Source organism: Dromiciops gliroides, chromosome 5, assembly GCF_019393635.1.
Source record: "Dromiciops gliroides isolate mDroGli1 chromosome 5, mDroGli1.pri, whole genome shotgun sequence".
NCBI classification, from domain to species: Eukaryota; Metazoa; Chordata; class Mammalia; order Microbiotheria; family Microbiotheriidae; genus Dromiciops; species Dromiciops gliroides.
Window position 1 is genome coordinate 286,000,971 of NC_057865.1, and position 144,179 is coordinate 286,145,149.

Below are 144,179 nucleotides of genomic sequence, written 5' to 3' on the forward strand. Positions count from 1 at the left end.
GTGAGATCATAACAAAGAGGATCATTAATGGCTAAATGAAGAGGCTCCATTTTTATTCATAAGTACACAGACGTAGAACTGGAGGGGACCTCAGAGGCCATCCACTTCAACTCCTCATTTTCTAAATGAGGAAACTGAAGCTCACAAAGGTGAAGTGCCTTGCCCAGGGTGACAGAGCTAGTAAATATCAGCAGTCAGATTGGAACCCACTTCCTTAGACTCAAAAGCCAAAATTCTTCCCACTCCATCATGTTTCCCTTTCTTGATTCCTTAGGTAATGGGGAACCATGGTTGGATTTTAAGCAGAAAAGTGAGATAGTAGAACCTGTACCATCCCTTTGAAATCCAGGAAAATTCTTATGCATGAATCAGAGGGTTTGGAATGCAGAATTCAGGAAGAGGAATGATATGCAATCAGCTTCTTTTTTTTTCTTTTTTTTTTTATGGGGCAATGGGGGTTAAGTGACTTGCCCAGGGTCACACAGCTGGTAAGTGTCAAGTGTCTGAGGGTGGATTTGAACTCAGTTCCTTCTGAATCCAGGGCTGGTGCTCTATCCACTGCGCCACCTAGCTGCCCCGCAATCAGCTTCTAAAACAGACAGAAATCAGATTGTGGAAGGCTTTACATGTCGAGGAGAGGCATTTGTATTTTATCCTAGAGACAAAAAGCATCTTGAGTAGCAGACTGGTATGGTCATATATATGTTTTAAGAATATAAATTTAGTGCCAGCTAGGTGGTGCAGTATAAAAAGCACTGGTCCTGAATTCAGGACCTGAGTTCAAATGCGGCTCCAGACACTTGACACCTACTTAGCTGTGTGACTCTGGGCAAGTCACTTAACCCTCATTGCCCATCCCCCTCCATATCAATTTGTCAGCTGTGTAGAGGAGGAAAGGCTGGATATAGGGGGAAGCCTATTTATCACCTGGGAGGTCATGAAGACCTGAACTAGTGTGGTTGTGTTGTGAAGGGAGAGACAGGGACATAAGTGGGATATATTTCAGAGGTCAAAATCTATAGCACTGAGGTGGCACTGTGGATAATGTGTTGGAATGTCAGAGAGACTCCTCTACCTGAGTCTAAATCTACCTAAATCTAGCCTCAGACATTTCCTAGCTGTGTGACCCTGGGCAAATCACAACCCTGTTTGTCTTGGTTTCTTCATCTGTAAAATAAGCTGGAGAAGAAAATGGCAAACCACTTCAATACCTTTGCCAAGAAATTCCCAAAGAGGGTCACAAAGAGTTGGTCATGACTGAAATGGCTGAACAACAAAAATCTGCAATATACGGTAACCAGATGGCTATGTGAGATGAAAGTGAAGACTTGAATATAATTATTATGATGTAAAACCTGAAAGGAAGGTCATGTCCTCAACAGAAGTAGGAAAGTTAATATAAGAGGCAAATTGAAGGAGAATAATAATGGGTTTAATTTTAGACATGTCGAATATCAGATACCAATGGGACATACTAGTGGAGATGCCCAGCAGTCAGTGGGGTCATGAGTCTTCCTACAAGATTCTCAGACTTTTTACAGTTTAGTGCTGGTGAGACAGAGATATTAAGTATGGGACCAGTGTTTATCAGTATGATTTCCCAAAGGGCTATTTATGATCTCCGTGAAACGTGGTCCTATTGGTTATATCCACCAGACTAGATTACAACCCATCCATATTTTCTTTCCAGCACAATTCTTGTTATGGCCTATATTTTCCTTTTCCTGTGGTTTTCCCTTCTCTAGAGTTGGAGAATAATAGCTAAAGACTCTGAAACTGGGCTCCACTTCCTTCCTTGATCCTAAAAGTAGGGAAGGTAAGTATTATTATGAACATTTCATATCTGAGGAAACTAAAATTCAAAGACATTAAACATTTCATTCCAGGCCACAGAGCTAGTAGGTGGAAGACTGGAAAACCTATACTCAGGACTTTTATTATCCTGGAGACAGGTCTTCATTGCAGTCTTCATGGTGATTCCATTCTTTAATCAAATTCAAATAAAAAACATTTATTAAGCACAAAAGATCATAGATTTAGTGCTAGAAGGGACATCACAGGCCATCTTGCCCAGCACCCTCATATTATATAATAAGAAACTGAAGACCAGGGAGTTTAAGTGACTTGCCCAAGGTCACAAAGCTATTAAATGTAACACCCTGTTACAATAATTTAGCTCCTTTTAATCCTTAGAGTAATATGATCTTTCTCATGAATCAATTGGTTTCCTTTTCTTAACCTTTAGAAGCTTTATTTTACATGAAAAGTTCTGAGATCAGTCACAATCTAGGGTCCAGTTAGGAAGCTTCCCTAACAGCTCTCTGACTAATTTTACATTTGAATCTGTCTTTGGTTAACTCCTGGCCTCTAACAGATGAGGTGAAATTCAGTTTACTGGGAATATCTGAGAAACAAAACAATTTACAGTAGTGTCTTTGGAAGATAAGCATAATGAAGGGAAGTTGGGGAAAGAGTCAACTCTATCTTGGGCTTCCCTCAATCTTGGTCTTCCTCAAGACACATACAGAGCCAATTAATCTCATCAATATCTCCCTTCTCTGCCACAGCTCAGTCCTCCCTTTATTTCTCAAAGGTGTGTTGGAAATGTCACACTTGTTCGAACATCTAGAATCTACACACTCAGAATTTCTCTCCTTTCATTCTGAGAAAACTTCTTCCTTTTATACAAATTCCTCATTTTCTCACATAATGGATTCTACTGATTCAAGGTAGTGTCCCCTTCTTATATTTGCTTCAGGTCTTCCCCTGACTGCACAGTCATTGTTCTTTCCCGTATACCACACTGTCTTTTATTGTAAATAAATACCACTGACCTGTGTTACTCAGATGGCACAATCCACCAAAGCATGGGGTTTAAAGTAAATGGCTCTTTTCCAACTTCTTTTGGAGCAGCGTTGATGTATTTTGTTAGAAGGAGATGATGTTGAAAGAGATGTGTGATATGTGGGGTAATTTTCAAAGGAACATCTAATTCTCAGCTAGGTAGAATTGTTTTCCAACTGGCTCTGTCCTACTCCAACCTTCAAAAAGGTGAAATTCTTCTAGTTTTCTCCCACATCCAGATGCACAGGTTTGTATTCTCAAGTAAAGAGCACATGGTATAAGAGCTAACATTTATATAGCAGTTTAGAGTTTAAAACACTTTCCTCATAACAGCACAGTGTGGTAGGGAGTACAAGTATTTATAGAATCATATAGAATTATGGAATGACACAGCAGGAAGGGACTTTAGAGATCATTTAGTACAACTCTCCTCAATTTACAAAAGAGGAAGCTAAAGTACATAAAGGTGAAATGACTGAGAGGCAACTTAAGAGGAGCTGAAGGAGAATTAGATTTAGCATCAGGTTTTGGCATACTTATATCCTTAACCATAGGGCATGACCTTGGGGAAGTCATTTAACCACTCTTGCCCATATATTAAATGAGTGGGGCAGCTATGTGGCACAGTGAATAAAGCACCAGCCCTGGATTCGGGAGGACCTGAGTTCAAATCTGGCCTCAGACACTTGATACTTACTAGCTGTGTGACCCTGGGCAAGTCACTTAACCCTCATTGCCCCACCAAAAGAACAAACATTTATTAAATGAGAAATTTGCAGAGGGTCTCAAAGGTCTATTCCAGTTAGGTCCCTAAATCCAGAGCTGTAAGAAGCCACTGAAGCCATTTAGTCCAACTCTCTCAGTTTACAGATGGGGACTCTGAGACCCAAGGATGTTTGGTAACTTGACTTGCCCATTATCAGCCAGGTAATAAACTTTAAAGTTGTTGTTTGACTCTATGACAACTGCTCTACCTACTGCTCCATGCTACTTTTCACTGTTAGGATAACATGAACATAATTACAGAGTTGGAAAGGTAGTGGTCAACTAATCCAAGTGAGGAAAGTGAGACCCAGTGAGGTGAAGTTACTTGCCCAAGGTCACATAAGAAGTGGCAGAAACAATTTGAATTTCTAATTTAGCAATCTTTCTAAGGCACCATAGAACCTGAAATATTTCTTCTATGGCATGTTGCCTCTTCTGATCCTCTGCTAGAATTCTAAGAAAGCGGTTGGATATTGTAAGTCAAGTAAAATAGCCAAAAATCTGGCCTCCAGCCATCCTATAGCTCAACCCCTTCTGAACGCTGTCCACTAGCCTAGTGCTGAAACGACTGGCTTTCTGCCCATTCAGTTCATCTCTGGTAGCATGTTGGGCTCCCTGGGATATGTTTTTCTACTCGGCATTGTCCACAACAAGCTAGACAAACCTTATCTATTTCTTACTGGGCATCTTGATTGGTTATCTGTTTCCGTTATGTTCATGGTTGAAAGGGCTTTTTCATTGGTCACCCCAGCATGAGATCTGTTTGCCAAATTGCTTCTGTCTTCCTGGAATAATGACATATTTTAGGTTCTGAACATTCTCATATTGTTACACATTTCAAAGAATACTTTTTCATTCTTCTTGGAGAGTGTGCAGCAAGGCCTATTTAGACAAACCGGAAGACGTGAGAAGCGGTTGTGTGGCAGCTGCCATAAGATGCTTCCTTCTTAGTGGGCTGCCTTACTTACCATTGCTCTTCCCATCAAGGTCAGGTTTAATGTACACAGTCCGATTCAAGGGTATCTCAGTAATAAGAAAACTAGGTAGTCTTCTGAGGGAAGAGGGAGAGTTTGGTGAAGTATGAAGAGCCCTGAACTTGGGGGTGGGGGTGGCAAAGACCAGGCATTAATTACTGGCTCCATCACTTACTAACTGGGTAGTCTTAGAGTAATAATCTTTCTGATATGATGATTTATATTCTTTTATTTGTGGTATCTATGCCACTCTAATACTTTGACAGATCTTGGATCACATTGCTGATCTCTATAGTGAAGATCACAATCCATGCATGCTTTCTCATCCTGCGCACTTCTTAGGTGTGTCCTTCCATAAAATCTCCACAGATTATCCACCCAATGCTCTCAAGGCTTTCTTTTAGGCATTTTAATATTTTGTGTATGCCAGTCCAACACTAGAGCAGTCCATCCATTTTCTCCGGCTCTCCCTATGTCATCTGCCCACCTCCTTTTCCAGTCTTACATGCTACTGATGATATCTTTTATTAATCTTCTTATGTAAAACTCATTGTTGGGAATATGTTGGAGCTTACTAATACCCACTGCAAATATTAATATGGGGCAGCTAGGTGGTGTAGTGGATAGAATACTGGGCCTAGAATCAGGAAGACTCCTCTCTCTGAATTCAAATCTGGCCTCAGATACTTCCTAGCTGTGTTACCCTGGGCAAGTCATTTAATCCTATTTGCCTCATCTTTAAAATGACCTGGAGGGGGCGGCTGGGTGGCACAGTGGATAAAGCACCAGCCTTGGATTCAGGAGCACCTGAGTTCAAATCCGGGGTCAGACACTTGACACTTACTAGCTGTGTGACCCTGGGCAAGTCACTTAACCCCCATTGCCCCACAAAACAAACAAACAAAAACAAACAAACAAAAAACCAAAGTAAAATGACCTGGAGAAGGAAATGGCAAACCACTCCAGTATCTTTGCCAAGAAAACCCCAAACAGGGTCATGAAGAGCCAGACACTAGTGAAGTGGCTGAACAACAAATGTTACCATTGCCTTTCAGGTGCCTCTTGGGTCCTGTCACTTTTGCTTCTTCTAAGATCAAGGTGTTTTATGATTCATAGCATCAGCAGAAGAATATTAATATTGCAAAGATGGGCTTTTTTGTCAGGGAAGAACATGTGAACACTGAAAAAGCACCTTAAAATTCCAAAATATAATTCAGCCTGTCACCTTCTTATTCAATTTTGGACCAGTTAATTTTCCATCAGCAAAGCCTCTCCAAGATGTATTGTCACAATCAGGGATATATGTTTGTCCTTCAGGACCTACCAACTCCAAGTTTGAGGTTTAAATGATGGAGCCTTATCAATTATATACTATGAATGTAGTTGTCTTGACTCTCCCCAAGTAAAAACTAGAAACATCTGAGGTTCAATCACACCAGGTCTAGAATTTTCATAGTTCACAATATTAATATCCATCATCAAAGAACAATATCTGGGGCAGCTAGGTGGCATAGTGGATAGAGCACCGTCCCTGGATTCAGGAGGGCCTGAGTTCAAATTTGGTCTCAGATTCTTGACACTTACTAGCTGTGTGACCTTGGGCAAGTCACTTAACTCCAACTGCCTCACAAAAAAAGATAAAAAGAACAATATCTAAAAACATCACATATACCTACTAAGATGGTTTTATTGCCTTTCTTCTTACCACCCCACCCCTTGAATTGGTTAAAAAAAAATTAATTCCTCAGGGGCAATAGGTAAAGTTGGATAAAGCACAAGCCCTGGATTCAGCAGGACATGAGTTCAAAACTGGCATCAGACATTTGACACTTACTAGCTGTATGACCCTGGACAAGTCACTTAACCCTCATTGCTCCACAAAAAAATTTAATTACTCCAAAATTTGTAGAACTCAGATATGCTTCTCTCAAATAGGCTTTTCTCCCTACAGCCTGAATGAGGTGGTTTAGAAACTGTGACTTTTTGGTGCCCGTAACTCATATGGCTATGGCTGATGTGCAATAATACATCTTCTAACTTTCTCTGTGTCAAGAGAAAAGATGAAAAAAATCAGCCATATGTAGTCGGTGAAGATTATAGCCATGATACAATCATTGGCAATACCTTGTGAAGAGAAGGGGTTGAAAGGTGGTATAACAGTTATATAGCTGGCAGGGCTGGGATCCTCTTCAGTGCTGCTTCCCTATCATGAAACCAATAAGCCACTGTGATGTTGCAGGCACTTGTTTAATCCATAGCTACTTGGCATGACATTTCCCAATAAGGTCAAGTTTCTACAGTGTGCCTATTTTGTATTTTGCAAATTGGATTCAGGCCCTAGAATGAGGCCCACAGTCCTCTGGGTACAGAGTCTGTTACTATAAATGTGTCTATGGACAGAAGAAAGGAAATGGAAACTTCTGGAATCGACACCTTCTGATCCTGTCCATATTCCATCAATTGAATTGTCTCTCAGCTTGTCTCAGAGTAATCTCCCCTCCTATTCCCTCACCTCATATTTTTGCTAGAATATAGACTCCAAGCCAAAAGGCAAAGCTACCTTCTAGGGCACACATGATCTAATTTATCCAACACACACACACACACACACAAACACACAAATATCTATATCTAGAGAGCCCTGGGGAGCCTGACTATACTATCTGCTGCATTAGAACTTTTAACCGGTCATTGAATTGAACTTAATTGAATTTAGTTGAGTTTAATTCATCTGAATGGTTCAAAGAAAAGTCCACAACTAAAAATGGTACAAATCATTGAAGTGCTATTTCAGTGTTTTTTTTTTTTTTGGTTTGTTTTCACTTCTCCAATAGCATTTAGGTCATCAGCCCTATTGCATTAGCTGTTCACCTTCTTAAACAGCAAACATTCCTCCTGTACTCTGATATCAACCTTTTCTCCTAAATGTAAATCTGCTGACCTAGTCTCTGTCCCTGAGAACTGATATGGATAACTGACCTTCCTCCTTGTCAGTAGGCCATCTCTTGATTTATAGCCATGTGTGGAGTCTCCCTGAAGCCTTTTCTTCCCTCCACAGATTTTGCTTGCCATTTGATTAATCCCAGACCTTTCCATGGGACTTGTTTCTCTTGGGGTTGTCAGCATGGGCTTAACCCCATTTCAAAAAAGAAATCACTGTCCGCATATTTTCTTTGTAACAATTTTGGATATAAAATATGCATGGATAGAGTTTCTATAAATCTATGAATGAATGAGTGAGAGAGTGAGCAAGTGGGAAAAATATTCATTAAGCATTTTATTCTTTGCCAGACACTGGGCTAAGACCTCGGCATAAAAGTATGAAAAGCAAGGCTTTCCTTGTCCTCAACAAGTTTACATTTTAATAGGGGAAGGCAAACATAAAGCTATACTTGTTGATATTCAGTTTGGTGAGTCACAGATCAATAAATTTATAGACATTTAAAAAGTGCCCACTAAATGCTAGGCACTGTGCAGCCAAGGAACAATTAAATAGGTCTTAGCCTAAAGGAACTTTTGTTCTATGGGAAAGACAATATACACATTTGGGTATGTCTACATATGTACAGATATATTACACATATGTATATAAATAAAAACAAACCATGAGGTAATTTAGTGAAGGAAAGAACTAACAATTGTTAGGGGTCAGGAATTCAGATAAATCAGATGAGATAAAAGAAAGGAATTCCTTACCTTCATCTGCAACAACTCAGGATGTTTCTATTTCAAGAGATATCATAACAATAATAGATCATTTTACTTGGTGTCTTAATGTTTACCAAGTGTCTTTTATCACAACCACCTTGGAAGTTAGGGAGTAAAAATATTTAGACCTTTTTTATAGATGAGGAAACTGAGGCTCAAAGATTAGAAGTTTCCATACCACAGCCACAAAGAATCATAGAATTCTAGAGTTGGAAGGAACCCTAATAGTCATCTGCCCACAATGTGTCAAACACTGTGCCTGGTGACATGTCGTCCCCAATGCTCCAGAGTGCTGCCTGAACCAGATTAAAATGTAATTGGGAAACATTCAACAAAACAAATAAAAATACAATAAAATATAGATAACATCACATTGTAAGTTAATATGCAGCCCACAGGGATCCTTCTGTATGGATTATTGGGACCCATGTCTATTTGAATTCGACACCACTGATCTAGCCCACCACTTTGTGAAGCAGCCAGGAGCATATTTATGTAGCTCTAATTCTTTTTTTTCTTTTAAATTTTTAAAGTTTTAAACTTAGAAACAAAATGAGAAAAGAAAAAAAGTTACCACGTACACGGCAGTATAATTCAATATAAAACAATAAATTAATTTCCATTTCAAGAAAACCTATATAATAAATTCCATACACTGTTTTCAAATCTGCCCAGCTTTTTTTTTTTTTTTTTGCCCAGCTTTTCTTTGCTTCCTTGTTGATTTTCTTTTGTTCTCTGCTGTGTACTTTTCCCTTTATTATTTTCCTCCTCCCAACCCCACTCTAAAGAAGGCTGTGATCAAGTGTGGATCTATATACATATTCATAGATATCTATACACATGCACATATATAAACATACACACTCATACATATATGTAAGACTGTACTATGCTTATTTGCACTCATCATCTGTTTTCTTAAAGGTAGTAGCATCTTTCTTCACAATTCCAGGTCTTTCCATGTTTTTCTAAGTTAACCAGCTTATCATCTCCTATAGCACATCAATATTCCAACCCAATCACATCCTAACTGAGAAATTGTCCATGTAAGGTTTTTTCCCCATTTTCCTGCATTCCTTCTATTCTTAGCTACATAGGTTTTATTCATACAAGAAAAATTTCATTTAAGATAATCAAAATTATCCATTTTACACTTCAACAATGCTCTCATAATAAAGTTCATTGTCTGATACTGCTGAAAAGCTCTAATTATTTTGGGGGAGGGCATGGCAATTTGGGTTAAGTGACTTGCCCGTGGTCACACAGTTAGAAAGTGTCAAGTGTCTGAGTCCGGATTTGAACTCAGGTCCTTCTGAATCCAGGGCCGGTGCTCTATGCACTGTGCCACCTTGCTGCTCCATGAGCTCTAATTATTTTTAAGAAATATCCTGTAATCAAGCCTAAATTTCTATGACTTTTAGTTCTGTCCTGTGGGGTTAAACAAAGCAAAGTCCATATTTCTTCCATAAAACTATAAAAGGAAAACTTACTATATTCTAATTAAGTTCAACTCACCAACTTTTGGCCAAATATCCACAGAGTGCAGAGCACCCCACAAGAAACTGAGGATACCAAGACAGATAAGGCACTCAACCTACACTCAAAATCTAGGTGCCTATAAAATGCTTATAAAATAAAACTAATCAGAACATACAACTATACATAGATAATAATACAAAGAATATGCAAATAACAACCATTAATGTGTTCCCTCCCAATCTCCATATTTTTGTGTACATGGTAGTTTTCTTCTTATCAATTGGCTCTTTAAGGTAGAGGAATCTTGGGTCAAAGGGTATGAGCAATTCTGGTAACTTTATTTACATAATTCCAAATCATTTCCTTATACAAAGTCAGATAGAAAAATGGGGCTGTATATGGAACAATGAACCTCTAATGTGCATGGCTTGTTTTTGCTTTTAAGACTATAACAATTTCAACATGTAACTTTCACAGCCATCCTTCTTGTTTGAGCTTCCTTCTGCCCTTCCTTCTTTTTACAAAGTGATTTCAAGAAAAGAGAGAAGTAATAGCTTTAGGGATGGAAAGAGGCTTCATTTAGGATTCAGGTCACAGTATCTCAGTAAGTTAATAAATGGTCTCATAGACTTTTTGTGCCCCCAAATTCATCAAGCTCGGGGCAACCAGGTGAAGATTGCTTCCAAATGGCTGATCCTCAGGCAGCATGCAGGGTCTGTCCCCAGGCTGACACTCGAAGCCTCTTTAACCCTGGAGGACCCTCCAGGGCTTGGTCTCTGTAAGCACAGACTTCAAAGAGCAAGAGTTATCTCTTGTGCCAAGATGAGGCAAGAAAGATTTGATTGTAGGTACCACTGCTCGCCCATCACAAAATACCTTTGTTTCTTCTTCTGAGACAAAATTATCTACAATGGAGGCATAAAGGGGCATCATGGGAAGAAGTCTTAGAAGTCAGTCAGATCAGTCTTCCTAGAAAGCAGGAATTCCCTTCGATGGTAAAATGCAGGTTATGTTAATACAGTAATTGATTTTGATTTTAAATGCTTTACAATTGAATCCAAGTACTGAAAGAAGCCTGGGTCAATGGGAAGAAAATTGGCTCTGGGGTTGAAGGACTTGGATAAAAATCTCACTTCCAGTGTTTACTTCCTCTGTGACTGTGGACAAATGTTTAACTTCCCTTGTCTTCAGTTATTTTATATATAAAAGGAGAGGCTTTGACTAGCCAAGGTTCTTAACCTGGGAGGTAACAAGGTATACTGGGGAAGGGAGCCTTAGGAGCATTTTTTAACATCCAGACCCTTTCCCATCTTCCTTTGTATATTCTTAAAGATCACTCCTTTCATGTAATCTATAATCTAGATATTCTGGCCCATTTGTTACTCCCTACACATAGCACTTCATTTCTTATGTTGGTACCTTTGGACAGGCTGTCCCCCATGCCTGGAATGCTCTCACTCTTCATGTCCACAACTTAGTATTCCTGGCTTCTTTCAAGATATAACTCAAGCTGATGTCTGCACTAGGTCTTTCCAGGTCTCCCAACTCCTAGTCTTTTCCCCTCTAAGGTGACCATTTATCTCCCCTGTATATCTCTCATTCATCTGTAGACAAATATATGTTAGTTCTCTCTGAGGTTTTCCTCAATGGCTCCTCTGAGTATTCTACATTGAATTGTTTAGGATGCCATATAATTATATCGAGTGAAAATCACTGGGAATGAAACCATGCATGTCAACATCATTTCCCAGTAGAGTTTATCCATGGAATTCACCACAGCTTGGACTAATATAAGTAGGATTCTTGACAACAGTTTCATTCTATCACTCCTAAAATAGGACAACTCTTTTTTTTTTTTCAGGGCAATGAGGGTTAAGTAACTTGCCCAGGGTCACACAGCTAGTGTCAAGTGTCAGGCCACATTTGAACTCAGGTCCTCCTGAATCCAGAGCTGGTGCTTTATCCACTGTACCACCTAGCTGCCCCAAAAAATACTTCAAATAGTCTTTCAATCCACTAAATTCAAAGCCTTTTATTTATTTATTTATTTATTTATTTATTTATTTATTTATTTATTTATTTATTTATTTATTTATTTATTTTTTGCAGGGCAATGAGGGCTAAGTGACTTGTCCAGGGTCATAAAGCTAGTAAGCGTCAAATGTCTGAGGTCAGATTTGAACTCAGGTCCTCCTGAATCCAGGGCCAGTGCTTTATCCACTGTGACACCTAGCTGTTCCCAGGACAACACTTAAGTCCAGGATCTGATGATGCCAGAGACTTTCTGGGTAGGGTCAAGACTTGAAAGTACTCCTATGTTACTGAAATCCTAAAACACACAGTTTCTAACCCCTGGGTTTGATATGCCTCAAGGCAACATGATAGAATGAAATTGGTACGAGGTCTGAAGTCAAAAGACCTTGGTTCAAATCATGATTGTGTGACCTAGGACAAGTTACTCTCCCTTCCCAGATTTTAGTTTCTTCATCTCTAAAAAAAAAAAAAAAAGGTTTAGACACAATTAACTCTAAGAATACTTTGAGTTCTAAATTTCACTTAAAAAAACCCAACACTTGCCCTCAATGAGCTTACTTTCTTTTCTTTTCCTTTCTTTTCTTTTGTGTTGCAATGAGGGTTAAGTGACTTGCCCAGGGTCACACAGCTAGTTAAGTGTCAAGTGTCTGAGGCCGGATTTGAACTCAGGTGCTCCTGAATCCAGGGCTGGTGCTTTATCCACTGTACCACCTAGCTGCCTCCAATAAGCTTACTTTCTAATAGAAGGGGACAAAACATAGCAGGTGATAGTTCACTCTCTGATCTGGAAAGTTACCAGGCTGGTGGAGTAAAACCACAGGGGCTAAATGAACACACTATCTCTGAGAACAATGGAACTATGGATTCCATTGAGGGCCTGGGACTAGAAACCAGTTGGGTGGGGACCCAAGTGGCAGAATGAATTGATCCGAGCTCTACCTTCTGTAGGTCTTTCTGTTTACCCTGGACAAGTTCCCCCTCAGTGGCTTCTCTCTCTTGGTCTCAGTCCTGTCAAACTCTCTTTTGGACATCTTCAATTGGATGTCCCATAGGCATCTCAAACTCTACTTGTCCAAAATAGAACTTTCGTCATTCCCCCAATACCCTACCATCTTCTCAAGTTGCCTGTTTCGGTCAAGAACATTACCACCCTCCCAGCCATGGAGCTTCAGGGTCATCCTCTACTCCTCACCCTTACTTCACATATCCCATTCATTGACAAATATCGTTCTTTTCCTTTGCACAATCTCACGTATGTAACTGCTTCTCTCCACTCATTCATTCAGCTTCCATGCTGATGGAGGTTCTCATGGCCTGATTCTGAGGCTATTGTGATAGCCTTTTCTTTGTTCTCCCTGCCTCAAATCTCTCCCCACTCAATTAGATTCCCCCCCCCTTAGCTGCTAAAGTGATTTTCCTAAAGTGTAGCTTTGACCTTGTCATCATCCTTACCTATACAATAAACTCCACTGGCTTCCTACCACCTCCCGAATTGACTCTCAGGTCCTCTTTGCCATTAAAATCACTTCCGAAGCTGCCTCCTAACCTTTGTAGTCATTGCTTATTTTACTTCTGTCTGTCTCTGTGTCTGTGTCTCTGTGTGTCTCTGTGTGTCTCTGTCTCTTTCTCCCCCCGCCTTCCTGGCATAGGAGACTCCATCTCCTGACTGTGTACTTACACTACTATTCCCTAAGCCTGTACTTTTCTTCCTCTGCCCTTCCTGGCTTCCTTAAAGTCCCACATTCTAGACTCCTGAAGGATCTTTCCTAGCCCCTCCAGCCCACCTCAGCTTCTAGTGCCTTCCATCTGGGGAAACCTTCCACTTCTGTAATCCACATTCTCGATATGCATACTTATTTACATGACATGCCCTTATTAGAATCTGAGTTTCTTGAGCTCATGGGGCTGAGTATTTCTTTGTTTCTCAAGAACTTAGTACAGTGACTGGCATTTGGGAAGGGGTTACTAAACACTTGTTGACCAAGCGTGATTCCAACTTTCTGCTAAGTAACGTGTCTTTCCAGTGTCATCTAAAATCCTCCTGATACCCCAGACACTGAGGCTTCTCCATGAAATTACCCCACCTTCTGCTCCTCTCTGTATTAGAAAGAGTTCTCTTTTCTCTTTGCATCCGCTTCCCCATATTCACTTCAGTCATCTGAGCATGGAGCTCACTGGTCCATCACATCTCTGAAGTCTCTCCATTATTTTCCTAAGTGTCAATCAACCCATTCATTAGCATTTCTAAAACCCACTTTGACATCTGATAACTCATCTCCAGTAAAGGCGGTTTATAAAATGATCTCCAATAAATTAAGATGGGAGAGGAAGATTCTTCCCAATTCTGCAAAAAACGATAGAGACTGGGAGAGCTTTGTATGCTCCCCCTCTCCCATGAAAACTTGGCCCTCTGCACAGGGATTCCAGGCTCATATTTGCAGACAAAGAAACTGACCTTTTGGAAAGGGTGGGGAAGGTTGTGGGCATCTCCACATTCCTACAGGACAGACAGCAACCTAGCTAAATTATGTGGCTTCTCCTGTTACCTCCCTCCAGGTCTCTCTCTGCCTGTTGCTTTCTGCACACAGTAGTTGCTTAATAGGAGTCAACTAAAAGATGCAAGGCATGGAGAATTGGGCCTGGCATCAGGAAAAACTGAGCCCAAAGCCTAGCTCAAACGTTTACTAGCTGTGTGGATCTGGGCAAATCAAATAATCTCTGTCTAACCTAGTTTCTTCATCTGTCAAGTAAGGATCACAAGAGCACCCACATGCCATAGCTGTTGTGAGGATCAAATGAGGTGACATATGTAAAATATCTTGAAAACTTTAAAGAACTATATCAGTGCGAACTACAATTAATAATTGCTGTGTTTCATTGTATTCCCACAGCTCCCAGCCATATGATGGCTATGAGACCTTGCAAATCCCTGGACTCCTAATTGACAGAGCTAGGAGGAGCACTGTAGAAGATGGAGAGGAAAGGGGGGATGCTGGCTTGGGTGTGGCTTCAGGCATTCAGCTGTCTTGGTGCAACATAGGGTTTAAGACTTAAGGAGCAAAGATTTGGGTTGGATGACAATTTGGAGGTCAGAGCATCCAATTCCCTCATTTGAAATATTAGAAAACTAAGGATCAGGAAGAGGACAGGGCTTGTCCAACACTCCACAAGGAGCATCATGGGGTCATAAAAGGATGCCAGGGGTCATAAAAGAGTGCCAGTGGTCATCCAGCCCACTACTCCTCATTATACAGATTAAGAAACTGAGGCCTGGAAAGGTAAAGTGATTTGCCCATGACCATAGAGGTTGTAAGAGGTAGAGGCCAGATTCAAATTCAGGTCCTTTGATTCGAAGTTTAGACCTTTTTTTGGATCCCAAAGTCTGCTTTTCTTCAGTCTTAATAGCCCTACTAAGACATCTTCATCTCCTCTAACTTCCTATTCTATATCTTCAACCTAGCCTCACATGACATCACCCCACACCCCCTCCTTACCCTGGTGGCCCCCATCTGAAGTTCTCATAATTGTCAGTGTCCTTCCCAAAATCTGCTATTCAGAATTGAACAGGGTGTTCCAGCTGAGCAGGACAGGGGAGGCAAGCTTCCCCTCCTCTGAAAACATGAAACCCTTGGTGGGGAACTTTTTTTTTCTTTTTTCTTTTGTTTTGTTTTGTGGTTGTTGTTGTTGTTGTTGTTTTGGCGGGGCAATGAGGGTTAAGTGACTTGCCCAGGGTCACACAGCTAGTGTCAAGTGTCTGAGGTTGGATTTGAACTCAGGTCCTCCTGAATCCAGGGTCAGTACTTTATCCACTGTGCCACCTAGCTGCCCCCATGGGTAACTTTCTCATGGCATGTGGCATATTACACCTGCATCATGGTGATTTCCATACTCATTATAACCCCCCTTTTCTACTGTAATGTCCTGGAGGGCAAGGACCCTACACATCCTCTTTGCAACCCCCAAGGTACTTGGGGTAGTGTTTTTCAATGAATAGGTACTCAGTAAATATTTATGGAAGGAATGAATCCATGTATGTGAAAATCTTTCTGGATAAAGACAGAAAATAAAGACATGTCACTCATTAGTGAAATTGTTCTGAGTTTTACTGTGAAAAGGTAAGCACAAAGTCCTTTCTCAGAGGGAAGGAAATAGAAGGAACTCAACTGTAATACTTCTGTTTCCCTTCCACCTCCCCCCTCCAAAAAAACCCCACATAGCTGATATTACTTGGGAGCACAAATAAATAAGCATTCTCATCGGCTATCATTTTTTTCTCTCATGTCCACTTAGAATTCCCTGTCCTGACTACTCCTTAGAACTCTCACAGTGACTAGCAATGACTAGGTGTCATATTATTTGCATTTTACAGGTGAAGAAACTGATCCCCGAAAGGTTAAATAATTTACCCACAGCAAATAAGTACCTGAGCTAGGATTACAAAATGAGGTCCTCCTGACTCCAAGTGGAGAGTTTTCTCCACTCCACCATCTGACTGCTATTATGATGAAACCTAAATGGGATAATTATATTCAGGTCAAGTCAACAAACACTTACTGAATGTACCACTTACTCTCCTAGGTGCTGGGAACACAGATACAGAAATGAAACCATCCCAGATCACATTCTTCTGGGGGAAAACAAGCATCTTCTACCATGGAATTGGCTCCCTCTCCTTGTCTTTTGGCATTTTACCCCTTTTCAAAGTCCCACTCTGGATTTCCCCCACAATCCACCTTCTCTGTTTCTCTTTTCATATGACTGAATGTTGCTGGAGAGAAGACCACAACCTTGCTGAGTGGGACCACAAACAATTTATGTTACCCAGTCCCAAAGAGGTCATTTTGGACTTTTAAAACTGTTAGCATTTTTTTTTGTCTTGGGTGAGATAGGAGCAGGGATTGTGAAGAGGTCAATTTTATGACTTGCTTCCATTCTTTTGGGTTCTGCACTGGTAAAATGAGGAAGCAGAGCTGAGAGATCTGGCCATTTCCTAGGGCTGGAAAGAACACTCAGGTGCATTTTGATTGAGATGGATCAGCCATAGGAGAAGGACCGCTGCAATGTAAAATGCTCAGCCCAGCTTCAGGGAGCAGAAATCGGAATGTGGCCTGTGACTTAATGTGGCTTAACTCTTGTGTTGTCATGGCTGCATCTTGCCCTGTAGATCCAGGGTGTTTGAAAACAATTCTCCATCCCCTCAGGATCCAGTCTAGTCCAAACACGGAATTGAAGTCTCTCCATGGAGAAGTCTGTGGGATCTTCATGGTTTGAATCTCACTCAGCAAGAGTTTTTTAAAAAGAAAATATGCCCCCAAGTTATTCATTTTAGACCTTCTTTGACCCTGCCTGGAAGTTATTGTGGCAACTTCTAAGTGGACGAGGCTTTACTTGTTCCCTAGAGAGCGATTCAGAAGCAAGAGGACATTTTGCAGTCAGAGGAGCTCAATTCAAATCTGAGCTTGGTTGTCTTATTAGCTATGTGACCTTAGGAACATCACTTGGGTATGTGTCAGAGACAGAATTCAAACATGGATATTTTTTATGCTATCCACTACACCAGAGGGTCTCTATACTTCCTCACTTCTTGGAATTCTTTTCTTCCTTCAAGATTCAGGTCAACTAGAACCTCCTCCATGAAGCCTTCCCTGAAATAATTGTATCTTTAGCCCTGAACACCTAGCATGGTGCCTGATACACAATAGGAACTTAATAAATGATGTATGTTAGGGGCAGCTAGGTGGCGCAGTGGATAGAGCACCGGCCCTGGATTCAGGAGGACCAGAGTTCAAATATGACCTCAGACCCTTGACCACTTACTAGCTGTGTGACCCCAGGCAAGTCACTTGACCCCAATTGCCTCACCAAAAAACAAACAAACAAATGTATGTTGATTTAATAAGTACCACAATGCCCCCACCCCCACAAAAAAACCCAAAACAACAATTTTCATTTCTTTTGTTTCTCTCTTTTGCCCTTTTTTTTTCTTTTTATTTTTGAGACTGGATCTCCCTGTCTTACTCAGGCTATATGTAAGTACAACAAGCTACTCATGAGCCTGATTCCACTGCTGATCAGCACAGATTTCATGCACTCCAGTTACCAATCTGGGCCAAATCATCCCTCCTTAGTCATTGCTGGTGGATCCCCACCCCTGGGAGAGCTTTGCATATCGATGCCAGACAGTATGATCACCTAAGTATTTCCACTGCATCTCAAAACTGGAGTTCAAGCAATCCACCAACCTCAACCTCCCAAATGGCAGGAATTACAGGAATGTGTCACCATGCCTGGGCTCCTCCTTATATTTTCCTAGAACACTTAGAATCTCTCCTTTGTTTCTTTCAATTGCATCTTGTATCATAATTATCTATATACATATTAGAAAGCCTGAATAGACTGTCAGCTCTCCCAAGGCATGAACTGACTGTATAATGTTCTTCTTCTTTGTATATCCAGATAAAGCACACACCATTGCACAGAAACAAGGGAGCTGTGATTTGGGGAATGGAAAGTTCCCTGCACAATGCAAATCACAGCTGATTGATGATTTAGTTGAGCAGAGGCATGGGGCTTAAGGCGCAAGTAGGCTGAATCATTTTTCTAATGTTAGCTTGGACAGTCATATCACATGTACAAAAAATGGGGTAATAAAGGGCAGAGAGGTCCGAAATCATGGGGTATGTTGGAAAGCAACACATACTTTGGGTCATGGAATATTTGGTGGGGAGTCCTGTGTGATGAACCTGGAGGGATAAATTGTATCCAGACTGTGAAAAGCTTTGAATGTCAGGCTAAGAATCTTAGTACCTGTCAGAACTGGAACACCTTTCACCTCCCAAGATTCTCTGAATGTAAGGGGCTACAGGCCGCTCCCCTAATATCCAACAAAGGCACAGAATGATGGACCTCAGCAGTCATCTAATCCAATGATAAACAGAAACCAGAGAGATAAAGTGAGTTACTTGAAGTGCCTCAGCTAGCTTGGTAGAACAGAAAAAGTGATGATTCTGGAGTTGGATAATTAGGGTCTAGATCCTGATTCTCACAATCTGTGTAACCTTCAGGAAGTCACCCGATCTTTTCTGGGTTTCCCTTTTCTCCTCTATAAGATGAAAGGCTGGGCTATATGGTCCCTTCAGGTATCTTCCAGTAGTGACCCTATGAACCTGCTGGCCTAAACCTGAAGTTCTATCTTGCTCACAGTCCAGTGTGTCCCACCCCCCACCTCGTCTTAGGACTATTTCTTTCTTTCTCTTTCTTTCTTTCACTCTTTCTTTCTTTCTTTCTTTCTTTTTTTTGGTGAGGCAATTGGGGTTAAGTGACTTGCCCAGGGTCACACAGCTAGTAAATGTTAAGTGTCTGAGGCCCGATTTGAACTCAGGTCCTTCTGAATCCAGGGCCAGTGCTCTATCCACTGCGCCACCTAGCTGCCCCAGGACTATTTTTTGATCCCAAAGGTACTGAGTCAAGCTGGACTTATCCTGTTTCCCAGACCACCACAATAATTAATGAAAGCTTGGGCAGCCATGACCTTTGGCAGGGGTTTAGTTTCGCCTCTTCTAATCAACAGAAGTCTGGAAATAGAACTGGCATGGAGGGGGTGGATAAGAAGAGAGGAGATTCAGCTATTTTTGGAAAGAAAGGAAGACCCCCAAATACCACGTGAGGCCTCAAAGCAGACTTCTTCTCTTTCCTACTCTTGTGTAGAGGATCTGAGAGGCAGGGAAGGGGGCAGAAATTAAGAGAAATTTGATGAGTTGAAGAAGAGAGAGTTGGGAAAGAAAGGTGTGATAAAGAGAAGGCAGCCAGTCTGAGGAGGAAACAAGTCAGCGATAAGGCACTGTATCTATCTAATAGAGATCCTTCCCCTAATTCTGGCAGAAATTCTATCTCTGAAGCCTGTCCGTGGAGACTTAATCCACCTCCGAGGGATAGGAAATTGGAAAAAAAAAAGGAAGGGAGAAAAAGGTGGGGGAGTAGAATGGGCTAGAACTGAATTGAGGTAAAGCCAAGGTCATTCTCATCTTCCAAGCCTCAGAGCATCAGTTTTGCCCACTCCTTCATATATTAAAAAAAAAAAAGGAAAAGGCGTGAAAAGTCTAATCACAGATTCAAAACTCTTCTCTTCTAGAAAAATGACAACTTCATGAAGTTTATCAAACTGGATTTCCCCCGCCTGAGTTGATCCTGTAAGAATAGATACCCTCAAAAAAAATAGATACCCTCTCTCAAATACCCCAGACAAACAGAAGAGGTAAAGAGATACTACACACACATACACACATCACCAGAGTGGCATTTGAACAAGCAGCTTCCTCAATCTGTGGCTCCTTCCTCGGAAATTAGTTTAAAAAAAAAAACAACACCACCAAACCTGGAATCAGGCAAGACCTGAGTTCTAATCCTTCCCCTGACACTTAGTAGCTGTGTGACCATGGACCCATTCTCTAGCTTCTCTGAGCCTCAGTTTCCTCAACTGTAAAATGGGGGCAATAATATATTACCTAACTTACAGGATTTGGGGGAGTTCTAAGTTGTCTGCTAAGCACCCTGCCTCTCCCAAAGCCTTAAAGGTATGAGCAAATGTTAGCCATTATTATTATATTTCCCAGAAGGTCAATTGGCAGGTAGCCTGAAATTCTGGCAATTGTCCTATCAGAAGTATTATGGGCCTATTAGGATCACAGAGGTGGAAAAGACCGTAGAGGTCACCCAATCTTACTCTGTACTAAATTTGCCCCTATTTTTAGTAAATTTGAATTTGTATTCATATTTTGTTTTCATCACCTTCTTTCTCAAATTGATCCCTTCTCCTCTTTCCAGAAATACATTTTTATAACAAGGATTAAAATGGGGGTGGGGGGGAGTTTAACAAAACTAACCATGTCATCAGTAAGGTCTGACATTTTATAAAGTGTTCCACACCCATATTCCTCTGAGAAAAAAAAAAAAAGGTGGTGGGGGTAAGGGAGAGGGAGGGAAGGAGGGAAGAATCTCCTATCACTTCTTTGAAGTCAAATGTCATCATTGTCCATTAAGTTGCAAGTAGTGTCCTTGTGTTCTTTCCATTCTTATTGTTGTAGTCATGGTGCATATTGTTTCCTGAATTCTGCTTACTGAATGTTGTATTCATTTACATGGCTTCCCATTCCTCTCTGTATTCTTCACATTCACCTCTCTTACAGTACCATAATATTCCATTACATTCATGTACCACAGCTTGCTTAGTCATTCCCCAATCAAAGGGCATCCACTTTGTTTCTAATTGTTTCCTACTTATGAAGGCAGGGGTGGGGTGTGTGTGTGTGTGTGTGTGTGTGTGTGTGTGTGTGTGTGTGTGTGTGTGTGTGATGCTATACAATTTAGTGTCTATGGGGCCATTATTTTTCTCATTGACCTCTCTGGGGTATGTCTCTAACCATGGTGAATCTCAGGATCAAGTCAATCCCATTATTTTTCAGATGCAATTCAATCTAGCTCCACAAATATAGGCAAATCACATGCCAGCACCGTGCTAGGCACTAGGGGAATAAAAGTAAAAATAAAAGAATTCCTGCCCTCAAAATCTTCCCTTCCAGGGTCAGCTAGATGGCGCAGTGGATAGAGCACTGGCCCTGGAGTCAGGAGTACCTGAGTTCAAATCTGACCTCAGACGCTTAATACTTAACTAGCTGTGTGACCATGGACAAGTCACTTAACCCCAATTGACTCACTTAAAAAAAAAAATCTTCCCTTCCACTGAGGGGTAAAGAACATAGAAACAAGGAAATCAACACAAAAAGTGTACAAAGCATTGAAGCTTGGGGCATGGTGTCCAGGACTAGGGAGATTCTAGTCCTTTGTTCTCTGCCCTGATCAAAGCACATCTGGAGAACAACTAGAGAGTTTTTGTTTTTGTTTTTGTTTATTTTAAGAGGCGGCATGAAGCAATGGGTAGAGTGCTGGGCTTGGGAAAAGAGCTGGGTTTAAATTCTCCCTCATGCATTTACTAACTATGGGAGCCAGAGTAAGTCACTTAAGCTCACAATGTTTCTGAATCCTCATCAATAAAGCAAGGCATATGAACTCTATGACCTCTGCATTCCCTTCAAGCTCTAAATCTGTATCCGTGTGATGTTCTGTCCAGTTAGATGTGACACATTTCAGGAAGAATGCTAAGTGGCAGGTTAATTCCTTATCTTGGTGACCTGAGACATGTAAGAATTACAGCTACCATTTACATAGCACATTAAAACTTAGGAGGACATGCAAAGGATGGCAACAAGCATGGTGAAAAGCCATATGAGAGGGGCAGCTAGGTGGAGCAGTGGATAAAGCACTGGCCCTGGATTCAGGAGGACTTGAGTTCAAATTCGACCTCAGACTCTTGACACTTACTAGCTATGTGACCCTGGGCAAGTCACTTAACCCTCATTGCCCCATGCAAAAAAAAAAGTTAATGTAACAAGTAGACTTAACAGACTTTATCAGTTTGGTCCCAGAAGTCAGAACTAGGATGGATCGAAGGAAATTACAAGTAGCACATTTAGGCTTGATATCAGGACATACTTCCTGACTATGAGAGTTGTCCCAAAGTGGACTAGACCACCTGGAGAAGTAGTGACCTCCCTTTCCTTCTATATATTCAAGTGGAGGCTAGATGTCTACTTGTTCATAGTCCAGATTCTTGCTGTATATTGGTTGGACTAGATAGATGCCGAGGTCCTTTCCAGCCTGCAAATTCTATGATTCTGTGATTCAATTCTATGATATATGTGAGTCATGTACAATCACTGATGTGCATATATACAATCATACAGTAACACATGCAAGAGAATTAACATGCAATTATGAGCAAACATACATGCCCATGTATGCACATGTGAACATTCATAGGCACCTGCATGCCTGACTAAAAGACACACTCATATACACATCCAGAAACACACAGAAACTTGCTTCCTTGACTAAAATGCTACATTCTGTTGCTATGGCAACAGAAGTTCTCCAATCAGCAGGAAAAGAACCAAAACATGAAAACAAAACTCTACAAGAAGGCTGGTGAAGGGAGGCAGGCATACCATGTTGTTATGGTGATGGAGACGGGGCGATGGGGGCTCAGAGTGATGTCTGCTTTGTTCCATGGTTTCCCTCACTGACCCTTGGAGAAGAGGAGAGGCAATCAAACCCTATTATGCCTCCCTTACACATTAAGGTTATTAGAATTACAGGGTACTTCATGTTACCATTAAGAAGAGCCTTGAAGGATGGAAAGAAAACAAAGCTATGTGGTCTCCTTTTTTTCTTTTTCTTTTTCTTTCTTTCTTTCTCTTTCTTTCTTTCTCCTTTTTTTTTCTGGCAGGAAGGAGTACAATTGGTTATGACCTTTTTAATGTTCTGGACCCAGCAATTCCATTCATATGGATTATTGATCTCCTCTTTCCTTCTCCTCCTTCTTCCTCTCATCATGATTCTGGAAGGGCCATTCCTCTGCTTTTGAGCTAAAGCTAGAAAAACTCACATTTTTCAAAGAACCCCAGAATTTTAGAATATCAGAATTCAAATATCTGAGCTGAGAGGCACCTTGGATAGCATCTAATCCAACCCTTTATTTTTAAAATGAAGAAACTGGGATCCCCAGAAGGAAATTGATTCATCCAAGGTCACATTCTTGGCTGAGTCATTACTCAAACACAAGTCTCCTCTTGGCAAGGTCAGTGCTGTCAAGGGTGGCTATTCACTGGTAATTCCAGTGAGAAGCTTTTCAGGTCTTCCTAAGAAATACCCCAAAGCACTTTCAGTTATTCTACCATTAGAAAATCATTCCTTTAATTTTTTAATTCTTTCATCCTCTAAAGGTCCTGTGAATGACAACTATTCTCAGCAATATAATGATCCAAAACAGTCCCAAAGGACTATTGCTCAAACATACTATCCACCTCCAAAGAAATAACTGATATTGATGGACTGAAGAATGCTATTTTTTCACTTTATTTCATTTTTTTCTTTTATTCAAGTTTTTTGTACAAAATGACTAATATGGTAACATTTAACATAATCACACATGTATAACCCATATCTGATTGCTTACTGCCTCAGGGAGGGGGAGGGGAAGGAGGGAAGGAGGGATAAAAATTAGAACCCAAAACTATAAATAAAAATGCTTATTTAAAAAAAAGAACATAAACACCACTTGAAGTAGATTCCTCATGTATCATCACTTTATCTGCTACTAGCCTCGATTTCAGAACTTAGGGCACAGCGCTTGAAGTATAGACATGTGAAGCTTAGAGGGGGGAAGTGATAAAAGTCAGGGTCTGAATCCATATTTTCTAATTCCACAGCCCTGTTTGTCCTGTGAGAGAAAGTGAAGAGTGAAAGGTGATATCTGTGTTGTGAGTCTGAGCCACTGGGAAGATGATGGTCCCCTTAATGATAACAGAGAAGTTAGGAAGAGGCAGAGGCTTTAAGGGGAAATAATGGATATCTGTGAGATATCCAGTTCAAGATGTTCAATAGGCATTTGGAGATGTAAGAATTAAGGAGACAGGTTAGGATTGAATAAGCAGATCTGAGAATAACTTTCATAGTGATAACTGAATTCACGAGAGCTGAAGAGTTCACCAAGCTAAATAGAATGGAGAGAAGACATGGACAAACTTGAGGGACACTGACACATGGTCCTAATGTTGCTGTTCAACCTTCATTTTCAAAGAGAACCAATGACATCATGGGATGATGTCTTGACTTACACATGAATTGGATTTAAGCGAGGCAGAGTGGCACAAAGTTGACAGCCTCACTCCCTCTTCCAGTGTCATCAAAGTCCAGTGGCAAGACAAAAGTCAAAACAACTGGTGATGGCTCGGGATGCAATGGATGACACCTTGGTATCTTTGATGTCTGTCCAAGCTCTAAGCATGCCATAGTACCTGCTTCAGATGCCTTCATGGCCACGGGAACAAATTGTTCTATTCTGCCATGGGAAGTCTTTAAATGTTTGTAGTAGACATCCCCCTAACTCACTGACAGGTTTGAGACCTATTGGTTACCCACAACCTGGTTTAGCCCACCTGCCACTTTTTACCAGGTTTTACCAGGGTGTGGCCACTGCACAAGCTACAGCTTCTTGGAGCCACTAATGATCCTAAGATTTTCTTTTTTAATTTTTCAGAGATTTATGCTCACCTAAAATGGGAAGATTGTGATGTTGAAAATGCAAAAGCTTAATCAAGCTGGAACTGTGATGTAAGGGCATCTCGAAATAAACTTGGAGTCATAAGACATGAGTTCTAATACTGACTGTGCTACTTTCTAACTGTGTAACCTTGGTTATCACTTCCCCTTATTAAACTTTTCCCCAACTAGAAAATGAAAAGATTGTGCTATATGGGAGAACTCACACAGGGCAAGCTCTCACCTGTTGGTTAGTAAGAGATAAAAGGACACTCTCAAGGTCTCTCTTAAGAACTTTGGAATTGACTACAAGACATGGGAAACATTGGCACAGATCACCCCAGCGTGGCATGCCCACATCAGCAAAGGTGCTGTACTCTATGAACAAAGCAGAATTGGAGTAGCTCAAAAAAATGAGACGCACAAATTTAAAGAATCCAACCCAAATGTTCACATGGCCTATTTGTGCCTGACCTGTGATAGAGCATTCTGAGTTCATATTGGTCTAATCAGCCACAGTCAGACACACTGTAACCTGACTCTAACATAGTGATTTCATTTTGGTTCTCTTTGTGAAGGAAGGGCAACTAACCGTGATCCTATGAGTGCCAATTGGTTCCACGTCCCTCTCCTTTCAATCACCCCCAAATCCTAAACCTTGAGAGGCATCCAGGGCAATGAAAATTGGAGACAGAAACCCTTGGTTCAAATCCTATCTCTTAAGCTTGCTTCAATTTCTATTTTCGAAGGTCCCTTCCCACTCTGAAAGCTTAGGATTCTTTGAAAGGAAAAAGTCCTTATTCTCTTCAGAATCTCTGACCCAACAGCAACTAAAACTGGCTGATTTTGTCTTATCGCTTGTCCAAGGTAAAGGGGGCTCCCTTTCCCTGCTTAGCCAGTTCCCAATTACTAAATTGAAATGAATGTCCTCCAAGACACCTCTTCTTCCTAATCAGATTTGAAGGCTTCATCTCTGATAAGGAATGGGATATTATTTTATCATAATGGGGTTTCATTTTCATATTGCTGGGTTGGAAAGTCATTTTAAAAAACAGCAATACGTCCCAAATGGTTAATGATCCTCAGCAAACAATCTGTTCAAAGTAGGAAAGATTTCTTTTCCAACCTGACAGTTGATCTATAATCTGGTTCTGCTTGGCTGATGTTGCCAGCCCCTCCCCATAAGGTTCTTCACACAGTCCACCTCAAAAGTATCATTTCACATGGCAATGATTTCCAAGAAGGCTTATAAAAGTCATGGGCAGGGAATTTCAGGAGCAAACTGGTCTCTTATGAGAAAAACATGCCTCTAGCCTCCACCTGGGCTTAGAAGATATGGGTTTAAATGCAGACACTTGCTATCTATGTGACCTTGGCCAGACAGTGTGACTCTGGGCTCAGGTTCCTCATCTATAAAATGAGGGGGTTTGCCTAGATGGCTTCTAAGACCTCTGGCACCTTTAAATCTTTGTTTCTAGGCCCCTTTTCAATTAGCTAGAATGGTATCCTGCATAGAGTGCTGAACATGGAATCAGAAAGATCTGTATTCAAATCCTGCCATAGACATTTAGTAGGTGAATGACTGTGGGCCAGTGATCTCTGAGCCTCTGTTTTCTAAATGCTTTGGGGAGCTCACTTGGGTCAATGTAAATAGCCTGTTCTGAAAACTTTAAAGTGCTATATTAAGAGGGAGAGAGAGAAGAGTATGCTGGAGCCAGTTCAAACCTGCTTCCAACAGCCAATTTTCAGAGTGAGCATTTAAACCTCGGAAATTGGCAAAGGTTGTAAATGGAGGCATATTTGATAGTTTTGTTGATATTCTAGAATTAGGAAAGTGTTGATAATGCAAATTTAAACTTCAACATCTGTCATGGGTACTTTGGTTTTGTTTTTTCAGAGAGTCTGTTGTTAAACATTTGACAGTAAGTACATCCTTGGAAAAGGCTAGGGATAAGAACTGGACTAGTTTAGGGAATGACTAGATGAGGACACTTTCTTTTCCAGTGTAGTCCAGGGTCTTCTCTGTAAATTATAGGCTTAGAAGGTTGACTAGAATTTGAAGAATTCAAGTGAATTACCTAGGGTCACCCAGACACAGTGTGTGTGTCAGAAATAGGACTTGAAGCCAGGTTTTCCTAACTATATAAATCAGTTATTTGTGAGTGGAGCTGGTATGGTGAGTCCTATGAAAGGAGTGATTTTTAATTGAATCTAAGGCTTATTTATTATAAAGGTCCTGTAAATGATTGCTCGTCTGAAGACAAGGACATAGAAAGAGGTATTGAGGATGAAATAATAGGCAGATATAGGAAGAGATTTTGTTTAAGCAGTGGATAATAGTCAGGCATCCAACCAATTCCAGAGATAATGATGATTGACCAAGCTGTGAGGCCAGATTTAATTAACACAAGAACAGAAGGATTTCTAAGAAGTGAATCAATAGCTAAGGCCCCAAGAAGCTTACAGTTGCTCAGTTGTAGTGGTCTAGGTTTTTGCATCTTATTTCTTTTATGCTTTTATGTATGCAAAGAAGGCACAGGACTGCTAGTCAGATTAGACAGGACAATCAAAACACTACAAAAGGAAGACGAAAATATGAATTCTTATTTTACTTGTTTCTGCTCTCCAGGACACTAATCTATGGACTAGAAAAGACAGTACAAAGACATCTAATACAAAGCTGAAACCTAAAACACAATAAGAGGACATCAGCTGTCTGGAATGAGCTCATGTCCTTAGTCCCTATTTTATTTCCAGGATACTGACAGAACAGCATATTATCAGGGCACTGAGGGAACTGGCCTTTTGTTTCTGACCCAAGAACGATGATCTTTCAAAATCATAAAGAATGGGGCAGCTAGGTGCTGCAGTGGATAGAGCATCAGCCCTGGAGTCAGGAGGATCTGAGTTCAAATCTGACCTCAGACACTTGACACTTGCTAGCTATGTGACCCTGGGCAAGTCACTTAACCCTCATTGCCCCACAAAAAAAATAATAAAATCATAAAGAACAAGAGAGATGCCATAGGATAAAAGAAGGGCATATGGTATTCTGATTTAAAAAAATAAGAAATGGAGTAGGATCTGCAAGCTATAAGCTAGTGGTCTTGACTATAATCCCTACCAGAATTCTACAATTCATTATTAAAATGATGCCTAATGAACATCCAGAAAAGGAAGCTCTACTCATAGTAAGTTAATATGGCTTTATCATGAATGTGTCATTTAAGACCAATGTCATTTCTCTTTGTGTCTATGGTTATTGACTGGTAGATCAGAGGGTTGTCCAGATTTTAGCAAAACTTTTGGCAAGTTTTGTCATGATCAATCTTCTGGATGATAATTCAATATAACAATCAGTTGGTCAATATGTGCCAGGCTCAATGCTAGTTGGCACTAGGAATTCAAAGAAAAAAATTCCTGCTTTCAAGGAATTTACATTCTACTACATTGTACTAGTGCTATATGCTAGAAAATCAGCGGGGGGGGGGGAAGCTTGATTGTTTGAATGGCCAAACCCAAATGAGTCATTGATGATTCCATATCAACTTTGAAGTTCTTTCTTGGTTTGCCCCAGGAATATGTGCTTGGCCTTTTACTCTAACATTTTTATGATGAATTGAAATAGATGGCATGATGATAAAATTTGCAAATGACACATAACTCACCTGACATTTTGGATGACAGAGGTTGAATTCAAAAGATCTTAGTAAGCTGGAATGTTTAATAAGTGCAATTATGATGGGCTAAAAAACATTTTTACATTACATTGAAAGTGCTTAAGACCAAGGAACTGATAGCCTTGCAGTGCTCTGTCATCATCAGATCACTGAACTGATTCTGTTAATTCAGAAACTTCCAAATCTCTTTGTGACTAAATTGTCTACTTTGTCTTCTATCCTCTATCCTATTGCTCATTAGGAATCTTTACCCTGTTCTCAGTTACAAAAGATATAAACTTTCTTTTTTTCTCTATCTAATAATGATCGAGGTAATTTATGAATCTGGAATTGTTCTATATGGTATAAGAGGTTTGTCTAAATATATTTTCTGCCAGAATTCTCTTCCATGTTCCCCAGTTCTTATATAATAAAGAAGTCTGTGCCAATTGCTTCTGTTCTTGGGTTCTGTGGGTCAGGCTGCTATGCCTGTTGACTTCTTGGTCTTGCTTATCTTGTCTGTGTCACTATTTTATGTTCCATAAATTTTTGCCAGCATCAACTGCATATCAACCCACCTAAATAAAAAGATATTTTCTTCTCATTTCATTAGTTCTCACTTAGACTTTAATATGTCAGGTGTCATGACTAGGGTATTTGAGAAGAAGCTGAAAAGTTATGGAATTTGTACAGGATTGTTGTACCTTGCTGATAAGTTAAAATCCCAATCTCTGTGGGGAGGAGAGGAGACATAGCATACAATGTGAGAGAGACATCAGAGAAGCATGCCAGATGAAAATCATTCCACTTTTCCATTAGGGGATTCCCAAATTGTCCCTATCTCTCATGTTCCTGGTCAGATATAAGCCAGAATGTTTCCCACCAGGTGAAGATTATAGCAAGACAGCTGTTTGGATAAAAATAATAATCACTACTGTTTATATGGGTCATCTCATTTGACCCTCAAAACAACCATTAAGTAAGTGTTATTATACCTACTTACAGATGAGGAAACTGAGGCTGAGAAAGATTAAGTTACTTTCCCAGGTTCATGCAATTAGTATGACATATGGTAAGATTTGAACTCAAGTCTTCTTGACTCAAGGTGAAATGAACAATCAATGTATTGTGCTACCTAGCCTCTAGAAAAGAAAGCACTGCTTGAGATCAAGTCAGATGGTATGCTTAAAGAATGAGTTCATGGGCCCCAGGCTGTGGGTAGCAGAATAGTTTCCAAGATGATTTTGATAACTTTTCCCTTGAGATTTTTGTTATAGGAGGTCTGGAAGGAAAGTTGTCGATTCAAACCTTTAACAGAGGAGTTACCAAGGAGATAACTGTTAATCAAAGCTGCAAGTATTGATATTGATTTTAATTGTCTTTCAACTGTATGAAATAAATGTAGCTATTCTATAGTGGGAAGATATTTTCTTTTGTGTCATGTAAAGGTGAAATGGGGATAAAAATCTTATGGGGAAATAAGATACAAATTATATATAGATCTTTTCCCAGAGCTAAAATTTCAGGATGGGAATAAGCCATGAACCAAATTTGTGATAGATTTGTGAAATGCTACATCCAAGTGATTCTGAATTGTTTTAAACCCCAGCCAGAGAAAAATGGACCAGTGCTAAAATAAAAGGCAGGTGCTTATAGGGGAATAATTACCCTATGCAGCATCATTAGCTAAACCCTATTTCTATTTGGGGACTAGGCTACCCCTTAGGAAAAACTCCTGCCTCCATTAGCAGTAGTTCTGATCATTATTGCTTTAAAATATAATTTGAGAATTTATTCCTCCTTTTATAATTATCATTTTCCTTGATATTCTTGACCTTTAAGATCCTCTTATTTTGTGCAGTTCTGCTAAGATTTCCCTTGGTAATTTGATTGGTATAGCAGTAAATCTGTAAGCTAACTTGGGTAGTTTTTTTTTTTAATTGGCCCAGAATAGCCAATATCAGTGAATGTAAATTTATTCTTTGACCACTCAACTGAAACTGTTCTGTCTAAGACTGTCAATGATTTATTAATTGCTAAAACCACTAGTCTTTTTAAAATTCCCCCATTCTCTTTGAGTTCTCTGTCATTCTTGAGACTGACAAGCACCCTTTTCTCCTGAACCTTCTTTTCTCTTGGTTTTCATAGCACTTGTGTCTATTAATTCTCCTCGCACATACTTGGTCATTTCAACTTTTAATTGTTTCCTTATAATTCACCTCCCATTCACTAAGTATGGGTGTCAACCAAGGATGTGTCCTTGGCCCTCTTCTCTCTATTTGCTCTATCCCTCAATGATCACATCAAGTGTGATGGGGTCAAGTATCAACTCTCTAGATATAAATTTCAAATCTGATCTCTGATCTCTCTCTTGAACTCTAGTCCCACATTGCAAATTGGCCTCCCTATTTTAGCTCTTCCTTCTGTTATCACATAGATGCCAAAATGATTTTCCTAAAGCAAAAGTTTGGCCATGCTGCTCTTCTGATAAATAAACTCCATTGGTTGCCTTTTACTGTTGGATTAAATACAAACTTCTTTGCCTGTGAGTTAAAGCCCTTTAAAAATTGCTCCCACTTACCTTTCCAGCCTTATTATATATACATCATACCCCTTTGAGCATTCTCAGATCTAACAAATCGACCCTCTCACTATTCCCCATAAACATCATTCTATCTCCAACTTCCATGTCTTCCTCAGCAATATCCCCAAAACTTGGAATAGACTCCCTTCTTAAACTTAGCTTCCTACAACCCCTATCTTCCTTCAAAGCTCAACTCAAACCTGATCCTCTACATGAAAGTTTTCCTTGTCTTCTAAGAGTTTAGTGACTATATACTCCTCTCCCAAGAGAGTGTAAGTTCTTCAAGGGAAGAGACTGATTTTTCTGTGTGCCCTACACTTAACATGGTGGCTGAAGGATAGTAGCTGTTTAATAAATACTCATTGATTTCTTTGTTTATTGATTACCAACCTCTTGCTACACCTATCAATCCATCTGACCCAAAGGCATTCTTAAAATCAACATACTCAAAATTGAACTGAAAGTATTTGCTCAAATCCATCTCTCCTCCAAACTTGCCCATTTCTATTGAAGATACAACCATCTTCCCTATCACCCAAGGACCCCATTTTTGAGATTCCCATAATTCTGTCATATGACACATATGCACAAATAATCAGCTGCCAAATATTATTGATTCTGCCACTACACTGTCATTCATATTCATTCCCTTTTTTCCATTTAAATGGTGTCTTCTGTAAGCTGGACTCACTTCACCACTAATCTGAATTATTGCAATAAGCTTCTGATTTGTGTCAGTACTTCCAATCTGTATCCCCTCTCCAATTTCTCCTTCATACAACTATCAAATTTCTGTTCCTAAAATAGAGACATGGAAATTTTACACACACAAAAACACATACACACACACTCTCAAAAAATTTTAATGATTTTCTGTTCCCTCTAGGAAAAAATACAAAACTCTTCATCTATCACTTAAGGGTATCAACAATTTGCTTCCTGAGTGATTTAACAGGATTATCTCATTTTACTCCTTTTCACACTCTCTCCAAAGCAATTGCTTCCCTTATGAAAATTTCTGTCCTCTACTTCTTAGTTATTGCATAGTTACTTGGAATGTCATTCCTTTTCACCTCCAGCTCATGAAATTCCAACTTCCTTCAAAGTTTAGCTCATGTGCTACATACTAAAGGAAGACTGACCTGATCCTTCCAGGTCCTAGTGACTTTTCCTCTGCAATCAATCAACAAGTATTTATTAAGTACTTAGTAGGTGTCAGTAACTGTGGTAAATTCTGGGGACAAGAAAGCAGAAACTATGTCTGCTTCAAGGAGTTGACATACTAAAGGGAGAAATAATATGCAAACAAGTGTGTGTATAAAGTTATTTGTATTATTTTTTAAATCAACAGAAATACATTTTCTGTCCCTCCATACCTTCCAACACATACCACTGAGGGGAAAATAAAAACAAATTCTTTCTAACAAATATGCCTAATCAAGCAAAAGAAAAAAAAACTATCCCTCCTGGCTCTGTTTTTAAAAATCTCTCATTCTGCACCAAGCCCATCATATCTCTGTCAGGAAGTAGATAGCTTGCCTCATTTTGGTCCCCTGAAATCATGGATGATCATTTCATTGATCATAGTTCTTACAGTTTACAAAGATGTTTGTCTTTATAGTTTTGTTGTTATTTAATAAAATATTCTATTTTCTTAATCATTCTTCATCATTTATGCTTCTTCAATCTGTTGGTTTTAAGATTATTGATGTTAGAATGTAGAGTGTTTTTCTTGTTTTGCTCACTTTTCTCTGATTCAGTTCATACAATTCTTTCTGTGTCTTTTTCTTTTCTTTTTTTGGGGGGGAGGGGGCAGGAAAATGAGGGTTAAGTAACTTGCCCAGGGTCACACAACTAGTACATGTCAAGTATCCGAGGGCCGATTTGAACTCAGGTCCTCCTGAATCCAGGGCCAGTGCTTTATCCACTGTGCCACCTAGCTGCTCCCATCTGTGTCTTTTTAAAACCACCTATTTCTTTTCTTATAGCACAATAGTATGCCCATCACATTGATATACTACAATTTCTCCAAGTTCTGTAAAAGTGGATAAAAGGTAATCTCAGAGCAGGAGGCACTAGCACTGTGTATGTAGTGGGGGTAGTGGGGTGCCCCCAGGAAAGACCTCCTATAAAAAGTAGATCTTTAGCTGAATTTTGAAGGATTTTTGATGAATCTTGAAGGAAATAGGAGGTGGAGGTATAGAAGGAGAGTATCTCAGACATGAGGAATGAACAACGAAGAGGGATGGAGGTGAGGGCAGCAAGGTGGTGCAGTGGTTAAAGCAATGGTCCCGGATTCAGGAGGACCTGAGTTCAAATGCGGCCTCAGAAACTTGACACTAGCTATGTGGCGCTGGGTAAGTCACTTAACCTTCATTGCCCTGCAAAAAAAAGGCATGGAGGTAGGAGTTGGAAGATACCAGGAATAGCAAGAAGGCTGATTTTATTAGATGGGCGGAAGTACAAAAAAAAAAAAAACACTGGAAAGCTAGAAAGAGCCAAAGTGGTGAAAGGTTTTAAATGTCAAACAGAACATTTGATATTTGATTCTGGAAGTAAAACAGCAGTCACTGGAGTTCATTCAGAAGGGAGATAAAATGGTCAGACTTTCAGAAAATCACATTGGCAGCTGAGTGGAGGATGGATTGGAATGGGAAGAGACTTGAGGTAAGACGACCAACCAGAAAGCCATCAAAATAGCCCAAGTATGAGATGATGGAGGCCTGCACCAGAATGGGCTGTAGAAATGGAAGGAAGAGGATGAATATATGCAAGAGATGTTGTGAGGGGCAAAACAAGATTTGGAAAGAGATTCAATATGCAAAAAAGCAGTGGAGCATGACACCAAGTTTGGGAGCTTGGGTGACTGAAAGGATGGTGGCACCTTTGATGACAGTAAACAGGAAGTCTGCTTTGGACAGGTTAAGTTTGAGATTCCTCCAGGAATTCAGTTTGAGGTACACAAGAAAGACTACAGGAAAGGGGATAGAGGTGAATAAGTTGATCCCAAGAATGATCTTCATAGAAATGATCATTGAACATATGGGAATTAACGAGATCACCAAGCAAAATATTACAGAGGGAAAAGAGGAAAGGGCTCAGGATAAAGCCTTGGGGGACACCCAGAGTTAGGGAGCATAACCTGGATGATAATTGTTAGCATCAATATTACCAAAAGTATTTTGAATTTAGTTCTTATATAATTAGTATTTATTTTTCTGTGTACCTCTGGTCTTATCAATCTCCAGAGTTCAAGAACTATTTTTGTCTTTATAATCCTTACCTACCAGAAGGCTTGCACCAAGGATTCACTTAAAAGTTTGTTGGATAGGGGGCAGCTAGGTGACACAGTGGATAAAGCACTGGCGCTGACCTCAAATCTGACCTCAGACACTTGACACTTGACACTTACTAGCTGTGTGACCCTGGTCAAGTCCCCAAAAAGGGGGAAAACGTTTGTTGGATAGAATTAAATATTTCTTTCATCATTTAGTTCTTAAAATTATTTTATCCTCATATTTATGTTTGCTATGTTTCTTGGTAGGTTAATTCTCTGATGTTTTATGCATTTTGTAGCTATTTTAAATAGAATTCCTTTCTGTCTTTCCTAGCTAGATTATGTTAGTAATATACAAAAATGCTTATTGTATTATGCAGAAATGATTTTTATGGCTTTATTTTATATCCTGCTACTTGTGGGAACTATTAATTTTCTCATTTTTTCATTGATTCTCTGGAGTTTTCCAAGGAAAACACCATATCATCTACAAATTAGGGTAATTTTGCTCCCCTTTTGCTAATGTTTATGCCTATAATTTATTCTTCTTGAGCTATTGCTATAGTTAGCATTTCTAGTACTATGCAAAATAGGGATAGATATGGAATACCACTGCTTCTCCCCAATAATTGGGAAATATCTCGCTCTTTCATCATTACAAATAATGCTAAAGCATTGCTTTAGATACATTTTTTGACCATAATAAGGAAAGGCCCTTCCATTCTTATGAGTTTGGGCATTTTTAACATAAATGTGTGAGTGTGGTATTATGTTGCAGATCTTTTGTGGATTTATTGATAAAGTCCATTGGTCTTATTACTAATATAATTAATTATGCTAATTATGTTGTTATGAAACCTACTTAAATCCAACTTGGGCATAATGATATTTAGACATATTGCTGTACTCTCTTTGCTAATATTTTATTCAGAATTTTTGCATCCATTTTCATTAGTGATATTGATCTATAGTTCTTATTCTCTGCTTTTTCCTTCTCTTGGTTAGGAACGAAGAAGATATTTGTCTCATAAAATTGATTTGGGTAGAGTATCTTCTTTATTTTGAGAATAATTTCCATAGCATTGGGATTAATAACACTTTGTTTCTTATACTTCCCTTATAAAGATATCTGGGCCAAAAGTTTTGGGCCTTTTTGTCCCCACTTATTTCAAAGGAAACTCCCTTTTACGTTCAAGTTGTCTTCCTTGGATTGGATTGTGTAATTGAGTCATGTCTATAAACATTCATTAAGTACTTACTGTATGTCAGACATAGGGCTAATGATGGAGATCCAACAAAAGGCAAAAAAAAAGTTCCTACTTTCAAGGAGCTCAGATTATAATGGAGAGACAAGATAGCAAATAACTGTATATATAAGTGTAAATGGAAATTTTAGAATATTTATTTCCTGCTTTATTAGTCTGGGTAGTTTTTATATGTGTGTGTATGTCTATGTGTGTATATATATATATGTGTGTATGCATGTATATATTCCTTTAAAATTCTAGTTTTGCTAGTATGTAATGAACTAAATAAAAGCAATGTGGCATAAGGATAAAGAGCGGTCCTTAAAGCCAGGAAGACTTAAGTCCAAATCTTGCCTTTGATACATCCTGGCTGTCACTTTACCTTGATGCTCTGTGCAGCTCTCTAAGATGGTATGTCACATTGGTGGAAGGTATTTCCTCACCAGGGAGTTCCCTATATCAATGAAATCACAAGTTCATTCCTTAGACTTACCTCTATATTTAAAGTAGTTTCTGTTATTTAATGCCTTTCTCCCTATTCACTATAAATTCACCCTTCTAACTTTTAATTATTTAGTAATTTGGTTTCCCTCTCTTTAGAAAAATATAATAAAATTAGAGAAAAGTTTATCCAGAGGCAGCTAGGTGGCTCAGTGCATAGAGTGCTGGGCCTGGAGTCAGGAAGTTCGGTGGTTGTTGTCATTGTTGCGTTGTGGTTGTTCAGTCATTTTCAGTCACGTCTTACTCTTCATGTTCCATTTTTGGGGTCATTTCTTTAAGTCACTTTACAAATGAGGAAACTGAGGCAAACAGGGTAAAGTGCCTTGTCCAAGCTCACACAGCTAGTTAGCATTTGAGCCTGCATTTGAACTCAGTTCAAACTCAATTCACATCCAGCCTCATACACTAGCTGTGTGACTTTGGGCAAGGCACTTAACTTCTGCCTTAGTCCACTGGAGAAAGAAATGGCAAACCACACCAGCATTTTTGCCAAGAAAACCCCATGGACCATATGGGCAAGCTATGCATGGTATCACAAAGTTGACATGATTAAATGACTGAAAAACAACAAAAGGCTTATTCAATTTGTTAATTTTGAATCAATTTTTTGTTTATCAGTTCTGTAATTTTGTTTTCAATTTTATTTATTTTTCCTTTGATTTTCAAAATCTGTTCCTTTTGTTGGTTTGGGGATAGTTAAATTATTCTTTCCTAGATTTAAAAAAGATACTCATTCTACAATCTTCCATTTTTTCCCCTTCAGTTAAAATATATTTTCAGAGATATATATTGTGAGGGCCATAAATAATTTTGACCACATTATTTTCTCTGACTAGTGGTTGAACAGCATCTCATGAATTTTGGTTATTTTTCCAATAATAACACTCTCTTTGGTACAATTATTTATTATTTAAAACATTTGTTCTTTGACCCATTTATTATTTAGGATATGTAATATTTAATCTTCATTTAGATTTTTATTTTTATTTTATTAATGATTATTTTATTGTGATAATGATGTGTAAATAATGTATTTAGTATTTTTGTCTTTCTATATTTATGAGTCATTTAGGCCCAGGACATTTTGAAAAACAAATGTACCATGTGTTGTTCAAAAATTAGTCATCTGTAATATTCCCTTTCAATAATCTCTGTGGTCTATTATATATATTTATATTATATATATGTTATATAAAAAATTTTTATATATACATATACATTTATATATATATGTAAATAATGTTTTTAGGTCCCCTGTTCTGATTTATAAATTTCTTAAAGAGAAATATTAGCATAACTCACAAGTACTATCTTACCATGAGGCCCATTTTAAAACTATGTTGTCTGAATTCTACCTATTCTTCTCATTTTCCCTGTCTTCCTTTTGCTGGTGCCTTGGATTCTGTCCCTGGTCTACTGGGCTCTGATAAAGGAACTCTGAAATAGGCCTCTAGACGAATTATTGTCGCTTTCTAAAATGTGCTACCAATTGTGTGCTTCCTACTACTTTCTAATTCCCCCTTTGTAATTAGGGCTAAACCCTGACCCTAATTGCCTTACCCCAATTGGATGATGTTGGCTTGAGGACAGGAATTGTCCTGTCTTTCTCACCATGCCTGGCACAAAGTAAGCAATTAACAAATGCTTTATCATGCATTTATTTCAGGGAGCTTTGCTTTTAAGTGCTTAGATGATAAGTCATTTGGTACATTTGTATTTAAGAATGCTATTTTTTAAAATCTCTCATGACTGGCAACATAGTGGAGTTGCTTTGTATTTATTTTCAATGGTCCCTTATCCAAAAGCATGACTGAAATTCTTGTTTCTTGTTTGCTTTTCACATGGCCTAAAGCATGAATTTTATTAGAGCCCTCATTTAACTGTATTTTTAAAATATTTTAAATGCATTTTATGTTGAAATTGATGAGTTCTATTTTTAATCTATTCTGGCACATTTTTTCCAAAGATAATTTAGTTGATTATCATATGAGATTATGATTCTTTAGTTTTTGTTTCTCCTCAAATTCTTTTTTAAATTCTTTTTAAAAAGTCACTAATAGATATTTTGAGTTTTTTTGTTTTAAACAAGGTGGTTCTAGTTTCCTCCCCCTGGCATTCTCCCTTGCCTTTATTTCTCACTCCAAGTCCCATTTCCCTTATTCTGCTTTCCCTCCATCCTATATTCTTCTGTCTCTGTCTCTGTGTGTGTGTGTCTGTCTCTTTCTTTTTTTCAGAAGTCTGTTTTTCTTCTAACCACTGCCTCCCTTGATTTTCCCTTTCTTTTATCTTCCCTCCTTCATATCTCATATCTCCTTCCCCTCCTATTTCCACATTGGGTAAGAGAGATTTCTATACCCAACCAAGATCACACACATATGTAATGATCAATCAATCAATAGATAGATAGATATCTAGATCTATCTATTTATCTATTATCTATCTACATATCTATATCTATATCTATATATCTTGATACGTAGATAGATAGATGTTTATAGACAGATGTTCTTCCTTCTTTGAACCAGTTCTGATGAGAATGAGGTTGAAGCATTACCCACCATTTCCTCCTTCATTTTCCGTTCATTACATACCTCTTTTATAATAAGACATTTTTGTATTCTACCTCTTTGCTTTCCCTTCTCCTAGTACATCCCACTTTCTGCCCCCTTTCATTTTCTTTGGAGATCATCCCAACATAATTGACTCACACTCACATTGTCTGTCTGTGTAGACTATTTCTAACAGCCCTGATAAAGTTCTTAGAAGTTACATGCATCATCTTCCCATATAGGAATATAAACAGTTCAACTTTAATGAATCTCTTATGATTTCTCTTTCATGTTTACTTTTTTATGTTTTTCTTGAGGCTAGTGTTTGAATGTAATTTTTTTCATCTCTGGTCTTTTCTTCAGGAATGTTTCAAAGTTCTCTATTTCATTAAATTTCAATTTTCCCCATAACACTTAATTTTGCTGAGTAGATAATTCTTGGTTATAATCTTAGCTCCTTGGTCTTCCAAAATATTATATTCCAAACCCTCCACTCCTTTAATGTAGAAGCTGCAAGATCTTGTGTGATCCTGACTGTGGCTACATGATATTTAAATTGCTCCATTTTTTTTCATAACATTTTCAGAATATGTACTGTTTTAGTAATTTTTCCCAGTAGTTCTTCAGAGTGTTCCTTTCTTTACTGTCTTATTGAGTTCTTGTCAAAATCTCTAATTTCAATTCTTATTTTCTGTTTTATTGAACTTTTAACCAACCCCAGAGATTTTTGTGGTGGCTTGCTTATCTTTTATTCAAGTCTCAGTGTTAAAGTCTTGCTTCTCTTTTTTTATCCTATAATTCTTACTCATACTGGGAACATTTGTTATTTACTTATTTTTCATCTCCTGATTATTTTTAAAGGTTTTCCTTATTACAAACTATCCCCTTTCCCCTCCTTTCCTGGGAGAGATGAGCTGTTTACTTTGACATATTTTTTTTTTGCTGCTCTTAGGTGATGAAATATCACTTTGCTGTTATTGTTCACTCATTTTTCAGTTGCAACCAATTCTTCATGACCCATTTGGGGTTTTCTTGGTAGAGGTACTGGAGTGGTTTGCAATTTCCTTCTCCTGCTCATTTTCCAGCTGAGAAAACTGAGGCTGTGGCATAGCCACACCGCCTTCTGGCCAGTAGTCTCTCAGCTTTATATATTTTCTTTTATCATCATTATTATTATTTTTCAATTTTTATTTTCAGTTCCAAATTCTCTCCTTCCATGAACTCCTTCCTCAACCCATTGACAATGCAAGAAATATAATACTCTTTATATATATGATGTAAAATGCAAGACATATTTCCACATTAGCCATATTACAAAAACAAACATGAAAAATAAAGAAAATAAAAATATATGCTTCAGTCTACACTGAGAGTTTATCAGCTCTCTGGTAGTTGATACCATTTTTCATCATGAATCTTTTAGAACTGTCATGGATCGGGGGCAGCTAGGTGGCACAGTGGATAAAGCACTGGCCTTGGAGTCAGGAGGACCTGAGTTTAAATCCAGCCTCAGACACTTGACACAACTAGCTGTGTGACCCTGGGCAAGTCACTTAACCCTCATTGCCACCCCCCCCAAAAAAAAAGAATTGTCATGGATCATGTATTTTGGATTATTATTCATCATTAATTATATTATTCCCAAAATGTATTATACTATTGACATTCAACTTCATCTGATTAGAGATTATTTGAACCCAAAATGTTGCACTGGCCTCAGTAACTCTCCAGGAAGGCCAGAGATGTCTAGAAGGAATTTTGGTTTCCCTCAGGTCCTGGAGTCAACCAAAATATTCTTGTTTTGGGTCCACCCAAGCTTGTGATTTGAGGTTCCCTTATGTTTTGGTTTTACTTAAATGTTACTGAATGTTTGTTTTTATTAATCTCCGTCTCAATCTACCTTGATTTTAAGTTGCCCTCTTGGCAAAATTATTTAACTCTGTAGTGTGTCTCTTGTCTAAATCCTATATAATGTTCCCTTAGTCTAAATATTGTTCCCTTGAAAACTTGCAGAGCTGGGACGAGAGCAAGTCTCCTTCCTGGTTCACTCTTCTTTACCAAACAACCTAATAAACTGTTTATGATTCAGGGGTTTGTTATTGAAAACAAGATATTAATCAGGATAGCTGTTTTTGACAATCATCTTTACACTATTGCTGTTACTTTGTGCAATGTTCTTTTGGTTTGTGTCACTTCACTTTGCATCAGTTCATATAAGTCTTCCAAGGTTTTTCTGAAGCCACCCTCCTTATCATTTCCCAAGGAATAATAGCATTCCATCAGACTCCTATACCATAAATTGTTCAGCTATTGCCCAATTGATAAGCATCCCTTTAATTTCCAATTTTTTGCCATCACAAAAAAGAACTTCTATAAATATTTTTGTAGACATGGGTCCTTTTACTCTTTCTTTGATCTTTTGGGGTTAAAGACCTAGTAGTGACATTGCTAGGTCAAAGAAGTCTTTATTTTCAAGAAAAGCAATCCTGATCCTCCTATTTCTTGATGTCTTTCTGTAGGAGTTTATAAGCATCTTTCAAAGAATAAATCTTTGGGAAAGCCTGTCACCTACTCTTTGGAGAAAAGACAAATTTTTATTAAAACTACTCTTATGCTGGCATTCTGGGAGCAGATGTGAAAGATCTGTGCAAAAACAACCCTAACTCTCCAGGTCTCCTACCTCGGACCTTGTCATAATCAAAGCATATCTGTAAACACACTTCTCCTGATTCCCAGCTACCTGTAATTATTCTTGGATGGGCAACCCTTACAAAGAAGAAAGTAGAAAAAAGGCCAGAAAGCAAACCCTTCTTGTACTAGAACTAAGCTCTCCTTTGTATTATGATTGCCACTGCTGTCATTTCTTCTATTTGATAGCTCATCTTCTGAATTCTTTTCTAAGAATCACAAAGATGCTTGACCTAGAGAAAACTTTGGGGTGGAAGCTAAGGGCTATGAGAGCCATCCTTAAAGGCCTAATGAATTGCCATATACAAGAGGGATAAGATTTGTGGAAACTGCAGAGAAATAAATTACAGCTTGATGTAAAGAAAGACTTCCTAAGAATTATCATTATTTAAAAGTGGAATAGAATTTTAGAGATTATGTGTTTCCCATAATTAAAAGCTGAGTAACTCCATATCAGAGGGGATGTTGTAGGGAGGACTGTTGGCCAGGCACAGGTTGGGCCTCTGAGGTTCCATTTCTGAGATTTTAGTCTGAAACCTGGGATATTTTTCCCCTTCTGATTTCATGGTTTTCAGATCCTGCATTTCTGATACTTCTTTCATTCCTTTGTTCCATCCTTCCTCCCTTTCACTCTCCCCCCCTCCTTCTCCCTTCCTTTATCCTCCTTTCTTTTTCTTTATTTCTATTCAGTGATGATTTATGGAATACTCACTATATGCAAAACCTACACTGAAGACCTCCTCACATCCCTCACCATGGTAAGAAAAATGACCCTGTTATTTGTTGTCTTTCTTATTTTATTTTTTTTCTCAATTATATGTGACTGTGAACAAGTTCCTTTTCCTCTCTAAGCCTCAGCTTCTCTATATTTCTATAAAATGGTTGCATTCATTCATAGACAAATAACTCTGAGGCAGAGCAGTGTGTGGCATGTTGGGAAAGGGACTAGATGTGAAGTCAAAGATCTTCATTTAAGCCCCCTAGAGTAGATAATGGATGAATTATTATCTCTGTTTTACCAAGGAACACTAGACCACAGCTAAGTTAAGTAACACCCAGATAAATCATAGAGCTTGACCTTGAATTCAGACCTTCTGATTCCACATCCAGTTTTGTTGCCACTAAATCCCAATCTCTAACATCTCAAAACTTACAATCTGACTTCAAAAATGAATATCAAGGGGAGGATTATGTTCTTCCCTGGATCCAGTATGCCCTACAAATGGACTTACTGATAATTCTTACAGCCTTATAAGGCTGAAAGAAAATTTCAAATTTGTCTAGCTTGCTATATAATCAATCAAAGACAAGCATAAGGCAATCATAATTGCAAAGAGTACCCAAAGGTCAAATCCTCTGGTCTCTCTGATTTGAACAATTTTCTCTTGTCAAAGAAATGATACCATTAGGATTTAACTGAAATCCCTCAGATTAAGCCCTATTTTTTTCTGTCTCTAAATCCAAAGGATAGAAGAATTAACATTAGGCATGGAGCCAAGAGAGATGGGTCTGAAATTGGCTCTGCAACACTTCTCAGCTGTGGGATCTTGGGTAAGTCCCCTTTACATCCTACGGGGATTATCAGAAATGTTCATTGTAATCCTTACTTGAAGATCTTTTGTAATCTGAGTTCTCATGATGATTGCTATTATTATTAACTCACCCTGCAACTTTTTCCTCTCTCAAAAACATTGAATAAAAGAAGGGGTAGGGACCTTCTGAAGTCAACTAGGTCAGCCTAGTCAGACAAATGGACAAGATCCAAGCCACAGAACCCTCAATGAGTGGCCATCACATGTCAGCTTGAAAACTTCCAGTGACTGGAAACCCACTGCCCCCCCCAAGGTAGCTCATTCTACTTTGGATGACCTAGAATGTATAGGCAGTGTTTTTTTTTTCTTGAATCAACTTGAAATCTACCTTTATGAAACTTTTGGGTAAGCATATTATTAATTTATCAACATTATACCAATAAAGGATTGTCCACGTGTCTCCTCAACTTCTCATGGTCTCAGGTCACATAGTAGAGAAAGCAGGGAGAGAGCTTCAGCATGCCAGTTAGTGCAAGAAGGAGAAAAGCCCCCAAAGACATATGTGGTCTCCCAGAGAGACATCATATGGTCTCAAGGAGACACAGAAGAGAGAGAGCAAGTGAGACAGAGACCATGCGGTGGTCCCAGAGAGCCAAGAGAGACTGAGAGCTAGACAGAGGCCATGTCCTCTCAGAAAAACAAGAGAGACCCAGAAGACTCCCCAGAAGCCCCACTTTGGCATCTTCCAAGGGCTTTTTTATCCTATTTTGATAGAGGCAGGTGATTGATCAAAGTTAACTGGGTCATTATACATCAAACAAATCTAACTGGTTAGCATTGTTCAAGTCTTGGTTGACATGACTTGAAAGTGGTCTGCATTAAAATAAACTCTAGAGATGACATTAGGGAAAAGAAAGCAAAAAAAATACCCTCTCAAGTTGCCCAAAGCAAAATTCATTATCTAGATGTGGTTTAATCCCATCAGTCATTTACTGATTTTGGCAAAAGAATCTATCTCCATTCCTTTTGTTCACTTGGGTGCCAGCAGTCCCAGCCCACTATTTTATCCTGTACCACACTGAATGCATACCCATACCTTGTCAATTATTATTGCACTGTAGGTTTTGTTCCTTTTCTCTGGATTACCAAGGCAATTAGGAACCAACAACACCAACTTCCATTTACCTCTTTTCTGGTTGCCTCCTGTTTACTATTGAGTCTGTTTCTTGAGTTCTAGTCTCTGATTTGAAGACGCTCTAAGTTCAGGGCCTTTGACAAAGGGAACAAGCAAGTCTCAGCCATACAAATGATAATGAATAGGATGGAATCACAACATCCAACTTTCTTGGATGACAATCTCCATGACCGTGGAGAGTTTTCACATGAGCAAAAGAAGAAGAAAAAAAACAAGATTAGATTTGCTCTACTTAACTGGAAAAGACAAAAAGAGGAGTACCTGGTGGAATCTCCAGAAGACTGATTTAAACTAAATGCCAAGAACAAAAAGAAAAACAAACTCAAATAATATAAACTGTCATAAAGTAGAAGGGGCTACTTTGGAAGGGAATGAGCTTTCTCTCCCATGAGATCTTAGGGTCATATCATAATAAATAGCTTTAGAGCCAGATGAATTCTCAGAGGTCATATTGTCTAAGCCCTTCATTTTAAAGAGGAAAAATCTAAGGTGAGATTGCTTGATGTTGTTTATCCTTCATTCTTGAAGAGAACCATGATCAAGAGGTGATGTCATGACTTTCAGTGAATTGCATTTAAGTGAGGGAAGGCTGTGCAAGGTCACCAACCCCACTCTCTCCTCCAGAGCCATCTGAGTCCAGTGGCAAGACATTTTTCAGGACAACTGGAGATGGCCTCAGATGTTTTAGGCAATTGGGGTTAGGTGACTTGCCCAGGGTCACAGAATTAGTAAGTGTCTGAGGTCAAATTTGAACTCAGATCCTTCCAACTTCAGGGCCAGTGTTCTATCCACAGCACCATCTAGCTAGGGCCATCTGGGGCCATCTCCAGTTGGCATGATATATATCTTGCCACTGGACCCAGATGGCTCTGGAAGATCATCCTAATTACTTGACTAACTCGCAAAAACCACCCCAATGTCAGAGCTCAGATACAAACCCATGAATGTGGACGCCAAATCCAACATTCTTCATGTTAAACTCACCATGGATGGCCATTTGTCAATAGAGTGGCCAATTACAAATTGGAATTGATGGCCACAGAGGTCCCCTAGCTCTGAGATTTTTTTTATTTTTGTGATTCTGAGGAGAAAAATGGAAACTTGAATCCTTCTAGGATTCCTAAGTATTTTGGCAAACAAGGAAGGTGAAATAGAATAGGAATAAATGTAAACTCCTACACTTGGGATGAAAAAGGCTAACAACACAATTAAAAGATGGAGTAGACATATTAGGGAGCAGTATATGGCTCAAAAGACTTATTGTTTCATAATAATAATAGTTAGCCAGCAGTTATGTAGCACTTCATTTGCAAAGTGATTTATAAGTTTTAGCTCATTTGATCTTCACAACAATACGGGGAGATTGGTGCTGTTATTATCCCCACTTTACAGATGAGGAAACTGAGGCAGACTGAGGTTAAATGATTTCTCCAGGCTTATAAAACTAGTAAATGTCAGAGGCTGAATTTGAACCCAGCAGTTCCTGACTCTAAGCCCAGCACTCTATCCCTGGGACGTTTCGCTGCCTCAGCTTTGGTGAACTACAATCTCATTATGAGTCAACAAAGTGTGGTTGGAAAAAAAAAATCTGATGTGATCTTTGATTGAATTGTGAGTCTCTGCTCTGGACAAGTCATAACCTGAGTGTTAGGTTTGGTTTTGAGCAGTATGTCTCACAAAGGACCCTGATGAGATATTGTCCAAGACAAGATGGCAAGGCTGATGAAAGGATTACAGAACTTGACATATGGGAATCAGCCAGTTAAAGCACCTAGAGGGCCAGCTAGGTGGCATGAAAACTAAAAATAAATTTAAAATGAATAAATAAAAATATTTTTAAAAAACATAGATCTCCAAAAAACATTGGGCAGCTAGGTGGCACAGTGGATAAAGCACTGGCCCTGGATTCAGGAGGACCTGAGTTCAAATCCGAACTCAGACACTTGACACTAGCTGTGTGACCCTGCATAAGCCATTTAACCCTTATTGCCCCGCCCCCCCCAATAAAATAAAATAAAGCACTTAGAGCTTAGCTTTTCAATGACAAAGCTGTAGGGTGAGGGACAACTTATCTGGTTTCATGTCACTAAAGGCCATCACAAGGACATATTCTGCTTGTCTCTCAAGGGCAGACCTAAGAACAATGGATGTTAGTTTCATAGATAGGTAGGTGACATGGCAGTTAGACCATTGCACCTATGGTGAGGAAGGCTGAAATTTGGCCTCAGATACTTACTCATTTGTTATCCTGGGCAAGTCACTCAATCTCTGTCTGCCTCAGTTTCAACTATAAAATTGGGGTAATAAGAGTATCTACCTCTCTGGGTTGGAAGGATGAAGTGAGATTAAAAGAAATTTGCAGGGGCAGCTAGGTGGCGCAGTGGATAGAGCACCAGCCTTGGATTCAGGAGTACCTGAGTTCAAATCCAGCCTCAGACCCTTGAGGCTTAATAGCTGTGTGACCCTGGGCAAGTCACTTAACCCCAATTGCCTCACTAAAAAAAAAAAAAGAAAGAAAGAAATTTTCATGCCTTAAAGCACTATATAAATGCTAGCTATTATTATTATTGTTACTGCTATTTATTTTTCCTGTTACAAGGAAAGACTTCCAAACTATTAGAACTATCCAAAAGTATAATGATCTGTTTTGAAGGATATACCATAGATGATTGTTTTGGAGGGGAGGGGGACACAACAATATATTATATATGTCTACTAAAGCTTTGGACTGCACTTGGTTGAGAGAAAACCCAAATTAATGGAATCACAGGTCCTTAAATAATTAAATAATGATGCCTGGCACTAACTATATTGACAGCAGATACCAAGCGGTTGGGAGAGGGGAGGGACGGGGAGCATTGGGGCAGCAGGGGAAGGAAATCCACCAAGAGATTCATTAATAATGTCATAGGAAGAACACTGGGTTAGAAATTGAGACTTAGGCTCTCATCCCAGCACTGCCTTGAATTCTCTGATAATTCCCCAGACAGACCAAGCCTTCAAAAGTTAGCATAGAATAATGAATAAAGTATTAAACTTGGAGTTAGAAAGACCCAGCTTCAAATTCTACTTCAGACACCTACTACCTATGGGACTCTGCAATTCCCTCAATCTCTCCAGGTTTCACTCTCCTCTTCTTTATAAATGGGAATCCTGTACTCAAAAGTCCATTTCAGATGTAAATTCATGATCCTATTGCCTGTGTAACTTTCTTCTATTTCTTCATCTGTAAAATGGCTGGGGAATGTTGCACTCAGTAGTAATAATAAGAGTATCTCCTATTGAAATGCAACTTTTGAGACTTACAAAGTGATTCTTTGTAACAACATCATGAAGTAGAAAATCAAGCATCATTTGATCAAGTATCTCCATTTTATAGGTAATAAAACTGAGGCTCAGAGAGTTAAAGTGATTTTCTCAGAATCACCACACTGATACGGCAGAGTCAAGACTCTATACTCCAAGGCCAGGACTCATTCTATTATGCCAAGTTACTTCTCAACCTCAAAGTCTGTATAAGCTTTTAAAAATCTATTGTTCATGATTTTTGTTTTTGTTTTTGTTTTTTTGTTTTTTTTTTTTTTGCAGGGCAATGGGGGTTAAGTGACTTGCCCAGGGTCACACAGCTAGTAAGTGTCAAGTGTCTGAGGCCGGATTTGAACTCAGGTTGTCCTGAATCCAGGGCCAGAGCTTTAACCACTGCGCCATCTAGCTGCCCCCTATTGTTCATGATTTTAATGACATGAAACTGAAAAGCTTTGGTAAGACCAAGTTTAATGTGACTAGAGATTCTACTGATTGGGGAAAATATTTATATAAGTATCTCTTAAAATGTCTAATATCTAAGATATGTAGGGAATAAATACAAATATATATGACCAAGAACTATCCCACAATGGATGTGAGAAGATAATATATGTAAAGCAACTCACAAAATGCTAGATAATTACTAAGTGGTAGTAGTAGTCATAATCAAAGTAGTGGTGGTGGTGGTGGGTGGTGGTGGTGATGATGGTGGTGGTGGTGGTAGTAGTAGTAGTGATAGGAGTGATAGTGGTAATGGTAGTAATGGTGGTAGGAGTAGCAGTAGTAGTGGTATGAATAGTAGTAGAAATTGTAGTAGAAGTGTTCGTAGTAGTAATATCTAGTACTCATTGTTGGTGATGCTGTTGTCATTGCTATTGTCATAAAAATAAGCAAATACCTCTAAAAAGGATCACAAAAATAACCATGTAAAAGAGTGCCCTAAATCATCATTACTAAGAGAAGTACTAATTAAAACAACTTTTAGATTTTACTTCATACCCAGAAAATTGCTAATGATGAGAAAAGTTGGAAAGAATCAATGTTTGAGAGACTGTTGGAAGGCAAATACATTTTTGCCCTATTGCTGGGGCTATGACTGGGTCCAAGCACTTTAGATAGCAATTTGGAACTAGACTAAAAAGGTGACTAAAACATTCATACAAGATCTGACTTGCTAGGCATATATCTTGAGAATGTCAAAGATAGAAAGATCCCATAGATAACCAAATTTTCATAGCAACACTTTCCTTCTTCTTAATATACATGTATATATGTGCACACATGTATAGATAGATGATGGATGGATGGATGGATGGATGGATGGATGGATGGATGGATGGATGGATGGATGGAAGGATGGACAGATAGATGGATGGGTGGATGAAGGGAGGGAGGGAGAGATGTTTGTTTTCTCCTCTACTGGAATGCAAGACACTTACCAGTAGGGATTATTTCATTCATTGTATGTGCATGCCCAGTGTCTGCCACATTTCCTGGCATGCAGTGAGGACTTAATAGATACTTATTGATTGCTATGTGTGTAGAATGTTGCATATGCAATCTGAAGTGATCGCTTGCTTAGCAGTCTTGCTAAACTGCTCTATTTTTCCCTTGGTTATATGGGAAGGCTCACTGGGTAGAAGAAGAGAGGAAGGGGGGCATACTTGAAATGCATTCAGTGAGAAAACAAAACACATCAATAACACTTAAAAATACATCCTTCTCAGAACAGAGGGACTTTCTCAGGAGACACTGACCTCATTCTCTGAAGAGCACACCTTGTTTTTTGCCACCTGCCATAGAAAAATATTTGCCAACTTAATTTTGCTCCTGAGGAACCCAGGGCCACAGCAGCCTAACCACGTGGCCTGGGCACCTCCTCAGTCAGAAGCCCTCTCTGGCCTTAGTGAACCAAGTGCTTGAAGAAGAGTTTTGTCAGTTTCCCCAGGTGGCAAATGATCCCCCACAGAGATTCAAAGTCACAAAGCTTAGCTGTCCTGGCCTGACTCTGCCTCAGGTTCATAAGCCAAGAAAACTCTGGGTATTGCCAGCAGAAGGAGATGATGGACAACTAGGGCAGAGTTGGGGAGGGAGACAGAGGGTCAGGTTGGAACCTGACTGGTATTTTTCTGTGTAAAACACTGCAAACAATAATTAGCCATCAGCTTCCTGACAACCGGAACGTGACCATCTGTGCCACCAGTTACAAAGTGGCTCTAATTTGCCCGACAACTATCTCAACCTGCCTGGACAAACATAAAGGCAGCATTAAACATGGATCAACTTCAGATTTACCTTGTTCAGCACAGTATCCATGTGGCCCTTTTCTCCAAAAAGATTATTTCCTACACCCCTTTAACGGCATTTTTCCTAGCTATAGTTCCTCTCCTCCCCCCCCCAAAAAAAAATCTGTTCTCTGCACTTTCTGGGAGATTAGCTTTCAGGATAGATACCTAAAACACTGTGAGCCCCACTATTTCTGACATAGACCTGTCCAAGACAGTAAGGACAGGCTCAGAAGCTGTTATCAAGGATGCATCTTCTGCTGACCTCTGAGAGTCATCATTCACACAGCCCTGATCTGCACCCAGACCTTTATAACAATAGAGTCAGTATCCTACGGTGGAGAAAAAAAGGAGAGGGTCTGAAGTTTGAAGGGCTAGGGGTAACTCTTTGCTCTCTCTATTCCTCACTCTTCTCTAACATTGAACAAGTCAAGAGGTTCTTCTCTGCCATTCACTGTCCTCTTTAACTTGATCGTGAAAACCCCTTCTCTTCTCGCTCTTGGTTCTAAAATTTCTTGACCCTATGCCCCCTCTCTGATCCTTTCACCTTGTAAGGAAGGAGCCAATAAACCCTGGCTACTTCTTATGCATTTGTGTGACTGGACACCTAGTCAGGCCTTGCCCTGACCTTGAGAGAGGGATGAGTGTGGGAGGTGGCGGGGGGAGCACCATTGGATGATCGAGTACCTTTGTGTGGTGCCAAAGAGGATATGCATGTGAAGCCTTCTGTAGACCTTAAACCTGCCATCTCAATTGTTATTGTTGTTGTTGTTGTCATTGTCATTACTGAATTATGACGTTTTTCCAATATAGTTTAGTTAGAAATGGGCCTGGGACGAGTTGTTAGGGTGCTATTATCCTTTTATATGTGTGTTATGCCAATGAATGCACAGGTGGATAAAATGACTGTTATGTGACTGAATATAGGCATTGGAATGTCAGCTCATCCTCGATGACTTATAACGAGCATCTTTGAGACAACTTCAGGTGCTGACAGAATCACAGGAATGAGAGGTGCCTCATCCTGCTCCCACATGGATTTATTTCTTCTACTAGATCCATATATTTTGAAGGCTTTTCATTCTATGCAGTTGGGAGGGGATATAACTCTTTAGTATGCTGAAATCTATTAAAAGCATTGTTCTTGTTTGTTTGTTTGGTTGGTTGGTTGGTTTTTTTGTTTTGTTTTGTTTTTGTTTTTTTGCAGGTCAATGAGGGTTAAGTGACTTGCCCAGGGTCACACGGCTAGTAAGTGTCAAGTGTCTGAGGCTGGATTTGAATTCAGGTACTCCTGAATCCAGGGCCGGTGCTTTACCATGTTTGTTTGTTTAACAGATCAATGGTATCTCTGGCCAATTGTGGGTAAGAGTTCTGCCTGTGATAATGCTCTGGTTTCAGTGAAGTCTGGCTGTTAAATTCTCGTCGATATTTTGAGGTATGTCATTATTAAAAGGGGATTTGCCCTCTGTTAGTTTGTAAAAGATGATCTGGGGCTTTTCATTACATATAGTTAGAGAGTTGTAACTATTTAGTATGCTGAAATCTATTAAAAGCATTGCTCTTATTTATTTTATTTTTTTTTCCGGGCAATGAAGGTTAAGTGACTTGCCCAGGGTCACACAGCTAGTAAGTGTCAAGTGTCTGAGGGCAGATTTGAACTCAGATCTTCCTGAATCCAGGGTCAGTGTTTTATCCACTGCACCACCTAGCTGCCCCATTGCTCTTATTTTTTAATGGATCAGTAATATCACAGACATTAATTCAGCCATCAGATCATGTCTTTCTCCTTTTTTCTTAATTTTGAAAAATGTATTTATCTGAAAATTGACATCTCAACGTGAACATGTCATTTCAAGCAGACCTCGTCCCTTCACACACTTTACAGAACTGTTTTAGCAATCTAGAAAATGGAACTGGCTGGTGCAGATTACTCGTTTTTCCCCCTGTAGTGTCCCCTTGAGGGTGGTGATGGAGAGACCCTTCCCTCTAACTTCAAAAAAGGCACAGATATCTTGTGACTGTTTTCTGTCAGCCATAAGGATTTTTCTAATCGGCTGCTAAAACAGCAGTCTGTGGATGCAGAAAAGAGGCAATCTCCATCACTCAGGATTCTTCTTTCTTGCTTAAAGTTTAAGAATAACTGTTTAAACTGTGTAGGATGGGGGACAGCTAGGTGATGCAGTAGATAAAGCACTGGCCCTGGATTCATGAGGACCTGAGTTCAAATCCAGACTCAGACACTTGACACTTACTAGCTGTGTGACCCTGGGCAAGTCACTTAACCCTAACTGCCAGACAGAGAGAGAGAGAGAGAGAGAGAGAGAGAGAGCCTGTGTAGGAGGCTACTGAAGCTGTCAGCCTCCTAAGTAAGCCTGTACTTGTGTCTTCTTGTGTACAGAGCCTTGCAGGATCTCAAAAGGCTGTCATTGTCTTCCTCTCCTTGTCCATCCAAGCATCAGAGTATTGGCTATTGGAGTAGTGTTGACAGAAACAGCCACAGTGGTTGTTTATTATGCAGGCTGGCACAGAAGGAAACAATGGTCCACAGAAAGAAAAAACCCCAGAAAGAAAAGAGCCCACTTGGAATGGATCAAGATGTACTCAGTAGGAGTGAATGTTAAATAGCTAACGAGCCCCTCTATTGCAAAAGTTCCAATAATTCATGAATATTCACCTCTCAACTGATTGTAACGACTCCATAAGTCTTTATTGTCTAGCATTTTCCCTTCAGTGTGGGATTGAAACTGACTCTCACCTTCCTCATCTCAGCCTCCTTACTGCTGGTTCTTTCCCTCTGCTGATCATCTCCAATGTATCCTGTCCAAAGCTGGTTTATACATAGTTATTGGCATGTTGTCTCTCCCACTAGACTGGGAACTCCTTGAGGGCAGAGCTTCTGTCATTTATCACAGTGCCTAGTACACATGAGGTAATTAATTAATGCTTGTTGACTAACCTATGGCCTGCTCTATACCTGATTCATGTTTGTATGCTGGGTATCTTTTTTTTTTTTGCAGGGCAATGAGGGTTAAGTGACTTGCCCAAGGTCACACAGCTACTAAGTGTCAAATGTCTGAGGCTAGATTTGAACTCAGGTCCTCCTGAATCTAAGGCCAGTGCTTTATCCACTGGGCCACCTAGCTGCCCCCGGGTATCTTTTTACTTTCTCCCCGTGCTGGGGAAGGCCTCTTAGATTGGAGCCAAACATAGAACTGTCAGTGATTTGGATTGTAAAGGTATGAGTATAACAACTGCCATCCTGGGAGCAGAAGTATGGGCCAATGGCTACTGCTTGCATTGGGCAAGAGATTATGAGCTACAGAGACTTGCTCTACCATATACAGAAAAGAAAATAAAGCAATATTTATTCATTTATAATTCAACGCTTCAAAATAGAAATAGCCAACATTTATTAAGTGGAGCAACTGAACCTGTGATTTTCTTGGTAAAAGGTAACTTCAAGAAGAGGAAACTTTTTGGACCAGTACATGTTGGCATCCGATCTACAGCTAGGGTCTTAGAGAGTTTTTAGAAACATTGGCCCAAAACACAGAACCAGTAGATGTCAGAAGTCAGACCTGAACCCAGGTTCAAGTCTTTATTTGTTGCTATTCAATCATTTCAGTCATGTCTGGGGCTTTCTTGGCAAAGATACTGGAGTGGTTTGCCATTTCCTCCAGCTCACTTTACAGATGAGGAAACTGAGGCAAATAGGGTGAAGTGACTTGCCCAGGGTCACACAGTTAATAAGTGTCCAAGGCTAGATTTGAACCCAGGAAGATGAGTGTTCCCTACTTCAGGTACAGCACTCTACCCACTATGGTGCCATCTAGCTACCCCAATTCTCTAAGGCCAACTTTTTAAGCCACATGAGTGGTGTCAAACCCAAATAGAAACAGATCCCTGTAGGCACATGTTGAGTTAGAAAAACAATCAACTAATTTAATAACAAAACAAAATATGTTTAAAAATTAACAGTACCTTTGCTGTACTTTACTTATATTTATTTTGTTATACATTTCCCACTTATATTTTACAGAGGAGTTTCTGGCAGCTTGAGGCCTAGAAGCCCCAAGTATCAAACCTCTGTACAAAACCATGCTACCTCTGAATATGTTTAAGGGTTTTGGTTTCTTTGGGGGGAAGGGTTGGGTGGGGAGAGAAAGAGGCAATCAGAGTTAAGTGACTTGCCCAGAGTCCAGCAACTAGTAAGTATCTGAGGTAAAATTTGAATTCAGTCCCTCTTGACCTTAGGACAGGTACTCTATCTACTATATCATCTAGCTGCTCCTATTTATTTATTTATTTATTTATTTATTTGTTTATTTGTTTGTTTATTTATTTATTTATTTTTGCTTCTATTTATTTTTTACAATTTTAAAGTTTTTAAAGTACAGCATATTCTTTTTTTTTTTTTTTTTTGGTGAGGCAATTGGGGTTAAGTGACTTGCCCAGGGTCACACAGCTATTAAGCGTCAAGGGTCTGAGGCCAGATTTGAACTCAGGTCCTCCTGAATCCCAGGCCAGTGCTCTATCCACTGCACCACCTAGCTTCCCCTAGCACAGCATATTCTAATTTATTTCACATACATACATGCCACTTCATTCCTCACAACAACCCTGAAAGTTGAGTGCTATTGCTCTTCTCATTTTATAGATGAAGAAATTGAGGTTCAGAGAAGGTATGGCACTTGCTCAGGGTCACACAGCAAATGTCAGAGCCAGATGGCAAATTCAGGCTTCTCCTCACTTCAAGCACTACCCATTATTCAACACTGTCAGCCATACTGCTTCTGTCAGTGGAGGAGGGAGTGGGGAAGGGTCCCTATACCAATAGAGTTGACCATCTCTCTATACCTTAGGAGACTCTCTCTATATGACTTGCTGGGACCCAAAAGATATAATATATGGAAGGAACATATCACAGGTGATGAGCCTCCCCCACTTTAGCTTAGCTATTACTCAGAATACTGCCTGAATAATCTTGGGGAAATTGTCTTCCCTACCTGAGCCTTAGTTCACTCATCTGTAAAATAGGAGTTTGGACTATTGGCCTCTGAGGTCCTTTAGTTCTCAATCTAGGATGCTACAGAGAGGTTAGTTTAAGGTCTCTTCTAGTTGTAAATCTATGATCCAAAGGGTCAGAGGGCCAAAACTAACCCGATGTCATCTGACTCCATGGCATGACATAAAGAAGAGGTTTGATTCCAATGAATTCTACCAACTCAAAAATCTTAGTTTCATGCTTTCTTTCCTCCCCTCCAACCTGCCTGCAGGTAACTTCAGGCCTGGTGTCTATATCAGGATCTGCGACCAAAGCCGGGTGCAGCGATGCCCGAAATAGCTGACAAGATGAGACAACCTCTCTCCAGCTCCCAGTTAATAAATGCGACGGTTGATGCTTGCCTGAAGAAGCCGCATCCTTGGGAAGTTGTAACCACACTTCTTGGCATGGGCCCGACTCTCCCAGGGGAAAGGCGATCCACGAGGACCTTAGTTTGTGGATAAAGCAGGATTTTCACCATGCCTTGAAGTAGTCAGCCACTGGCCTCTTCACCCAAGACTTGAACAAGTGTCCCCCTGTCTCTGTTGTTGTTGTTGTTTGTCCTTCAGTCTCAAAGAAGACCATGACAGCGGTGATGTCATGACTTGCCGTGAATTGGATTTAAGTGAGGGAGGGCTGTGCGAAGCAACCAGACTCAATCTCCCCTCCAGAACCATCTGGGTCCAGTGGCAAGATATACATTAGGACAACTGGAGATGACCCCTGATGTTTAAGGCAATTGGGGTTAAGTGACTTGCCCAGGGTCACACAGCTAGTGTCTGAGGTGAGATTTGAACTCAGATCCTCCCAACTTCAGGGCCAGCGCTCTATCCAATGCATCACCCAGCTACCCCTAAAATGATGGGGAGATGTGGACTTGATGACCTCCGAAGGCTCTTCCAACTCTAAGTTTGTGGTTCTATAACCCCATGGCCTCCTAGGACCCTCCAGAACACAGTGACTATTATCCTTCCTCAAAATCATCAGGGCTGGGGAAACTTGGGGTGTCCTGTCTTCATCCTGCCTAAATAGAGTATATTGGGGAAAGCAAGGCATTTGGCATCAGAGGATGCAGATTCAACCCCTGGTTTGAACCCGGTGTATGACTTTGGGTGATCGACCAACAAGTTGAAATGCTCACCTGTTACTACACACCAGGTGATAAGAAACAAAGACGAAAATGGAACTGGCCCTTTCTTTAAGGAGCTTACACTCTGCTGAGGCAATTAAGGGACAGAACATTTAGATTATATGTATCTGTGTATATACATACACGTGGGCATTCATGTTTGTATACATATGTACAGACATGTACATGTGTATACTTATATATTTGTATATATAAATATGTACATATTTATATATAACCATGTGTTTATAGAGATAGACACTAAAAATTATATTTATATCTGTATATTACAAAGTAATGTAGAGGAAAGGGACCACTACGTGGGAAGAATCTGGAACAGCCTTATGTAAGAAATTAGGATCCTTGTTCGATAGCTAGAAGGGACATCAGAGGCCATATCCTGCCATCCCTTCACTTGACCTTTGCCTCAGTTTTCTCAACTGTAAAATGGGGATAATACAGTGCCTACATTTTGGGAGATCAAGTGAAATAAGGAAACCAAGGCCCAGGGAGTCTGAATGACTCACTCAAGGTGATGAAGGAGGGCATAGCTGGCAGGAAGAACAGCCTGTGCAAAGGCCTGGAGAGGAGATCTTGGCTGGATTGAAGAGCATGTGAAGGAGAGTAATATCTAATAAGACTACAAAGGAAGGTTGAACTTTAAATACAAACAATGAAATTTGTATTTGATCCTACAGGTTAAAAGGTGTGAGAAAATAATGATGAATGAGTTTTCTTGGGGGGACCCAGATCAGTTTTAGCCTTTTCTCTCCCCCTCACTTCAGAAAGGTCAGTGTTTGAGAATCTCAGGGCAAGCCCAAAGGTACAATAGAAATGGATATATAGACTCTTTCCATTTTAGCTAAATTGAGCTGATAGGATTAAGCCCCACCTATCTGGACTTGTGCTGAACTGCTACATGGTTGATTCTTTTCTAATATTTAATATTAATTAATAATAAATTATTACTGCCAAAACGAATGCAATACCCATTATTATATAAATAGCCATTAATATATAAGTAGCAAATATTGTCGAAAACCCAACCTCTCCCCCCAATTAATTCAAAAACCCCAATTTGGTGACCATAAAACACAAAAGGGAGTGGGATAATGGCTCCTAGAGTTTATTAAGCAAGGGCATGGCATGCTCAAACTTAGAATTGAGGCATATCACTTAGGCAGCTGCATGGAGGATGAATTAACATACTCCTGAAACAGGGAGACTCAATAAAATGCTAATGCAATAGTTCCGGTGAGAAGTGGTGAGTCTGAATTAGGATGGTGGTTACATAAGTAGCCACTAGGTGGCATTGTGGATAGAGTGCTGAGTTTGGGGCCAGAAAGACTTGAATTCGAACCCAGCCTCAGACACTTACTAGCTGTGTGATCCTGGGCAAGTTACATAACCTCTGTTTACCTCAGTTTCCTCAGTTGTAAAATGGGGTAATAATAGCATCTACCCCCCAGGGTTCCTGTACTGCTCAAATGAGATGATATTTATAAAGTGCTGAGCACAGTGATGGATGGGCAAACTAAGTATTCTATAAATATTAGCAATGATGAGGAGGACACTGAACAGAAAGGGACAATTAGCATCTGATTGGATTCGTAGGGTGAGAAGGGGTGGGAAATGGAGGATGACTCCAAGGTTGCAAGCCCAATGACTGGAAGGGTGCTGATGCCCTTGACAAACAGGGAAGAAATAAGGCAAGCTACTTCTCTTCCCAGGGCTCAGTTTCCTAATCTATAAAATGAAAGGGTGGGACTAGATTGTATCTTCGGTCTTTTTCAACCTTAAATCTAGTATCTTGTGATCCCAGAAAACCACTTTCAGGTTGAGTATTCACAGATAGGAAGTATTGTCAACGTGTCAGTTCCTCCGCTCTCAGACTGGTAGAATATCAGAGCTCAGGCAAACCTTCAAGGGCATCTGGTGCAGAGCCTTCATTTTGCAACTCAATCAAACAGTGAGCATTTTTAGGTACCCATTTTGTATTGGGCACTATGCTAGCATATAGATATATACTAAAGAAAAGGAAAACAAAAATAACCTAAGAAAGACGATCCTCACCCTCAAGGAGCTCACATTCTTTCTAGTAAACACAGAAGTGAATATACAAATATAAGGAAACTGAGTCTCACAACAATTTTCCATTCCCATGTCCATAAGCTGCTGCCTGCCTTTAGTCTCTCTCCACTTCCTATACATAATTCAGACAACCGCCATGTTAATCTGCTTAATGCACAGCTATGATCCCACCTTGGTCTCCTTCAGTATTCTGTATTCTAACCCAACTGGATGAGTCCAGAACACAAATTATACTCTCCCACCTCTAAATCTTTTCTAAAGTGATTCCCTCCATCTGGCCTGTCCTTCCAGTTCAATCCACACCCACTCAGTCCACTGAATATTTGTCCATCCTTTAACGATCAACTCAGATGTTGTCTCCTCCAGGAAAACTTCCCTGATTACTACTGTCAGTCATGATCTTTCTTTCCCCTTTAGGATTTGTCAGCAGTGACTACCTGCCCTTCACTAATGCACGTGTCATATCAGGTTGTAGCTTGTAGATACCTGTGTTTGTATCATCTTCCATGTAAGCTTCCTGAAGGCAAATGTTAGCAATAACTTCTAATCTGAATTTGAGTTTTACCCTGGCACCCATGCACAAGGATCTGCACCCATTAAGTGCTTAATAAATGTTTGTTATATTGCAAAGAGCATAGTGGATAGAACGCTCTGTACTTAGAGTCAGGAAGGAGAGAGTCAGTTTGAATTCTGCCTCAAACACTTACTTAGCTATGTGACCCAGGGCAAGTCAATTAATCTCTTTCAGTCTTAATGTCCTCTTCTTTAAAATGGGGATAATAACATCACCTACCTCCCAGAGTTGTTGTGAGGGTCTTATGAGACAATATAAGTAGAGTACCTTGCAAACCTTATAGCACTATAGAAATATTAGCTATTGTTATTGTTATTAGAGGGTAAATAGATCGATAGATCAATAGATTAGATATATGGATAAAGATGGATGGATGGACTGGCAGAAAGACAGAGAGATGGAGTATTTATTAATCACTTACTAATGTGCCAAGCCCTACGGATTCAAATACAAATATGAAGAGAGTCCCTGTCCCCAAGAAGATTACATTCTAATGGGAGAGGGGGGAGAAACAACACCAAAAAAGACATTGGGAAGGGTATGGGGCAAAATGTCATACACACAGGGCTTCATGGTTTGAAGCTGGTTGTCAAGAAGTAAGATGAACCTTCAGTTCCCATCAAGATAAAGTTAGACCTGCTGTTACTGTATTGTAGTATACTGTATTATCTTGCCTTGTCCTGCTAATAGGTTTGATTATTCTAGGGAAGCTGTACACCATGATTAACTTTACCCTACATTATAGTGGCCACAAAGCTTCTTCATGAGCTATGGGAAAAAGAGATCTTCCATTTAAGTCCTTTAGAAATCTCCTCATAACATAGATGGATGATTATGTTTCCTTGATCCTCATACCTCAAGATATAAACGAACCAAAGGAGGCAGTGTGGTGCAGTGGAAAATGTGTGGACACTAGAGTCAGAGGAGCTAGATTCAGATGCTACCACTGAAGCTTATTATGTATGTGGTCTTAATGTCCCTCCCCCTAAACATCAGTTGTAAAACAGGGTTGGGAATGCTTTAACTGTCTACCTCATAGGGCTGTTATTAAAATGGAATAATGTATATACAATCCTTTGCAGACCCTAAAGTGTCATATAAATGTGAGCTATTATGGTTCTGCAGTGCCTTGCTTGTATTAAGAGTATAGGATCACAGATACAGAGCTGGGGAGCAACTTCTATTATTTTACAGATGAGGAAACTGAGTCTTCAAGAAGAAAAAATGACTTGCCTTGCAAAGTGGTCATGCTGGATGGGATTCATACCTCGGTCCTCTAACTCCCAATCCAGGACTTTTTTCATTGCCCCTCCATTGCCTCAAGATGCTCAATTATTACATATAGATCAATGGATTCATTCATTCATTCCCTTGAATTATCCTATTAAAGGGCACATGCTTCTGGGAGGGATAACCCATTAGACCAATTTTCAGCTATTAAAGCATGAGCTCAAATTAGTCTATAAAATCCCTTTCTAATTTGACAACTATCTGGGAAAGAAAAGGCCCAAGGGAGGATGGGAAGAAGACCAAGGCATAGATGTGGATCCCAGGACCCTGGCATGGGAGGGCAGCCTTGGGCAGTGCAATGGGCCATGTTCCATCTCATGGAGCCTGTGTCCTAGTTTACAAGGTGGAGACTGAAAGTCAAGGGGAGCCTTAGAAGTCATCTTCTCCAACTCCCCCCCACACACACACACATTTTACAGAAGATCCAGTTGAGGGCACAAGCAGTGAAGCTCAAGAATATACAGGGAGGAGTTTAGGTCTAGAGGGCAGCTAGGTCATACCACAGTGAATAGAGTGCCAGGCCTGGAGTTAGGAAGACCCATCTTCATGAGTTCAAATCCAGCCTCAGACACTTACTGGCTAGGTGACCCTGGGCAAGTCACTTAACCTTATTTGCCTCAATTTCCTCACCTGTATAATGAGCTGGAGAAGGAAATAGCAAATTATTCTAGTATCTTTGCCAAGAAACCCTAAACGGGGTCATAAAGAGTTGGATGTGGCTCAAAAGTGACTGAACAACAACTGAAGTGGAAGAAACCTTAGAGATTGTCTAGTCCAGCCTCCTCATCTTACACATTAAGAAACTGAGGCCTACTGAGAGGTTAAGTGATTTAGTTAACTGTTAAGTTTAACTGTTAACTGTTAAGTTAAACTGAGAGGTTAAATAACATGCCCAAGGCCACACACCTGAGAATTCGTACCCAATTTCTCTAACTCCAAAGCCCATGTTCTTTCAACAGCACTATATCTACTTCAAAGAGTTTTTCTGAGCATCCAATGAGATGCGTAAACAAAGACTTCATAAAGCCCAAAGCACAAAGGAAATGTGAGCTATTGCTGCCCTGGCTATCACTATTTATTACATTTATTTAATTATATATTCTCTGTGCCATTTACACAACTCACACAGGATGAGAGGGCAAAGAGAGGTTTTGCTCTGCACTAGGGGAAAAAATAACCATACCAATGAGATTGAGCAGCATTTATCTCATCTAAACCAGTTCTCCATCTGACACAACCAGTTCTAATCCCAGCTCTTACTATTTACTAGATGCATGGAGTCAAGGAATTTCCTCCCTATCCTTGAGCCCCATTTTCATCTGTAAAAGGCAGTAATAACACACACACACACACACACACACAGCTACAACATGACATAATGGATAGTGCTCTGTTGGAAATCGATAAGACCTACATTCAAATTTTGTCTCTGCCTAAGCTCAAAATCTTTCTTCAGTAGGACACCTCTCTAGGTCCCACCAAAACCAGTACCAATATCTAATATCTTCCCTCTGGGGTTCTCTCCAATTTATCCCATACACATCCTCTATGTCCAGAGGATCTGCTTGCTGGGGCAGATTCTTGAGAGAAAGGGTTGTTTTTGCCCTTCTTTCTACCCTCAGCATTTAGCCCCTAGTGTATGTCATTAATTCTTGTTGATTGATTCCTACCAGCTTGTGACAGTGGGCTTGTCACTTATCCTTTCTAGGCTTCAGAAAATTCCCTAGTATGCTATCAAGTCATTAAAAAAGCATCAAGAAGGGACCTGCTTCGATACAAGGAAGTCCTATATCAGGAGTTCTTTGCATTGAGGATGTCCCCAAATGCCCCTACATTCTCAAAATAGCCAACCATGCTATCTATTTGAGCTCTTTAGCACTAATGCTGATTGGAAGTCCCAGGGAGGAGACAGCTGCTAAGGAGGCAATGAAGATACCAAAGATGGTTAATGGTTAATCTCCATAATTTTACCCAGAAATAAGCCCAAAGTCTCTCTGTGTCCATCTCCTCCAGCCCCCAACATTTTTTTTGGCCAATAAAGAATTTATTAACCAAAATCAAAAATACTCTGCCAAAGAAAATCAACTGTGTCACTTCTCAAAGGGCCTCTAGCTTATGAAACTTCTCTCAGTGTTTTTTTTTTCATTTGTTTAACCCAGATATTACACTGCCCACATGTAGTCAGAGGTTACTTTGGGCTCTCCATGGCTCATTGGCCTCTTGCAATAGAGTAAATTGCATCCAAGTCTCAGTGGGAGGCAGGTTTGATCGAGGAATGCCCCAGGTGGCAGGATCCCTGGGAGGAGGCCACCCTTGCCTCTTGTAAGTGAGACAGTGAATGTCAAGCTGCTAGGAATATCCTAAATCCTTATATGAAATATTATTTTCCATCCCTCCCTCCCTCTAAGGGTCTTCCCCTTCCAGACCGATATCTTTGTAATGATAAATAGCTATCTTTTGTCCCAATTCTTACCTAGCCCTCAGGCATTAAATGGGCATGGCATCAGACAAACTGAACCCTGGAAAAGACCCTAATTTAGAAAGGCCAAGGTCATCCACTTCAAATCCTGACCATCACCAGATGACTTGACTTCTGCCTTGCCACTGGATTTCTATGACCCTGGAGAAGAAAGCAAGACTGAGGACTTTGCACAGCTCTACCCCACTCATGTCCAATTGAAACACAAGTCAGGCCATCACTCTTGTGATGTCATTGGTCTTCTTCAAGAACAAAAGACCAGCAGCAGCAACAACAACTGGACAAGACCTTACAGATCATCTAATACAACTCCTTCATTTTATAAATAAAACCCATCAGGGACTTGGGGGTGGGGGAAGCATATTGGCCAAGGTCAAATCCATAGAGATCGGGAGACAGTAGTGGTCCAGTTATAGGCAACAAGGTGGTGCAATGAATAAAGCACCTGGCCTGGAGTTGGGAAGACCTGAGTTTAAGTACTGCCTCAGGCACTTACTAGCTGTGTGACCCTGGGCAAGTTATTTTACCCTGTGTGCCTCAGTTTTCTCATCTGTAAAATGAGCAAGAGAAGTAAATGGTAAACCATTCCAGTATCTTTGCCAACAAAGCTCGAAATGGAGTCACAAAGAATCAGACATGACTAAATACAACTGAATAACAAAAAGTGGTCCAGTGGAGACTACTGGATTAAGAATGAGAAGATATAGGTTCTCTCATTTATTACCTATGTCCTTAAGCAGGTCCCTCCTCTCAGCCTCAGTTTCCTTAACCATAAAATGAAATTGGTGGACTCAGTGGATTGTCCCTTAGGTCCTTTCTAAAGCTAATTTATAATCTTATATAACAGAGGCAGAATTTGAAACCAAGACCTCTGACTCCAGAGTCAGTAATCTTTCAGATTTCATATGGTGTCCTATATAATTAGGATTGTTCTTTAAAAAATGACTTGGCTGTGAGGGGAAGGAGATCATTTAACCTGCTGAAAAATTTGTTCTTGTTCAGTCGTTTAAGTCATGTCTGACTCTTTGTGACCCTGTTTGGGGTTTTCTTAGCAAAGATAGTGGAGTGGTTTGCCATTTCCTTCTCCAACTCATTTTACAGATGATGAAACTGAGGTAAACAGATTTAAGTGATTTGTCCGGGGTCACACAGATGGTGTCTGAGACCAGATTTGAACTCAGGTCTTTCTGACTCCAAGCGCAGCACCACCTAGCTTCCTCTGCTGAAAAATTAAATGATCCCTTTTGTTTGGGCTCCAAGGTTGGTGAGAGATTGTAGAAGGAATGTCAGACAATAGTGTAAGAAAATACAAGAGCTTCTTACTTTTCATGGCTGGTGTGGCAGGGGCATCTTAGGAAATGAAGGCGAAGACAAGATTAATGGAAAGGAGATGCCACAGAAGTGGAATCATGCACATCAGACAGGGGAATTATCCTTTTGCTATTGACTTGTCACTTAATATTCACCCAAGGCCACAGGTATCTAATGATCCCAACCACAATAATCCTATTTTATTTCTTTGCCTTGGATTAATCTGGCTCTGATCCTTTCTAACAATACAAGTATCGCCCAGGAAGACAATCATTAGGTAACACTGAGCTTAGAAAGGAAGAAAAGACAAAATCATCCCAATATGGAATATTGGGATAGTAGGGAAAGGGCTGAATTTGGAGTCCTGTGTTCAAATTTCACCTCTACTTCTTCATACCTATATGACTTCATAAAAAGTCATGGCTGGACCAAGTGATCCCTAAGATCTCTTTCAGCTCTAATTCTAGGATATTATGAGAATGTCAGAACTCAGAAGTAGAACCTTCAGAAGGAAAGCTAGTAATAGATCAGAGAGGAGAAGTCACTTGGCTATAATCACACAGCTAGGAAGTGTCAGAGCCATGATCTGAATGAGAACCTTCTGACTTCTGATCCAGGGCTCATTCCTCTATACTGCTTGACAGATAATCCATGGGAGGAAGTTTGTTGCAGTAGAAAGTTTGGGAGGCAAAGGATTTGGGTTTAGATCCTATACTTTGCAACCTTGGATAAGCCATTTCATTTCTCAACCTCAGTTTCCCCTTCTACATAATGAGGAGGCTAGACAAGATGACTTCTCAGGTCCTTCTACATCAGAACCTCTGATTGGTGCTTGACTCTCCAGACACAGAAGTTTACCCACATTGTTTATGGCTACCTATGACTGGATGCTCCAATCGGTAAGATATTGTCATCTATTGCATTTATGGATAAGGTAAGCTTTTTCATTGAGTTCTCATGTTCTTTGTCCCATTGGGTTTTTATGATATACCTGTGATATAGGAAAGGGCATGGATTGTTGTGACCATTTTCAGCTGAGGAAACTAAGGCACAGGGATCTTGAGTAAGCTTGAAAGTAAGTAAGCTTGCCCAGAATCAGGTCTTCAAACCCAGCCACTTTCCTTACTACAAACTTGTGGCTCCCATGTTCTGTCTTTCCCTATTAGAATATAAGCCCCTGAAGAGAGGAACAATCTTGCTTATATTTGTTTTCTCAATGCTCTGCATTGTGGTATGTTCTTAGTACTCAATGTAATGAAATAACCTATGGAAAACATTCTGCAAGGTTTAAAGTGCTATATAAATGCTAACTAGCTATCAATATTTGTGGTTTGATCAATATTTGTTGAATTGGATGAAATAGAATCAAGAAGAGCTATCAGATAGAATCCCTTGACTGAAGTTGATAATAATAGCTTTTTTCATGGCAATGAGGGTTAAGTGACTTACCCAGGGTCACACAGCTATTAAGTATAAAGTGTGTGAGGTCATATTTGAACTCAGGTCTTCCTGAATCCAGGGCCAGTTCTTTATCCACTGAGCCACCTGGCTGCCCAGCATTTTATTTTTTTTGAAAAGAATAGTACAAATATCATCTCATTTGCTCCTCACAATAACCGTCAGAGGTAGGTACTATTATTATTTTCACTTAACAGATGAGGAAACTGAGGCAAGTAGAGAGTAAAATTACTTTCCCAAAGTCACACAACTAGTAAGCACCTGAAAATGGATTTGAACATTGCTGAGGGTCTGGTGTCCCCAAGCCCCACTTAATTCATCTGTAAAAGAGATGAACTAGCTAGCCTCTGAAGCCCTTTCCAGATCTAGAGCACTGATGCTATGATAGCGTTGATGGGCTATATTGGCCGAGGGATTTTCCTCACTGGGAGCTCATTATACTAATTAAATCTCAAATCTGGTCCAAATTTAAAAAAAAAAAGGTTAATGATGAAATTACTTCCAAGCACAATAACCTAATTAAGAAATAACAGAGAGTTCAGAGGAGCCAGACCAGCTTTTCAGGGAGCCTCCCCTATTATCCTCAACACTATGTGATTCCCATTTATCCCAAGTCCTGCTGGAATTGATGTACTTGGAGTATTTTGGGTTATTTCCTCTCCTCAGAATCGATGATTTCATTACTGTGGGGAAATTCCTCCCACCAACGCCGATTGGAGGCTCATCTTCTTACCCAAAACAGTTGTCTGGGAGTCCTGAGAATTTAGGGGACTTTCTCAGCGTCACAAAGCTAAGCTAGTACATGTCAGGAGTAGAATGTGAATCCTGCCACTCAAACTCCTTGCGAGTCACTTAGATCAGTAAGATGATAAATAATTTGCCTAGGGACATGCCGCAGCACTTGTTTGCCAGAGGCAGGATTTGAACCTAGGTCTTCCTTACTCCTTGGCCAGCCGTACACCACACTACTCTTGTGTATAATTGGTAGAGAATAAATGCAGGAAGAAAAGCAGCTCGTATTTCTCCCATACTTTAAAGATTCACATTAACCCTAGGGAATAAGCAGTACAAATAACATACATGATCTCCATTATACAGATAAGGAAGCTAAAGTTCAGAACAGTGACTTCTTCAGGGTAACACAGCTAGTATTAGGGACTCCATCTAACCCTAGGCCTCTTAATTCTGAACCCTTGTGAGTTGCTTAGCCATTGCCTACCAAAGACAGTATGGAATCTTACTCATAACATTTTATACTCTCCACAATCTGACATCACCCTATTCTTTCCACTCCTTTCAATACTCCAAGCTGAATAAAGAATTTCTTGAATGAAGGCTTTGGAAATGTTCCTGAGGTGTTCATGGGTATGTGTGTTTGTGTGTGTGCTTTAGTCTGCAATTGGATTGTAAGTTCCTTGAGGGCAGGGGCCAAGTCCATTTTGTTTGACTTTCCTCTAAAATGAACTCGGTCATTCTTTGCTCAGAGCAATCACATAGAAAATGCTGACAGAATGGCTTTTCTTTCAGACTCACACTAAGGGCTCATCAAACATCTGCTCTGATGCTCCACATCCAGTCACCCTCTAGTGAGCTCCTTCCAGGCCTCTCCTTTCAATACCTTTGAGGTATCCTGGAGTTTCTACCTCCCCCTCACCAACAGAATTGAGGGTATATTTTCCACCTCTTGCCCCCATTAACCAAAATTACTAATTATAACTCTGGCTGTTGTGGCCAAACATTCATCAGCTTGCCGTCAACCTAAGGTAATGAGGTTTCCTGAAATGCATTTGGTTGTTCCTTGGATGGTTATTGTTGAATCAGAACCCTGTCCTGACTTGGAGAAGCCAGAGCATGGGCCCCATTAGGTGGGCCTCTGAGATGCTATGGTCAATGCTTTTCCAAGAGAAGGTATCAGAGGAGAGATCTTCCCGCCCACCAGATTTTAAAGAGTTAGCCTGTGTTCATTTGCTTCCCTCCCTCCAAATAGGCCCCAACATATCTACTTTTAGCTCCAACTCTGTGAGGGGACATGGGCCCAGCCCAAACAGCACCACAGTAACTGGTGGTGATGAGAACTGAGCTGTGGAGCTGAGGGAGTGGTGCTCTCCATTAGAGTCTGTCTCTTCATATAAGCCTGAGAGTAATGTGACATGACGCCCATCATCATTCAGGGGAAACATCTCTGGTTGGAAACTCAGAAATAATTTAAAAAGAAAAATGTCAGACAGGGTGAGTGCTCAGACACCTGCCTGCTGAGGCACCAAAGAGCTGGCTTGGTGGTGGGCCCCATGTGAAGAGTCATTCTGCCTCAAGTCAAGGGAGCCAAACTCTAGGCTGCAAGAGCCTCAGACGTCATCTGCTCCAACCACCTGTTTTTCATGTCAGGGAACTGAAGTACAAAAAGCTTAAGTGACTTATGGCATCAATTAATACTAAATCTAGAGATGGAGGGGACCTCAGATACCATCTAGTCTATCTCCCCTTTATAAATCCTAGGAAACTGAGGACCAAGAAAACTAAATGACTTGTCCATGGTCACACAGAAGACCTAAAAGACTCTCATAACATGGGATATTAAATCCGATCCACTTATTCACAGAAGAGCAAACAGAACCAAAGAAGTTAAATGGCTTGTCCAAGGTCATACTATGGCTGAGCTGGTAACTGAAGTGAGATATTTTGCATCCATAGCCAGCAGTCTTTCTACTATAACTTACTGCCTCAAGGTTTATTCTTTTCATCAGATGAAGAACTCATTGACCTACCCAAGACTGGGCATCAAAGATGGTCACCATGATTCTAAACATTCAAATAAAACCAGATATCTCTGATGTCTTTATGAGTATCAAAATTTATTTTCAAATATTCACACCAGAATTGAACATACAACAAGGTTTTAGATGCTCATCATTTTTGTCATAATCAAATGAATGGAGATACTGCAAGCCAAAAACCCAATAGAGAAGCAACAACATAAAGAAGTATCAGCCAGAAAGATCACACTTCTGGTTTTTTAACAGCAGCTCACTAAAGTCTTGGAGCAAGAGGGGCAAGGAAGCAGAAACACAGAAAGAAGAGACATCACTTGACCATGCCTGCCATACTTCCTCCTAAATGGAACAATTTTCATGGTTTTCCTTCTTCCTCTTCCCAGCAGCCACCAAAAGCCAAGATCAAAAAGATGTCACCATTTGTCCATATCTGGAGTCTGATGTTTCTGTGGCAATGCTCTAAGTGGGAACCCAGGATCCTAGATTCACATTTGCATTTATGTAGCTCTCAGTAGACCTTATCTCAATTGAGCAACAAAATATGATGAGGTTAAATAATATAGCAAACACTTATTCTGTACTTATTATGATGAGAGCACTGGCATAAGCCCTGGGGAAGATATGAAATTAAGGGAAGATTATAGTTCCTGCCCTACTGGAGTTCACAATCTTATTTGAGAATAAGACACCAAGGCAGGTAAGAATAATACACATAATCTCATGATATCCTTGGAGGGGGATAAACAAGGTGCACAATGAAACCTCATGTACAGGTATGGAAGAGAATTAGTACAAAGACAGAGAAACAAGAGACAGAGTCTCTTGAGTTGGGAGTTTAGGCCACCTGGTACTACTAAACTGGTCCATCCTCACTGTTCACACTCACCTGCCCACACTGTTTGGTCCAGCCCATCTGTCTTATTGTTCTTCCTCCCACAGTGAGCATGACATCATCGATCCCCATGTCTTTGCTTTGCCTGTTTCTCATACCTAGAATTCTCTGCTTCCTTAATCCTTGACTTCTGTTAACACTGAGCTTCAGTACCACCTGAAGCCTTCCTTGATCCGCCACCCCAGTTGCCAATGCCCTTCCTTTTTTTTTACTACATATTCCATAGCTATAAATAGATACATATGTTGTCTCTCCCAGCAGAATGTAAGTGCCTTGAGAACTGGGATGATTTCATTTTTGTCCTCCTACCTCCAATCTCTAGCATAAAGCTTGGCACATAGTAGGAGTGTAATAAATTCCTGTTAGTTGATTTCTATACTCCAGTATGTCAAAATCTGTGAATTATCCAAACTCACCACATGTGCACAGATCAGAACTTTTCTATTCACTAGTAGTCAGTCTTGGACAGTTTCTTTGGGAAAGGAAGGGAAAGGAAAGGAAAGAAAAGGAGAAATAAAATGGAAGAAAATAGAAGGAAGAAAACAGAAGGAAGGAAGGAAGGGTGGGAGGGAGGGAGGAAGATAACACAAATAGATATTGGCCAATAGCAGGACTAGTTATGAATCTCTCCAAATACAGCCAGGCTGGCCATGAGATGATAGATACACAGACTGCTTCTTTCCAGTTTGGTAGAAACTTCTAGAACTTGTGTCCCCACAAATATAGGCTTGATGTGTTATTGGAGGAAAATTTTGGAGGAAGTATGGAACTCTCATTAGCCAGTGCCCTTTGTTTTATTTTTTTATTTTATCTATCTATCTAGCAGGGCAATGAGGGTTAAGTGACTTGTTCAGGGTCACACAGCTAGTAAGTGTCAAGGGTTTGAGGCTGAATTTGAACTCAGGTCCTCCTGAATCCAGGGCTGGTGCTTTATCTACTGCACCACCTAGCTGCCCCTAACCTTTGTTTTATTAAGGGGGGATCTGTGATTTAATTGTGATAGAGAATTTATTGATTAGGAAATTCCCTCAATGAATCAACACCTACTATATGTCAAGTGGGCACAGAAGTATAAATAATTAAATAATCCCTACTCATAAAGAGCTTTCATCCTAAAGAAGGAGGTATATTTATAAATCTATATGGCATAAATAAAAAGGAAATAAATATAAATATATTCACAATAGTTAAATACAAGGCACTTAGGGGAAAGTCACATCAACAGGGAATTAGAAAAAGTGTCATGCAGAAAATGGTACTTGAGCTGCCTCTTAAAGAAAGAGAGGGATTGTAGGAAGTGAAGGGAAAGGGAGAGAGAGGGAGAAGGGGGAAGAGGGAGGGAGAGAGTACACACTAGGCATGAAGGATAACCAGAGTAAAGACATAGTGAAGAGATTAAGCATCTTGAGTTTGGAACAGAGTAAAGGCCAGACTGTCTATATCACAGTGTGTGGGAGGGGGAGCAATGCTCAGCGAAGCTGAAAAGATAAATTGGGGTCAGGTTGTGAAGGGCTTTAAAAGCTAAAAAGAGGCATTTATGGTTGATCTTAGAAAGTTGGGAAGCCACTGAACTTGGTTGAATAGTGGGGTCACAAAGTCAGATCTATGTTTAAGGAAAATCATTTTGGTGACAGTGTAGGGGCAAGAGACTTGAGGTAGGGGGACCAATTAGGAAGGGAAAAAGGAAGGAGAGAAAGAAGGATGAAAGGGGGGAAGGAAGGGAGGGAGGGATGAAAGAAGAGTAGAAGGAAGGAAAGGAGGATGGGAGAAAAGGAGGGAAGGAAGAAGGGAGGAAAAGGAAGGAAAGAAAGGAAGGAGGGAGAGAGGAAGGGGAAGGGAAAGAAGGAAGGGAGGGAGGATAAATGACCCTACCTGTAAGATCCAAAATATATTTCCAAGATAAGGGGGCAGCTAGGTGGTGCAGTAGATAAAGCACCGTCCTTGGATTCAGGAGTACCTGAGTTCAAATCCAGCCTCAGACACTTGACACTTAATAGCTGTGGGACCCTGGGCAAGTCACTTAACCCCCATTGCCCCGCAAAAAAAACAAAAAACAAAACAAAACAAGATAGGCCATAGCCAAAAACATGCTTGGACATCAGGCATCTTTTTATTTCAACCCTTATCCCTAAAACACTGTCTTCAATTGAGAAATATTCAAAAGTGTCACTGAGAATTCAAAATAGCCTTCAAAATGTTCCCATACTATGCATAGATTCATTACATTCCCTATATTTACCAATTCCTGTTGCTTCAATATCTGACTTTTTACATATGATTTTTATTTATTTGTTACATTTCTCCCTCCAGACTCTCTTCCTTCTTTTCCACACTCCCCTTGTTCTCTCCAGAGGTTCCCATCTCTTGTCTCTCGATTTTTGTTCCGGGTAAATAGGCCCTTCATTAAAATCTTCCTTTTGTGTGCATTGCATCATGGAGTTGAGCCTCAATGCTCCACTAACTGGTGTCTTTCATTCTCATTCTCTCAATGCTTTTTGTTTTGTTTTGTGTTTTTTTTCCTGAAAATAACCAGTCTTTGCAATATCCCCATCTATCGAGATAGAGCTCTGGCCTTGGAGTCAGGAGGATTCACAACCAAATGCCGCTTCAGACACTTACTAGTTGTGCAAGCCCAGGCAGGATAATTAAACTCCCTTTGCCTTATCCTTCTAATCTGAGAAAGGGGGAAGAAGGAATGTGAACTCAGTGGCCTTGAAGGCCACTCTCCAACTCTAAACTGATGATCTTATAGTGTATGGGGAGAGGCAGCTAGTTCCCTAGATGCTGGGAAAAAAAGAATGGGGAGCTCCCAGAGCCAGGACTTGGGGTACACAAGATTAGCAATTGTGTATAGGACCACATAAGGAGAGGTGACTAAATAGGGACACTTCTTAATGTTGTTGTTTTTTAGTCATGTCCAACTCTTGGTGACCCTACATGGGGTTTTCTTGGCAGAGATACTGGAGTAGTTTGCTATTTCCTTCTTCAGCTCATTTTACAGATGAGGAAACTGAGGCAAACAGGGTTGAGTGGCACAGCCTGGGTGACACAGCTGGGAAGTGTCTGAGGCCAGATTTGAACTCACAAAGATGAGTCTTCCTGACTCTAGGTCTGGTGCTCTATCCATGACACCTTGTCTACTTCTTAATATGCCTTCTTTAACATTTACATATATTTAATGTATATTTGTGGGTGCTACAGGAACTTTCCTTGTAGGTATGGGCAGAAGAAAAATGGGCTGGCTCAAAAGATAGTGAGTACCCTGTCACAGAAGGTATTCAATTAAAGTTTGTGTGACCATTTGCTGAGTATGTGGTAGAAGGAATTCTATTCCAGTAGGATTTGAATTAGGTGTTTTCTGATGACCCTTTTACTTTTGAAAACTTATGATTCATATATTTCATAGCTTGGCTGTCTTAGATACTACTTGAAGGCCAAGAAGGAATAGAAGCAAATCTCAAATGTTGCTTGATCACAGAATCAAAGATTCGAACTCAGATGGACTTTAAGGGCCATCAAGATGAGAAAACAGAGGCCTAGAGAAGGTAAGTTGACTTGCTTAGGGTCACATATCTAGTATCTAAGAGTAGGATTTGGACACAGGTCTTCCTGACTCCAAGTCCAGTGCTTTGTACAATATACCAGGCTGCTTTTTGTAGACTGTTGAATCAAATGACAAGTTTCTATTAAGCACCTACTGTGACACAAAGACCAAAGACCAAAAGCAAACTTTCAAGGAGTTTACATTGCATCAGGAGAAACAATATATTCATGTTGTTGTTGCTGTTCAGTCATTTCAGTTATGGCCAACTCCTCACTACCCCATTTGGGGTTTTCTTAGCAGAGATATAGGAATGGTTTGCCATTTGCTTCTCCAGCTCATTTTACAAATGAGGAAACTGAGTCAAGCAAGGCTAAATGACTTGCTCAGAGCCACATAGATAGGAAGTATCTGAAGCCAAATTTGAACTCAGGTCTTCCTAACTCCAGGCCAGGGGCTTTCTCCACTATCCAATTATATTCATGTAAATACATACAAAATGCATGCAAGAGAGTCAAATAGAATGATAGAGAACAGGATTCCCAGACATTAAATGAAGAAGAAAAATCCAGGCAGCATTGAAAATGGTTTAAGGCCCTCTGAAGTGAATGGTTTGTGAGACCGCAAGAATTAATGGGATGGTAAGGCTCAATATGAAACCAATGGAGCCACAAGACCCCTTCTGTATTTTCTCAGGCTACTCTAGACAGAGATTTCTGGACTTGGTTATGTTAAGATGATATGAGTGCTGAAACCCTGAGAGACATCAGCCCTCTACAACAGGAAGAACTCATTGTGAGAATCAATTGGGAGAAAACCCAGTGTGGATACTGCAAGAGAACATGGGCTGTGTTATGGAGGAAATGGATACAGCAAAGAGGAGACTGAGAAAGGAAGGGAGAGGACTGAACTCTCTGCCCCCCAGCTTGGACCCTCCAGAAAGACTTTGGAGGATGAGAAGGTGACACATGAAAGAAGAGGGCTTTGACCCTCCATCCCACCTTACCCTTCTGTTCTTTATCAGATTCCCAACCTCAAAGCCTTGCCCTGAGGCTTCTCCAGAGCACATTTTTCATCACTTCCTCTGCCTAACCACTCTCATTCTTGACAAATAACTTGAATAATAACCCTTTACAGTTTCCCACAGCAGTTTTCTCTCAAAAACCCAGTGAAGAGGAAAATTAATTCATCATCCACAAAATGCCTCATCCAGAAGGAGCATCACACGGTAGACAGAAAGGTAGCCATAGAGCCAGAAGACCTGGATTTACTCGGGTCCTATTTCTTACATATAGTGGCTGTATGACCCTGGGCAAGTCACTTAACCTCTCAGTGATCTAGAGAAGGTGAAGCAAAAGTCCTGAACAGCATTGTAGATGGAGTTTTATATACCAATGAATGAATAGATCTAATCTCTCTCCATCTGTCAAGTGATTAACTTGGACAAGATGCCCTTTAAGATAGAGACTTGATCTCTGTATGTCTGAGTAGGGTTATTATCATTTACAGATTAAGAAACTCAGAGCATGGGGCAGCTAGATGGCACAGTGGTTAAGGCACTGGCCCTGGATTCAGGAGTATCTGAGTTCAAATCCAGCCTCAGACACTTAACACTTACTAGCTGTGTGACCCTGGGCAAGTCACTTAACCCCCATTGCCCTGCAAAAAAAAAAAAAGAAACTCAGAGCAATGAAATGGATTGTATTATGATTTCTACCTAATCTTGACTTTCACTTCATATGAAAATGACATAATTGAACCATTCTACTCTCATTGATCCTCAACTAAAGCTAGAGTCTTAGGCTGTTGTCATCAACAAGGGCTGTGAGACAAGACTTTTCAAAGACTGTTGTATGAGAATCAATAGCCTAAATGGATCAACAGCCAAATGGATAGAGTGCTATGCTTGGAGTCAGGAAATCCAGGAGTTCAAAAATGACCTTAGAAACTTACTAGCTGTGTGACCCTAAGAAAGTCACTTAACTTCTATCAGACTCCATTTCATCAAATGCAAAATGGGGGTAATAATAGCACTTACTTCCAAGGATTATTATATGCTCTATGACTATAAGATGCACGATACAATAGTCTATAAAAGACTGAAAATATATACCATTCAGAGGAAATATAGAGAGGTATGTGGTGGGTGTGATCAAGTTGCCACATATAACATGAATTTCATGCCACATATGAATTTCAAAGAACATGAATAAAAGATCTTATAAGGGAAATGCTCTTATCCCATGACCTGTATTAGTCAACAGAGTTATGAAGACAATTGCCAATATGTTGAGGCACTGACACTGGGAAGTGGTTCTGGGTTTTCCTCCTTTTAAAACAATACACTTAAGAAATAGGTCCATGACCTACAAACCTGCTTTATATAATTATGGGAGATTAATTTAAACTAAGAAACATAAAACTGAGCTCCTCCTATGTGCAATACAAAACATCTGTACTTATCTCAACCTGTAACCTTACCCAATGTACTTCATTAGATTGAAATCCATTAAATATTACCAGTTGCAAAGCATTTTCAAAATATTTATTGTTTCACATATTATTTCAAGATGGTAAACCATACCCAAAATTAAACTTAAGTGACTCATGCTATGTTTTAGTAGTGTATCAAATTTCATCAAGATAGATCACCAAAAAGTGGTTCGACAAAGTCTTACCATTCTGAAAACATGCATAGACAAAACTGGAAGGAGACTAACAAATAGGTAAAAAATTGAAAAGATCTACAGGTATGCCTTTAACAAACTATTCTCATCAAAAAGAACAGCTCCACTACTATCTCAGCATCCCCACTATAACCTAGGAGAAGACAATTTCCCTTAAGAAAATAAAATTAGAAAGGATAGATCGACCTGATGAAATACATACAAAAATTAATATATATTGGAGTGGACAAGATGTTAATCTTTTAAAATAAATTTTATAGATAACTTTTGGTTTTATGTCACTTGAGTTTCCCCTATCTCTATATTTCTCCTCCCAGAGAGCGATCCCTTATAACAAAGATTTTTTTTTAAAGAGAAGGAAAATAGATAAACCAATCATCATAAATTCATAAATACACAAATAGCTGAACCATAAATACACAAACAATATAACATAAAATTAAAAATTATACTCAATCTTCCACACATATGCACCCCTACCCACTTCTGAAAAGCAATGGGGAGAGGTTTCTTTTAATACTTCTTTGGAGCCAAGTTTCTTATTTATAATTTTACAATATTCATTTTTTGGGGTTGTGGTGGTTCTTCTTTTTTTTGGGGGGGGGGAGTGGGCAATGAGGGTTAAGTGACTTGCCCAGGGTCACACAGCTATTAAGTGTCAAGTGTCTGAGGCTGGATTTGAACTCAGGTCCTCCTGAATCCAGGGCCAGTGTTCTATCCACTGTGCCACCTAGCTGCCTCCTGTGGTGGTTATTCTTTCCATAGACATCGTTGTTGTCATTATGTATATCTTTTTTTTTCTGGTTTGACTTACTTCATGTTCTTCTCTCTATGCCTCTCTATATTCATCATATTCATTATTTTTTAAAGCACAGTGATATTCCATTATATTAATGTGCCATAATTTGTTTAGTCATTCTCCAGTCAATGGTCATCTACTTTGTATCCAATTATTTGCTACCATGAAAAGTCTTCCTATAAATATTTCGGTTCATTTGGAGATTGTCTTTTTGTAAATTACCTCTTTTATATATGGATATCAGAGATATTTCTAGGTCAAAGACTACAGATATCTTAGCCACTTTATTTGCATAATTCCAAATTGGTTTCCAAAATGATTATAACAATTTATAGTTCATCATCAATGCATTAGTGTACCTGTCTTTCCAAAACCCCTCCAAATATTGAATATTCTGAGGGACTGGTTTTCAAATAACTCAAACAGAGGAAGATCCAAGGATATATAAGCAATTGCAGACCCATATGATTACTTTCCAATCTCTATAAAAATCATTATTGTCTATGCACATATATGTATATGTGTATGTATGTATATACATATATGTGTGTATATGCATATATGTGTATATATATAAAATAGACTACATGTTCAGAGTCACATACTTGACTGAGAATTATAGAGATTATAAAAGCCCAAAGTACCATTTGTTGAGTCCCACCTCCTCCTAAAAGCATTTGATTTAGTAAAGCAAAATGCAGTCTTAAAGTCTCTCTTCTAATAAGGTATATACCACACATATGTTAAGGTCATACAAGATTTCATGACAGATTCAATCACAATAAGGCTAAGTATCAATTCAGGGATACAAATGTTTGACAAAGTCCTTTGTTACAGTTCTGAAGGGAGGACCGCACAAAGTATAGCTAGAAGAGAAATGGCCATTTGTGAGGACCCCAGGTGCCCACATTTATGCCTGATCATAATTCAGAATAATACAGAATTTCCTCAATTAACTCCATTACACAACAAAAGAGAGAATTAGGAATCAACATAGGAAAAACACACAAATAGACATAAAAGTTGTATTGATAAAAATTATGGGATGAAGTTGTATGGTGAGCCCATCAACATGGTCCATTACTACATGTCTTAAATAAGCATTGGCAATAAAACAATGATCTGGAACCAGGAATAAATGAAAATAGGATATTATGCCAGATCATAGTTAGGAAATTATATAGAACTTTCAAAAATTCTCACTTATTTTTGCCACAAAAGTTATCTTTTTATATCAATATTTTCCCAGTGATACTGTGATTGCAAATGAGTCATACTTTGGTGTCAGGAAAATCATTTCAGGTGAACAAAGGGGGCTATGGAAAGTTGCATAGCAGTTATCATTAGGCATTCACATATCGTCATGTAAAGTGACATCAAAGTCCCCATCAAGAATGTGTGTGATGGGAAAAAGAGAGATAATCCTGCAGTGAGAATGATAGATAACGGGTCAGAAGCCTGAGAGTTAGTTGCATTGCTATTCACAGAAATATTAAAAAGATCAGAGGAAGGTCTCTAAAATGTTTCGTAGATAATCACTGGAGGATTTACAGAAAGACATGGTGGAGAGTCACCCAGGATGAGTAAGAGTGGATGGATTGCCATCTGCATCAGTTGAAGGCAGACAGACACTGATGAGATCTCAGATCCTCTGAAATATCAAAGAAAGTTAGTAATTCCAGATCAGACCCACTCGTATTTCAAAACCACATTTCAAAGTCAAATAACAGAGATATTTGGCTCCCTTGCTATTTGGGGATGTATAAGCTTCCTTCCCTCTTAGTGTGAATAATTGAAAGGTTACCAACTTGAGTTGGTTGGCAAGAGCTGTGACCAGCCCGAATCTGGCATGACAGTCTTCCCTGACCTTTGGGGAGGCCCTTTTTCATGAAGAGAACCACCCCCTTGATCATTCCCATTCATATTCATCACTCTCCTTCCTTGCCTCCTTCAAGACCTACTATGTGTTGTATAAATACCCTGGCTTGTTTTAGATATTAGAGTTTCAAAGAACGATAGTACATACAATGTCAGTCAGAACAGAGAACAGAGAAAGGCCTCAACACCCAGAATGTGACACCTGGGAGGGACCTTAGAACATGGAATTACAGAACTGAAAAGGAGTTTAAAATATAGAATGTCATAGCTTAGAACATTGAATTCAAAATTGGGAAGTCCCTTAGGATCTGGCACAGCAGAAATGGGAAGTACTTGGATTATGGGATGTCAGAGCAGGGAGTGATGCTCTAAGCTTCCTCCAGCTATGATGTCCTATATTCTAAGCTCCTTCTCAGCTCTGAAATTCCATATTCTAAGGTCCCTCCCAGATCTCACATTCTGGGTGCTGAAGATCCAATCTGATAGGGGACCTCAGGCATAGAATGTCAGGGCTGGAAATTAAGCATGTTAGAACACAGACCTAGAAGTGATTTTAGAACTCATTGAGTGAAACAATTCTCATCTTATTGATGTCCAATTGCTAAAGCCCAGAAAGGTGAAGCAATATACCAAAGGCTGCCCAGCTAATTGGAGGCAGAAGCAAGATGAGCACCATGATCTTCCTATTTTAAGGACAGTGTGCTTTAAACTCTCCATCTTGTTCTCCATTAGTAAGGGGTTTTTCCCCCTTACTAGGAGGCCAAGGAGTTAAAAGCAAATATGAAGCAGAAAGAAAACAAGAAAAGTTGGCCACATCTCCCTCTGGCCCAGCAGGGCTGCCTGGGTTGGCTGGGGACCGCTTCAGAGCTCTTTGAAATAGGACAAGCGACAGGCACAGCTATTGAGTGTGTCATTTCTAACCTGCCCCAGCAAGTTACATCTAAAGCAGGAGAAATTCATTATTATGTATATAAATATATGTTGTAGATTTCATTAAGATTAGGCCGAGCTTTGGAGTTATCACTCAGTGGGCTGTTTGCCTTGTCGTTAATCTTCATTTATGAATGCTGATTAGCTCTATAAAGCCCTCCTGGTGGTTAGGATTGAACACTGTACTTTTTTCTGTCTGAATTGCTCCTTTGGGAGACTCAGGCTGGGGGTTTGGGGGAGGGCCCAGAGGAGATGGGAAGGCAGGATCTGGGGAGACCAGGGGGAAAAGAGCAAAGAAGGTCATCTATCTGGGGAAATTCAGAGAAGGCCTTTGACGGCTTCAGTCTCCCCTGTGTGAAGACAGTGACCATACTAGACTTTTGATCCATTCTTCTCCTGGCTATGACAGGTCAGGCACCTTGGCAGTGAATCAAAGAAGAAGCCAACAAGAGAGGAGGAATGACTTGAATAATTGGACTCCTTCTTTGGCACAAGATCCCGATCCAGGACTCACAATGTGAGTCCCAGACTGGCACGAAGTGGTATTATAGAACCAACCTGACACATCAGCACCCGAAGGAGAATGGATATAGCCACTACAGAGAACTGATCTTTGGGACCAGGAGTGGGATCAATTGGGACCAACTCAGACAAATAATGAGCTCATCAATAGACTATTTCCTTCCCTTGGAGCATAACTAACATAGGATGAATCTCTACAACTGCTCAAATGTCCATTTCTTTCCCTTCAGGAGGCAAAAGATAAATGGAGAGAGCATTGATTGGAGTTGGATTCAAACGGCCAAGATTCAAATCTAAGAGAATCACTTCCTCTCTTAGAGTACTGACTTCCTCGACTGTAAAAGATAGCATGTAGTAAATTACATGTAAACTCCCTTTCAGCTCTAAACCTATGCTATGATTTTGGTATGAAGGAAAATGTTATTGACCCATACAGGACTTCTCATTTTTAATTTATTGTATGATGCTTCAGATCCAAACCCTCTTTCCAAGAGGGGATTCCTGTATGCCCATCACTCAGAATTTAAGAAAGATATAACAGTACTATCAGGCTCCAGGAATCACCATTTGTGCAATTGCAGGTATAGCTAGATCAGGCGTGAGGAGGAACGAGTCTCTGGGTCACTAAGTGAGCTTCTGTTGTCCATTGGAAAGCCTCTGGGTCTTTCAACAGATTGGTGGGAAAGATTATCCAGATGGAAAATCAGAGATAAAGCAGTGTTAGCCTCCCACAGAAAAAGAGAGAGGAATTGCTCTATTCTTTCATGGGGATCACTAGCTGCAGTGAATTCCCTATCCTAAATCAATCTATACAGATTTCCTGCTGGATAATTATATGCCCCCAAGAACTCCATCTCTTCCTTCTCATATGAACAATTCTCCAATTTGACAAATAGCTACTGCTGATCTGGGTGTTTGGTCAATTTGCTCTAGGACATGGGAAGTAGACCAAAATATCATTGCAATAAACTGCCCCCATCTCTGCATCCATCAGGTTTTATAAAATTTAACTTATAAATCAATGAAAGACTATGACTTGTCACACAACCCAAATGTCATGGATAAATTTTCACATATTTCATATAAGTGCTGGGTGGTTATGTACTATTCCTTGCTCTTTGGTATCCAAAGTCTGTGTTGTTCCCTAAAGGTTCATTTTGGTCATAATATCCTCCTTCCCCACAAAATGAATGATTGATCCAAGTGCCAAGGGTGAGGAGTTCTAATCCCAAGTGGGAGTGAAATTCAGGGCACTATAGTTATATCAGAAATATCATTTCCCATTTTTTCTTTTAAAGGATCGTAGGGTAATTCTAATGGGAGAGGTAGGGGACTAGATGAATTTCTGCTTTAAGTTTTTTTTTTTTTAATTTTTCCAGAGCTTTCGTAGGAACACCTGTCTGAGTGGATCAACCCACCAAGCACTAGGACTTCTAGAATATGTAAGTCATACAACAAAATGGCCTATGTGGGGACAACTTCTCTTTCTCAATGGCACAAACATTCCATTATAGCCATATTATAGAGGCAGCTCTTGTCTGGAGAATTGTGTCAATTTAGCCTACAACTGTTTTAAATAATTTGTCTCATGGATTTAGAGCAGAAAGTGACCTTCCCTACATCCTACATGATGTATAGAGTATGGAGCACTGATAAGTCAATTCCTATGATTACTACTACTACTGTTACGTCTTCTTCTGCTGCTGCTACTACTGCCACAAATACAATTACTACTACTACTACTACTATAACTATTACTACAACTACTACTACAATAAGTACTACGACAGTTGCTACTACAATTATTACTAATACTATTGCTATTGCTACTGCTACCACAACTACTACTACTACTATAACTACTATTACTACTACTACTACTACTACTACTACTACTACTACTTCTACTGCTGCTGCTACTGCCACAACTTCAATTACTACTACTATGACTATGAATATGACTACAATTACTACTACTACTATAATTACTACTACTACTACTACTATTACTTATGGCTACAACTACTATAAGTACTACTATAACTATAACTATAACTATAACTATAACTATAACTATTACTACTACTATAACTACTACTGCTGGTTGAACTATAATTACTACTGCTAGTACAACAACTATAATTATTACCACTACTATAACTACTTCTTCTACCACTACTACCATCACCACCACCACTACTACTACTACTGCTGCTGCTGCTGCTGCCACTACTTACTACTACCACCACCACCACTACTACTGCTGTAGGGTTAAGGTCATGTTGAAGCTGGTTGCTTTACAATATTTCCCCACTCAGAGGCTTGGTATCCTGAATCACTTGGTATGCTGAAGTAGGTTCCCATCCATTGTTTCAAATTTCATTGTGGTGACATGAGATCTCTGCTGTCAGTTGTCTCTGGTCTTAAACCAAGACAATAAAATTTGTAGTGAACCCTTGGTCCACTCGAGATGAGACTTTTAATCAAGTTGCCTTGGCAACTTAATCTTGAGGATTGCAAATAGCCGGAACATAAGAAAGGATGCAAGGAATAGTCCATCTAAGTTCAGGTAGATAAATATAAGGGAGGGTGACACCTTCCCATGAAGGCACATGGGTTGGGTTGTTAGTAGCTTCCTGACTTGGTGGTGTTTGGTGGATCTCCCCTGCCCATAATTTTAAAATATTGGGGAATTTCATAACAGTTTCAACTGGCTTCATAAAATTATTCACAAAGGGTCTGCCCAAGAGAGCCTCTAGGGTTTGGGAGGAGTGTAACCCTATTGCTAGAATCTTAGTGAGACATCTTTCAGGTGGACATCTCTGTTTCTCCCCAAATCTCCAGTCCCAATAAGAAAGCCACGACAGACATGTAGAGAAGTAATATGACATAGTGGATAGAGTTCTAGTCTTTGAATCAGGGAGATAAGCATTCAAATACCTCCAAACTTAATAGCTATGTGACTGTGGAGAAGTCACTTAGTTTTCCTGCACATTTTTTATTTCATCTGTAAAAATGGGTATCATAATATGGGCAAAACCTATCATATAGTGTTGTTGTGAGGTTCAAAAGAAGCAAGAAACATAAAGTACCATGCAAACTTTAAAGGGTAATAGAAATATCAGCTATTGCACACGGATCGGCCAAAGCAATATCATAAAAATGACAATGCTACCTAAATTAATTTACTTATTCAGTTCCAAAGCAATCAAACTGCCAAAGGATTATTTTAGAGAGCTAGAAAAAAGTAATAAAATGTATCTGGAGGAACAAAAGGTCAACAATCTCAAAAGAGATAAAGAAAAAAGTGAGAACATAAAGGTCTTAGCAGTACAGATCTTAAGGTATATTAGAAAGCAATAATTATCAAGAACATTTTGTGCTACTGAAAAATGGAGAGGAAAATTAGTGGAATAGATTAGGTACACAACACACAGAAGCAGATGAACATATTAGCAAAAGGTTTGCTAAACCCAAAGACACTAACTCCTAGGGTAAGGACAAAATATTTGGCAAAAACTGATGAGAAAACGGGAAAGAAGTCTGGAAGTAAATAGATCTATACCAACATCTTGCAACATATGGTACAAATTTACCACATGGCAAACTCAGGCCAGTTTATCATATATCATAATAAACTCCAAATGAATTCGTGACTTTGATATAAAAGTTCATATCATAATCAAATTAGGAAAGCAAGGGAGAAAACACCTTTCACAATTCTAGCTAGGGGAAGAATGCAGACCTAAACAAAGCATAGCAAGAAATCCAGAAAATAAAGTAGGCGATTTGATTATATAAAATTAAGAGATTTTTGTATGAATGAAATCAATTAAAGAAAGGAAATAGTTAAGTGGGAAAAATCTTTGAAGCCTGTTTCCATTTAAAAGGTCTTAGATCCAAGATATGTAAGGAAATGATTCAATTTATAAGAACAAAAATCATTCTCCATTTGATAAATGGTTAAACTATAAGAACAAGCAGTTTCAAAGGAAGAAGTTCTAATTTTCAACAATCAATAAAAAATTTTCAAATAAATAACAATGAAAGAAATACACATTTAAAAAAAAATCTGAGGTTTTACCTGACATCCAAAGGAGGACAAAAAAGAAAAAAAAAAGTTGCAGGGCTTCAAGAAAAGAGGAACACTAAAATACTGTTGGTGAATTGCTGTAGACAGTCTAGAAAGCTATTGTGAACAATGACAAAGACACAAAACTGTTATCCTTTTACCCAATAAATCACACTATTAGGACTATACCCTAAAGAGATTGGAGAAAGAGGAAAAAATCCATATGTACAAAAACACACCAAGAACTGAAGACTAAAAAGGCATTCATAAAATGAAAAATGGATGAACACATTATGACATATTGATGTAATAGAATATTATTATACTATAAGAAATGATGTGTAGGGTGATTTCAGAGAAGTCTGAAAAAGATTTGTATGAACTCATACAGAGTAAAGTGAGCAGAACCAGGACACCTTATAGAATAATAGCAATATTGTAAAGGCAAATAACTTTGAAAAGCCAAAGATCTTTGACTGATGCAATGAGCAACCATGATTCTAGAGCAATTGTTGAAATGTGTTACCATCTAACAGAAAGCTGATGGATTCAAGGTGATGAATGCAAGATATGTTTTTGTACATGGTCAATATGGGAAATACTCTGCTTGATTATACATATTTGTTGCAGGGTGGGGGATTTTGTCTTTTTTTTTCATTTGAGGAAGAGGTGGGAGGGAAAAGGGTATTGGTAATGGTGATAGGAAGGAAGGAAGGAAGGGTCATTGAAGCATCTTTAAATGCACAGAAGAAAATAAAAGGAAAACTAAAAACAATCACAGACAAGCAGAATAGCTTGGAAAGTTCCATGTTGAGTTTGTTATATACTTTAAAAGGCAAGAAAACAGCCTCTTAGAAATTTGTAATTTCAAGTATAAACCTCTTTTTCTGTTCCATTCTGTATATGGAAATGATCATTTTATTTGGTGTTTGTAAATCTCCATTTTTAAAAAGAAAGCTATAGAAATGCCAGCTATAACTGTGATGTATAATGTATGCCATGTAATTTTACTATTGTTATATCTGTGTTCATATTTCCTCTCTCCATGGGCACCATGTTTGGTAGGGCTACTCTCAGCATTTTCCTACTGGCCTGAGGGCTAGTCTTTCAGTGTTGGACAAGGCTATAATGATGAATCCTTCTTAAGACAGCCTAAAGCTGAAATTTTGTTACCACACTTGTCTGAGACTTTCTCCAAATCAACCTCATAGGTTTTTTTTCAGAGCCTCATCCATAAATATCTCTTAAAACTTGTGAATGTGGTGGTAATTAGTTTTGGCTATACAGGAGGTGCCTAACATCTCACTGAGCTCCTCAAATATCCCTTGGACATTATAGTAAAGGCTACATACTGTGGCCCCAAGATCTACTCTACCTGCCCTACTAGACAGAATGCCTTAGCCTGGGTTGTGAGGAATACCTTAGGTAGAGGGGGAGTGAAGATCAATGAACACAATCCCATCACAGAAATCTTAGAAGTTCCTCTGGCTCCCCTGAAGAAAGAATCTGGGATGTTCCAGATGATGTCAGAGGGTCAGGGCCACTGACTCTAACATGCTCTCTGAGCCAGAACTTTGGCAAACTATTGATCAGGTAATCAATTGCTGAGAGGCCTCCAGCAAATGTTTCAGCATGTGGAGCTCCTGAAAGAGGACTTGCACACCATGAGCTTCTCTGCCATCATCAATGGTAGACCATCTGCTCAGGGAGGCAGATAACACTACCTTATCCCACCTGAAGCCAGAGCCAATGAGTACCAGTGATTAGAAAACTTGGGACAAGCTAGGGAATCCCCTTATGAGGGAAGGGTCAGGGTTCAACTAGGCATCCAAGCAAGTACAAACTGAAAGGCTTGAATGAACTGGTATCATCATTTCTTTAGGTCTCTGAAATCCTAAGAGAGGGAGTATAGGTCTCAGCAGGGGCATCAGTGAAAAATCAGGAGGCAGAGAAAACCAGGGAGTTGACCATTTGTCTGATTCAATTTGTCTCCCCCAAAGATTTTGCTTTTTATGGTACGTGTTCTTAAACTGGGGTCAATCTTTTTTTTTTAATTCTGATAATTTTATTTCAATATACTTGCTTTCCCTTGTAATTCCTTATTTTTCATTTTATACATTAAAACACAATTCAGAGAAGCAGTCCATAGGGGTACATGACACTAAAAAGGTTAAGAGCCCCCTATAAGCCTTTCTTAGCCCTACCCTGTGTCAATACGGTCAAGGGCTTACTCTGTCTCCCCTTCTAACTTAGACATGATTGATAGTAAGTCTATGAGTTCAGAAAATAAGCCATGGTGCAGCTGTGATCAGACACCCTAGAGCTGCCAATCCAATGAGATACTCTAAGAAAGCTGCTTTGCAAATCTTATACCACTATGTAAATGTTAATTTTCAGTAGGATTATTTGATTAAATTCAGGAAGCATTTATTAAGCTACTACCTTATGGCATCACTGTGTTAGGCACTGGGGCTACAAGACAAGAGGAAAAACTTCATCAGCTTTCCAGAAGCTTATATTCACCAAGAGAAGGATGGATTATCACTCTATATGTTGGTCATCTAAGCGATACAGAAATTCTATTACAAGGAGAGGCAGCTTGGCATAGTGGACTTTCAGACAACCTGAAAGTCAAGAGGACATTGGTACAGGTCCCAGGTCTGCACCAAAGGCTGTGTGACCCCACATAACTCATTTAATTTAGCAGTGTCCAAAGACACCGCTGTCTCTAAGACAGTAAATTTCAGAACAGTCCTGGAACTACATTGAAAGCGGAAGTTTCCTTACCCATGGTTCCTTTCACAAATGAATCCACAGTTCTGAACCCAAAACTTCTAGAGTAATAAGATGCAGTTTCAAGAAGGCCAGTGCTGATGAGTGGGTTACCTACCTAACGGGGGCCAGACATCAAAAATTAATAATGTTTTTAAGATGCTACTTTGTGCTTGCTAATCATCATACTAGAAGCTGGGGGCAGAGAAATTTTAAATATAGTCCCTCTACTTTTGGACATTATAGTATTTCAAGGGGAAAATTGAGAACAAAATAAATTGCAAGGTTATATTTAAGGGTGTTAACCGCAATTGAGGCAATCAGAAAGGCTGTGCAGACAGTGGAAAAGTGGAGCTGAGCTTTGAAGAAAACTAGGGCTTCTGGGAAGTGGAGGTGAGGAAGGAGTACATGCAGATCATAGGGGACTGCTTGGACAAAGATGTGGCATGGGGAGGTGAAATGCCTGAAGTATATGAAGATCAGCAAGACAGTTCATTTGGCTGGACTGTATGTGGCACAGTGGATAGAGTGTCAGGCCAAAAATCAGGAAGACTCATCTTCCTGAGTTCGAATCTGGTCTCTGACATATGCTAGCTATGTGACCCTGGGCAAGTCACTGAGCCCTGTTTGCCATTTCCTTCTCCTGCTCATTGTGCAGATGAGAAAACTGAAGCAAACCACTCCACTATCTGTGCCAAAGAAACCCCAAATGGGGTCATGAAGAGTTGGATACAAATGACAAAAATGACTGAACAATAACAATTAGCCTGTAAAGTAAAGGCTGAGCCAAGTTTTAAAGGGTGCTAAATGCCAGAGGGGTTTGTACTTGATGCTAAAGGTGATAGGGAGGCATTGGAGTTTGGGAATGAGTGGATAGAATGGAATAGAGCATACTGCCCAATTAGTCCTGACAATGACCTTTAGGGAGAGACCAGCTTGAACTCATAGGGAAAGAGATTAAAGAAAAGTCTGGTTTGCTCTCAATAAAATCTACATAGCGTCTCCCTGAATAAAACCTGTTCATTCACTCATTCTGGATTTGTAATCAGAGAACCTGGGTCCCTGCTCTGCTATTTTCTAGATGTGTGATTCTGAGAAAGTCACTTAATGGACACCAATTTCCTCATCAGTAAAATGGGACTGCTGATATCTGTACGACCTAATTCACGAGACTGTTGTAGCAAGCACTTTATAAACAATGAGGGGTTGTAAACTGGGAGTTACATTCGTTTTTTAATTAAAATTATTTAAATAATCCAGAATTCTCACAACCACACCATGGCATTTCCACTGGATGAATAAATCTATACATTTGGTGTATTTGGATTTATGGAGAGGAACCAGTCAAACCTTTTGGTATTTGCCTTTAAACCCCTGCTTCCATGACCTTGAGCAGGATGGTTATGGGGTGTTGATTGTTGCATGTTTTGCAATATGCAATTACTTGTTCATTTGAGTTGGGCTCAGATTACTCTTTGCTGCAAAGAAGGATCCATGGTGGTTGTATATTGGGAAATTATTCCAATATAGAAAAACAGGTTCTGGATTATTTTAAAATAAGGAGAGGGTTGAACTTTACAGCCTTCCAACTCTGGATTTCTAATTCTATGAACCCTGGTGGATATTTATAGAAGGTTGGAGCTCACGACCTCTGAGTTTGAGCCTTCAAACTCTAGGATTACATAGAGTAATAGAAATTATATTCTACACTTTCCATCACTTGTCCTCTTGCTTCTTGTCTCTCAGATGTCTGTTGTACAGTTGTTGAGTTGTTTCAGTCATGCCAACTCTTCTTGACCCCATTTGGGTGTTTTCTTGGCAAAGATATTGTACTGGTTTACCAATGACTTCTCTAGGGCCTTCCCTACCCCAATTTAATTTCCTTCTAGGAATTGGGTCCCTGCACTGGAAAATGAGAGGCCATTTAAAACAATCCTTTCATGTTAGCGAGGAGGAACCTGAGACTCAGGCAGGTGAAATGACTTGTCCAAGGTCTTGTGACAAGTCCTTAAGCTCTTACTCTTCCCCAGCCCCTTGTTGGCTGAGGCATAGATATACTTGGTATGCTCCAGTGGGTTGACTATCAGGGGCTGCCAATTATTATGAAACATATATGAATAAATAGAATACAAAATAGAACTAGGGCAAAATCTGAAAAAGAGATGTGAGGATACACCTTTCTTTAAAGAGGTAGGGAGACAATGGAAAACTGCATTTACTACTGAACTTAAATGATGCTTTGATTAATTTTGCTGCATTGTTTTGTTGTTCTCTCTCTCTTTTATTCTGTTGTAAAGGAGCTCTATCATGACTCTTTTTTAATGAAAATTATGTTAAGACAGGAATAACATATGGAGAGACCAAACACTCAATATTGAAAAATTAAATAATGCAAAATTAGAAATAAGATATAATAATTACTTTCAGTTACAGTGCTTTTCTTCACCGCGACCTTGAGATTAGCAAAAACATGAGCATATTTCTTATAGGGAGGAAAGCTGCCCCACACCTGATATGAAAAACCAAATGAAATAAGTCAAAGGAAGGCCTCTAGCGCATTGGGGAGACCCTCTGTGCTGATGAAACTGCAGAAGGCAATGGACAAGAAGATCATGGGATGACGGGTCAGTTATGGGCTGAAATGCACACCACTGGAGTGAACTCTTGAAATAATTGAGATAACAGGGTACAGCTAGGTGGTGCAGTAGATAAAGCACCAGCCCTGGATTCAGGAGGACCTAAGTTGAAATCCAACTTCGGACACTTGACACTTACTAGCTGTGTGACCCTGGGCAAGTCACTTAACCCTCATTGCCCCACGAGGAACTAAATAAATAATTGAGATCACAAATCCAGTGGAGAATTTGAGAACATGGGTCTTGGATGTTTATATTATGGAAGGTTCTAGGCATGGAAGATTCTACAAAGGGGAGAGAGGGCTGGAAAGGGGAGGGGAGTGTGTCTGAAGCAGCAGCAGCCAGCCCATTTTGTGCAAGTCTTGGCAAACTCAAGGGTTTTCTTAACTACCAAAATTTGCTCCCTTTCTCCATTGAACAAGAAAGGAAGAGCCTCTCTAGGCCGATGCTTGATTCTCATGGGAACTCTTTCCTCCCTCAAAGAGGTTTTGTACAGAACTGAGAAGAAAGAAGCCCTGGAGCTGCCTGAGATTTTATCACAAGAAAATGGTAACAGGATTCTCCTTACTTTTAAATGTCATGCCAGAAAGCTTTGTAAGCTGCAAGCTGAAATTAAATTTGGTGAATATGCTGAAGACTAATCCTCGAAGAAACTTTATTTGAGATCTAGTCAAACTCACCAGCTTTGGGGGCAGGCTGGTCAGTAATGTGACCTAACTCTTCCATTTGCTTTCCCATGGACAGTAAGAACTTCCTGAAGAAAGTGTCAGCTTCGGGGAAGATTTTAAATAGTTCAGAGAATTCAAGAAGGGCATTATGTTATAAGGATAGAAGATCTTGCTGGTGGACAGAGGGGGAGAGAGCATTCTGATCTTCAGAGCAGAAGGACCCACTGAGAATAGATCATAAATTTAGTGCTGAAAGGGACCTTTAAGAGTGAGTGAAACAAACATTTATTAAGCACCTACTATGATCTTTACAAAAATTATCTCATTAGATGCTCACAACAAACCTGGGAGGTGGGTGCTACTAATATCTCCATTTTACAGATGAGGAAACTGAGGCAGAGAGCTGTTAAGTGACATTCTCAAGGTCATGTAACATGTCTGAGGCTGTATTTGTATTCAGGTCTTCTTGACTCCAGATCTAACATGCTATCTATTGCCTCACCTAGCTGCTTCCAAGAACATCTAGTAAAAAATAGCTATCTCATTTTACAAATGAGAAAACTGTCCAGGGTGACACGAGATTTTTTGGACATAGCCAATGTGGGAATTTATTTTGTCTGATGCTCCACATTTTTTATGAGTTTCATTTTACGTTCCTTTTTCTCCCACTGGGTAGGTTGAGTAAAGACCAGGAGGGAAAGAAAATAGATTTTAACTAGTTGAAAAAAAAAACATTTTAATTGAAGTCTAACCAGGTAATATCAGGAAAGATCACAAGGCCTATTGTTTTCCTTCTTTAAAAAACCTGTGTTTTCAGAGTTGGTAGGAATAATGGTGAAGCAAATGGAAAGGGTTTCAGAGAGAGCAAGAGAGTCTTAGGAAGATGGAGAGAGAGAGAGAGAGAGAGAGAGAGAGAGAGAGAGAGAGAGAGAGAGAGAGAGAGAGCGCGAGCGAGCGCCAGAGAGGAGGAGAAGAGAATCAAATGATGAGTAAGAACCAGACAGGCAGAAAGGCAGGTAACAGAGACAAGAGAAAGTGTAATGAATAAATCCATTTGAAAGGCTAATTCAACTGGACAGTTGAATCTCCTCCTGTTACAGGTGAATGGCAAAATGCTATTAAGAGAACAGTAACCAAGATGGTAGTGGGTAGTGGGTGGTGGTGAGCAGCACGGTGTGATGTCAACATCACTAGTCTTAGTCACAAAACCTATCCTCAGTTCCTGGCTCTGGTCTTTTCAAGCTGTGTGATCTCAGGCAAGTAAAACATACTCTTTGGCTCTCAGTTTCCTCATCAGTAAAATGAAGCAGGGCTGTGGAAGGAGCCCCAGATATAAAGTCAGAGGACCTAGTTTTAAATCTCAGCTCTGCCTCTTACTATCCATGTGACCTTAGGCCATTCACTTAATTTCAATGGGGCTCAATTTCTCCTGTGAGATGAGGCAGTTGGATAATCTTGGGATTCTGGGAAGTTATGAAGAAACAGATTTCAAAAAAACAAAGAAAAAAAAGAAATAGGTTTCAGCTATTAATAAGGAATTCCACCCCCCCAAAAAAAAAGAGGTTCCTCAGGCAAAGATTACCAAAATTCAATGGTTGACTCACCAGGGAATAAAATGATGAAGGAGTGGGTCAGATGATTTCTAAGGTTTCATCCAACTCTTGGTCCTTGGTCCAAGGATGCTATGGAGTTGAGAATGTATGCTTCCTCACAGGATAACTTAATTGTTGGTGGATAAAACATGTGATTTCATTGATAGAGGGGATGAGGAAACTCCCTCAGAGTCAGAGAGAACAGTAAGAAGTAGTGACTTTTCCTGGGTCACACAGCCTAGCCAGTATAACTCAGAAACAGGGCTCCAAGACAAAGGCTTCCTGACTCCCTACCCATGATGCTACACTGCCTCTAGGGTGTTATCATGAGGCTCAAATAAGATAATGCATGGTACTTAATTTATTTATTCAGTGAACACTTATTGAGCACTGGCTGTATGCAGAGCTGAAAGTTCCTTGTAGCCTATATATATATAGGCTACAAGGAACTTGTATATGGCATATATATATATATATATGTGTGTGTGTGTGTGTGTGTGTGTGTGTGTGTATATATATATATATATATATATATATATATATATATGCACCATAGCTCTTCGAAGTGCTTATAAAGCACTTTCTTCCCAACATCCCTGAGAGACTATCATCAGTACCATCAGTACCAGCATCATTATTGCCAGTTTGTTAGTTTTATTCCTACTTTACAAACTAGGAAACGGATGCTCTAAGAGATAAGGCAACTTGCCTGGAGTCAAATAGCTACCAAGCACCAGAGCTGGAAAATGATCCCTCCCGTGTTGTGTCTAGTCTCCTCAGTGCTCCACGACACTTACTGTCTTCCTCTTAGCATCCATCCCGAGCATCTCCTTTGCCTGATGCTTGATAAAACCGAATAGGCCTTTGTGGTTCCTGGCCTCTCTATAGAAGGAGGTGATTCTGACATGGAGTGTGATGGGGTGTGGCAAGACCCCAGCACCAGGAGAAGTAGAATCTTCTACTGTCCTGTTCACTGGACCTTGAAGTAATGGGCTGGGCTGGGCGGGATTTGCAGATCACAGGGTTACTCAGCCATTCAGAAGGATGCTTCTGGACTGACTCATTTTGTTGAAGGCATAAAATGAAGTTATAATTTCTACAGTATCACTGAGACTTTGACCTTATCTTCCTCCTCCTCCTCTTCCTCCTCCTCTTCCTTCTCCTTCCTTCCTTCTCCTTCCTTCCTTCTCCTTCCTTCCTTCTCCTTCCTTCCTTCTCCTTCCTTCCTTCTCCCTCCTTCCTTCTCCCTCCCTTCTCTCTCTCTCTCTCTCTCTCTCTCTCTCTCTCTCTCTCTCTCTCTCTCTCTCTCTCTCTCTCTCTCTCTCATTTCACAGATACTGAGCTCCACAGGTAGCTGGAGAAGGAAAGACATCCTGACTTTGAACCTAGTGCCCTTCATTAAGTCACTGCCTCTTCTTAGCCTGAGTTTACTGCAAAATGAGGGTCCTGGCCTAACAATGTCTATGATTTCTTCTCTCTCTTAGATTCCATGATCCTGAGCCCCAGCTCTACAACTTACTATCTGTACAACATTGATAAAGCAACTTTACCTTTTTAAGCCTCAATTTCCTCATCTGTAAAATGGGGTTAGGAGTTCTTCATCAGTCTACCACAAAGGATTGCTGTGACAACATGGTTAAATAGTGTTTGAGGGAAATGTTTTGCAAACCATAACTTTACATAATGTAAACTAAATGCATAATTTTTAACATATGTAATTGCAGAGTCAGCTAGCATAACGAAAGCTATGCAAGTATAATTTTTAAAATTATTAAATCATATTTAGCTACACATAAGTCTCAATTTCCTCATCTGTAAAATGGGATTGGGAGTTCTTCATCATTCTACCACAAAGGGTCAAGTTTCAGTTCATTCAAGTCAAACAGCAGAATCCAGAGGGGGCCACCCAAGGTCAGCATACTTCAGAGCACGCCAAACACAGCAGTACCAGGGAGGAGCTCTGTCATTGTTTGTTCTAAAGACCCTCCCAATTCTCTCATTCCACATTCTCAGGTTCCTCTCAGCTCTAATAAAGAGCTTGTCTCTTTATGGTTCCTCCTATTTCTGACATTTTATGTTCTGGGGACCTTCCATGTAAAGCTCCCTGGAAAAGGTGATGTTTGGCTGCTGCTAAGAGGCAGGGTGGGGGAAAGATTATAGAACTGACCTCTGAGTGAGGAAGCCCTTAGTTCAAGGATGCTGCTCCTATGGTGACTGTGTAGCACTGATAAATCTTTAAGTCACAGACCTGTTGCCTACCTGCATTAATGGAGAGAACTAATTCAGTACAACTTTTTTACATTGATGAAATAACTGAGCTGGCCAAAAAAAAAAAATAGTGATAATTGACCTTTACATGTTATCTTGGTATTTTATTATAATTTTGCTATTAACAACATATTTTATACACATTAAAGCCTAGTAACAATCTATGCTATAGATATCATTGTCCCCCACATTTCACAGATGAAGACAATGAGACCCCAAGGTCATACTGCAAGTAAAATGGAAGTGTCAAGAATTAATCTTCCACTTGCTTCCACTGCTTCAGCTCCCTGGTCCTCAGTTTTCTCATTTGTAAAACAGGTGGATTGGACCAGATTGCCTCTGAGGTCTTTCCACTCTCAAGATCTGTTATCCTTTAGATTTTCATTGGGTCTCTTGTTTCTTCATCTATCCAGTGAAGGAATTGAACTAAATCATTTCTAAGGCCTCTTCCAACCCTAAATCTGTGTTTCTATGATCTTTTATCTCCCAAGGCAAAATTCTTCCCATAACACCGCCCCGTTTGCTTTCTCAAATGACAATCTTTAACTTAAAGATGAAGAAATTCCAGCCTAGCAAAGGGGAGTAATTTGGCTAATATCACGCAGTAAATTCGGTGAAAGAACTGACTGGAACTTGGGTCTTTTAATCCCAATTTCTGCATTTTGCATTATAATCCACTGTCATCTTGTGTAGTTCAGTGCTCTCCAGTATTTTGGACTTCGATACCAAATATAAACATTGATACATTAGCCTTGATTCTAATTCCTGAATCCTGTGACTCTGTTCCGTTTCAGGCTTTTGCCACAATTAATAGGCAAAAATGGTATGTCCTTGTCCACTGAATTCATAACAGATGGCAAGTGACATTGATAATAAATATTTCACAGGGGTTTCTGTTAAGTTGAGGCTTGACTGAGTTGCTTTCAAGTCCTTTGGGGGAACCCAGAATTGAAAAGGAGGCTCAGAGCCAGATAGAGGCTAAAGAGGTGAAGGTGTGTAAGGAGGAGAAATGTGACAGCTTTGGATAAGCTGAGCCAGGCAATGAAGAAAGTATAAACAGAGGGCAGCAGAGATGATGGGGAAAAGATCATTAGTGTTGGAGAGGCTTAGAAAAAGTTGAGCATTCATAGACTTTCGAACCGGAAGGTATCTTGAAATCATCTAGTTCAATTGAGAGATGGTTGAAATCATCCCCTCAATTGAGAGATGAGCAATCTGGGACCTAGAGAGAGCAAATCACTTATTCAAGGTCTCATAGTTAGTAAGCAAGGCTGGGATTTGAAAGTAGGTCTGCTGACTCCAGATATAGGGGTTCTTTCATTATATCCTCTCACTGCAAGGGCAAAGAGATAATTCAGATCTTTAAGATCAAGATACAAAAACAGAGGCAGCCATATCTAGGGGGAGGGAAGAAAAAAAAGGAAAAAACAAAATTTACATGATAATTTTATTATATATTTAAAAGGAATAACAAGTTGCTGATTATAGATTTGCAATTTCATGTGCAATCACCTTTTTATTATATTTTGCTATGCTGTAGAAATTCTTGTTTCATTCCATAAATTAAAAATAAAATAAATATTTTTTTAAAAAGAATATAGATAAAATACTGTTGTAAATCTCAAGGAGCATCCAAATTCAATGGAATTTTATTATAATGAGTGTGCTGTTATTAAAGACCTCATTCCCTTGGAGGGTAAAAGGAGCAAGAGTGATATACAGAAGGAGACAAATCCAGAATCAGCAAACAAATGAATGAATGAATAAATGAGTGAATGGATGCATAAATAAATGGACGAGTGAATGAGTGAACCCTGTATGAGCCTTCTCTTTTTTTTAATTTAGCAATAAGACTTTAGACAAATCACTTCCTTTCCCTGCATCTCCATTTCCTTAACCATCTAATGGAGATGATCACATTAATACCAGCTATCTTCTAGGGTTAACTGGGATAATGATCATAAAGAAAATTTTTAATCCTATATTTTTCTTCTAAGGTTCTGTACACATGAAGTACATAATTAGTGTGTGTTTTCACTAGACTTGAACTGAAATCTTCACGAGAAAGAAAAGATGGCATTAATATTCCACAGAATTCACACCATTTCAAATTTAGAAAGAACCTCTGAGACTAGTCCAATCTATACTTGAACAAGAATCCTCCTTTTTCTTCCCCAATACCAATAAGTAGTCACCCATTTTTTCTTAAAGTCCATTTGAGACGAGAATCAGTTCTCTTTAATGTAGTCCCTGGCCCTTTGGGATGACTCTATTAGGGAACTGTTTCCTCTCTCCTATTCCTTGAGAGTAGGGGCTCTTTCATTTTAGGAGAGGGAGGAAAGAAGCTGGTAGTACAACAACAAAACCCTCTATCTTTTTCCTCCATTCAGGTAAGCAACTTTCACTTTTCCTAACCTTTGATCTTAGTGCTTTGAAGCTAGACCTCAGTGATTCAAAACTCTGCATTAAATACTGTCTTAGTAACTATAGCACATACAGAAATAGCCTACTTAGAGCTGTAGAGCCATATCATTTTAAAGTTTGAAAGGGTCTTTAGAGATCATTTAGCTCAACACCTTCACTTATTCAATGCGAACATTAAATTCCTAGGAGTTAAAATGGTTTGCCCAAGGCGATAGAGCAAGCTTCTTCAGCCATGTGGACTATGTGCTATGTGGATTCAGGAAAAGAGCTTGTAATTTGAAAACTAAGCATTGCCCCCTTATTAGTAAGGGGGCCTTGGGGAAATATAGTTTTCCCAAGTGATAGGAGGGATTGTAGAATCACAGGAAGCTTAGAAAACTTGATGAACAAGGGAAGTTCCCAAATTTTTGCTTTAGAGGGAGAGGACAGAGGTAGAAGACTGACTCATACAAATGATAAACTAATAGCAAGGAAGATGCTGCTACCCTTAACTGAATAAAGGTCAATTATCACATCATGAGCAATTGGAGACTTCTCCACCTTCCCCACCCCCCAGGTTTCTGAGCTCATAAATTTATTAAGCAATGCATGTCAATTACATAACAAATCAGGACCAGACCCTTCAGTTGGATCCCAAGTACATGAGGAGACAGATTTTTATGCATTAAAAAAAATAAATAAGCAGCACAAAACAGGCTGGATAATTAGGTAATCTGATTTCTAATTAGAGAAAAGATTATGGACTTTCCAAAGTGGAGGTAACAGTGAAGAGATTTCAGCGCTTTAAGGAGTGATCTGCTTGCATACAATTTCCTGTTTACTTGGATGTATCTGTTTGCAGAGTTCCAAGTTGTGGTGAAGTTTTTTACCTCTTCACTCTCCCTCTCCTGTCTCTTTGATGCCTGACCAACTGACATCACGACCTGTGGAATTTTTGCTGCTCTATTTAAAATTTATTTATGTGTTGTCTGTATTTTTATAGGGGATTTTTGTCTCCAAATAAAAATAAACTGATATTGTCATATTCCGAGTGTTTATTATGAAGGAGAGGACCACTTCCAGGGAAGCAAGGTCAAAAGGGAATGTGAGGAGGCAGCTAGGTGGCAAAGTGGATAAAGCACCGGCCCTGGATTCAGGAGGACCTGAGTTCAAATCCAGCCTCAGACACTTGACACTTACTAGCTGTGTGACCCTGGGTGAGTCATTTAACTTCTATTTGAATTTGACACCACTAGACGAGAGGATCCAGTCCTGATTTTCTATGAGTTTGTATGAACATGGATATCAAGAAAGAGAATCACAGGAAGACAAATATAATTGTGTGTACATTGATTTTAGAATGAATGTTTTTCTTGGGTTGTAGCCATGGGAGAATAGGGCTTACTAAGTATACAATTTCAGTGGGATAATAATGAGTTTGTCTATCCATGAATCAGGCAGAGGGGAGAGTAAAGTGGACCTCAAAAGAAAAAATGACAAAAACAGCTTACACTTACTTAATAGAGAAGTTTACCGGTACAAATAACTTTACCAAAAGTATTTTTCTCATGTCATTCCTCCACTTAAAACCATGCCTAAAAAATAAAATGTAAACTCCAAATCCCATCATTCAGGGCCTTCAATACTAACTCCAGTCTCTATTTGACCAAACTTCCAGCTTATCACACAGATAGATGGAACAATGGATAGGGAGCTAGCCCTGGGGTAAGAAAGACCTGAATAAAATCAGACTTTACATATTTATTAGCTGTAGGACCCTGAGAAAGTCACTTAACCTCGGTTTGCCTCTGTTTGCTTAACTCTAAAATGGGGATAATGAGAGCACCTCCCTCGCAGTATTTTTGTGAGTATAAAATGAGATAAATTTTGTAAGTTTCTTAGCACAGTACATGGCATATTTTTTGTTGTTGTTCATTCATTTCAGTCATTTCCAACTTTGCATGACCTCATTTGGGGTTTTCTTGACAAATATATAGAGTGCTTTGCCATTTCCTTCTCCAGCTCATTTTACAGATGAGGAAACTGAGGCAAATAAGGTTAATGACTTGCCCAGGGTCACATAGCTAATAAGTGTCTGAAGCCAAATGTGAACTCAGGAAGATGAGTCTTTCTGACCCCAGGCCCAGGGGTCTTTCCACTGCATCACCTAGTTGTTCCAAACTGGTACATAGTAGGCATTTATTAAATATTTATTCCCTTCTCATAATTGCGGTATTGTGGTTGCTATGGGTATAGATCCTCACATGTTGTCAGCCTTAGTTGATGAGTTGCTTGGTTTTCCTTGAACTGTTTTTTTTTGCCCCTTTCATTTTCATTCTTTGATGCAAGGAATGAATCATAACAAAGGCTGCATACAATGGTTAGAAAGGGATATATTTGGGAATGATGGAGAAGTTAAAAGAAACCATGGTAATATTTTAATCTAAAATGTAGTTTTCTAGCTTATCAGTGAGCCTTATCCATGTATGGGCTTCTTAACATATAGGATTATATTGGAATTTTAAGATGAAGCATCCTTTTAAAGAATAGGAGGGGAAAAAAAGAATAGGGGAAGACAACATTTAAATTGTCTCTTCTTTTTTATTCCTCCTTCTCACTGAAGACCTTTCTATCCCCATCCCTGGAGCTCTTGACTATGTATACTTCTATTCCAATTCTAAAAAAACCCTGGATGTTGAATTGAATTCTTTTTTCTTTTTCTTTTTCTTTTTTTTTGCAGGGCAACGAGGGTTAAGTGACTTGCCCAGGATCACACAGCTAGTAAGTGTCAAGCGTCTGAGATCAGATTTGAATTCGGGTCCTCCTGAATCCATGGTTGGTGTTTTATCCACTGCATCACCTAGCTGCCCCCTGTCCAATTGAATTCAATAAACATTTATTAAGCCCCTTTTAAATGCAAAGAACTATGCTACAAAGACCAAGTCAATCAACAAATGAGCATTTTATTGTTGAACAACTATGTGTGAGACACTGTGCTAGTCAAAGCCATACCAATACAATGAAGGAAACACTTCCTACTTCCAAGAGACCTGCACTTACAGGGAAATTTCTCAAGGGGTAGAGGATTTCCATGTTTAGAATAAAGTTAGAGAATAAATACAAATCAATATAAAGTAGTTCAATACAGTGTAGCTTGCAATGGAAAGCCCCTAGGAGCTGGGGAGATCGGGAAGGGATTCATGCAGCAAGAGATGCTTGAGGGGCAGCTAGGTGTCGCAGTGGATAAAGCACTGGCCTTGGATTCAGGAGGACCTGAGTTCAAATCCTCAGACCTCAGACACTTGACACTTACTGTGTGACCCTGGGCAAGTCACTTAACCTTCATTGCCCCACCAAAAGAGAGAGAGAGAGAGAGAGAGAGAGAGAGAGAGAGAGAGAGATGCTTGAGCTGAATCTTGACCAGTGAGAGGGACTCGATTCCTGTGACCAAAGAAAACATGCAAGCTCCGCTCTCAAGGAGGTTTCATCCCACTTACTGGGAAAAGTGCTTCTCCTATCCTACAACTTCTTTAAATTTTATTTCCTCAGTTTAGTAAAAATAGACCAGTCCTTCCCTTTCCCCTTCCTCCCTGCTTCTTAATTTCCCTTTCCCCCTTATCTGCCCTGGTGCTCCCTGGAATGTTTCAGCTCAGAGGATGCCAATAATCCTTCCTCCCATTATCAGTAAAACTCAGCATTGCAACTGTCCTCCTCACCATGGAGACCATGTACAAAAAAGAAAGCAGTTACACCTATCAAGGGTCTAGAAGCCAAATGGTAAGAGTTTCACTCAGAGAGGGGCCACATTCCCCACTGCATTCTGTCCTTGTTGTCTCCACTGATGAGCTCTGGTATCTATACTAAGGTCCTTGAGAGCAGGAGAAGATCTGGGAGTTACTAGATTATCTTTCCCATGGGGATAAAGGGTGGCCCCCTTCTCTGTTGTGCCCAAAGTTCTGCCATCAGACTCTAAAAGTTTGTTATACTGTCATAATATATTCATCACATGTCTCACAGTCCACTGGCCTGGATCTACTCTTCCCTCTTCTCTGACTCCCCTTTCATTATAGGTATTTGTTCTTATGTGTTTATTTCCATTTGATTGTAAACATCTTGAGAACATTTGGAGTTGGATGGGACCTCAATCCCTCATTTTAAAAATGAAGAAACTGATTCTAAGTTAATAGATTAAGAGCTGAAAATGACTTTACAGGTGATAGTACCATATATATGGAATTAGAATGGACTTTAGTAGCCATCTGGTCCAACATCTTCTCTCTACAGGTGAGGCAACTGAGGCCCTTGGAGAACAAGTGACTTGCCCAAGGTCACACAAATAATGAGTGGCACATCCAGGATTTGAACACAAGTCTTTTGATTCCAACTCCAGTGATCATTCTTCTGTATTTTGCTGCCTTGTTTCTCTTCTTGCTTCTGTTTAACAAATGAATTGAGTGGCTAGTTTTGTGGCAATGACATTTTTTATGGTAGGTTTCTCCTTCAGTCTTATTTATTGTGTGTCTGGTCTTGTGGGTCCTGGTCAATATTTGCAGTTGAGTGACTCCTCTGTTGGCAGGACCAGCATCAATTAGTGTGTCTGCGTTAGCCATTTCAGCTGTCCCTTTCCTTCCAGGACCCATGATGCCAAGCGGCCCCTAGCATAGGGCCATGCCAATGAATCCTGGCATGGAGACTGTAGACAATAGTCCTGGCAAGACCTACATTCTGGGCTGCTGCAGGTAAGCAGGCAGATGTTTGTGCTGATATGCGAGTTCCCAAGGAGACACGTGGCTTTGGCAGCAAAACAGGCTTGGAGCTGGCTACTGGAAGGAAGTTGGGGGCTCTGTTGTTCCTTACCCAGCCTCAGGAACAGCCCAGATGGAAACCTGTAAGGAGATTAGGCAGGGACGTGGCCTCCTTTGGATTCTACAGAAGTTTCTTCTTTCCTGGGGAAAGCTTGGCTCTGCTGGTAGATGTGGCTTTCAGAAAAGACTCTAGCTCAGTGCCCACTTTACCAGCTGGGCGGATTCAAGTACAAACAAGATGTCAGTCTTGGCCAAGGTCACTTGGCAGTTGGTGCCACAGGCAGGCCACAATCCCATACCTCCCACCTTCTCTCAGTCATAAGCTCTTTGCACCAAACTTTGGCTCCTAAAAGCAATATGGGAAAAGACATGTTCTCAAAGCCATAAAACTCCCCAGTTCACAAGTATCCTATAACTTTAAACCCAATACTCATACAATCATTAGTGTTATGATCGGGCCAGATTTCAAATCTGGACTCTGCCACCTATACCTCTGTGACCTTGGGCAAATCATTGAATTTCTCTGGGGCGAAGTTTCCTTAAATATAAAAGGAAAGGGCTGAACTACGTGGTGTCTGAGGTTTCTTGCAGCTCGAGGTCCATGGATCTATGATCTTACAAATTCAAGAATCCTAGAGTCAGAATAACAACAATAAGATCTTGAAATAATTTTCCACTTAAATTTTACTCCAATGAATGAATCACTGTCATTATATATGTTCTTAATCAATGGACACCAAGAACATGACTACTATTATTGGGGATATGAGAAAATGGTAGTGTTCAAAAATGATACTTATTCTCAAAAATGTTAGAAGCCACAGTTGTATTACTTACTAGAAGGTGTGTACACACACACACACACACACACACACACACACACACACAAAGTGACAACCCAACCCTAATGACACATTTCATGTATCATAAAACAATTGGAACCAGGAATAACTCAATTCAAATTTTACCTTATGCACTTACTAGTGGGGTGATGCTGCACAAGTCACTTAAACTCTGCTTGCCTTAGTTTCTTCAACGGTAAAATGGAGATAGTGATAGCTTCTACCTCCCAGGATGGTTGAGAGGAACAAATGAGATAATATCTGTAAAGCACATAGCACAGTGCCTGGCATACAGTAGATATTCAATAAATGTTGGTTCCCTTCCCCTATTAGTTTGTGTTTTTCTCAGTAAATTAAACAATAAACAAACATTTATTAAGAACCAACCAGTGGTGGGCAGCTAGGTGGCGCAGTGGATAAAGCACCAGCTCTAGATTCAGGAGGGCCTGAGTTCAAATCCGGTCTCAGACACTTGACACTTACTAGCTGTGTGACGCTGGGCAAGTCACTTTACCCTCATTGCCCTGCCAAAAAAAATAAAGAACCAACCAGTAGTACCCACTATGGTAGGTACTGGGGATACAAACATAGAAGGGAAAGTCTTTTCTACTTATTGTTCATGAAGCAATGTGAGGGTACACCCTTCTGTTTTATTGCTTTTGAATGCCCATAGTGCTTGGCCAGAGAAGGTGAAGGAGGAGAGACAACACAGACTTTTAGAAAGTATTGTCTTGTAGTTGAAAGTGCATTGGGGGGGGCAGCTAGGTGGCGCAGTGGATAAAGCACCAGCCCTGGATTCAGGAGTACCTGAGTTCAAATCCAGCCTCAGACACTTGACACTTACTAGCTGTGTGACCCTGGGCAAGTCACTTAACCACCATTGTCCCACAAAAAAAGAAAGGAAGGAAGGAAGGAAGGAAGGAAGGAAGGAAGGAAGGAAGGAAGGAAGGAAGGAAGGAAGGAAGGAAGGAAGAAAGAAAGAAAGAAAGAAAGAAAGAAAGAAAGAAAGAAAGAAAGAAAGAAAGAAAGAAAGAAAGAAAGAGAGAAAGAAAGAAAGAGAGAAAGAGAGAAAGAGAGAAAGAGAGAAAGAGAGAAAGAGAGAAAGAGGAGAAAGAGAGAAAGAGAGAAGAGAGAAAGAGAGGAAAGAGAGAAAGAGAGAAAGAGAGAAAGAGAGAAAGAAAGAAAGAAAGAAAGAAAGAAAGAAAGAAAGAAAGAAAGAAAGAAAGAAAGAAAGAAAGAAAGAAAGAAAGAAAGAAAGAAAGAAAGAATGAGCATTGGACCAAGAGACAGGATTCTGAGCTTTGTTCACTGTGTGATCTTAGTGAGTCCATTGAGCCTGTCTTCACATCTGCCAAATGGGGATGGGAGCAGGCAACAACAGATTCTTCAAAGTCAAGTCCAGATTTAGTTTCTGCTATTGCTCTAGGGGGTCTATGTTCAATTTCCCTTTTCCCTGAGATTCAAGATATCTTCTAGTAACCTGGGTTCAATCCCACTGGAAGATCCTCTTTCTTACATCCAGTAGTTACATTGTGAGATCTCAAAGCCAATCCTCATAATTAGATTAGGAAAGGCACATAAACATCAAATTGGAGAAGGAAGCATTAGCATAAATTGTAGTTGCCACAATTACACCCCATGGCCAAGGTTGATAAAGGAATGGGGGTGGGAGCAGCCACTTCAGGTACTATCTCAGAATAATGGAAATAGATAATGTGGGAGCAGAATAACCAAACACCAGGAAAACTCTGTATCCTGGTGCTTCCCTGAAAGAGATAAAGTCTTGCCAGGGTTCAGAAGAATGAAGACGACACTGATTCTCAAAGACAAGCATCATGAACAGAGGGGTAACCATCCTTGTACTTCATCAAGACAGCTAGCTGTATCAGCACCCAATGGCCAAATTTGGCAGAAGGGTAAGAAAAATCTTAAAGTCTTCAACTCCCAACCCTGTCCCCAGCAGGACAAGGGGACTCTTTCCTAGTGTTACTTTAGAAAATCTTTGCTGTTACATGTGTGGGTCTATCCATATTCATCTGTCCAATTTGAATCCATGCTCGGGCCATCATTATTAGCTATTATGCCCCTTACATAATTTTCAACAATTCTAGAGAAGCCCTAGACCAACAAAGAGAGGAAAGTTTCATACTCACTTGATGAATAAATGAATAAATGCTTAGAGGTAAGTTATTATTGGGGAATCATTAGACCAAAGTCAGTAAACAAGCATTTTTAAAATACCTTTTATGTGCTAGGCATCGTGCTAAGGACCGAGGATACAAAGAAAGGCAAATGCACAATTCCTATCCTTATTGAGCTCACAGTCTACTGAGGAGACCACATTCAAGCAACTATATACAAACAAGATACATACAGAATAAATTGGAGATAATCAACAGAGGATTGATTACTAAGAAGCCCACAGAGCCAACAGTTCTTAACCTAAAGACTGATTTTTTTTAATTTGGATAACTGTGCTTCAATATAATTGGGTTACCTTTTTAGTCCTATGTGTTTTACTTTCTGCATTTAAAAATAGAATCTGAAAATGGCTCCATACATTTCAAAGGAGTCCATGATGCAAAAAAACAAACAAAAAAACCACAAGGTAACCCTGGTTTACAGCATAGATTTAGAGCTTTAAGGGACCTTACAGGTCTTCTAGGTCAACTGACCATTTTATAGATGAGGAAACTGAGGCGCATAAAAGAGAAGGGACTTGTCTAGGGTTCCACATACAGAAAGTGGCAGGGGTTCTATTAGAACTCAGATCTTTGGACTCTCAATGCAGTACTTTTTCCACTGTACTTCTCTAGGTTGGGAGTCTAAACATCCAGCGTTGAGTTTCAGCTCTGAAACTCATTTATTAACCAAGAAACCTTGAGCTACTCAATTTGGCCTCTCTGATCCTTATTTTCCCACATCCATAAGATGGGAATAATAAGAGCATTGCTATCTTGTTCACACATGGTAGCTAGGTGGTACAGTGAGTAGAGCATGGGTTTGGAGTAAGAAAGACATCTTCCTGAGTTCAAATCTGGCCTCAGACACTTACCAGCTGTGTGACCCTGGGCAAGTCACTTAACCCTCACTGCCCCACAAAAGAAAAGCAAAAACAAAAACAAAAGACCTCAAATAGAGACTGATGAGTTGGACACAACTGAAAAAAATGACTGAAAACTTAACTCACAGGTTTTAAGAATCAAAGGGTAAAATCAATGGAAAACACTTTGTAAAGTCCCATACAAATGTGATCTCTGATTATTGGGGTCAATTGATGTTCAAAAGGTTGACAGAACAATGGTTACGTGGATGGGCTTAAAGTCATAAGAGACTTGAGTCCAAATCCCAACCTCTGCCACCTGGAGTGATGTGACCCTGGGCAAATCAACCCACTCCTCTTAGACTCAATGGGTTGTTATGATGTTAAAATGAGATAATACATTGCCATGTGTTTTTGCTTTTCTTATAGCTCTGCTTGAATGTCAGCTTTTATCATTATCCCTAGCAAGCAGACTATTTTTGTATTCCCTCCCAAGCAAACCACACAGCCACGCTGACCACACTAGGCCTCCAGGACTCCAAGCCTCATGTTATCTCTGACTCACTGTTGGGCCTTGGGAAATGAGCATATTGGCCTGTGTTTTCCCCACCTAAGGGGACATCTGCAGCGGGTATTTCAACACAGGGCCAAATAAAGCAAGGACAGATGCTATAGCTGCAGCAGGCAGGGAAATCAAAGACCGAAGCCCCAAGCACAGGTGAGAGAACATTGCAGAAAAAGCAAACAGCAATCAATCATTGGTGCCAGCGAGGAATTCTCCCTGCTCTTTCAAGGTAGAATAATCCATGTGGTGCTAAAGATGGGAGGACAAACAGCATGCTAACCATGGGTAATCTGTCTACATTTATAGGACATCTGTCTTCCTGGTGCTTGGTAACACACACACACACACACACACACACACACACACACACACACACAGAATGGGCTTGACAGGGAAAGGCTATGTAGTGCAGTGGTTAGAGTACTGACCTCATGCTTAGATCTCCTCACCCCAGACACCTTTGGGCTGCCATTAAGGTCACTTCTAGCTCAAAACCCTATGAACCTATAAATGCTCTCCTCTTCCTGCTCCGCTCTCTCCAACAAAGTGAGGACTGAAAGGCATCTCAGAAGACATCTAGGTCAACTCTGTTATTGTACACATGAGGAAACTGAGGCCCAGAGAGAGATTGTAAGCTCAATGGTTGAAAGTTAGAAGGGACCTCAGAAAGCATTAGGTCCTAACACCTCATTTTAAAGATAAGGAAATTGAGCCCCAAAGAGGTAAAGTGACTTAGGATAATTAGATTTTAGCTCCAGAGCTAAAAGGTACCACAGAGGCCAATTAGTCAAAATCCCTTCATTTAACAGTGGAGAAAACGGAGGCCCAGAGGGGTCACAGCGTTATATATCTCTAGCTAGAAGGGACCTTGGGGGCCATCTGGTATGATGCTCTCCTTTAAGAGATGAAGAAACTGAGTCCAGGAAGTTTCAGTGACTCAGGATCATAGATTAGAACAGAAAAGAATCTCAGAGGCTAGCAAATCTACGCTGCCCTGACCCTTAATGAAAAGATGAGAAAGATGAGGATAAGGGAGATGAAGGGACTTTCCCAAAGTCATATGTCACATTCAAGGTGGGATTTGAACTCAGGTCCTCTATCTCCAGAAGCCACATTCTTTCCATGCATCTCCCTCAGATGTTTTGAAGTCCTTTATTCTCATATCTCCTGTGCACAGTGTTCTTTCTCCCTATTAGGGTTGGCTTTATTTGCCTTTTCTCCCCTGATACTAAACTGCATGCCCCCTTGGAGCAGGTCCCACCGACTTTTGGTTTCACAGCACTCAGCTCCATGCTCTGCCTTGAGTGTTTGCTCAGTAAATGTGTGGCAAAGTTGAAGTTTAGCTTGTCCGCCACACTCCTCAAATATCCACAAGGGCTAGTGGTAATAGAATGCTTTTCCAAGGCAGACAGAGACACACCAGGACAAGAGCAAAGCAACTGTTTTGAGGTATTCTATACCATGGACTCTTTGGGGACTGCAGCCCTCAGCTTGTCAACAGCTACATGAAGCCCCTGAAGATATGGAAAAGAAAGTCCTCAGCTCCAGAGTCCTTGGTCCCAGCAAGTGATTCACCGTAAGAAACTGATCATTTTATTTATGGAAATGACACCAAGGAAGATGCACTAACATCTGCTTTGCTGTTGCACAAGGAGGACCAAGGAGCCTTTTCATTGATTTGCAAATCAATGTATTACAATGTAAGGTCCTGGGGCAGCTAGGTGGCACAGTGGATAAAGCACCAGCCCTGGATTCAGGAGGACCTGAGTTCAAATCTGACCTCGGATGATTGACACTTACTAGCTGTGTGACACTGGGCAAGTCACTTAACCCCAATTGCCTCAAAAACAACAAAAAAAAGAATGTGAGGTCCTTGAAAACATCCCTGGTGCTGAGCCCAGTATTTTGTTCTTAGCAAGAACCTAATATATACAGTGTATAGTGCTGTGGGTCTGAAGTCAGGAAGACCTACGTTCAAATTCAGCATCAGACAGTTATTATATATGTGTCTTTGGGTAAGTCACAACCTCTGTTTGCTGCAGTTTTGTCAAGTGCAAAATAAGGTTAATAACAGCACCCACCTTATAGGGTTGTGAGGATCCAATGAGTTATTTGCAAAGAGCTTAGCACAGTACCCGACACATTCCCTTCCCTACCACTTTTTCATCTATTCATTCATTACCTTAAGAAGGAGATACAAATGGTCTGAGTGCCAGTCAGGTAATTGAGGGATGCTGTGATAGAGTTGATAGGAGCTGTACTTGTAGTCAGGAAGGTCTGGGTTCAATCCTACCCTAGACTTTGACAGACATTAAAACCTCAAGCAAGTCACTTAACCACTACATGCCTCAGTTTCTGCTTCTGAAAAAATGAGGATATTGGACTCAGTGGCCTCTCAGGTCTCCAAATTTATGATCTTATTAGCCTCAGTTCAAAATAAAACTCTGCTACTATGACCTGTGTCACCATGGATAAGTCACATCCTCTCTGGGCCTCTTTTCTCAGAATATATGTATATATTTTTTGTGAGGCAATTTGGGTTAAGTGACTTGCCCAGGGTCACACAGCTAGTACGTGTTAAGTGTCTGATGCTGGATTTGAACTCAGGTCCTCCTGAATCCAGGGCCAGTGCTTTATCCACTGTGCCACCTAGCTGCCCCCTACTGGGCCTCTTTTCTATACAAAAGTTCCCTTTCAAATCTAAAGTCATGATCTCATCATCTAAGCCCCCCCCCCAAATGGTGGACTTTTCCCTCTTACTACCTGGATGGAAAGGTGTGCATTGGGAGATGAAGGACAGTGATATAGGATCCTAATATAACTAGCCCATCAGAAAGAGAGCCCCAGATCCTTGTCTGGCCTGCCCATTTATAGGGAAGTCTCTTTGACAGACCCCTGGCTTCAGAATTTAGTAGTTGGTCAGCAATGGAATATTAGTTTTTGGGGCAGTTAGGTGGCAAAGTGGATAAAGCACTGGCCCTGGATTCAGGAGGACCTGACTTCAAATCAGGTCTTAGACACTTGACACTTACTAGCTGTGTGACCTTGGGCAAGTCACTTAACCCTCATTGCCCTGCAAAAAAAAAAAAAAAAGAAATGTTATTTTTCTCCCAAAGAATTACTTGATGTCTGTGAGCCTAGGATGGTGCCAGCAGAAAGTGGATATTTATTAAATTATTATTAAATTGGATTAAGTTCAATTAAGACAGATTGGTCAGGTCAGGAATGACCAGGATCCAAGATCCAGAGATACCCACTAGGATACAACCGTGGTTGATCCTCAATATTAGGCCAAATAGTAACATGATTCTGTAGACATTTATTAAGAATTTACATAGCAGGACACTATGTTACATCCTGGGAAATTCAACATTTAGATAAAACATAATTCCTGCCCTCACTATGTTTATACTCAGGTGAAGAAGATCAAACTATAATACAAAACAGCACAAGATAAATATAAGAAAACAAAGCAACAAAGTACTAAAAGAGGTCTGATGGAGACACAGAGAGGACAGGAAGTCTAAGACAGGTTGTTGACAAGAGGAAATCCAATCAATGGGCACACTAACTAGTGGAAACCTAACATTTGGTTGGGGGAAAACTAGTTGGTGAAGTAGATAGTGTGTCAGCCCTGAAGTCAGGAAAAGTTCAAATCTGTGTGACTAGCTGTATGACCCTGGGCAAGTTATTTAAATCTATTTGCCTCAGTTCCTCATCTATAAAATGAGCTGGTGAAGGAAATGGCAAACCACTCCAGTATCTCTTCCAAGAAAATCCTAAATAGAGTCATAAGGAGTTGGACACAACTCAACAAGAACAACAACAGCAGCAACAGCAGCAACAACAACAGCATTTGGTTCCACGAAACCTGGAATATAATTTTGTGGTCATCATGGAAAGACCAGGGGCAGCTAGGTGGTGCAGTGGATAGAGCACCAGCTCTGGAGTCAGGAGTACCTGAGTTCAAATCCAGCCTCAGACATTTGATGCTTACTAGCTGTGTGACCCTGGGAAAGTCACAAGCCCAATTGCCTCACCAAAAAAAAATCATGGGAAGACCAATTTGGAAGTACCAATTTGGCACATTCCATCATAAAATCTGGTCTTCTGGATATGTGGCAATGGGGAGGTGCCTTTCCGGCCACCCTATAAATTAGAGATTTCAGTGACTGAAATTTACTACAGAAGTGACTTTGGACATGTCCTTGTGCCCCAGTTTTCTCATTCGTAACATAAGGGGTTAGACTAAATAGCTTCTGAGAGCTTTCTATGTCCTGAGATGTGGTCCTGTAGCCATCTCAGCTCTCTGAGCTTAACAATCGTTGTGCTGTAGTGGGAAGAGCCCTGGATTTACGGTGCACATACAGTGGGGCAGGTTCTACTTCTGCCACTGATTTACTATCTGATTTGGCAAAACCATTTAACCCCTCCTGGCCTCAGCTTCATCTTAATATGAGGCAGTTGGAGTAGATGACCTCTACTGTCACTCCCATCTTTGGCATTCTATATTATAGTGCCATACTATGCAATGATACTATTATCACTGGAGTTCTAAGATACCTTCCCCATCTGAAATATAGTGATGTTAAGTTCTCTCCTAGATCTGACACTCTTTGTTCTAATCGCCCTCACAGATCTGATTTGCTCTGATCTATAAAGTCCCTTCTGGCTCTGCCGTTCTATGATTCTGACCACTAATTGTACACACTGTTTGAGATAGGTTTTGTTTGGTGGTGTAGATCATGCAAATATCATTTCTTTTTAGCTTTGAAATTAATCCCTTGATTCTTATTTCCATTTAATTTTATTTTATTGGCAAAAGCATTACCTTCTGATTTTTTTCTTTGGTTTATATTAAAATTAATTTGAATTCATTGAGCCCTTGCCAACTGAGAGTGGTAGGGAACTGAGCTGAAAATATACTGGGTAGTAGAGGTTGGCATGGGTGGAAGCCAGCCTGGGATGAATCAGCAAATCATGAAAGCTGAAAGAGACCTTGGAGATCACCCAGTTCAGTGGTTTTCAGCCTTCTGAAGTAAGAACTCTCCTTTTTAATCATCAAATATTTTTAGCCTCGCACATGAGCATAGCAATATTTCTGCTATCCAAAATGCATGAAAACCAAAAGTAACTATGAATTCAGGCGTGAGTTTAATCAAAAGTTGATCAAATGAGATAATGCATGTGAAGTGCCTTGCTGACCTCCAGTTGTAATCCATTGTCATTATGATTGCTGTTTTCATAGACTCTTTCAATAGACTCTAAATCCATTTGGAAATTATTATTTTCCATGTACTTGGTTTATTCAACCTATAGGAGATTATATGTGATCATTCTTGATCCAGAGTCATTTGGGGCAAAGCCTGGTAAATGTAGGGATTCTTCTACTCCATGTTTTAATCCTACATGTTTTCCCAAAGGTCCACAGTCTACAGGTTGGGGAGTACTGACCTAGCCCAACCTGTACCTGAAAAGGAATCATCTTCCATTATACTCAAAGTTATCATTAGCCTCAATCAATCCACAAACATTCATTAAGTGCCTTCTACGTGCCAGGCAAGGGGCTAAGTACTAGAAATGCCCACATGAAGAATGAACTAATGTTATTTACAAAGAGCACATAATCTAATGGAGACAACAAGTTCACATATGTATATACAGAATAAATACATAAAGAGAATAAATGCAAATATTAATACTGATGACGATATTCAGAATTTATATAGAACTTCCACAGCAGGTAGGTGGCAAAGGAGATAAAGGGCCAGGCCTGGAGTTAGGAAGACCTGAGCTCAAATCCAGCCTCAGACACTTATTTATTAGTTGTGTGACCCTGGGCAAGTCACTTAACTCTGTTTGCCTCAGTTTTATCATTTATAAAACAAACCAGAGAAGCAAATGGCAAACCACTCTAGTTCTTTGCCAAGAAAACCCCAAATGGGGTCACAAAGAGGCAAACATGACTGAAATGACTATACAACAACAAGATTTACAAAGCACATTCACATTATATTACAAAGCACATCCCAGGCTTCACCGATATATGAGCCTCACAACAACTTTTTGAAGTTGGCACTATTACTATCCTCATTTTAGGAATGAAAAACTGAGGCAAAACGGTTAAGAAACTTGCCTAGATTTACAAAGCTGGTGTCTGATGAAAAATTCAAATAGACAAACTATATACTTGACAGAGGACAGAAAGATAGAAATATGAGATGCAAAAGTAAGCAGCATTACATGCTTAGCTATCCCAAGGAGAGATAGAATGATCTCACTAAGAGGAATCTAGTTCTAGTGCTTTCTAGAATTACAGGCATTGTGGGGTCCAGCTCCTCTACAAGTGTCTCTTAGCGATCTTTTTAAAGTTCATCTTCTGAAGTGTCTGCCCACATGTAGGTGCCCAGATGCATTAAGTCTGAGATATTTAGTTAATAAATAGTTACATCTCCACATACACCCCATGTCACTGGTCTTCCCTTCAAGGAACCATCCAATCCACATGGGCAGAAGTGTTCAAATAGGAAAATTCATCTCTTTAGCTTAATACAGAAGCATCAGCCCAATTCAATCAACAAGCTCAATGATCAACATACCTACAAAAGAGAATTTACTGCAAGTGCTCACAGACTGATAATCACACATGCCAAAAGAATGTCTTCCAATGGGCTATTATACTCCTGCCTTCCCTCTGTAAGTGCTCAGCCCTGGTATGCCAGCATCCTTTTTGTGTAAGCTAAGTGTGATCCTTGGAATCCAGAGATCAATGAAGCTTTTATGTATGTTCCAAAGGGAAGAGTGGAGAGAATCATTCCAAAAACACTGTGAGAACAAACAGACATGACCTTCGCTGAAGTCAAATTCATTCTTCTATAGCTGATTAGCATCCTTTGAAAAAAGCTGGCATCTCAGAGATGAAGGCAGATCATTGCCTACTCTGTATTAACATGATCAAAAGGTTTGTGATAGGGTCCATCAAAGAAGCCTGTTAAGGAGATGACACAACCAAGGGAAGAGATCCTCCAACAGAACTCTACCTGAGAGCTAATTACAGAGTAGAGACCAAGACCCAGGGAAAGAGAAAAGACTGCTCTTTTCCTTCTAGCTCTACCTATAAGCAGAGACTAGGATAGGATCCACCTTGATATAACTAAGTCCAGGGCTTCCCAAACCAAGGAATGGGAAGGTGCTGAACCCAAGGAAAGGAAATTGAAACATAATATTAATTTTAAAGAGCCAGAGTTGATTTCTGAGAATGGCATGTGTTCAACTGAAGGATTGGAGGCAAAGAGCCAAAACAAATGATGAGAAACAGGAGAAAGTTTAAGTATCATGCACAGATTGATGATCAAGTCCAACCTGCCCATTATATAGATGAGAGAACCAAGGCCCCAAAAGAATAAGTGACTTCCCCAAGGATACAAAGCTAACAAGTAGCATTAGAGGATACATTATCAGCAGTCAAGGTATTGAGTGTATAGGATTTAGAGACAGAAAGAACCCAAAAGGTCATCTGGTCCACCCCACCCTCAATTATGCAAATGTGGAAACTGAGGTCCAAACAGATTAAGTCAGTTTCTCAAGGTCATACAGCTATTAAGTAGAAAAGTTAGATTTTGAACCAAAGGTTCAGGAAAGGTATAGGGGCTCAAACATTGGATAATCATTTGTTAAGAGCCCTCTATGTGTTAAGCACTGTCTGATGTGCTGGAGATATAAAGACATAAATGAGAGAATCTTTTCCCACTAGGAGCTTACAATTATCAGGGAAATGACATGTATGCATTAAGAATGGAGAAAATGGGGGCAGCTAGGTGGCGAAGTGGATAAGGCACTGGCCTTGGATTCAGGAGGACCTGAGTTCAAATCCAGCCTCAGACACTTGACACTTATTAGCTGTGTGACTCTGGGCAAGTCACTTAACCCTCATTGCCCTGCCCAAAAAAAAAAGAAAGAAAAAGAAAAGAAAAGAAAGAATGGAGAAAATGGCATACAAAATAAATGCAAAGTAGCTGAGATATCAGGAAAGCTTCATGGAAGAGGGCACATTTGAACTGAGCTCTGAAGGTAACTATGGATGCCAAGAGAAGGAATTGAAGTGGAATGGCATTCTGAGCTGCAGTGCTGAAGAAACTTCTTTGGGAACCTTAAAGGATTACAGAAAGTGTGCCCTGGTATCAGCTGGGGAAGGTTCAACAAAGCTGGAGAATGGTGAGTTTGCTCATTATTACCGTTATAAGCTTGGGACTAGGATAATGGCAGCTGGCCTTGGAACTGCTTGTGGAATCCATTCAACTCACAGACCCTATCTCCTTGGTTGGATTATATGGGTTTTTGAAGAGCATGAGGACAGGACCTCTTCATAATGTTCTATAGATTTGACAGCAAGCAAAGACCCAAGGTAGAGAAGAAAACACCCTTGGTATTGGAATCAGACCAATCCTCTCAGAATCTCATTACCTTCCCTGCCTCCATGAAATTATTATGCATGAGATAAATTAGAATATAGTCAGTGCTATTTTGGAGCTGGCCTTGGGGTTCCAAAGACCTGGTTTTAAGTATCATATCTGATGCATACTGTTTGTATAATCCTCAGCAAGGCACTATCGCTCAGTGCTCTAGGGTAACTCTCTAAGATTTCTAATTTGCAGAGGACTGGTTTTGGATTGGTAGGAGTTTCCTTGCCCAGAGTTCCATACATCAAGGAAATCACAGGCCCAATCAAAATCCCAAAAGTGCCTCAGAGAAATGTGATAGAATAGTAGAATATTTCAGAAGTCAGCAGCAGCTAAATGTTAATGTGGAAAGAGTGCTGGTGCTAGAGTCAAGAATTAAGTTCAAATCCTCCCTCAGATACTTACTTGCCTGTGTGACCCTGAGCAAACTGCTTGACCTCTCTATGCCTCAGTTCCCTCATCTGTCAAATGGGAATAATAATCACATATACCTCCCTTTCTAAGCCTCAGATTCCTCATTTGTATCATCTGTAAAATCAGGATAATAATAGTACCTTCCTCACAGGATTATCGGGAGGTTCTGGTGAGATAACAAATGTGAACAATTTTGCAATCTTTAAAGATATATATATATATATATATATATATATATATGCACGCATGCTAGCTGTTATTATTACTATCAAGTCAAAGTATCACATTTTATAAATAAAAAAACTGAGGCTCAGGGAGATTAAATGACCTTACCTAAGCAAGCTGGAATTCAAACCCACACCCTCTGGTTCAAATCCAGTGCTCATTTGACCACCTTCCTTTCTATATGTCTAATCATGTGTTCTATCTTCTGTACCGCCCTACCCACATCTGCAAAACCATAGTCAGTTCTGGGTGTCCCCTTTTAAGAGCACACTGAAAAATCCAAGTGGATCAGTCAATCAACTCCAGTTAACTCTCATTTCCTATCAGCTGCTCTGCTCAGTTTTGACTCCACAAACGTCAAGCTTCTTCTCAAATAAGCTGAAATCTCATCATTATAGAGGTTGGTTCAGTTTTGATACTCAACATCGCTTCATCATCCCCAGTTGTCTCTCCCCTCTGATTGGTAGGATGGAAGGAAGAGCAATAAACTCTTCCCCCAACCTACCTTTATAGAGGACTCTGACATTTGCAGCTAATTCTAAAATTTTCTCCAAGAACATCATGGCTCTGTTCCAAATACCTTATGGTGCCCTTCCTGCCTCATTTTTCAGCTTCCTTTTGCATATTGTCTTTTCCCATTAGACTGTAAGCTCCTGAAGGGCAGGGACTGTCTTTGATTTTATTTGCATTTATACTCCTAGCACTTAGTCCAATGCCTGGCACATAGTAGGTACGAAATACATATTTATTGACTATTGCCTATTGATTTCAAGAAGAGTGACCTGAGTGGTGTGGGAGAGTAGAATGGAATCCAAACCAAAGGGAATCAAAGGATCTGAGAGTTTGCTCTTGTCCTTCTCCCTGTCCCCACCATGGTCATGGCTCCTAATATGGAGAACAACTAAGATACTTTCTGATATAACCCCACAGTAGTAGGTTGGCATACTCTCCAAGCCCAAATCATCTATAGTGTTCCTTGAATTAGCAAGCACAGTGAATCAGATATTTTAATATGAAATGGCAAATTGAAACTTGAAATCGGACACCAAGACTTGATGACACAAGGCAAATGACTGGAATATGATCCTAAAATAATATCTTATTGAAAAGAAGCAGAACAGGTAAGAGGGAGGTGTAGAATAATCTTAGGTAATAAGAAAATAAATATATATGTGCAAATCCAGTAACCTGAGACGACAGGGAAATGTGGCAAAATATATTTTATAAAAACAAACAGAAGCGACATTGTATTTGATACTATGGACTACCATTGCATAATATGGACTACCTTTGGATACTGTGGACTACATGGACAGAAACAGGAACAAAAGGATGAGGGGTTTAGATCACAGGGGTTCAGGTCACAAAGAGAAAGGACACAGTACTTTCTAGCTATTTCAAATTAACCCAATGTCTTAATGTATCACAATGTTTTTAGCCATTTTCCAATCAGTAAGAAGATCCTTTGTTTCCAGTTCTTTAGTAATACAAAAAAGTATTGCTATAAATATTTTGACATCCAGCACCTTTATACTCTGCCAGAGGGGAAAGGGGGTATATCCCTAGCAGTGGGATTTCTGAATCATGGTTTATAGACAGCTTAGTATTTTTAAAGTCTAATTCCAGACTGCTTTCCAGAATGCTTGGATTCAATTCAGTTCCATCAAGAGTGCATTATTGGGGGGGGGCAGCTAGGTGGCACAGTGGATAAAGCACTGGCCCTGGATTCAGAGTACCTGGGTTCAAATCAGGCCTCAGACACTTGACACTTACTAGCTGTGTGACCCTGGGCAAGTCACTTAACACCCATTGCCCCGCAAAAAAATTAAAAAAATTAAAAAAGAGTGCATTATTATACCCATCTTTCCACTGCCCCTCCATTGTTGGCAATTTTTGTAGTTGTGAAGTGAAACCTCAGTGTTGGCATGTTCTACCATTATCCTCTCATTAGTGATTTGGAGCAATCCTTTATATGGCTATTTAAAAGTTTGCAATTATTCTTTTGAAAACTGGTTTTGTATATCCTTAATCACAAGAATGAACCTTGTGCCCAGTGTTCAAGACTTCATACACACACACACACACACACACACACACACAAATTGAGAAAGCACATCCCCTTCTCTTGCTGCTACCCTGGGTGCTTCTCTTTAAAGTCTACTCCGAGTAAAGCTCAGTTGGAGAAGTGGTTGAGAGGGAATTGTTGGAGATAGAAGGACTGTGTGGACCCAATAAGAATGGTTAATTACCCCATGCAACAGCTGGTGAGAGCTGACATTGACAAGTGCTTGGAGGAGTGTACTGGGTGGAAACTCTTAACTGTTCTGTAGTGTTACAAATCAGTGACAACCTCTCAGTACAAGGACATTGGAGTCATCCTAAAAAGTCCAAGGAAGACATCTGCTCAGATAAAGCCATCTGGGAAATTAAAGGGGGGAGGGGAATCAAGGGGGCTACTGAAAAGACTAAGAAGCCAAGAAGAATGATTAAATGGCCATTTTCTTATTAATCACCCAGAGCTCACTGTCATACACTCACCATGGATCCTAGGTGATGGGCTGAACAGCTCAAATGAGACATCACCCAAGAAGCAAAGGTTCAAAGAAGGTGGAGAAATCATTAGGTGGGAAGTTAAAAGAACTGCATTCTAATCTGTTTTTCCATTGATTTACTTTGTGATCATGAAATAGTTACAACCTTTTTGGGATTCAGTTCTCTGGGGGAAAAAAGGTGTGGGATTAGACTAAATGACAGGTACTGAACATCCTTTCAGGGTAATGTTAATAAGGTTCTTATCCAGTATTATAAGCAGGAGCATATGCTAAAGCCAGTTTGAACCGATGGTTAAATTATCACTGTGAGCATTTACACTTCAAAAACTGGATGGGGCAGCTAGGTGGTGGAGTGGATAGAGCACCAGCCCTGGATTCAGGAGGATGTGATTTCAAATCTGGTCTCAGACACTTGACACTAGCTGTGTGACCCTGGGCAAGTCACTTAACACCAACTGCCTCACACACACACAAAAATTGGAAACTGCTATATATCAGGACTTGATTTATTCTTTTGTTGATTATCTAGACTTACAAAAATGTTGTAGAAAATGTTAATAACAGATTAAGTTGAAGTATATCTTGAGTACAAAAAAAATGGAGTTCAAGAAACAGGTCTCAGGTCTAGCAAAGAGGAAGGATACAGTACTGTGGGGAAATTTCAAATTACCTGGATATTACCTTAATGTATCATAATTCTTTTAAGTCCTTCTGAATTTTTTTTCAGAGAGCCAGCTATTAAACATTTCCCAGCACACCCTTGGTTATAGAATCCTAGGATTACAGACACAGAGCTGGAAGGGGTCTTTTAGAAGTCATACAAAATTACAGATTGAAAACTGAGGCCCTGAAAAATTAAGTAATTTGGCCCAAGGTGACACGTGTAGGAAAAATCAGAGGTGGACTCTGAAAACAGGTCCTTTGAGTCCAGAACTAGTGGTCGTCTTGCTGTACCACTCTGTTCCTTAGGAACACAGAAGTACCAAAGATGTTAGGACCCATGCAATGATGCAGCTATCAAAGGCAGATTACCAGGGTGTCTCTCTCAGAAACGATAATTAGCATTGGAAGGGAGAAGAAAGAAGGTAAATATTTGGGGTGGAGACTCCAGAGTCTGAACTCAATGTACCTGAGAAATCTAAGATAACAGCCTTTGCAATCTTTGAATACTGGCCCCATGTTCTCTTTAGCTTGTTTAGCTTTTAGCTTAACCCCTCTCAGGTGTGTACCCCACCAATTAAGCTGGGACACTGGACTTACATCCACATCCTTATAGGATATCAGCATTGGATGGTCTCTTGAATATTATCTGATCCAATGAGCCTCCTTTCACAGAGAGAGAAACTGAGGCACAGAAAGAAAAATTACTTGCCTAAGTATGTACAACTGACCAAGTAGGAAATTAGTACCTTGATCTCCAGAGTCCCAAACCAACATTTTCAGTATAGGTGCTGGGCTGCATGTTTGTAACAAATTTGGGGAGGAGGGTTGGTCCAAAAAATCAAAAGGAAGATCTCTTCATTCCCCTGAGGTATTTCAGAAGATGTTCCATCTACCATGTGATTCATTAAAGACACAGAATGGGGGAACATGATGAGTTAATTAGGAATTGCTATAGGTCCCTCTTAAGAAGAGGGGGAAACAATGAGATAAGACCCAAAGTTTCTTTGGTCAATGTGGCATAAAGCAAAGAATGAATAAAAAGAACTATTGGGGGGGCAGCTAGGTGGTCTAGTGGATTAAAGCACCAGCCCTGGATTCAGGAGGACCTGAGTTCAAATATGACTGCTGACACTTGACACTTCCTAGCTGTATGACCCTCGGCAAGTCACTTAACCCTCATTGCCCTGCAAAGAAAAGAAGAGAAGAGAAAAGAAAAGAAAACTAGAGTTCAGGTCCACTGGAATCAGATATGGCAAAGACCCAAGAGATCATATAGCCCGATGCCTTTATTTTCTAGATGAAGAAACTGAGCCTTAGAGAGTGAAGCTGATTTGCCCACCATCCTGCAGTGAGTGGCAGGATGAGGATGAGGATGAGGATCCATGTTGTCTGACTCCAAATCCCAGCTCTTTCCATTGTACCACATCAGTGGGCATTGTTCTTATTCAGTTTCCACAGCAAACCTTTGTTGGGGAACGGCTCTCATCTCTATTTTGTAGATGAGATCCTAAAGCCAAGATAGGGGAAGTGTTCCACACAGTCAGTGAATGTCAGAGCCAGGACCTGAACCCCAAACTTCTCATTCCAAATCCAGAGATCTCACTACTGCCTCTCATCACCAAAATATAAATAAATAAATAAACAAACAAACAAACAAACAAATAAATAAATAAATAAATAAATAGGCAATTACCTAAAAGCTCAGGGATTTTTATTAACTCGGAGAATTCATGGGCTCTGCACTTCAGGATTGCACAAGGCACATACTTTCAGTGACTTGAGCAGGGTAAGACAGATCTTCAATTTTAGAAATAAAATGTGAACTTGGGTCCTCTTGAATATCCAAACCATGATGCCATTTTGCCTCTCCCTCTCCTACCATTCATTCTCTCTGCCTCTATTCCCCCTTTCTTCCATCCCTCTATTCTTTCTTTCTCCCTCTATTCTTTCTCTATCCCCCTTTCCTTCTGTTCTTTCTCTCCCTTTCCCTCTATTTTCTCTCTCCTCTTTCTCCATTTCCTTCTATTCTATCTTTACCTCCCTCTCTCCCTTTCCCTCTATTCTCTCTCATTCACTTTCCCTCTATTCTCTCTCTTCTTCTATTCTTTCTCCCTTATTCCTCCTTGTCTCCATCCTTTCCTCCTTCTCCTCCCCGCACTGGCTCCATCATAGAGACTTGACCTGTGCTATAAGGAAGTACTGAATGAGGGAATTTCCTCTGCCACTTCAAGTAGGCTCCTTTTGTGCCAAGTATAGTCTTAGAGAGACCTTTGGAGCATGGAAAAGGTAAGTGGTGTGCCTGGGGTCACGCAGCCAGTATGTATCAAAGGTAGGACTTGAATCCAGGTCTTCCTGCCTCTGAGACCAGTTCGGTATGCCTCTCCTCTTTTTAAAAAAATAAAATGAGACAATGTTTGTTAAATCATTTTAAATCAATAAATATTGAAGTAAAAGCAAAATATTTTACTTCAGTATTCCCTTCCACCTTTAAAACAACTCTCTAGTCAATTCTCTCCTCTACCCCCACCCCCTCACTATCCCTGCAGCACATATAAAGGACAAAGTAAGATGGTGTTTGACTTCACCCATTTTTCTTATCCCCAAAGACACTATTTGTTGTATTTTTTCTTCCATTTATTCCTCAAATATGCCTGCAATTTCTACATTGTGATAATAAATGGAAAATGTGATCAGGTGGTCTTCAGGACTCATTAGTCAGATTAATATTTGCAAAGCAAAGAACCTGAAATTTTGGCAACAGTAATAAAAAGGTTTAGAGGAATTAGGGAGTAGACTTCTGTTTGAAGAGAAATTAAACAGGCCATTTCCTTTGGAAAAAGAAAAAGAAGCCAAGTCCGAATTTGCATAGTATTTGTCCTACAAGAATCTAAGCCGGCTGGCAGGAGACATCAGCCTGCTGATAATGACCCCAGCAAAGGCACAGGGCTGTGAACCAGAAGGAGCTTTTGGGGTCACATATATACTCTAAGACCTTTATTTTTGGAGCTGAGAAAACTGGGAGTCAGGAAATCGAAATGACATGGCCAAGGTTTCCTAGATATTTACTGTAAGTCAATCTAGATCTTCATTCAGTCTTCCCTCTATTATATTCTGGGCCTCAGTTTCCTCGTTTTCTAGGAATGCTGAGTCCTGAGCTTATTGAACAGGTGAGCTTTGTTCTGAAGCGCATTCGGCTGGTTGCAAATATTTGTATTCCTATGTGATGGATGATGCTCAAAGAATTTAAGCATCTTACCCATAGTCACACAGCTAGTAAGGTTCTTAGTAAGGATTAATGTCAATAATACTTCTCCACAGAGAGACAACCCTTGTATGATCAAAAGCTGGTGTTCTCAATTTGGAACTATTCCCAAAAGGCTTTAAAAAGGGAAAAGGACTCACATGTACAAAATCAGCTCTCTTTGTGGTGACAAAGAATTAGCAATTGAGAGAGCATGGCCATCAATTGAGGAATGGCTAAACAAGTTGTGTTATATGAATGTAATGGAATACTATTGTGCTATAAAAAATAATGAGCAGGAAGATTCCAAAAAAACCTGGAAAGATTTAAGTGGACTGATGCTGAGTGAAGTGAGCAGAACCAGGAGAACATTGTACACAGTAACAGCAAAGTTCTGTGATGATCAGCTATGATAGACTTAGCTTTTCTCAGCAATACAATGATTGAAGCCAATTCCAAAAACTCATGATAGAAAATGTTCTCTACATCCAGAAAAAGAACTGTGGAATCTGAATGCAAATTGAACCATACTATTTTTACTTTTCTTTCTTTCTTGAGGTTTTCCCCTTTTGTTCTGATTCTTCTTTCACAACATGACTAATCTGGAAATATGTTAATGTGATTGTACATATATAACCTATATCAGATTGCTTGCCATCTTGGGTGGGGGGGAAGAGAGAGAGAGGGAGAAAAATTTGGAACTCAAAATCTTACAAAATTGAATGTTGAAAACTATTGTTGCATGTAATTGTAAAAAAAAAATACTATTTTTTTAAAAGAGCTGGTGCTCTCACTTCCATATGTGATCTCTGATTCTCTGTTTTCATGTGATTACCTGGGCCCTAAGATCAATTATGTGAACTAGAGGTTATCTACTTCAATGTCCTCATTTTATAGATGAATAAACTGAGTCCTGAAGAGATAAGTAACTTAGTCAAGATCACAGAGAGGGTAAACATTGTAGAACCCAGTCCTCAGATACCAGAGTCAATGTCAATTCCCTGTACTACACTCCTTTCCCACTGCTCACTATTATATCCAGTCAGAAAAAAACCAAAGAATATCAAAGGAGGGGGCAGCTAGGTGGTGCAGTGGATAGAGCTCCAGCCCTGGATTCAGGAGGACCTGAGTTCAAATATGACCTCAGACACTTGACACTTACTAGCTGTGTGACCCTGGGCAAGTCACTTAACCCTCATTGCCTCACCCCCCCAAAAAAGAAAAGAATATCAAAGGAATAATATCTGGAGTTGATTCATTTGGCAATGGTGAGGCCAATGGTTCCTTCCAGAAAGATGATCACACTGTTGGGAAAAGCCAAGTTTCCCATTGCCTTAGGATAAAGCCCATACCCTCTTATTGGTTATCAAAATGTCTCCACAAATTGAGTTCAGTGTACTTTTCCAGTCTTATTTTCCACTATCCCTTGTGGATTCCCACTCCAGCAAGGCTAAACTCCTCATCATACTTCAAATGCACTATGCACTTCTCCTACCTTCATATTCACATCACTCCCTAAAATCCCCTTCCCATCCCATCAGTAATCCTCTCCACCCTGAAAACTGTACTTAAAACCCATTTTTCCCAGTAACCTTTCCTTGATCCCCATCAGTCCATTGTGCTCCCTCTTTTCTCTGAACTATCTATGGTCCTTAGCATCTGTGTTCTTACATTGACACTAGTGACATACTAAATTTGGATAGCTCTTTTAATCTCATATTTTTGTTAAGCCTTATGTCACTCTTAAACTTGTCCTGAGGCTATATTCCAAAGCAATACGGAAAAGTAGAAAGAGCACTAAATTTGGAGTCAGATGTGGGCCCAAGCCAAACGATGCCACTTAGTCATGTGCCCTCAGCCAAATCACATTGCATCTTCAGTCCTAAGCTTATTCATCTTTAGGGGACAGCTAGGTGATGCAGTGGATAGAGCACTGGTGCTGGAGTCAGGAGGACCTGCGTTGAAATCTCACCTGACCCTTTCTAGTTGTGTGACCCTGGGAAAGTCACTTAACCCCAGTTGCCTCAAACATCTGGGGCCATCTCCAGTCATCCTGATGCATATCTCACCACTTTACTCAGATGACTCTAGAGGAGACCATGAGGTTGATGACCTTGCTCAGCCCTTTCTCACTTAAATCCAATTCGGTGCAAGTCATTACATCACCCTGAAGTCATGGTCCTCTTCAGGAATGAAGGACAAACAACAACTCATCTTTAATAAGGTAATAATGAAACGTGAACCTCAAAATATCATTGCCAAGGCAGGGCTTATTAACACTTTGAATCTAAGTTCCTTCCTGAAAAACATGACTATAGATACGGAGCCAGAAAAGGACACAGACATCATCAAGTCTAATAACTTTCATTTAAAGATGTGGAAACAGAGTCTTAGGAAACTTTGGTGATTTTTCCCTCAGGAAAGGCTCCAGAAGTAGCCAATTGAAGAACCATTCATTATTCAAACCCCAGTGGATTCCCTCTACATTTTGCGTTTTTGTATGCTACCACACTAAGAGTTACGCTGCTTACCTCCCAGGTCCGTAGCAAGGATCACATTAATTCATATATGTGAACTGCTTTGCAAGGTATGAGCCCCATCGCGTATACTAAGTTGTTATTAAATCCTAATAAAGAGGAATTGAATGAATACGATTGTCTCCATCCAGACTGTGAGCTCAGGGAGGGCAGGGATTCTATCTTTTCTTTCTCTTGTCTCAGTGTCCAGCATGGGATTTGGCATACATGTTGACTGAATGAGCGAGTAGCTGGCTGAGTCTGCACATGCCAGTTATTCATGCTACCTCTATCTACTATTACAATCAAGAAAAGGCACTATGCATAACTTAGTGATATGTTTTTCATCCTCAAAGCACTGACAGGCTTTGAAGAGGAAGCCCATCTGATTTTATCTATTTTCCAGATGGAGAAACAGACTCACCAAGGTAAAGTGGTTTTCCTCCAACCAGCAGCTAAGCAGGGACCTTTAGGGTACATTCCCTCTAACTCTGCTCCTTCAGTAACAAATTAAACAAAAACAACCTCCCCCCCCAAAAAATAAACCTTTGCCAGTAACTCCACATCTCTGAGTGAAGCCATATGAGTACCTAGAATACCAGAGCTAGAAGAGACCATGGAGAGCAGTGGGTCCAATCTCCTCATTTTACAGATGAGGAAACTGAGGACAGTAGAGAAATGATTCGTCCAAGGTCACAATGTTAATCAGTAGTATTGCCTAGACTTGATTACAAGACCAGTGAATGTTCTGTCTACTGTCAGCTGATATGCAACCAGTAGCTCTCTGTGGTATTGAACTTCAAAGAATAATGCAGCTCTGTCGAGGGTCCTGAATGCCCATGGATTGTAGCTAAGGGAGCATACAAGTGCCTTCAGAATGGAGCTGTGGCCAATTTGTCAAGCTAAACCCTTACCTCTCAGACTCACAACAACAACATGGAGCCTCAGCACGGAGCTCAAAGAATCACTGATATCTTACTGGTAAGCTCCTTCCACTGGAAGCCAGGTTCTCTCAAACAGGTGAACTGCTTGAAAAAACTGCAAAGACTTACATGAACTGGTGTTAAGTGAAGTGAGCAGAACCAGCAGAATGTTGTAAACAATAGAAGAAACAATGAACAACTAATTGTGAATGACTTAGCTATTCTCAGCAATACAATTATCCAAGAAAATTCCAAAGGACTTGTGATGAAAAACACTATCCACATCCAGAAAAAGAACTGATAGAGTATAAATACAGATCAAAGCAGCCTATTATTCACTTTATCTTTTTCATGGTCTTTTCTTTTGGTCTGTTTCTTCTTTCACAACATGAATAACATGGAAATGTCTTACATGATTGTGCATATATAACCAATATCAAATTGCTTACTCTCTGCAGGGGGTGGGGTGGGGAGGGGCTGAAGGGGGGAAGGAAAAAGCTTAGAACTCAAATTTAAAAAAAAACAAATGTTAAAATTCCCTTTACATGTAATTGGGGGAAATAAAATATTAATTAAAGAGTTGCCCAGTTTCAGGTTCCATCAAATGAATTATTATCAGAGCTAAGCTTTCTGGAAATCATTTGATAACTGCTGACTCCTCTCTCCTATGACATGTATGTGCTTCTCCCTTGAAAAAAATTCAGATGTTTTCTTTGTTCCTGGGAGATTAAATTTCCCTTGTGGCAATCTGAACACAGAATATTGGGTTCAGAGCCACAAGACCTGGTTTCAAATCCCACATGCCTACTTATATGTTTTATATCCTTGGGAGAGCTCTTTAACCTCCCTTCTTCTCAGTTCCTTAATCTGTAAAAGGGAGACAATGATACCTCCACTACTTTGTTCATCATATGGAATCAGATGGGATAATGCATTCAAAGTGTTTTGTAAAAAATAAAGTGAAATGCAAATAAATGTCTTAATATGATGGCCTCAGCCCTAAGTCATAATGGCTTATTAGTGAAGCCTTTGGGGAAGCCTTAACTGAAATGCATATTAACAGTGAGGGAGGGAGAAAATCGAAAGGTAAACTCATATTGGAATAAGAAGGATTTATGATATCAAACAAAAGCTACTACACAGGGAGGAAGAATCAAATTTTAGTCCCAGATCCACCAGCCATTGGGATTTCACCAAATCTCATCCACATTTTGAGGCTGAATTTCCTCCTCTCCAAAATGAGTCAAACTAGTTGATCTTCCAATCCCAATATATCATACCTATTGTCTTCTGTAATATAGTGGTCTGCATTTTAACTCTTTTCTCAGCTCAAATATCTATTCTACGGTCTTTCTCAGCTCTTTTATTCCATGTTCCCAGCTCTGAAATTCTATGTTCCAAAGTCCCTTCCAGCTGTGTAGTAATCATTCTGTGTTCCTTCCAGCTCTTGCATTCTTAGAGTCTATTCTATTATTCTAAAATCAGCATGTCTCTGCAGTGGTAAAGCTGAACATAATCACCTTGGGGAGCTCTGGGCTAGAAGAATTACTGGGAAAGATTAGTGAAGAACAACTCAAAACTAGATAGGACATTTTCCATGTACTTGACTCTCGCTGCCTATATTCCAATCTATGTCTCTTTCTTCTAAAACTTGACCATGATCTATCTCCTCCCAGAAATTACCTAATTCATAAAAGATAATTCGCCAGTCTGCAGGCCTTTTTTCTCCTCCTTCCCATTTTCTTCCTGGTACTCTTACAATATTTCCCTTATTTTCCTTACTCTGAAGCCTTCTGGCCATCTACCAACTCAGCCATGATAAAATGAGTATTAATTAGTTCTGGGGATTCTCACTATCTTTAAGTAGTTGGTGCATAGATGGGCAGCAACATTTCATCACTGACATTACCATCTGTCTTGGCTAAGCTTGGCCATGGTGGGGTAAGGTCTCTGCTATTGGGCATAAATAACTCTTTCCTGTCATAGAGGACCATACCTGGGAACGTTACCTTATGGTATAGAGTGATAATACTGGTAAGGACCTTGAAGCAGAATATCAGTTCTGGGAATTATCTTATATATTTTTTTAATATAGGGAATTCAGATTTAATCCAAAAATGTACTGAGAATAAGTATCCAACTAAGGTAGCAGGAATACATTTATTAAGACAGCCTCCATGTTGCGATTGAGATGTTTCAAATAAGTTGTTTTTCTACAAATTGCTTTTTCAAAAATAAGAAAAGCACCTCTGTGACATAATGTTGCAAACAACATTTGTGTATTCTTTTTTTATGAGATATTTTATTTTTTCCATTACATGTAAAGATAGTTCTCAACTTTTGTTTATACATACTTTACAATTTCAGATTTTTCTCCCTCCCTCCCCTCCCTCCCCCCTCCCCTAGACAGCAGGTAATCTGATATAGGTTATATCTATATATCTCTATACATATACATATAGATATATATACACACACACATATATATACACATAATAACATTAATCCTATTTCTGCATTAATCCTGTTACAAGAGAAAGAATCAGAGCAGTGATACAAAACCTCAAAATAGAAAAAAAAAAAAACAACAGCACCCAAAACAAAAGAAATAATATGGTTCAATCAGCATCTATACTCCACAGTTCTTTCTTTTTTTTTCTTAGATTTGGAGATCCTCTTCTATCATGAGTTCCCTGGAACTCTTCTGTACCATTGCATTGGTGTGAAGAATATAGTCCATCACAGTAGGTCAACACTCAATGTTGATGATACTGTGTACAATGTTCTTCTGGTTCTGCTCATCTCACTCATCATCAGCTCACGTAAGACCCTCCAGGTTTCTCTGAACTCTTCCTGCTCATCATTTCTTACAGCACAATAGTATTCCATTGTATTCATATACCACAACTTGTCCAGCCATTCCCCAATTGATGGGCACCCCCTCAACTTCCAATTCCTTGCTACCACGTAAAGAGCAGCTATAAATATTTTTGTACATGTGGGTCCCTTTCCTCCTTCCATGATTTCTTTGGGCAAAAGACCTAAAAGTGGGATTGCTGGGTCAAAGGGTATGCACAGCTTTATCGCCCTTTGGGCATAGGAATTATCTTATATTACAGACTGCCAGAGCTGGAAGGACTCTAAGGACACAGAACATATGGGCTGGGAATTGTCTTTAGATGTAGGATTGTAGCATTTGGAGGGACCTTAAGATGATCTAGTTCAAACCCATCTCGTTTGTTTTGTTTTTTTGGTGGGGCAATGAGGGTTAAGTGACTTGCCCACGGTTGCAAAGCTAGTAAGTGTCAAGTGTCTGAGGCTGTATTTGAACTCAGGTCCTCCTGAATCCAGGGCCAGTGCTCACTCTATCCACTGCACCACCTAGCTGCCCAAAACTACCTCATTTTAGAGGTAGAGAAACTAAAATTCAATTAATTTGCTAAAGGAACTAGTAGCACATTCAGAACAAATACTCGGTCTCCTTGCTCCTAGTTCAATGCCTTTTCCACTATGCTTCATCACTTACTGCCAATATTTCCCAGCTACTGCCAAGGCCACAACTCAATATCCTATCTGGATTCCTCAGCCCTAATTCTGTTTTTTTCTGGTCTCCCCCCAAAACTCTTTCTCCTCAGCTGGCAAATGTTAAGGGAATCTAAACCCTGCTCAGTAATGGGGCAATACAAAGAGAAGCAAATTTGTATCTCAACCCTCATAGAGTACACAGTCTAAAAGACCAGGGAATCCATGTGCTGTAGTAACAATAACACTGGGTTGGGAATTATAAGGCCTGAATTTAAACACTGATACTACTTACTTACTACTTACTTATTGTTTGATTTGGAGCGAGTCACTTGGATTCTCTGAGCTTCTCTATATGTAAAACGAGAGGGTTCAAGTAAATGAATACTAGGGTCCCTTCCAGCTGTGACATTCTATGTTCTCAATGTTTTGAAGTAGATCTTACACAATCATCACACTGTTCTGAACATATGCTGTATTCCCATCATCACTGTATTACACTATAAGCTCCTGGAGGGCAGGGTTGGTTTCATCTTTGTCTTTTGGCCCCAATACATAGCACAGTGCCTTGGACATAGTAGGTGCTTCATAAACATTTTTGATAGATTAATAGTGCTAGGAGAAAGGATGGGATGCCAGACCTAGGAGGATACAAGGTCTAGTCTCTATCCTTGGGAATCTCGCCGTTTTGCTGTGATAAGGAGAGAAATTACATATGAAGCAATTAAGGTATAATATAGGACAGTTCTCAAATACAGAATCATGTGATAGAGATAGTACACGTCATTGGTGGTCAGGTTGAGACAAACCCCTGTAAGCAAAGACTTTCTGCATTACAGGGGAGGTGTCAAACTCACAGGAAACTACCGAGAGTGGCCCATACTAGATTAAAATATAGATGGGGAATGTTTAACAAAACATAGAAAAATAGAACATGGATAATGTTACTTTGTAGTTTTCTCTGTCAATATTGGCCCACAGGGATCTATTTTCTATTTGAGCATGAAATCACTGCCCTAGTCCAACTTCAAGATAAAACAAATTTCTCCTATAAAATAACTCGGGATCCCAGACTTTCCAGGTTGAAATGTTCATCTAGTTCAATCTGAGTGGAAATCTACTCTCTACCATTCCTTACAAGTTGTCACACTTGGAAAAACTGACTTCACGTAGCACATGATATGACTCGTCTTTTCAATCCCCATCACCCACATTGAATTCCAGGTGAAAGAGGGACTAGATAACAAATTTTGTGACTTTCCTGCTTGACAGTGAAAGAGATGGAAAGAAAAACTAAAGACAGCAGCTGCTTTTTGACCATAAGGGGCAGTAGGATGATGGAGCCTGCAGAGGGCAGATGGCCCCACCCTCATCTTTCAGAAATCATCTTTCTTTATAAATCCTGAAATCATTCATGGAGTCTAAGACTTAGGACAGAGGATGTCAGAGCTGAGAGAGCCCTTAAAACATGGGATGCCACACACAGAGAGGACCTTAAAAACACAAAGGTTAGAGGAACATTATAACATGGAATGTTAGGGCTTTATGTTAGAAAATGTCAGAGCTGGGAGGAACATTAGAACAGGGAATGTCAGAGTTGGTAGCTACCTTGGAACTTAGATTGTCAGAGCATAAAGGGAACTTGGAATAAAGAATGTCAAAGCTTGGGGACAGCTAGGTGGTGCAGTGGATAAAGCACCAGCCCTGGATTCAGGAATATCTGAGTTCAAATCCGGCCTCAGACACTTGACACTTACTAGCTGTGTGACCCTGGGCAAGTCACTTAACCCCTGTTGCCCCACAAAAATAAAAAACAAAAAACAAGGTAATGGGTGTGCCCTCCCCCACAAAAAGGGCAGCTAGGTGGCACAGTGGATAGAGCACCGGCCCTGGAGTCAGGAGGACCTGAGTTCAAATTCAGCCTCAGACACTTAACACTTACTAGCTGTGTGACCCTAGGCAAGTCACTTAACCCCAATTGCCTCACCAAAAAAAAAAAAAAGAATGTCAAAGCTTGGAAGGCTTTTAGAAAATAGAATGTCAGAACTAGGAGGAGCTTTAGAAACTCAATCAAGCCACTTTTTTGGCAAAAGAGGAAACAGAGACCTAGGAAGAAAAGGCACTTCACACAAATTACACTAACAAGGAATAGAACTGGAACTTGACCCCAAATCTTTGGACTCCAAACATATGTGTGTGTGTGTATGTGTGTGTGTGTGTGTGTGTGTGTGTGTGTGTGTGTGTGTAAGTCCTGCTGTGACATACTTTAGCCCTCTCTTCATCTCCATTTTACTAAATTATCATTTTTTTTGGAAGGGACTTAGGATCATTTACTAAAATCTTCTCATTTTAAAAACTGGGGCTCTCCCATGATACACCTAGCAGCAGCTCAGCCAGAGAGCACCAAAGGAATGAAGCACAAGGGCAGAGGTCATCTGCTAGAGGGAGGGAAATGTTAATGATGGAAGTTACTTCTCTGAGGGGTAAATTATCATTTAAAAATAAACATTTTATTGGTGCCTTGTGCCTTTATATCACATTCATTTCTGCAGGAAACCCTCTACCCCTCCAGAATGAAACCTAAACCACCATCACCTTTGTAACAAAAACATCAAAGCGGCAGAAGCACCAATTACAGTGGCAACATCTGATTGTGTATACATCATTCTCTGTCAGTGCCTTAACACACACACACACACACACACACACACACACACACACACAGAGGCAGGAAATTGTGTTTCATTATCTATTCATCAGTGAACGGTCTTCCCATTACTCTTAGTGAAACTTCTTTTTAATGATCTTTTCATTGGAACCACTAAAATCATCATATACATTGTTATTTTTGTTCCACTGATTTCTGCATCAGTTCATATGCATCTTTCCATGTTTCTCTGAATTCCTCATATTCATCATTTCCTAATACACAATGTTCCATTACATTCATAAGTCAGAGGATTCTTTAAGTTTCAGTCATTTCCCCAAAGATGGGAACTTATTTTACTTCCAGTTCTTTGCTGCTTTCCCTAGTCTCATCTCTTTTGTTTGGGGCCTGCGTTCCTGAACAGACACTGCCTCTGCCTCTCACAGATTCAAGGAGCCAGAGGGCCCACCCCACTAGAGAGACTAAATTCTACATCCCATCCCACATAGCTTTGACTTCGATTTCTGCCTGTTTATGATTTATGAAGCTTTCATTCAGCCCATCACATTAAACAAGCTTGCTAAAGAAAGGAGAAAGCTTTTAGCTGCAATGTGAGAACAAAATGCACCACTTTTTTACCCCCTTAAAAATATTATTTACTAACACATTGAATCCGACAACCTGGCATAGTGGAAAGAGCAATGTCGACCTTGAAGACAGAAAACCTGTGATGGGATCCTGGTTTCCCATTCTGTCTGACAATGTGACCTTGGATAAAAACTAAAATCAGAGAGCTTTGAGCTGTCGGGATCTTAGAAATAATCAAGTCTGAACAACCCCCTTATTTTGCAAATGAGGAAACTGAACACCAGAGAGGAAAGTGATTTTGCTAGGATTCTATGACTAGTGAGGGGTAGAACTGAGATTTGGACCCTGCCTTTGACACTAAATTGTCTAATTCCCAATACTCATTCTTTTGTACCCCATCATCTGAGCCTCAATTTCCTCCTCTCAAAAGTGGATATATAGTAACCACAGTTCTTACCTTCTAGGGTGTTTATGAGAAAAATAGCTCATCAATTATAATGACCATGAATAGAAATTCTAATTCACATTGATAAATTGATTCATATCATGTCCCCTACATAGAGGTGCTGCCACATTTCTGTAGGGACAACCCAGGTAGGGGTAATCACTGAGGGAATAGCCCTTCTTCCAGAAGAGGGTAGCTCCCCCTTAAAAAAAGGTTCCAAATGAGTGGCTATGGTTTTTCATATGGTGTAATTTAAGAAGGATAAGTCAGAAGTAATAAAACTGGAGATATCAAGGCAGGTATGTCAGAAGAGAGAAGTGAGCATATATTATGCATGGTCTGAGTCCCCAAAGCTCTAGCTTCTTATGTTATCAGGGTGTTTTCCCCAACCGTACCCTGTACTGATTTAACTGCATCATCAGAGATGAGTTCTTCTTTGCCTCTGTTGATTTCTATCAGCCCCATCAAAAGCTACCTCTGCGCAATGTTCAATTTCCTCAGGCCCTTGCTGTCTGTAAGGGCTAGGCTGATAAACTAATGCCAACTTGTGTAGCCAATGAGTGCCATTAATTTTCTATATAACCTTGGGCAAATCACTTCCCTCCTCTGAATCTCATCCATCTGTCAAATGTCTGGGTTGGACTAGATGGTACCGAAGGTCCTTTCTGGCTCTCACTATGAATCTATGACTTCTGTTACTAAAAGTTCAGTCCTTCAAGTTAAGTCATTCATCTTTCACAAGGCCCTTTCTAGAAACAATGTCTCCATTCCCCAAAAAATGACTCTCAGTGGTAAGAATTTTTTAAAATGTGGCAGGTGAATAAGAGGGATATTATTAAAGAAATTTTCATAACTCCTGAAATAAATGTTTTACAGAGGGGAGAAATGAGGTTTAGAGGGTCTGCCTATTGGTAGTAGGCTAGGAGCCATTATTCTAGAGTCCTCCCTATGAAGGATGCTAGAAAGGTGACCAGTATGTGAGGAGGAGTTACCTTTCCCAATCATAAAAATTATCCCCACCCTATAACGTAGATAACACTTCTCTGACACTTTGAGCAAGTGACATTAGGTATCGTGGCTCTCTCTGTCAGTCTGAAAATACTATTGTGAGTGCCACAAGGCCAGACATTCCATCTTACCCTCAATTTTATTCCTCTTACAAGGCCTAGCTCAGTGCTTTTCATACAGTTCCTTGCCAGCTCTCAGTGCATGCTTCTTAGCTTCTTCTTTGTGAGCAAATGAATAAGGAGGTGCATCGGGCAAATGTCACCCTTGAATCAGAAAGAGTAGTTTGTGATTTTTACCTATAGAACACAGCACTGATGATTTTGCCTAAAGAAATGGCAACGTCACGTATTTCTTTAGTTCTTCAATATCCAAGAGCCAATTTCTTCCCAATAGCAGTAGGAGTTGAGAGGTGCAAGAGTTATCTATGAATTCAGTGGTTTTAATTAATTCAGTTTGGTCAGCAGCCTGGAATCACCTGCTTTTTTCTACAAATACTTTGTCCACAGGCTGGCTGAGGTTCAGAAGACATAACTTGTCCATAATCTCATGTACCTGCTATCTAGCCTTCTGGCTCCAAATTCTGTATCAAAGAATCCTAGATCTAGAGCTAAAATATTCAACAAGGGGATAGCTAGGTGGCACAGTGGACAAAGCACCAGTCCTGGATTCAGGAAGAGCCACAATACCTAATGTCACTTGCTCAAAGTGTCAGAGAAGTGTTATCTACGTTATAGGGTGGGGATAATTTTTATGATTGGGAAAGGTAACTCCTCCTCACATACTGGTCACCTTTCTAGCATCCTTCATAGGGAGGACTCTAGAATAATGGCTCCTAGCCTACTACCAATAGGCAGACCCTCAAATCTGATCTCAGATACTTGATACTTATTAGCTGCATGACCCTGGGCAAGTCACATAACCCTCACTGCCCTGCAAAATAAACAAAGAAATAAACAAATAAATAAATATAAATAAAATATTCATCAAAGGATGAATTCAACTCCTTCATCTAACAGATGAGGAAACTGAGGCCCAGAGAGGTCATAGGATCCTAGATTTAGATCCTGAATAGACCTCAGAGGTCAACATGTCTGGGAAACCATGATGAATCAAAATTCACTAACAAGGAGGCTGGGAGGAAGCCTTGCTAAGGAGAAGGTATTTAAGGCTATCCCATCTAGGGAGGGTGTCCACTCTATGAATAACCAAAGGATCTCAAGACTAAAGTGCTAAGAGGGCAGTGGTGGTGGTGGTGGTGGTGGTGATATATATTTGGTAGCTGTAACCTTCTTACAAGCTAGGAAAGTCTATATCTAACCAAAAGTTATGATTATATATTACATCCTACAGACCTTGAAAGAAGCAAGATGTCATTTTGGCTCTTCTCTTGTTCTCACTATTGACATACACCTTTGTTGGTTTGTTTGTTTGTTTGTTTTTGAGGGTCCATACCCAATAAAAATCACTTTTTTGGAGGGGGAAATATATATACACATATATACATATATATATATATATATATATATTACAAATGAGGAAACCAATAGCAAGAGAGTTTAAATGACTTATAGTCATAGGATACTAAGTATAATCATTATATCTGGCATTTACAAAGCATTTTACATATGGTATGTCTTTAGATTCTCACAAGCCTGTGAGGAAGATACTATTATCATTCCCATTTTAGAGATGAGGAACTGAGACTAAAAGGAGTTAAATGAGTCATCCAGGTTCACATAGCTAGTAAATGCCTGAAGCCAGACTTAAATTCAGATCTTTCTAATTTCCCACTTGTATGGATTATCTACCATTGCATGTAGCTGCCTCAATTGGCTTCTAGAGCTCAAAGGGACTTCAGGGGCCATCCAGTTGAATTCTTCTATTTACAGATGATGCAACTGAGTGAACGTGGATTTGAATCCAGGCCTTTTGATTCCAATTCCAATGCTCTTTCCACTTTACCATGCTGCTTCCAAAAAGAAACTTCCTGGAAAGCAGACATAGCATGGAATCATAGGGAATCATCATGTCCAACCCCTTCATGATACAGATAGAATCCCAGGATTTTAGAGACCGGAGAGAACCTCAGAAGTAATTTAGTCCAATGTCATCATTTTATATTTGAGGGAAATGAGGTTCAGAAAGGAGAAATAGTTTTGTGTATGGACACAAGGCTACTAAGTGACAGAACCCAATTCTAAGTAAAACACTTTCTGCTGTAAGATGAGGAAAACTAAGGCCCAGAAAAAGTAACTTACAGATGGCCACCAAGTTAGTTGGTGGCTCAAGCAAGGCCAGAAGGGAGGTCTGCTTCTTCCAGGTTGTTCTTTCCCACCTAACTCACTGACTATCAATGGCTTTGCAACTAACTTAGATGGCATGTGTTCAAATATCCAGCAATCCAGGAACTTTCTGGAACTCACTTCTTATGCATCTGAATATCATAATGGGTAGTAACTTCTAGTCACTATTTCTAAAGAAGTGATCTCCAACTCAGAGGAAGGCTCCACCTGGCACAATGGCTCACTGGAGGTAGCTTGGCTCCCTGCTCAAATGGCATTGGAAAATCCACTTTTAACTGCTGGGTAGTCCAGATTGATTTTATGCATCATTTAACTCCCATCCCCAACATTCAGGCCAATGAGCATTAGAAGGAAATTGCTAAAATTTGGTGGGACTTCATTATGTGCTTTGGGAGCCAGTGAAATCACAATTCCAGCAGAAGAGGGCATTAGGAACCTGGAGTAGAAATAGCTTTAATAGGCTATACTTTGATGGGGCTGTTGGAGAAGACTAGCTGGGAGGCCATAGATAGGCCTAGACCAAACGTCCAGGGTTCTTCCACAGTCCAGTTTCAATTCAGCATGTATTCCCTGATCACCTGCTGGTCAGCCATATAGCTACAAACCTATCATGCTATATGCATAGTACAGGGAGCCCTGAAGGAGATCCCAAAGTATAAGAGGCAGTTAATTCAATTATATAATCCAGCAACTCTTTTTTGCAAACCTGTGAAAATCACTGTGTGGGATTTAAGAGCCATGAGATGAAGCACCAGCCCTCAAGAAATTTACCATCTCTATGGGAAAATAGGCAACAGCATGGTGTCATATATCTGGTCTTTAAGCCAGGAAGACCTGGGCTGAAGTTTTGCCTCTGACACACGTTAGCTATGTGATCAGAGACAAGTCACTTATTTAATCTCTAAGCCACTCGCTAATACTATGAATTGCAGAGAAGGGGCTGACCTTCATTGGTAGAAAATTCCCTCACTGGGACCTTCTAGTACTAATAAAATCACAGGCCCAGTCCTTATTCTTATTGAATACTCTGTGTTGGCAGGGTTGTAGAAAGATAGAAATGTTAATGGGTTGCTGATGGAGATATGAATTGGTATAATCATTCTCCCAAAAATTAGAATCATGCCAAGAAGATGACCAAACTATCCATGTCATTTAACCCAGAGATCCCAGTGCTAAGTATATTCCCCCAAGGAATACAATGACAAAAAAAAGACTCCATAGACAAGATATACAAAATAATTCTAGCAGTGCATTTTTTTTTTTGCAGGGCAATGGGGATTAAGTGACTTGCCCAGGGTCACACAGCTAGTAAGTGTCAAGTGTCTGAGACCAGATTTGAACTCAGATACTCCTGAATCCAGGGCCGGTGCTCTATCCACTGCGCCACCTAGCTGCCCCTTCTAGCAATGCATTTTGTGGTAACAGAGCAGGAAACAAAGTTGACAATGGAGAATGGCTGGAACACTTGTGGTACAAGAAGGTAGTGCCCTCATATTGTGCTGTATTAGCATGATGACTAGAGGGAATCATGGAAAGACTCACATGAAGCAACTCAAAGTGAAGTAAGTAGAGGTAAGAAAAAAAATATACAAGGTCTACAACAATGCATATGAAAAAATACAACCACCATAAAACAAAAAAGAATATTGGGAGGCCAAACCTGGTTCCAAAGAAGGGACATGAGAAGACACCTTCCTATGCTCCTTTGCAAAGATTGGAATCCAAGGGTTTGGTAGATTATATCTGCTCTCAATTTCTTTCAATGTGTTGATCAGTATTGTTGATCTTTCCCTATTTTTAAAAATCATTTGTCATAAAAGATGGCTCCCTAAGAAAGCACAGGAGAAAGATACAGAAGGAAATCTAAGCAATCTAAAAACAAAAGAAAAGATTAAAACTATAATTAATTAGTTTCTTAAATCTCTTTATTATTTGCCTACAGGAAAACAAATCATATGTGAATTGTTAGAATTGGAAATTACCTTAGAGAGATTCAGATTCCTAATCTACAAAATGGGGATAATAATGCCTACACTCCCTGCTTCACAAGGTTGTCTTAGGGGAAGTGCTTTGTAAACATCACAGTGCTTTAGAAATTTGAATTATTATATAGTCCAACTGCCTTATTTTACATCAGAGGAAATGCAGACTTATGCAAAAGAATGAGGCTTGCCCAAGGCTATACAACCAGCAAGGAGCAGAGCTCACCCTTGAATTCAGGGCTTCTGACTCCAATTGTCTTTCCAACATACACATTTCTTGCATTGGGAAACCAAAGTTCAGAAAAGGAAAATGACATATCAAAACTCACACAGTTTGTAACTGACAGAGGTTTGGCTCCAAGGTGGATGCTTATTCCACTCCATTAACCTTTCCAAATAGAGAAACTGAGGCCCAGAAAAGCTTAGTGAATTATCTAAGGTCACAAAGTTTTCAAGTGACAGAGCCAAGAATCAAAGCCAAGGGACCTTACTCCAGGGCCAATGTTCTTTCTATTCCATCATCTTTCCCGCATGGAGAAATGGAGAGGTTAATGCTTAATGACCCAAAGTTTTAGAGGAAGAAGTGTCTCACATTTTATGAAGGATAATTGGGATTCAAAGCCATCTTTTCACTACCTGACATGTACCAGATTGGGAAAGCGAGACCTAGGGAAGATCATATGATCACACACTTGAAACCGGATGGAACCCTAGAAGCCATCCAGTCCAACCTCTTCAGTTGACAGATAAAAAAACTCAGACCCATGGAGTTTAAGTGACTTGCCCAAAGTCACATAAGGAGTAAAAGTAATTCACCAAGGGGCAGCTAGGTGGAGTTGTGGATAAAGCACTGTCCCTGTATTTAGGAGGACCGGAGTTCAAATCCAACCCCAGACACTTGACATTTACTATCTGTGTGACACTGCCTGGGCAAGTCACTTAACCCTCATTGCCCTGTAAGTAAGTAAATAAATGAGTGAATGAATGAATGAATAATAATAATAAAGTAATTCACTTATCATCACTGATCTTGTAAATCACAGAGCTGAGATGCAAACAAAGGTAACCAGATAAAGAAGCCACTGCAGCATCCTATTTCTTGGCTTCCCTGTCTGAGGAGCCTTATTCCTCTGCCTCTTGACTCCCTGTGTGCCCCGGTGGTGCTAATCCCTCTATCATTCCCCCACCAGCATACACACTATATTATTACCTAAGCACTCATTTAAGATCCATCGATTTCCTTGCCTTTTCCCTGCAGGTATGGATGACAAGATGTAGTATTTCCATCTCATATCAGAGGAAGTCAGTAGAGGTGGGAGGAGAATACACTTGTTGGGGGTGCATTGATCCCAGAAATCTTTAAACTTTAAGTAGATTAATGAACCTGAAGCCTATGTCCCAAGCAGGAATCCAAACCAAAGAATTTCCCACTCCAAAACAAAACCAAAGCCCAGAACTCAGATGTATTACTAGAAATGAGGAGTCAGTCAGTGGGGACACAATTCATTTCAGGCTCCTAATTTGGAAAGTAATGGAGTCTTTTTCAACATAAAAGCTGCATTAGGCATCTATTAGACTAGAAAGTGGAATGAGTTACCTGTTCAGAAAGGGCCCTACTCATCTAATTTCCCAAGCCACAGAGGAGAAAGATAATGGCTCACTTTCTCTGGCCCAATGATTACAAAGCATTTTTGTTATTGCAGCCCTCCATGGTATGGATATATGATCACAAAGTCACATAATGGAAATGTACTGAATTGGTATTCAGAAGTCCTGGGTTCAAATCTTACCCCTTCTAATGGCTTCTCTTGAAATTTCCCTTCTCTCTGGCTCTTCTGCAAAATGAGGGATTTGGGCTCAGTGGCCTCTGAGGTCCTGAACAGCTATAGATGCTATGACCTTTCTTGGGATGAGTTACTTCCTCTAAAAAGTGAAGAAATTAAGCAAGGTGGCTTGCAAGATCACTCCTAGTTACAGATTTGGTAATCTATTAGTTGTGCAGAGTGTACACTTCATCCATCAAAGCAGATTGCATCCCTTCAAACCATGAGTAGATGATCTTTTGTGAATCAGTCTCCCACTCACCATTCACCCCCCCGCCAAAAAAAGTATCTGGTGGTCAACATTCTGATAGTAAGCCCTGAAATTTAGCTAAGATGCTCCTGAAATGACAAAATTGGAGCTCTTAGATCAAGGTTTGAAATTATTACTGCTAGGTAGAACCAATGAAAATGTTATATGCCTTTGAGAGCCTAGGATTCCTTATAAATCTCCATGAGGCAGACATCAGAGAAGGTAATGATGGGAGTATTACATAGTGGTTAGGGTACTGAATTTAGAGTCAGGAAGATATGAATGCATGCCTTACCTTATATTCTAGCTGTGTGACCCTAAGCAAGTCATTTAATCTTCTGGGGACTCAATTTTCTCATCTTTAAAAGGAGGAGGCTGAACTAGATATCCTCGATGCTCCCTTAAAACTTTAGATTTGCAATCCTATTGTCCTCAGTCACTTAAGATCTTTCTGTCTCAGTTTCCTCATCTGTAAAATGGTGGAGTTGGACTTGATGACCTCTGATGTCCCTTATAACTCTGAATCTATGATTCTAGGGAAGGTGAGAGGGATTGTGGTTGTATCATTATGCCCATTTTGCAGATGAGGAAATGGAGGGGGGCTCATAGAATGTTAGAATTGGAAGACTTGTGGTCTGTAAGAATTAAATTGTGGTTTAGGCTAGAAGTCACCTAGTATCATTTTGTTTTAAATCATAAAAGTATTTTATTATTTCCTAATTAGATGTAGAGATAGTTTTCAACATTTGTTTTTATAAGATTTCTGATTTCAAATATTTCTCCCTCTCTCCCTTCCCTCCCCCTTCCCCAAGACAGCAAGCAATCTGATATAGGTTATATATGTATAATCACATTAAACCTATTTCTGCATTAGTCATGCTGTTAAAGAAGAATTAGAGCAAAAAGGGGAAAACCTCAAAAAAGAAGAACAACAAAAAATGGAAATAGTATGGTTCAATCTGCATCTAGAGGCCATAGTTCTTTTTTTCTGGATTTGGAGAGCATTTTCCATCATGAGTCCTGTGGAACTATCTTGGACCATTGTTTTGCTGAGAAGAGTCAAGTCTATCACAATTGATCAACACACAATGTTGTTGATACTGTGTACAATGTTCTCCTGACCACCATATCATTTTACAGAATAAGCCATAGATTAAAGAAACAGGTTGATAGAGGGAAATGGAGGTGCTGGAGCCAGGACCTAAACTGAGATCTGACTCCAAATGATGAACTCTGGCCATGGTGCTACCACCTAAATAAAGAAAAGGCACCAGGACACCATCCCATTGTGGCCACCTGCAGATATCAAATCTGCAGCTTTCTTCCAGGCTCATACAGGTACTACCTACAATGGCAAGCCTTTCCTCCTCACCACCAATAGATGGGGAATTTCCCCTCCTCCCATTATCCTGTATTTATTTGTTTCCATCTTTTCTGCTCTCCAATGTTGGCGGGGGGGTTCTCATTTTTTCTTTGTATCTCCATTGACAAGCACAGTGACTGGCACATAGTAGTAATAAAGTGTTTTTATTTTTTTTGGTGAGGCAATTGGGGTTAAGTAACTTGCGAAGGGTCACACAGCTAGTAATTGTCAAGTGTCTAAGGCCAGATTTGAAGTCATGCCCTCCTGAATTCAGGGATGGTACTTTATCCACTGTGCCACCTAGCTGCCCCAATAAAGTGCTTTCTGATCCAAAGATAGGTGAAATTTGGGCCACCATCCCTGTCCTCACAGGTTGATTTCCCTAGCTCTTGAAAAATAATGTGGCTCCTTACATAGTGCAGTATTATTTCCCTTAATCTCTGTAAACCTCAGTTTCTTCTTCTATAAAATGAGAAATAGCATTTTATTCAGTCCATGCATTTTTGCGATTGACATCAGAGCTGTAATGAAGGCTAGGGAGTTGAAGCCTTGTGCCTACAGCCTATGATTTTATGGAATGACAGATCACCCCCACTAGTGTTCAATTCTAGGATCCCCAGAACTTCCTCTGCGGGGAGGGGGTAAGGCAAGGAGGAAGCCTTGCCCCTCTTACTCAGGCAGGTGAATGACATCTAGGAGCAGCTTCCACAGTTAAAGCCAGTACCAGATGGAGTCACCTACATTGCAATGGGAGAAAGGCTCCCTCTGTCTTCAGATATCACCCTCCACCTCCTCCTCTTCCCATCCCCAAGATCAAAGGTTCCTGAGCTTCCACTCTTAGAGGTATGTGGGGAACTCTTGGAAAATGCCAGTTGGTTGAAGAGAGAACAGGTGAAACTGATTGATGCTCATCTGTCAGTAAGATCTCTGGTCTGCCTCCTCTCTCCTCTGGCAGTAAGCATAAGAGCCCTTCCATGCCTAGGGTGGGAAGGGAAGCCAAGGAAGGGCACAGGCATGGAGGTGGAACTCGCTGATGACAGCTTTGCCAACTGCACCCAGCATTCCAGGAGATGCCCCATGGACCTCAAGTGCCCCTCTGCTTTTATATCCTTTCTGTGCTAGAGGATAGCTCTCAGTACATCTATCCTATCTCCCCACAAGACTGCAGGGAAAGGAATTCCTTCCCCTCTCACTGGTCCAGTTCATGCTGTCCTCAAAGCAGGACAGAGCAGCCACAAAGAGCAGCAGAAAACAAGAAAAGAGTGATGGGCTCGGTCTAACCAGTTTTAAAGACACAGACATCCATCCAATCAAAGGAGGTTACCCCCACTCACATGGTAAGGGATGCCTTAACCTCCATGTAAAGCAAACTGGGCATGCTCAGACAGGCTTGGGTTACATGTGTAACATAGGGAATGCTTTCCTAATAGAGCTATCCAAAAGGAGAATGGGAGATGATGGCAAATGATAGGTTCCCCCTCACAAGGAGCTTATAAATGAAGACTTACAAATGGTAGGGGATATTAAAACATGGATTCAGTAATAGCTAGACCAAAGGGCCTTTGAGATCCTTTCTAATTCCTTCAATCATTCACAAACGTATCTGAAAACAGATGGAAACACATTACATTCATTTTAAAAGTATTTGTTAGGTACCTACTAGGTTCGAGCTACCCAGTGGATATACAAATGATCCATGCCCTCAAGGAATTTACATTCTGTTAGTAGGGAACAACATATATACAATGAAGTTTAAAATGCATACTAACTCAATCCTATTAGGGTAGGGGTTAGTGCAAGCAGGCAGAAGCATAGCAGGATAGGTCTTCTGGAGGAGATGGCATTTGAGCTGAGGCTTGACAGAGGCTAGAGATGCTAAGAGGCAATTAGATTTTCTCTCTGAGTTACAATCTAGGTGTCTCAACTTCCAACCCCACATTACTACACCACATGGCCCTCTGGGGTGCCCCAAAGCCTACTGTAACCTCTTTCTTGAGATGGGCCCTGGTGAATCACCAGGCTAGAGTCCTGGGCCCCTCACAGCTCCCCCAAGTCAGGATAGCCATTGCCCTGGAGGCAAAGGAGAGAGAGATGCAGTTAAAAATAAAATCAGAGCTATCAGCTCAGTGATGGGGAGCCAGGGTATTATGGGATGCTGGAATCCCATGAATGCACTGACAAGAACATGCCCCTGTTCCAGGAATTAGCTGCTTCATTAGCAACGGTGAGACTCAGTCAGGGAAGTTAATTAAAGTCTGCAGCCCGGCAAACTCAGAGAGGAGCCTTGATGATGTAGCAACTCCAGGCTGCTGCTCTGTCATGCTCGCCTGACCAATTAGATTTGCTCATCCTCTTTCTTTCCTCCATTGAACTTGAGACAACCAAATAGCTTCCCTTAAAGGGGAAGCACTTGACTTCCTTGTAACATTTCATGGGGAAAAAAAAATCTTGTGCTGACTCAGTTTACCTGTCATGTGATGAAGTTCTGTCATTGTGTATTTTCTATTCTGTAAGTTTCTATTGTCCAGAAACCAGCCAGTTTGCTCCTGGTTTGACCACCAGAGGTAGAGAAGGCAGATAGGGCTTTCCCTATCATATTGTCTTTCTTTCTGCAAACACTCTAGGTAAAAGTCAGTGAGGGAGAGTTTCAACCAGAAATAGAGATAAAGCCCCAAACAGAGTCAGAGGCTCAGCTGTGTTTTTCCATCCATGTAAACTAGATTCAATGAAAAACAAAACAAATCAAAACCCATCTGTGTCCATACTTTTCCATGTAATGCCTAAGCTTATAAAAAACAACTTTGAGGTGGACATAAGGATGGGGCTAAGTAATGGGCCTATCTACCAAAGTACAATTTTGGCAGGGGGTTGTCAAAGAGGTGCACCACTCCCCTGCCCACAGTGAGCAGGAATTTGGGATCAAACATTAATATTTAGTCCAGGGGGTCTTCATCTATTTTTTTAGTGTATTAGACCCCTTGGGCAGTCTAATAAAGCCTACTGACCCCTTCTTAGAATCCTGTATTTAAAGGAATAAAACAACACATAGGAGAACAAAGGAAGCTAATTACTTGGAAATATAGTCATATGTCTACACACACACACATGGATATATACACATACATATGTATGTATGTATGTGTACATGTGTGTGTGTGTATAAATAACAAAACCAAGTTCCATGTTTGTGGTCCCCAGGTTAAAGGCTGATAGAAACCAATGAAACGATGTCATTTAGTCCTCTCATTTTACAGGTGAAGAAACTAATGAGACTTAAGGAAGTTAAGTGATTGGACCAAGGTCACATCAGTGGTAAACAGTAGCATCACTTTCTTGGCTTCCCAATGTTCTGAGTAAGCTAAACATCTTCTAAATCAATTTAAATTCTATTGTGTCATGAGAATTTGGTGTATATTTCTCAAAATTAATTTAATTATACAATTTGGCTATTCCTTTCCTGACTTAGCGCTTGTAACAAGTTAAATTATAGTTTGGATTCAAAATATTTCATAACACACTGAAACTAAAAATATTAAAGAATCTAAAATAAAAGAGGTCACCCAACTTAGAACACAACATTTCTGCTAAGGCCCCTTATTCATCCTTCTATCCTCCATCTGTTCAACAAGCATTCATTGGCTTGTGCTAAGCACTAGGGAGACAAAAGAGAAAATGAAACAAGACCTGCTCTCAGGAAGCTTCCACAGTATGAGGGGGAAAGGGTAGAAAAACAACAGATGATGGTAGATCTATAGCTAAAAGGTACTTCGGAGGCCATCAGATTCCATCCCCTTATTTTAAGGAAGAGAACACAGTCCTACAGTGGTTAAGTGGCTTGCCCCTGGTTCTAGAGATAAGTGAGAGAGGCAATATTTGAACCCAGGTCCACAAATTTAGTGTTATTGCCACTGTAGCCTGTTGTCTCTGAAAAAGTAACTGCAAGGTAATGTGAGGATGGAAAAGGCACTAGTAAAGGATAAAGATTAGGATAAGCTCATATGAATCTTTTTTTTTTTTTTGTGAAGCAATGAGGGTTAATTGACTTGCCCAGAGTCACATAGCTAGTAAGTGTCAAGTGTCTGGGGCTGGATTTGAACTCAGGCCCTCCTGAATCCAAGGCCAGTGCTTTATCCACTCTGCCACCTTATGCTGCCCCAGCTCATATGAATCTTAAGGATAAGAGGAAGTACTTTATCTGTGCTTTGAATGAACTGGGGAGACTCCAAGTATCAAAGGCAAGGAGGGATTGACCTCTTTACAAAAGAGATCTTAAACCCTTGGTCATCTCTTTATTAGCACATCTGATTTAATTTTAAAATGAACTCATTATATTTTCCCCTAAACCATCTCCTCTTCCAAATTCCCCTATTTCTGTTGAAGGCATCATCATTCTTCCAGTCTCTCAGATTCT